At 46.6% G+C, this 142413-nt stretch overlaps 4 protein-coding genes across 14 annotated transcripts; 2 read left to right on the top strand and 2 right to left on the bottom strand.

The window, feature by feature from the left end:
• Nucleotides 1–8272: 8272 nt before the first annotated feature.
• Nucleotides 8273–13682, top strand: PNMA5 (PNMA family member 5). Of its 2 annotated transcripts, none has more exons than XM_084789931.1 (5): nucleotides 8273–8411; nucleotides 9888–10019; nucleotides 10507–10603; nucleotides 10691–12635; nucleotides 13159–13682. In XM_084789931.1, the coding sequence occupies exon 4, from the start codon at nucleotides 10812–10814 to the stop codon at nucleotides 12066–12068; it is 1257 nt and encodes a 418-aa protein (XP_084646057.1). In that variant the 5' UTR covers nucleotides 8273–8411; nucleotides 9888–10019; nucleotides 10507–10603; nucleotides 10691–10811; the 3' UTR covers nucleotides 12069–12635; nucleotides 13159–13682. The 2 variants fall into 2 exon arrangements, with proteins under 2 accessions (XP_084646057.1, XP_084646058.1); XM_084789932.1 differs by having other exon boundaries at nucleotides 10507–10562.
• A 1549-nt stretch (nucleotides 13683–15231) lies between these two features.
• On the bottom strand, nucleotides 15232–61409 carry ZNF185 (zinc finger protein 185 with LIM domain). 6 transcript variants are annotated; one of them, XM_084790968.1, is made up of 25 exons: nucleotides 61224–61363; nucleotides 49827–49907; nucleotides 48476–48539; nucleotides 48170–48293; nucleotides 47817–47882; nucleotides 46910–46951; nucleotides 46747–46824; nucleotides 46096–46182; nucleotides 45211–45294; nucleotides 44397–44477; nucleotides 44055–44096; nucleotides 42911–42994; nucleotides 42658–42753; nucleotides 41694–41780; nucleotides 40284–40385; nucleotides 39562–39663; nucleotides 37267–37353; nucleotides 32365–32541; nucleotides 29702–29899; nucleotides 28722–28832; nucleotides 27529–27609; nucleotides 25227–25325; nucleotides 22610–22712; nucleotides 17865–17963; nucleotides 15232–17255 (listed from the first exon to the last, which is right to left on the bottom strand). In XM_084790968.1, exons 2-24 carry the CDS (start codon nucleotides 49845–49847, stop codon nucleotides 17865–17867), a joined length of 2115 nt encoding a protein of 704 aa, XP_084647094.1. In that variant the 5' UTR covers nucleotides 49848–49907; nucleotides 61224–61363; the 3' UTR covers nucleotides 15232–17255. The 6 variants fall into 6 exon arrangements, with proteins under 6 accessions (XP_084647094.1, XP_084647093.1, XP_084647090.1 ...); XM_084790967.1 differs by having other exon boundaries at nucleotides 48464–48539; XM_084790964.1 differs by lacking the exon at nucleotides 49827–49907 and having other exon boundaries at nucleotides 44055–44093; nucleotides 48464–48539; nucleotides 61224–61409.
• A 25458-nt stretch (nucleotides 61410–86867) lies between these two features.
• Nucleotides 86868–112949, bottom strand: NSDHL (NAD(P) dependent 3-beta-hydroxysteroid dehydrogenase NSDHL). Of its 4 annotated transcripts, none has more exons than XM_084790466.1 (10): nucleotides 112801–112949; nucleotides 110531–110558; nucleotides 109799–109900; nucleotides 105057–105163; nucleotides 100897–101055; nucleotides 96012–96158; nucleotides 92763–92891; nucleotides 90827–90969; nucleotides 88932–89034; nucleotides 86868–88062 (listed from the first exon to the last, which is right to left on the bottom strand). In XM_084790466.1, the coding sequence occupies exons 4-10, from the start codon at nucleotides 105123–105125 to the stop codon at nucleotides 87730–87732; spliced, it is 1083 nt and encodes a 360-aa protein (XP_084646592.1). In that variant the 5' UTR covers nucleotides 105126–105163; nucleotides 109799–109900; nucleotides 110531–110558; nucleotides 112801–112949; the 3' UTR covers nucleotides 86868–87729. The 4 variants fall into 4 exon arrangements, with proteins under 4 accessions (XP_084646592.1, XP_084646590.1, XP_084646593.1 ...); XM_084790464.1 differs by having other exon boundaries at nucleotides 110449–110558; XM_084790467.1 differs by lacking the exon at nucleotides 109799–109900.
• A 113-nt stretch (nucleotides 112950–113062) lies between these two features.
• Nucleotides 113063–118174, top strand: CETN2 (centrin 2). Of its 2 annotated transcripts, none has more exons than XM_084789113.1 (5): nucleotides 113063–113181; nucleotides 115243–115401; nucleotides 115705–115833; nucleotides 117046–117183; nucleotides 117596–118174. In XM_084789113.1, the coding sequence occupies exons 1-5, from the start codon at nucleotides 113179–113181 to the stop codon at nucleotides 117683–117685; spliced, it is 519 nt and encodes a 172-aa protein (XP_084645239.1). In that variant the 5' UTR covers nucleotides 113063–113178; the 3' UTR covers nucleotides 117686–118174. The 2 variants fall into 2 exon arrangements, with proteins under 2 accessions (XP_084645239.1, XP_084645240.1); XM_084789114.1 differs by lacking the exon at nucleotides 113063–113181 and adding an exon at nucleotides 113204–113317.
• The last annotated feature ends 24239 nt before the right edge of the window (nucleotides 118175–142413 follow it).

Here is a 142413-nt window from a genome sequence, read left to right on the forward strand (position 1 = left end):
GGAGCATGCGAAGAGAGCCGAGGCCATTTGTGGTCATCCAGCGCCATCTTGCGGCCGGCGCGGGAACTGCCTCAAGAAAGGCCTGGCAGATGCCAAAGTCGCTTTAGCAGCCATTTCGTGGTTTGCGTTGTTGTATTTCCCAAGGGTCACCATTATATGAGCTCAAGGCTTCTGGAAATGGCCGCTTGCGCAAGCGCACTTTTTCCAGGCCACCGGCATTGCCAATGACGCCCCCTGGTGTATTCATGCACATGTGCTCATATGCAGGCTTCCAGATCACTGATCTTAGGTGTTCAAGACTTGGTTACACTGCTACTGAGTCAACACAAACAGTACACATACGGATGTGTGTGTTTTGTTTCTGCTGCTCATGTCTACAGAAATTTGAATGAAACGCTGATCCACTTTTTTTCTCTTTTACATCTTAAGTGAGTGTAATCTGGAACACTGATATGTAAATATGTAAAATAAACTAGGAAACTATGAAGCTATTAATATGGTGGGGGTTGTATGCATATCTTCTTCCTTCCCTTCACTGTATTTTATTTTTCTGAAATTGGTGATTTATGAAAAAGAATGCAAGCAGACACTGCCATTCCCCCCAGTGCCTTGAAATTGGCATCTGATGGCAAAGGGCAACATAACTTTTTCTATAACAACTTCCGGCTGATAAGGGGGTGTTGTGGCAGAGGCAGGAAGGCTGGAATGACAGTATGTGACCATGAAAGAACAGGCTGAAGGGCATCTGTTTTGCTTGATGCTTGCTGTCATGTTCTTCTGCAGGACTAGCTGGAGCTAGGGAAGTGCAGGCTACTTTGGAGCAGTCTGTGTTGCAGCTCAGGCTGCTCAGAAATTATGTCAGAAGCACCTAGCAATGGCAAGTGTGGAGCAGTTTGTAGTGTTCAGTTGATTTGAAAACTGTTGGGACAGATGTAAACTGGGAACAGAGGGGAAACTTAAGGAGGTTAGGGGAACGTTTTTTATCTTGGATGTACACTTGAAACTTCCAGGCCTATGGTCTTGGTTGTTGTGGGAGGAAAGGAGAGATAGCCTTAAGGGAAATGAGGCGTTTTTCTCTTAAAGTTTCTTCAAGCTGATTTGGGGCAGAGAACACCTGTAGGGGGTCCAAATTTTAAAAATGGTTAACAAGCTGGGTACAGTACTATTGGTCCAGTCTCTAAATGTTGAGAAATTCCAGGCTTAATATTAGTCCTGAGTGGGACAGTCTGAAATGCTGGACCAATTTGGATCAGGAGTGTTCTTTGAAGCTGTCCTTTTCTAATGAGGAACAGCAACCAAAGCACTTGGGGCTGGAACATGAAGGATGCAGGACGTCAGTGTCTCAGCATGCTGGAGGAATGAATCCTGTCAGGTCTGATCCAGCGTCAGTGTCTGGTTCTTTTATTTTGAAAACATAATTTCTCACAAGCATTATTCAGTCCTAAAACTAGGAATGTATTAGGTGTGCAGGATGCACTTGTCTCAGCCAGTCTCAGAGCTGTTCCCATGTAGTGGGATTAGCAATATAAATTAACTGCTTGTTTTGCAGTTTGAATTCATGTAAACATAGACTTTCTTAAGTTTATCAGTCTCTCTTTTATTCAGGTTTGTTTCATTTTGACCTCTTTTAAAGACAAAATATAACATCACCATTAACAATGAACATGCAGTTATCATCATGGTAAAAATCAAAACAAGATTGTATAGTTTTAAATGTCTTTTTCTAGGCTCTGTGGCACTTGATATGTAAGCTAGGCCGCAACCTGTTTCCCGAGAAAATGCTTCTAGTTTTAGAAACAAGCCGGTTGCCCTGAGCAGAAGAAAAAAAAAAAGGCATTAAGGTTTAAATAAACATCAGATAGATTTTCATTTTATCTTAGGGTTTATGTATATTGTACCTACATAGGCAGCTTATATGTCTCTTTCTCTTTTTAACCTTTCCTTGGTCCTTATCTTGACCAACAAAATATATTTTTTAGGCCTAGGATCTTGTACCTGGCTGTTTACATTTGTTGTGGGTGGTTTTGTCTCACCTCTTCTCTAAGTGGGAGCCATGTAGTTTCATATCTGTCCCCCCTTTCAACCTGTGTCTTTACCTTGACCAACAAAATATACTTAAAACATTTTTATTACCTTTTTTATAAACATAAACCTCAGATTGATGTATATCTTTCCTTTAGGTCACTAAGTATATACAATCAATTGTTAAGAAAAAGGAACATACCAAAAAAATTGTCAGTTTAAATCTTAAGCAGTCTCTTGTAATTTATCTTATCAGCAGGAGGTCATGACTGTGGAGGCCAGGTTGGAACTCAGGAGTCCCTCCTGGCTTTTGTCTCTATTGTGTTGGGATTAAGGGCTGGTGTCACCACCACCCTCTTTAACGATTTCATTTCAATTTAGTCAAACTTTTTAGAAATCTCAGTAAAAAACCAGGGAAACAGGGAAAAAACAAGGAAACCAGAAAAGTCTAAGCCTTGGGTCATTTGCAACAATTTAGGCTTCAGTTAGTGAAATTCTGTCCACCATTCCTTGGAATTTAGTTTCTATTATCTCTTTTTGGTGAGCCTTTTCCAGAAAGTTCTGACAAACACCTTGTAGCTAAGGAGCTCAGAATTACAGCTGTTATCAACTCTATGGAGAAGAGCTCAGTTCCTTCTCCCTTTCTAGTTGTTAGTAACTTAGCCTCACATTTCTCCACTCTCTGCCTGTCTCCCTGAACTTTTTTAGAGAGGGTAAGGAGAAGTGTGACTATGACTAAGCTCATTGTAAACAAATTCATAAACACCAAAACAAAATGATAAAAGATCCAGGAGCCTCTTGCCATGGCACCTTGGAAAGGAACCGGAGTAGTTTTTATTTTATTATTTTTCTAGGCATTTAACTCCATTCCTCAGCCTAGTTTAGAAGACTGTCAGTCTAAGTCTGCCTCTCCAACTGGCCATGTGTATGTAACCATCCTTGTTCTGGCCCATGGACACCTCTGGGAGCTGTGACAAAATATGGATACCTGCTGCCCCACATTGGGCGCCACTTATTGTTTTTTAAATTACAAGCATTATCTGTAGGCCCGGTTAGCAATGAATCAAGACACAGACACTTGATGTATTTTAAGATAGTCTTAGTTAACCTGGGGAAGGGCAGATATCAATCCTCTAAATTGCCTCCCATAGTGGGGCAGGCATGGGATCCCTGTCTCAATCCCAAACTACCTCCCATCCATAATCCCAAATACTTGCTCATGTTCTTCATCTAGGCTGGATTCTCCATCCACGCCGTGAGCCATGTGCTTCTCCTCCAGCTAACCCATGGCGGCCCTCCTCTCTTCACTTCAGGTCTCCTTCTCCTCGTGGCAGTGTCCTTCTTTTTCCCAGAATTCCTCTCTCTCTAAGCCCCACCTATCTTCTTTGCCCTGCCCAGGTGGGATGGTTTTTTATTAAAAAAAGGTTGATCAGAGACAGTAAGCACTAATTAGCATCAAAATACATCAGACCGTGCCCCAACACAGTCCTTCTCCAGCACCATGTCTTCCTGCAGGCTGCCATGCTCCCTGCCATGATGATAATGGACTGAACCTCTAAATTGTAAGCCAGCCGCAATTAAATGTTTTCCTTTATGGAGTTACTGTAGTGAGAGTGTCTCTTCACAGAAATAAAAGTCTAACAAGCCAGGTGATTGTAGGTCACACCTTTGATCCCAGCACTCAGGAGGCAGAGGCAGGTGGATCGCTGTGAGTTCAAGGCCAACCTGGTCCACAAAGCAAGTCCAGGACAGGCAAGGCTACACAGGAAAACCCTGTCTTGAAAGACCAAAAACAAAACAAACAAAAACCAACCAACCAAACAAACAAACAAAAAACCAAAACCAGCATCCAAACTGAATGAAAATAAAATAACATTCTAGGTCCAAATGGCTTCTCTACTTGAACCCATGCAACACATTAAAAAAAAAAATCAAGCAATACCAAACTCTCTAACAAAAGGACAGACTAGTTACAGAAAATCTAATTGTCAGCAAAATATAAAAGTCTATAAACAGTTATTGCTTTTGTCAGATGCAGTTAGGTGAGCCCTGAAGAGATGCAGCTTGGGCGTGCCTCCTTAGAGAAGAACGCTAAAGACTGGAAAATTCCTGCCGGTCTTAGGACTGAGCTTGTGGTTTTTGCTCTGTGACCTGAGGCCAAGTCAGCTGGTGGCCATGAGTGGCTTCATCACACCCTGCTGATGTGACATGGAGTCCCGTGTCCCCCTCCCCCCCCCCCCCCGCCACCCCGCCCATGATGAAGCATTGGATGAGCTGGCCAGGATAGTGCTGGAGAGCCCACTCTGATGGTGCTACTTCCCAGGCCTACATCCAGACTTTTAGTTGGCCTACCTAACATCTACCCCATTGATGAACTGCTGGAAGGATTGAAGGGGCTGGTCTTGCAGATTCAAAGCAGCAGGATCTCTGTGACACTGGGCAATAACAGGTTATCCAAAAGGAGTCCCATTGAGGAGACAGTACTGATAGTGTAGCAGAAGCCAGAGGCCTTGAACCAGACCAATGAGTCACTGCAAGGAACATTTGCGAGCAAAGAAGTGTGGACATACTGTGGAACACACCATAATACACTACAACTTTCACAAAGAGAGTTTTCTTTTTTCTTTTAGGGGATAAGTTGCAGGGGAAGAGAGAGGGTACGAGGGAACTGGGACATGAGTGTGAATTTCACAAAGATTCAAAAAGTTAACTGACTCACTAAATATTTGGGGGGAGTGGACAGGGTTCCTGTTACCCAGGAGGTCCTATTGAACTCAGATACAAGAGTCCTATGAAGGTTCCTAAGTTAAGGGTGCTCTTGTCATCCAAACATTTTCTATATCCCTCAACTTCATACTCTTCTTTATGTTGCAAGAACATTTGTTCCAATTTGGACAAGTGCCTAGCATGGATCTGTCCTGTTTTCCAGCACTTCTGCCTGTGTCTGAAAAACCTCTCTTTGAGAACAAAATGAATGTTCTTCTTAATTACACTTAATCTTTATAACCAACAACAAACACAAATTTTTAACTTTTGATAATACTTTCAGCTGAGAGTCCTGAACTAAACCTATTTTTTAGAAACCAAACTTGTGAAAGAAAAGGTTCCTTGGCAGGTCATGTGTCAAGCCCAGCTTTAATCCTCAGGCAAAAATTAATTTAAAGCATATACACACTTCCTCCCTCAACAAATTATTGTAATATATCACTTACATTTTTTGCAGTTTGCGGCACAGTATCAAGGACTCTGATTATACATCCCCAAAATGTTTATAAGTGGAGATGGAGAGGTGGCTCAGTGGTTAAGAGCACTTACTGGCTGCTTTTGCAGAGGACCCAGGTTAGGTTCCCAGCACCCACATAACAGCTCACAAACATCTGTGACCCCTGTTCCAGAGTATCTGACGCCCTCTCCTTGCCTCTGGCACCAGGCAGGTATGTGGTATGCATACATGCACACAGGCAAAATACTGCATAAACATAAAATAATAAAATAAAAATTTAAATATTTATAAACATGGTTTTCCTTAAGATATTTTACCATGCCACAAAAGAACGTGTATACTGAGAGACTTAAATAAATTTAGTTTCTCTGTGCCATAAAAAATAGCCGCCGGGCGTGGTGGCGCACGCCTTTAATCCCAGCACTCGGGAGGCAGAGGCAGGCGGATCACTGTGAGTTCGAGGCCAGCCTGGTCTACAAAGCGAGTCCAGGACAGTCAAGGCTACACAGAGAAACCCTGTCTCGAAAAACCAAAAAAAAAAAAAAAAAAAAAAAAATAAGTAAAAATATACAAGTTTAACTCTGTGTTAAGCAATTAATATTATGGGGTTTATCTCACATACAAATAAGCTATATTGTCTAGGGTCAAGGAGATGGCTCACTGGTTAAGAGAATGTAGTGCTCTTGCAGAGGACAAGAGTTCAATTTCCAAAGGCAAGGCAAAATAAAGGGTGAGTGGGTACTTTTTGTTGTTGTTTGTTTGTTTTCAGTTTTACCCTGATGATGTGTTGTTGTCATAATAATAAGGGAAGAATAAACAGGCTAGAAGTCATAATGAACAGATAGATGATGACAAGTTTTACCTAGAGCCATTACAGTTATCTGCTGGCTTTGGAGTGAGGGAGGAGAGCACAGTTCAAGAGTCTGGAAAAAGAAAAGAAGCAAGCAGTACATTCTTGTTAATCAGAGAGAATGAACAGTTCAGCTAATCATTTATAAGATACAGTGAACAGGGATTTTCAAGTCTTTGAGTCTGGCTTTCTCATAAGGAAAGCAGCCCTTGACTCTAAATTGCCTGGGGAAGGAAATTTCCCTGTGAGAAGTCATTTTCTGGAACACACAAGGCTGCTTTTGATAACCCTGTAGTATTTCCAAGATCACATGGCTTAGGTAATGTCCAACATTGAGATCATCCCTCCATAATGTTGTATTGTTGTTGAGGAAAGAATGTAAGATGAAGTTATTTCTCTGCTAGTGAGAAAAGAGGAATAAAAATCTCATTATTGGAGCACTCAGTGTCTCAGAGGTGAGTGTGAGCTCTTTATGTGGCATTGGCAGAGTAGTGGTTTCTGGGACACCAGTGCTCTGACAGTCCCTGAGTAAAATGGCCTGCATGGGATTGGGGCCTCTCTGCAGTATCGTGTACCTTATGCAACTATTTTCTCAAACCTGGGGATGAAAGGTAGGGGAATGGGCATGTCTATAAATGTCTTGATTAGCAACCTTTTTAAAATTTAAGCATTCAGGAGATACCTATTCTTTTTGCTTGTATATTTTTGTCTTAGTGTTTTTGAGACAAGGTTTTACACTTTAACCCAGACTGGCCAGGAATTGTATAGCCTAGGCTGGCCTTGAACACAATATGTAGCCTGGGTTGACTTGAAAATTTCCATCCTCCTTTTTCCATATCCCAGGTGTTGGAACAACAGGCAAGAGCCAGACCACATCTATTTTTTAATATTTATTTTATTTATTTGTATATGTGCATTGGTGTTTTGCCTGCATGTTTGTCTGTGTGAGAGTGTTGGAGCTCCTAGAACTGAAGTTACAGACTGCTGTGAGCTGTCTCATGTGGTTTCTGGGAATTGAGCCTGGGTCCTCTGGAAGAGCAGCCAGTGCCCTGAACCTCCAAGCCATCTCTCCAGCCCCTATTCTTTGTTTTAAATCTCAAATAAAGTGAAACAAATCTATTCTGCCACCAAAAGCCTGAAACATACACCTTGTTGAATGTTGTCTGTGTTCTACTCATGACCTTCTTTGCCAGCATTTTGGCGCTCCTGGGCAAACATTTGAGTCTTTCCACTGTAGGAAAAGCTGTCCTTAGGAAGGAGTGGAAAGTATTTAAAGTACTCGGGGGGGGGGTGCAATTTGTGTCCAGGAAATCTAGAGACTTAAGTGAATAGAAATAAGGAAGGAAGGGAGGGAGGAAGGAAGGAAAGAAGGGAGGAAGGGAGGGAGGGAAGGAAGGAGGGAGGGAGGGGGAGACTGAGTGAGAGTGAGAGCAAAGAGATCAAAAGAGAATGAGAACGAGAGTGAGAATGAGCAAGAGTGAGTGAGGGCAAGAGAGTGAGAGTGACACGAGACTAAGAAAGAAAGGGTTAAAAGGTTCTGAAACTCAAAAAAAGCCCCCCACTGATGTTTCTCCTGCTTCTGCCTCCTACTAAGTGAATGCTGAGATTACAGGCACTGCCTCTAAGTCCAGAAAGTGAAATCTTTTGATACATTTTATGTTTTGGTAAAGCTAGAAAAGTTTTGTTCGCTGGAGAAATGCAAGAAACTTTTGTAATAGTGTCCTTCCAACTCGAGAGCAGAGGCTAACAAAAATTAAACAGGGCATATATAAGTTTCAGTTAAGTGTCTGCGGGGCTTGTATTTTGTGCCGGGCACTATGTTTTGCTAGTTGTGCCAGACACATACTTTGTGCTTAGCCTGTAAGTTTAGATGGTTAGACCCACCGAATTCACTATTTGAATATAGAAATACGAGTAACATCACGTCACAGCTAGTAGCCAATGAGCCACAGACGTATGAAACAGGACTAGCACGACACGTATCATGCTTGGTGGTCTCTACTAAAACAAACTTTGATCCACACTTCCTGCCACTCTGTTCAAATTGTATGTCCCTCCCACTTGATCCCTATAGGACCGACAGGATTGGCTGAGGCAACAGGATCTTCCGCCTAGTAGTGGGGGGAGGGCACAGCCTCAAAAGGGTCGTGCGTAACTGTACGAGGTGGGCGGGGTTGGCGGGGTAGGCGGGGTCGGCGGGGTAGGCGGGGGTGGCGTATATAAGGTCTTCCGGCCCGGGCTTGGCGCCCATTTTGTCTTGCAGCGTACGCGGCCGCCATGCCTCCCGGAGTTCTGACTGGGAGGCCTCTTTATCAGGTATGGTGCTGCCCTCCCTCTGGCACCTTAGGGGTTTCTGCCACTTCTAGACATCACCCGTTGTATTTGTGTCCTTTCCTTTTGTGGCCTTCTGTTTGCTTCCCTTCTTGAGAATGTGAGGTAAAGGATTTGAAGAGCGGAGGACATTTGTGGGAAGCAAAATGGATTATTTGTTTTCTGGTTGTTTTGTCATTGTGAGATAGTATTTCCATGTTGCACAGGTTGGTCTCAAATTTTGGGGTTAAGGTGATCTTCCTGAACCCACTGGACTTGTTTGGGTTTTAGATGAGGTCGAGGTATGGGAATTTAAGCATAAGTCAGTCCGGTATTTAGAGTGACTTTGGGTTGTCGCTAGGATGGGGCTGGGCCTGGTTCAGAGCTGGAACAGAGAAGGCTGTGCAGTCTGGGACTGTCCTTTGGAAGGTGCTGCTGCGCGGGACAGTTGAGAGGTGCCGGAGTTGAGATAGGTCAGAGACTGAGTCTGAGGAAAGGTGGGTGGTCCAAAATGGCGCTGGAACAGTGAAGGGGCGGAGCTTAGGGCAGTTGGCGGCGCGGGAACCAGGATAGTGTTGGATAGGGGCGTGTTCTGGGAATAGTGATACTTTGTGGTAAGTGGGGTCAGTGAAGACTGTCTCAACAGTGCCCTAGTGGAGCAGTTGGTCAAAACCTTGGAAGGGGCGGGGTTTTTTTGGTTGGTTGGTTGGGTTTTTTTTTTTCGTTTGTTTGGTTTTGGCTTTTTTTTTTTTTTTTGGTTTTTTTGTTGTTGTTTTGGTTTTTTGTTGCTGGTTTTTTGTTGTTGTTGGGTTTTTTTTTTGAGACAGGATCTCTCTGTGTAGCCTTGGCTGTCCTGGAATTCACTCTGTACACCAGGCTGGCCTCGAACTCAAAGCGATCTGCCTGCCTCTGCCTCCTGAGTGCTGGGATTAAAGGCCTATACCACTGTGCCCCGCAAGAACTTTTTTTTTTTTCTGAAACAGGGTTTCTCTGTGTAGCCTTGGCTGTCCTGGACTCACTTTGTAGTCCAGGCTTGCCTCGAACTCACAGCGATCTGCTTGCCTCTGCCTTCCCTCCCGAGTGCTGGGATTAAAGGTGTGTGCCACCAATTTTTTTAGGTGCTTTGTGGTGCACGCCTGTAATCCTAGGAATTTTTTTAAAAAGGTGCTTGGTGGCACATGCCTGTAATCCCAGCACTTGGGGAAGACAGAGGCAGATGGATCTCCGAGAGTTCAAGGCCAGCCTGGTCTAGAGAGTGAGTTCTAGGACAGCCAGGGCTACACAGAGAAAACCTGTGTGGAAAACCCAACCCCCTCCTCCCAAATACAAAAATGTATCTACTGCAGGCTTCAAAAGTGAGAGACTAGCCCAGCCTACTTCAAGGTCAGGCTTGGTGTGCAGACTCGGAATTAGCACAGCCTGCACAGGCAGGGACATTCAGGACTAACCATATTAAATATCCCTCTGCCTCACCTTGCACAGATCAGTGGGCAGGAAGCAGCACCTGTGCACCAGCTGGCTGAATAGAGCCGGAAGTCTGCCAGCAGCAAGCGCCGGTGCCAGGATAGTTGCTGTATCCACCCGTCAGTGGGGCACTGCACAGCAAACGGCAAGGTGAGCAGGTGAAGGGGTTTCCTACCAAGGTTCATGGACTGCAGGGTGGGGCCATCCCTAGTCCACACCCAGTCTTCAGTCTCTGATTGCCCTCCCCCATACCTGTCACCACCACCATCTTGTTGCTAAGATACTTCAATGGTTGAAGACCCATGACATCACCTATTGTTGTTCAAGAGCCTTAAATAACCTTATCACATGGCACTATGTGGTATGGTAACCCAGAGCCACATCATTCTTATGTCCATGGCAATGTTTAGATTGTCACACATTCTTTGCACCCAGCTCTCTCATCACATCCACTGAGCTCCAGTCATCTTTCTCCTGTGCTGAGTATTTCTTTAGGAAGAGGAGAGTTTCCTATGTGCTGACAGTCTTGGACTCAGCAAGGAGTGCGCTGAATCCAATATATCCCCAAGTGGCTGGGGCTTTTCCAGTGTCTCTGGGCATTGGTCTTTGCCTCTTAACATTGGCATTTCCCACACAGGTACTTGCAGAATACACAGTAGTGTCTCTGGACTTCCAAGGAGTTTGCTGCAGCAGGTCAGCAGGGTCCAGTGAGTTTCACGGAGCTTTCTGTGATTGTAAGAGCCTGGGAAGGAAGGCTGAAAATCTGGGAGGAGGAAAGGTGACAGGAGTATTACCTAACCTCGACTTCATTTGCATTTCAGGCTATGGGAACCAGGACATCACTGCCTTTCTACATGGCATTGGCTTATTAATCTTTGAGTCTTAGGAAAATTCTGACCTAATACACCCTAGTGTTGGGTCTGTTCCTAGAGGGTGGGAACAATGGCTGTGCCTCTATTAGATGACTGGTGTAAGGGGATGGACTTGGACCCCAGGAAGGCTGTGCTCATTGTGGGCATCCCTGTGCAGTACACAGAGGCTCAGATAACGGATGCTCTGAAAGAAGGCTTACCTCCATTGTGTGCACACAAGGTGATAGGCAGGATGTTTAGGAGAGAAGACAAAGCTAAAGCAGTCTTAATTGAACTGAGTGATACTGTCAATTATACTATGATGCCCACTCATATAGAAGTAGAGGGTGGGGCCTGGGAAGTGGTAGTCAAACCCCGTAGCCCAGATGATGAGTTTGTCAATAAGCTGATCTGCTTTCTGAGAGAGGAAGGACGGAGAACAGCAGATCTTATCAGAGTCCTGGGTAACATTTCCCCTGCAGTGAGCATGGAGCTAAGGAATTTATGCCAAACCAAAGTAGAAGGCTCAAACTCTCTGTGTTACCGAAAACTGAAAGTGTTTTCTGGTAGTCCCTTTCCAGGCCCAGGAGAGGAGACCTTTGAAACCTGGTTAAGGGAGATCACTGAGATGATGCAGGTATGGCAGTTATCTGAGATGCAGAAGAAGCAACTTCTTCTAGAGAGCCTGCGTGGTTATGCCCTGTCAATTATTCAGGCACTGTGGGCTGGCAATGTCTCTCTAACTGCTGAGCAGTGCTTAAAAGGCCTAAAGCAGGTCTTTGGGGGTAAAGAGGACTATAAGGTCTTCCAGTCCAGCTTCCTTCTGTCTTCTCAGAAACCTACAGAGAAGATCTCTGATTACTTGCTGCGCCTAGAGCCCCTGCTGCAGAGAGCAGTGCGGCAGAGCCCATTTTCAGACCAGAGTGCAGACTCAATTAGACTCAAGCATGTCTTATCTCAGGTTTCCATGACTCCTGGTCTGCGGAGCAAGCTGGCCCTCTTAGATCAGCGAGGGTACCCACCCACTTTTCTGGAGTTAATTAAACTTACTCGAGATGAGGAGGAATGGGAGGCCACCAGGGTAGTGATAAAGGAACAGGAGAATCAGGAAGAAAAGGCAGCAGTAGCAGCCAGTATAGCAGCATATCAGGGTGTCACCCAGGCAGGCATTTTTAGGGAGGTCAGCACCCAGACTACAGGAGAGGAGATGACACCAGTGAAGCGGAGGCGACTGCTAAGGAGACACAGTGCTGGGGAAGAGGGGTATATGAAAGAGTCAGATATCAAGGCTGAAAATGAGTCTGATGAGCAGAGCCCCCAGGTGGTAGCACAGGAGTCGGAAAACTAGAGAGGGGCTGGGATTATGAGCCACCCCAACCCCAGGAACATATAGGCTCAAGATACCCAAGAATTCCTTCCTCTGGCTGGCAAGAAAGATACCTTGACCAAATAATGTGGCAGCCCAGACAAATGGCAGGGGACATGAGTGATGCAGAAGAGTGCCAGGGCCCCAGCTTGCTGCTAGCTAGAAATGATTTTAACAGGCAGGAACAAGCTTCATCTAGCCAAGTGACTACCAAATCCCAGGCCCGTGGGGAATGCCAGAGACAGGAATGGGAAGATACTGTAACCAGACTAGAGGAGGATTCAGAATCCACTTGGGACAGTAGTGAGGATAACGATGGTAATGCTGGGGGCCCTAGACAAAGGATGCCCACTGGCACTAAAGCAGCACAAGACATGGAAGAAGATGCCACGGGGTCCTCTTGGCCGGGGGAAACCAGTGCCTGGGAGCAAGTGCAGCAAGGCAGTGAGACAGTGCCCAGGAGAGGAGTCCGCAAGATCCAGCCTGTCCTCAGGATCATCTACACTGCTCTAGGGGAGCCCCATGAGGGCAGCACCCTTGAATCCTTTTGTGAGTAACCCCCACCCCCCCTACTGGGTGAAGCCCCTGGGTCTCTGGACCCAAAGGACCTGGGAGGCCAGTGCCAACCCAAGGCAGTGTCCCTCTTGGCAGCCTGACAGGACTGTGAAGGGGTGGGGGGCAGACACCAGTGCCCAAGAAGAGCCCCAGGCTGGGGCACCTGGCATCATAGGGTTAGTGGCCCCATCTGTCCTGAGAGCCTGCGAAGGTGCAGGGCAGATTTTGTGGGAACAGGAGGTGGAAGAGCTGCAGGAGGAAGACTCGGGGTGCAGGGCTGGGGGGCAGCAGTTTGTTCTGCTCTCTTTTGTCCAGGGCTACTGGAGAATTCCAGAGAGCAGCGGGAGGGGGCGGGGGCGGGGCGGGGGGGGGGGAGCCTGGTGAATACAAGTGCACAGGCAGCTGCCAAGGCTGGCCCCAGACCCTGCTGACCTGGAAGGGTGGCCTGGTGGTGGTGGTGGTGGTGGTGCCAAGACGCCCTCCTCCATGTGCTCCCCCTCCCCCTCATACCAAACAGATGGACATCACAGAAGAGGCCATCTCAAGGATTCTGCTGACTGACTGGCTCTCCCAGCACGGATGCCCCCTCCCCTTCCCCTTCCCCATTGTCACCCTGAAGCAGGCTACTCCCTGCTCTGGAGCCCCTGCCTCCTTACCTGTTAACCTCAGAATGGCCCAGCTGTCCAGTGAGTCCCTTCCCCCCTCATGAACATGGGAATGTGCTGTGACATTGCAGGCCTGTTATTACTTGTGGCTGTTTTCTATGGGTGGTGGGGTGTTGCGTGCTATGTTCTCTAATTCCCTCAGACTGGTCTGTACGTGCTCTAAGGCAGAAGCACCCTGCAGTGGGTGACTCCCAAGTGGGCATCATCAGAGCGCACCATCTTGACAAGAGACTGATCTACAGCATATAGGACAGTATATTATAGCAGAAGGTCCCCATGTGGGCAGGGCCTATGGTTTCTAGTGACCACTGAAATTTTGTGTTATCCCTTTCTAATGGTTGTACAAGTTTTTCTTGAGTAAATTTTATGAATGTTACAGCTGTGTCCTGTGTCTGCTGGGAGTGAACTGGAGGGCAGCAGTGTGGCTCAGTTGACAGTGGCATATATTCAGGTCAGAAACCATGATGGACTACACTGGTCTCCTGTATGGGTAGGAACCAGGCTACTGGTAGCCAATGGATATGGGGTACAATGGCTGGCTGGCTTCCCAGGGCACTTGGCAGAAGTAGAAATACACGCAAGAGGGAGGATGCAGTGCAGAAGGCAGGCTCCAGGGTGTGATGCCCCCATAGATGCTGTATCTAGCTCAGAATATGGTGGTTTTCCACTCAGCCTTTTCATTTTACCTCCTGACTGTGGGTAGGGCCAGCACTTGTCTCCACTGAAGGGTACTTGAGGACTGGTTGGACAGGGTGCTTGGCAGACTTGGGTGTTACAGGAAAAGGGGGAAGAAGGGACTTATTCTAGACAGCCTGTCTTAGCATTCTTCCTTTCCCTTGGTGGGGGTGTGTATGTGATGATCCCTCCACATAGAAGGTGTGTGCATGCATTCATGTGTGTATGTGTTAGTGTACATTTCTGGCTGAGTGAGCATTGGCCAGTGAACAGCAGGTGTGTATGTGAGTCACTGGGTGTGGGAAGTATCATCTTTTAGAATGTTGGGAATATGAGTGTCTGTGAATGTGTCAATGAAGGTGAGCGTGATCATGTCATTTTATGTTTGTGACAATGGGTGTGTCAGCATGAGACTGAACTCAGTGAGGGTCCAGTGTGTTCAATGTGTTATTCGTATGCCAATGAATGTAAATGTGAGTGTGTTACTAAGTGTGACTGTCATATGTATCTCTGCAGAGCTTGTGAGCCAGTGTTAGTAAGGCTGCTGGGTTCTGACTTGAACAATAAAGTTGGAAGAAGGTATCAGGAGGCAGGGCCTGCTTCCCTTCAATTCTGGCTTTCGCTTTTACAGATTCATGCATCACTCACTCTCTCATGGCCCAATATCATCTATAGTGTGTGCTTAGGAAATAGTAATGAATGAGCAATTCTTCTCCTTTAGGTATACAACACGAAGGTCACTTCCCTTAGGAAACCACCCTTAACTTAAAATCCAGATCACACACCTAAGATCCTTAATGGTTACTATTGGAACAGGGTTGTTGAGCATGATGTTCTTGTTGGGGCACGAGGGCTCTCTGATAGCACTAGAGAGGCAAGAAGATAGCCTGTGTATAATAAATTCATACTAAAGCCACATGGCATCTCCTTGTTTTGTTTTATTTGAGACAGGCTCATACTAAGTAAGCAAAACAAAATAAGGAGATGACAATTCTTTCCTTCTTCGGTATGTCAGGATTACATCAGAGATCAGGCTGCAGCCTGTCAACTCAAGTAACTTATCTCCCAAACTTTTGGCAATCTTTGCTTCTGGGTCTCCTGAGTGCTAGGGCATGAGCCACCCAGTCCAGCTGTGTTTTGTAGCAAGAATGGATTCTGGTAAGTCACGTGCTTAAAATCTCCAAGTTATTATATTTAAATGCAAACATACACAAAAATCTTTTTTAAAAAAAGGAATCATAATGCTGGTATGCTATATCCTAACATTTATTATAATTTGTGTACATTAATGTGGATTAAGCAAGTATAATTAGAAATACTAAACAATTAAAAAGAAATAGAATAATACAAAACCATCCCTTGTTAACTGCAGAATTTTGAGTCTAAGACATAAAGGCGCTGTTTTGGATTCAAATCAATACTAACCTTGCAAGCTGGGTTTTTGTTTTGTTTTGTTTTGTTTTGTTTTGTATCTCCCATATTTCTAAATCACCTTAAATGGCAGGGTATATCCTTAAGGTAGGGAAAACATATCTTGGGCCTCTTTACATTGCACCCCATCTATGGGGTCTGCACTGAAACTCCTAGGTAGTACCTCTAACCAAGGGAGTGCTTAGTTTTCTCTTGCTAATTCATTTGGCCTCCATATGTCGTTGCCCACCATCTACCAAGTTCCATGCTAAAGCTAGACTTGAGAAAGCCTAGCTCCTACTTAGTATGGGAGGTGGCATTTTATACTCCTCCACTTTAGAGTACACATAACAGATAAATATTCAAATAAATAGAATGTTCTTCTTTGATTACCTGGTAGGAAGAACAAGCCCACACTCAAATGTGTCTAGGGCTCAGAGTCTGAAGAAAGAAGCAAATCCAAAAAAGGCCTCTATTTTGCATCCCCAGGTTTTGAGGGCTGTTTTTCTCTTCAAGAAGCTTACAGTATAATGCTGGGCCTAAAGGCATCACAGTGAAGTCAAAGCAGAGCAGCATATTGGCAAACTGCAGGGATGAGCCTGCCCCTGCTCTGCCAGACATCAGCTTTCGGTGTTTTGAGTACCTGGGAACCTAGAAACTGAGGGCTGAGAAAAAGCGATCGTGGAAAGCTGTGTGCTCAGGGCAAAACCTAGTGCACCTTCTGCTGGCTGGCAAGCTTTTCTTTGAGAAGATGCGCGAGCCAACCTTGTTCTGTGTGGGGGAGAGGGAAAGGGGCCACTTAGATTACTGTAGCACTTCAAGAAGCCCAGAGATGGGGCAAAGGTCACACGGTTACCGTTTCTACTACTGACTCAGGGAAGTATTCCATGGTAGGAATAGTGACCCCACACACACACTGTGCCTGGCACGACGTGCTCAGTGTCACTATGGTTATTGCTTCTAGAGAGAGTGCAGGCTTCAGAGAGAACAGTGGTTCCACAAGATTCTCCCCACTTCTCAAATGAGATTAAAACCACTGTTTTGTGGCAGTGCAGGTGCATAGTGAGGTCTCAAGAAACTGCATCTGTTTTCTTCTGTGCTCTGAGATTTACATACACTAAAAGCAGTTCAGAGAATTTCTATGTAAAGTCCAGGAATACTGAGGATAAAGACTTGAACCAGCTATCAAAGTTCAAAGAGACACAGATGGCTCTTAGGTTAGGAGCCTCCTAATGTATCTTATCAAATTTAAACCTAGGTAAAATTTCCAGTATGCGCTGACATACTGACAGGAAAAACTCAAAGGAGAACAGGAGGAGGTAATTTAAATCTGCTACATAATTCAATAAAAAATAATGAACTATTTTAAAAATTCTGTAAGAAATTTAAAACACACACATATATACATACATAGTGAATAGACAAGCTAAACATTAACCTATTGCCAGCCCTTAGTATTCAGTGCCTGTAATTTCCCTACCAGGGATCGTCAATAATTTTTGGCGTGGCCCCTCAGAAGCTTCAGAAAGTGTCATACAGTGATGCCTGTGCTTGTGCCCAGGTCATTTACCCTGTTTAGACAGCCAACATGTCTTAGAGAAGTCAAAGTGTAGTTGTTCTTCCTGGGAGCAACATGTCAAGCCTGGGCAGAGATACGGATTTGAAGTATTTTCTAAGGCATAAAAGGCTACACACAAGTGATTATAACATCATTGAGATACAGTCTTACATGTGTGTTACTCCAGAACCAGGTGGGCTGGGCAGAAGTACAGTGATACCAAGGAGGGTGCAAGGGAAGGGGAGCCAACAGTTTGGGACAACTGCACAGCCAAATACGCCTGGGGCTTGTCAGCTTCTGTTCAGCCTGGAGGAGCCAAAAGAAAATAAAAGTAGCAATAAGACTGAACGTAAGCATCTAATACCTGACTATCAGGGTCTCTTGGGGTAACTGTTAACAGTGCCTGTGAGCCTAAGTCTAACACAAATGCATTTCCTGGAGGGAAGGCAACCTTTGTGTAGCTGGAGAGGGAAAAGATGTGGTCAGACACTGGCGAATGGCCCCGAGGCTGCTTTAGTCAGCATCTTGCTTATTAAATCTAAATCTAAAGCTATACAAGCAGTGCTGGAAGTAGTCCAAAGGGATATGGTGGAGAGCCCAATACTCGAATCAGAGACCTGAGATGAGGTTCATAGGGTTAAAGGTTCCAGATGGGAGAGGTAGTTCTTTATGGGAAGATATTAGGACTCTAGCAACTTGGAAAGTGTCCCTAGGGAGGGGTTTTGTGTACATCACTTAAGATCTCGAAGTAGCATAGGGCACAGGACAAAGACTTGGGATCCTCTGATTGGATGGTTGAGAAGCATAGCAGGGTCCTGAAGTAAAATCCCGGTCCACACCAGGGCAAATTTTTGTCTTGTTTCTTTAGTTTAGTGGGGCTCTCAGCTGCTTATCCTATGGGCTTCCCGCACTCACCTAGAAGAGCTTCTCATAGCATTTCCCACAGTGGATGGTGTCACGGTGAATGAAGATCTGGTCTAGGAGATCACCCATTGGTTTATTGCAAATCCCACACTAACAGAGAAAGCAAAGTGGAGGTCAGCAGTCAAAGCGGATACTGTGAGCTGACAGCACATCCTGACCTCCAAGGAGATACAAAGACATTGCGAGTGGGTATAAACCTGATCTATAAAGCAAGATAAACAAACAATAAAACAACAAAAGTAACCTGGTAGGGACTGGGAAGATGGATCAGTCAGCAAACCGCTTACTGTTCATTTGCTCTCTAGAACTCATATAAAAGCTGGGTGCAGAGGATTTCTGGGGCTCTGACCACTGCAGGTTCACTGAGAGACCCTGTTCCTGCTCTCAAATAGCATTAACAGCAACTGAGGAAGATATCCAATGTTGCTATCAGGCAGTCTGTCTCTGTCTGTCTCTGTGTCTCTGTGTCTCTCTCTGTCTCTCTGCTGCCCCTCTCTCCCCTCCTCTCTCTCTCTCTCTCTCTCTCTCTCTCTCTCTCTCTCTCTCTCTCTCTCTCTCTCACAGATCTCCTTGTCAGTTGAAGACTGATGCTGCCCTAGGACCTCTGCACCAAATGACCATGGAGGAACATAGGGTGATGCTTGTCCAGGTAGCCAGTAAGTCTCAGAAGCTGCTTGGGCTGTACTTCCTGCTTATTCAGGTGAAATTTATCCTTTCCCGATTTCTGATGGCACTGACAATAGGCTAGTGATAGCTTTGCCAGTTCAACAGCAGCAACCAAGGCTTCAGATGCCTTCTCAGTTCTCTTCATATGAAGAAAAGAATTTCTCCTTAAACTTAGCATTTAAAGTGGGTTTAAACTTCTGTCCCAATATATATCTGCTCTAACATCCTTCCAGGTTTAGGTGTTCCCTCAAAATATGCATCCCAGACAGCTTCAAAACAGTTAGCCCTAGGTGGTCCAGCCTCATAGACCTGCAATTCTCTAGCCCCAGATGGTCTCACAGAGCCTAAACAGCGAGTGAAACAGCCTGCTCTTCCAGGATGTGGCCAGCATTCCAATTTTCTTGGGTCCCAAAGATGTAGATGCCCCAGATAGCAGGAAGCAGTCTAAAGAGCATAACCTGCTTCACCATCACTCCTCCCTGTTCCCTGACCTTTGATAATAAACAAAAGGGAGGAATGTTATCCTTTAAAAAGTACATGCCATCACATATTGCTCACTTGCTCTCTTTCCACCAACTCCCCGCCCCCTTTCTCTTATGTCCCTGCTCAGATTGTCTTATTTTAAGCACTTAATTAAAATCTCTGATATATATTTAAATATATATATATTTAAAATCAGAAATAGGCAGTCTATAAACAACTTATAACATTGATAAAACTGTTAACAGTAAGAGTTATAAAACCTATATATAATATCAAAAGTGACACTAAAATGAATTTAAATTAATTTAAAAATTTAGAGGTTATATCAAAATTCTGAGAAACTATGTTTATCTTTCTCTGATTTAGCCTCTTCATTTCTTTATCTCCTAACAGTGAGATTCTATATCAAAAGGCCCAACAATGGCCTGTGTTAAGATGGTAAAAATTGGGTGCATCGTTGGTGGTATAGTGGTGAGCATAGCTGCCTTCCAAGATAGTAAAAATTGCCATGTGTAAAGGCCACTTTCACTTGGGAAGCTAGATTCACACTTACCTGTCATGATTAAGACTGTACTAAAATTTCTTTATTATACAAGCTAGCTGTAAAATTCCTTTGACATTCCTTTCAAAATGTGCTAAAGCCACAAGTCCCAGTTTGGTTTGAGTTAAAATCCCTAAAGCTTAAGGCAACACCTCAGGTGTGTTAGGACAAATCGCTGAGGTGCCTCTTAACATATCAGAGCAGACCCTGGCAGCCGTGCTCTCCTAGTGCCTGCTACAGAGTCTTGGTTCCTCTCAGAGCTTGTCACCTCCATCCCTTACTCAAAACCTCCCTAGGCCATGAGATTTCCTTCCCTTCCCCAGGCCTCTCTTTTCCTATAAAATCTAGCCAGTGTGGCTACACACCTTAGTTCTCTTGGCTCCTGGTTCCTCTCTCAGCATCACTCTCTCCTCTCTCTTCTCTTCCCCTCTTGCCCCCTGCCCCACCCACCCTTCTCCTCTCATGGCCTGGTTCAATCTGGACCATTCCAGATGCCTCTGCTGTTTTCTCCCTCATATCTACAATAAAACCTTCTCCTCAGCTGTACCCAGAAGCAGCCACATCATCTTTTTTCATTCATCTGGTGCCAAACCCATGGGCACATATGAGTTCTTTTCCAGGGGAGTTGGCCTGTCTGAATCAAGCTGCTGATCTGACTTTCCTAGGGTATGTGTAGATCATTTGTTTCTGCTGGCTTATGCCACCCACCATATTATACTCCAAATCCTAGCGTCCACCTCTTCAGCCACAGCTTCCCTCCACCTGCTCTACTTCGGTAAGTGTCTCTCTGCTCCTGTGCACTCATCACGCCTCTTGGTCTCTCTGGCTCCTGAAGCTCCTATGCTTTCCTGAGATGCCTTTACCTGGGCATCTCTCTATCTCTATGTCCATGTGAGCACCTCTTTACTAAGGACACTTACCCCTCTCTTTTCCCAAAAGCACTCAGCAGTTTTTTCCTTTACCTGCTCTAACTACTCTCTTCCTCTACTGGCTAAGAGTCACCTGGAGCTGCCTGCTGTGTCTACTACTAACACAAAAGCTGCGCTGCTGTGCTAGCTGCTCCTCTTGCCCTTCTGAGCCCCTATCAAGTAGAAAGGGACAGCTCTCCTCTGTGACTTGGGACATTTCTCTCTGACAACTCTCATTCCCCTTGGAGACACCTTGGATTGAAATTCTTGTCAGCACTACACTGACCCCCTCTGCTCTCTTTATCCTCAGCTCCTTCCTGGGTCTTCCTTGTCTCCTGCCTCTTCTAGAAGCTGCACTTCCACAGCGTCGCTATACCTTCCTGGGCCTCATCACCCTCAGAGCCACCTGCCCTATCTCTCCTTATGCCCTCCTCAGCCTCTGGCTTCCTTACACTCTCTTGGGCCTTTTCCTCTCTTCCTTCTCAGACTCAGAGATTTTTTTTCTTTTTTGTTTTTGTTTGTTTGTTTGAGACAGGGTTTCTCTGTGTAGCCCTGGCTGTCCTAGACTCACTTTGTAGACCAGGCTGGCTTCAAACTCAACATCAATCCACCTGCCTCTGCCTTCTGAGTGCTGGGATTAAAGGTGTGCATCACCACGACCGGCTTAGAGATTTTTTTTTATCAAAGCCTCATTGTCTACTGCAAACAGCTTGGCCTTGGTATGGATCAATCAATGGCCAAAGATTGACACATTAGGTTTTCAAATTCTCTCATATGGTAACAACTTTGTTTTCACTGCACAAACAAATGATCCCCAAATCTTCTATCTAAACTTGTTCTGCTCTATGCTTCCAGATGCTTTTATCTATAAGGTTTTCTACTTCCTACTCTTAAAATTCCCCATCTTTATGATTTCTCTGCTCTCTACTCTCAAAAGAAATCTCTCAAGACTATACTGTAAACTATGTCAGGATTTGTAAGTTCATTGGGTATGGTTAAAAATCTGTAACAAAATTTAGCTAAAAAGTTATAACAAAAGGCTTACAATGAAAAATGTATGCATTGGTATCTTAATTTGCTACAGCTTACTGTTCAACATTTGTTTAAAAATATACAACTACTAGAAAATAGATCTAAAGCAATTATTGCAAAACTGCTTAGTCCTACTGAGCTATATGTTTAGCATTATGTCTCCTTTTAGAGTAAGGCAACAGCAGGTCTCCAAAATAGCTTGGATTAGGATCAATTTTTGAATGATGATAAATTCCTAATATTATAAAGAAACTGACTTAGACATGTATGCTTAACTACTTATGTCTTTGTCAACTGTATTCAACACCAGGCTTCTAGATAATTTTAAATAAGGAACAATATATGTTTGCTGAATAAAGTATGATTAATAAATAAGGTTTACAAATTCCTAAGGTTTACTTGGATTACCAGTAACTGAATTGAAGATGTATGTCTAGCCTCTATTTTTACTAACTTTGTTAAACTTTAGCTACTTGGATAAACTGAATCATATGAAAAATTGATACTCTGTAGTGGTACACTATAAAAAGAAAAAGATCAGGAAAGTTCCCAGTCTCCCTATGGACTTTATTTTGGTCTACAGCTTATTGCACTTATGGCTTAAACTTTTATTTTAATGCTAAAAGATCTTCAATTAAATCTTCAACTCAAAAAATTTTAAGGCTCAAACTTAACAGGGATAAAGCTATAAATCCTAATCTTATAAAAGCTGCTGACTCTAAAGTTAATTAACACATGCAAGTTAATGCTCCTAGCTATGCTCTCAGTCATGCTAAGTGCAAATATAATTAATTTACAGGAACAAGCCTTATTTAGCCTCCTGTATGTTTTCAAGGTTAAGCCTAAAGTAAGTAAGTAAAACAAGTAAAGCTGTGTTTCTGTGCTGGGGCCTTTGCAGTACTGGCCCTCTGTGAAGAACAGTCTGTCCCCAGATCACCTTTTCTCAGCCTCTATTCTGTTGTTAACCATGTGGAACTGCCAACACTCCTCTCCTCAGTTCAACGCGCTACTGAGCCTGGAGATTATTTACAGCTGTGCACAGAAATCCAGTTTCTCTTCACTTCATCAGAGTTGTCCTCTTCAGAATACTCAGCCCTCTTTCTTACCTTAAAACAATCCTCATGGCAACAGATGCCGAGATGTTCAAGGGTAATCTTTGGGCAGTCTTGGATCTCATGGCTGCAGTAAGTACAGAGCCCTTCGCTTGGTCTAGGAGATGGAAACAAGAACCAAGCAGTCAGGCTGGCACCCATGCTTCTCATATGATGCAGCAGATCTTCTGGTTTGGTGCAGGTAGCCCCGGGTTTGCCACTATTCTCAGATCCCTAGTGTTCTGTGTTGTATAACTGGGAGCGTCACCTATGCCAAACTGGTTCTCAAACTTGGCACTATGCTCCTGAGGGTGGGCTTTAAGGTCTCAGCTGCTCAAGCCAGGTCTGGTGTCACTCTCTCTCCCTGCTGCCTGCGGATCCAGATGGAGAAGCTTTCTCAGCTCCTTCTCCAGCACCATGTCTGCCTGAATGCTGCCGTGCTTCCCTCCATGACGATAATGGACTAAACCTCTGAATTGTAAGCCAGACACAATCAAATAGTTACCTTGTAGGAGTTGTCATAATCATAGTGTCTCTTTAAGCAATAGAACCCTAACGAAGACACCCTGCCATTCTGCTGGTGGAGCAGAGCTCACTCTCTGGACATAATTGCTTGAGAATCCTCCCTTCTTTTTGTGTCTACACTTGTACACAAGTGACTGGATTTATCCTTGGAAAGAATCCCAGTCCTGTAGGCAAGTCCAGTGATTAATCAGTAATGTTAGATTTGGGATTTAGTATTGGAATAATGAAGAGTGAGAGCTCCAGGGTATTTAATCTATCATGCTACTGGAAATTGATATACCATGATTTCAGGCATGTAAGACAACTGTCAACAAACATAGAGTTTGCAGCCCAAGTGTGCTGCTCAGGGTGTGCATTGGAAGAGGGATAGTCTTATATGGTGAGTATATTCCAAACTATATTTTAACTGGAAAAATTAAAGTTGGGGGTCATCTTATATATCAGAAAATATGGATTTCACTTGATCCTATATAGTTGAGAAATTCTCAGGCATCTCACCAATCTACTTTCTATGATTTATACATAGCTTGAATGTGTTCCCCAAGGGTTCATGTGTTCGAAGCTTTGTCCTCAGTATAGCAATAGGACATGTGGTAAGATTTTTAAGAGTTGGAGCCTAGCAGGAGGTAAATAGGCCATTATAGGGGCTTCCTTGGAAGAAAATAATCTAGTTCATATAGGACCAGACTAGTTCCTATAAAGATGCACTGTAATAAAAGGAGACTAGCATTCTACTGTTCCAAATATGTGTCTTCTAGTCTGTGTGGTATCATTTGCTATGAGATCCCTAAGCATTGATAAATAACTGTTAGGTCCATGCTCTTGAACTTCAAAGGCCATGGACCTCTTGTCTTTATAAAGTGCTCACCCTTGCATATTTTGTTTGTGTGTTTGTTTTTAAGACAGGGTCTCATTGTGTAGCCCTAGGTGGTCTGGAACTTGCTATATAGACCAAGTTGGCCTCACACTCCCAGAGATTCACCTGTCTTCCCTAGGAGTCCTAGGAGTAAAGGCCTGCACCACCACGCCCAGCTTTGGGTGTTTTGTTAAAGTAGCATATAGCAGACTGTAAGATTGTCTGATAGCATGACTTACCAGACGATCGGTGATTGACCACGCCTGCTTCTTCAGGCATGGTGGAGGAGGCGTCTGTAACCCTGTGTATTTTTAAGTCCCTGTACTTGTTTGTGTGTTAAGGGGGAAGGAGCCCACTGGTAAGGTTTGCTCCATGGTAACTTCCTTCCCAGTATAAAGCTCAGTGAGTTAGACCACGTGATAAATGAGAAGACACATGGCAGTGAAGTAGCCATAGCCTGCAGTGGTCCAGCTCCAGCACGCATTGCTGCTACTAACTCCCTAGGACTTACTCCTCCTCCTTTTCCTCACTGTAACCTGGGTGGATTCACTGTTTAATGAGGCTCTTTTCTTTCCTATTGTGAGTATTTGAAAATAGCCCCCTTTTTTTTGTTGTTCTCAAGACCACCCTATGGTTTCTTTCAGGATGGCTCCAGGCCACTGTGCGACCTTAGTTTTGTCTTCTTGATGATAAAAACCATTTTCCCTTACATACCAATCTAGTGTGTAGTTGTCTTTTCTTTTGGCATCTAGTCAGATGTGCACAGCACTCAGGTGACAAGAGCCTCCTTGAGCTTTCTTTCAGACACTGACATGTCCTTCCTCAGAAACCTTCTGTGTCTACACTTCATCTCAGTTTATAGGTCTCACGTGTTGCAAAATGTGACAGCCTGATTAGAGCAGCACTACTTTATGCACTGTGCCACTGGGTAGCAGCTCTGCAAACAGGTTCAAAGCTTCAATGCAGCAAAGAAAAAGACCCAGGTGGAGATCTTCCTTAGTGCTGAAAGACCTCTGCCAAGAAAGGAGACATGGGGCTGGAGAGATGGCTCAGCGGTTAAGAGCACCGTCTGCTCTTTCAAAGGTCCTGAGTTCAATTCCCAGCAACTACATGGTGGCTCACAACCATCTGTAATGTGATCTGGTGCCCTCTCCTGGCCTGCAGGTGTACATGCAGGCAAAACACCATGTACATAATAATAAATAAATCTTAAAAAAAAAAAAGAAAAAAGAAAAAAGAAAGGAGACATACCTCCCAGAGGGTGGAGAGGGTGGAGAGGGTGGAGAGGGTGGAGTGCCTTCTTGTGGGGGTTTCCTCTCTGAGGCCAGTGAGTCCGCAACGCTGCTGGTACTATAGCATGTATAACGGAGGAGAGAGCACACAAACCACACGGTTATCAGTCACGCAGAGAGGATGCTTCGCTCCTTAGCCTTGTAGCCAGAGTTAGGACATGAGTACACTGACAGTTATCACCACGGTGACCATAAATGGCTCCTGGACCAGGAGCTCAGACTAAGGAGGCACAATTTTCTTGGTGAGTTCTTTTATGGTGAATGAAGATGAGACCCTGTGGTTAAGGTGGTAACTAAGATTCTTGAGATTTTATATACCTGTGGGCTCCTCACTTCCTTTGACTAGCAGAAAAAAAAAGTAGAGTCCTACCACTCATGGACATATAAGGGTTGTTATGGGAACTTCTAGGAGCCCACACACTGAAGAATCAGACTCTAGATGTACTGGCTATGTCAATTTGACACAAGCTAGAGTCATTTGAGAGATGGGAACCTCATAAAGTCAAGCTGTAGAAAAGGCTGTTACTGAGTGTTCACAGCCTGGAGAACTGTTCAGTAGGAACGTGGGAGATAAGGTTAAGAGCAGTGCGGATAGACGAGGAGGCCTGGTGTGTGAAGTTCCAGAGTGAACGCCGAGAGTCGCTTAACAATTATGGGACATTTTGGGGCTTAACAATTTTGTGTATTTTGATTTAAGAATCTGTGGTTCTGTGGGCATGGTGGTGCAAGCCTATAATCCCAGTAACTGGGAAGGCAGACGCAAGGGTATCACTATGAGTTCAAGGCCAGCCTGGCCCACAATGCGAGTCCAGAGAGCCAAGGCTACACAGAGAGACCCTGTCTTGAAAAAAAATAAATAATCGGTGGGTTCCGGTTAGCTAAGGCAGAAGAATAGGTTTTTATTAACAAGAGACAAGAAACACTAAAATGAAAACTTTGCTATGATGGGATAATGCTGGCCAGCTGGAACTGAGAAGTCAGTGGTGATCAATGTTCTGGGAAGCATTTCCTGAGCGTCAGCACACAGAAGCCGTGCTCCAGAGGTGGCCAAGGCTGTATCTTATACTGGCAGCTTAACTTGGTGGTGTCAGCCACCCAAGTGGCACTGGATTTGAAGACAGAAAGGGATGAGTCATGGAGAGCAGCTGAGACTTGGAACTGTGTGGCAGGGCGGAGTCTCTGAAAAGAGGCTACTGGTGAGAGTGCAGCCCATTTGGACATGTTAGTGCCTTGGGGTGGGGTGACTAGCAAGTACAGTAGCAGTGCTAAAGGGGAGCCAGCCAGCCTGAGCCTGTAAGACAAGCAGTGTGTGCTGCAGAGGGCAGAGCTGGCGAGGTGACCCAAGCCCCTTGGAGGAGCCCAGAAGATCAGGAGTGGATCCTGGCATCAGTGGCTCACTAACAGTTGGAGTTTAGTTTTGATTTGATTTGACTGTGACTGTGCTTTGGCTCCTCCCCATCCCTCACCCTGACCCTTTCTAGTTTTGTTTTTGTTTGTTGAGACAGGGTCTCTCTGTGTAGCCTTGGCTGTCCTGGACTCACTCTGTAGACCAGGCTGGCCTCAAACTCACAGCAATCCGCCTGCCTCTGCCTCCCGAGTACTGGGATTAAAGGTGTGCGCCACCAATGCACCTGGCTATGGTTCTTCCCTCTTAAAGTTAAAAAAAAAAAAAAGAAGAAAAAAATATATACACATTTTAATTTTATATGTGCCCACAAATGAAAGACATTTAATTTTAAAAGTGTTTCAATTTTAAAGGAGACTAGGTATTTTAAAAAGACTGAATTTTTAAGTTTGAATTTTTAAAGACTGTGGTACTTTTAAATATTAGGATGTTCATAATATAATATTGATATTAACATGTGATCTTGGGAAGGACTAAGAAAGGAAAGGTTAATGGCTTAACAGCAATATGTTCCTGTGTCAAACCAGCAAAGGTCAATTGTATCAACTTGACACAAGCTGGATGGGTGGAACAGCACTGAGAAGACATGGACCTTCCTGCATGGTGTCAGAAAGCAAGGAGATAAGTTGATCAGTGAAAAGGCCACACATGATAGAAAATCACATCTAACTAGATAGAAAACCTGGAAACCCATAAATCATGCATTAGTAGGCCCTTGCAGCATCTACCATCCTGTGGATGATTACCCAGTAGCCCTGCCCCACTGAGTCCTCAGTGAGGTAACAGGATGAGGGAACAGGGCAGCACCAGGCCTGGTACAGGCTATGACAACAAAGCAACTGAAACTTGTTCTTACCTGTCATAGTGTGAAAACACTGGCTTCTCAGAAGACACTTCACTAGCATCCATGTACTCTTTCAGGAAGAGAATTCCTTTGCTGTAGAAGGAGCACAGCAGACTAGGATGTGTACTAGAAGATTCCAAGGGACTGGGTCTGGCCCACAGAGGAGGACCACAAACCCCAGCCCAGTTTGAAGGAAATGCAGATGCGCATGCAAAGGTGTAGGCTAGAGGGCACGAGTGGGGTCCACAAGCCAGGCTGCATGGTAGCTACACAGAGAGATGCCAGGATGCTGGTGCCACTGTCCACATGGATCAACTCTTAGCTCCTAGATTGTGTGTTTAGACTGAGAGCTGTAGAAGGTAGCTCCGTGAAACTAAGAATAGCATGCCCTCTCTCGAGGAAGCCTCAACTCCCCAGACTTCTGTCCCTCAGCCTTCCTTTCCCTCCTGTGCCTGGGTCTTTTCACTGTTCTGCCCACCATGAGAATGTTCTCAGTGGCTGAATGACAGGCAGCTGCTTCCTTTCACTCAGCGCCTTCCCTGTAGCACTCACCTGCTACTTACGCTGCATGACCAATCAAGTTCCAGGGGCCTACAAGTAACCTTAATCTATGCTTTGGAAAGCTGCTGCAAGCTTTGGCAACAAGAGCTGCTTCATGCTGCCTCAGTGTAGCCCCATCTTTGACCCTCATTTCCCTGCTCCAGTTCCCTGGCCTGATATCAGTAGAGAACTTTTTGGTACCTCAACACAAACCTTTCAGTCAGCCGGCTCCCTAGAATGGCCTCCCTTCTTGTAGGCTACAGGGTATTCAATAAGACAGGTGAAGCAGTGGACACAGGACTAGGCCAATGTCGTCCTGGCTTTCCTGGGTCTTCCCAGGCATGTCCCCCTAGGGATGGTAACAAGGCCCTAAGATGGCAATACTCTGCCTCTGCTTGCATCTGCTAGTGTCCTATATGTTCCAACTTAGTTTCTTGTTGAGATGAGAAAACTGTATGGTACAAGGCTTAGGAAGTATAAAATCTCTACTTGAGGGACTAAGGACTATGCTGTATCTGCCCATTTGCTACTGGGATGCTAGGACTTGGAGAAGACATGACAGAGAAAGCAACACAGAACAGAAGCGGCATCCTTTTACTTGCAAGGAGATTATAGGGAACCCCCGCGCCCAGGAGCATCCACACTTGCTAGATGCTCCTTCTTACACAGCTGAGATGGAGTCCAGCTCGCACGAGGCAGCTGGGACACACAACTGCATTTCTTCAGAGGTGGTACTGCCACCAACAGTGACTGAGCAGCTTGAAGGGCTTTTTAGCCTGCAAGAAATGAAGAAACAAATGAGCATATCTGTACTTCCTGAGCCGAACCCCAAGTTTGTCGCTTCAACACCTTTAAAACCATGCCAGTGTTTGGGAAGAGTGGCTGCGAATCCCTTCTTATTGCTCCTAAAGGTTTCTCAGAGACCTGTGACTGGACTCTCCTGCGATACAGAGGAGAAAATCCAGGCTAGACAGGAGGAGCCATTGCCCACTGCACAATGACTTGGGTGAAATTTCCATCTTCCGATTTCTACTCTGAATTATGGGCTGCAGCCTAGGGCCTTGTTCACTTGTCCACTAGGCTCCTGGGAATTTGGCAGCCAGGAGGAAGCAGCAGAGAAAAACAGTCTAGTTTGCTGTTGGGAAACCAGACAATGCTTTTGTAGGATTAACTCCCTCACCCTGTATCAGAACTGCATGCAGGAAGCAAGTCAAAGGACTTCGGCATTAATGAGGAGGCAGGTGAGATGCCATATCCTGGTGGTTTTAGCAGTGACAGAACTCATCCAACTGGGAACTTTAGTTATGGCAGTGAGTCTCACCCCCACCAGACTCTACCTGAGACCTTACAACCCCACAACTCGAAAAACAAAAAACAAAAACTCAAAACCACCCTGTTTCCCTCACTCCAACCCCACATTCTCAGACTCAGACAGCTTGCTGGACAACATGGTGCTCTAACCAGTCTTTTTCTAACAGATCTGATGTTCTGACTCCATGAGAAAACCTGCACTTCAAGTCCTTGTTTGGTCTGCTTCCTGCTTTGTAAAGGGGACTAGGCTTGTGCCGCAGATACATGTATTTGTCCTGGGTTGTGACTCCTGACACCTGGGCCAGGGCCAGCAAGAGGCCATGCAGGCCCTTACATGTTGGTACAGTCCTCCACTTTGACTTGCTGCTCAAGTCCACTGGAGATGCTCTGCGGCTCTGGGGTGCTAGGATCTGCCAATTGTTGGATAGCCACAGCTGGGTCTCCTTGTCCATCTTGTGGGGCCTGAGGTGTCTCTTGCCAGGTCTCACTGATCTTGGGGGCCACATTCTTCTCCTCATGAGCATCTGGAATGCTGATAAAGAGTAAATATTGTATATGTCATACAGAGAGGAACAGAGGCACAACTCTTGCTGGATCTCTGGGGTCTGGATGCTACTTCCCAAGGGCACTGAGTTTTAGCATACTTCCAAGTCAGCACTGATCAGGGTAAGAAGGCAGACACCAACTTATATTTACCCTTACCCCTCATACTGGTCACATGGTTTGGTACAGGGTAGTCATTAAGTATAACTTGATTTAATTATGCGGCTTGTGTCTTATTAATTAATAAAAAAATACTTCAGGTCCCCAAATAGTTCCAATCACTGACTTTGCCTTTCCATACACATAGGGCCTTTTCTTTCTTTCTCACAGTTGAAGACCACACCATGTAACCTCTTTCAGAAGTGAGCTCTTCTCCTTACCCTTATGTGTAGCAATAATTTTGGTTTCTTTTAAAAATAGTTATGTTATGTGAATATGTTTTTATTTTAATCGCAGCTGTGGGACATGGGGCTGCTTTAGACTGTCTACAGCAGCCAACTCTAACATATCTTGTACTCTGACAAGAGTGTGATTTGTGCCAGCTGCAGATAGTTTATGTTAGTAATTCTGAAGACTATTGAGAAGGTATAAATGTGAGAGCCCTGAAAGAGCTGTGGCAGCAGCTGCTCCCCCTTGCTGGTCTCTGCTATTGCTTTTGCTATTGCTGGATTGCTAGTTGCTGGTATTCTTATGACTGATGATGAAGATTAGACTTGCCCCAAGGAACTGGATGCCCCTAATCAGCAGGAAGTAGTCTAAAGAAGTCTACACCCCCTATCCCCTCTAACCTTCTTTCTCGCCTTCCTAGTGTTGGGGAGTTGGAAGGGATTGGGGTGGTAGATATAGGAACCCAAACAAAGTAACCAAAAGGCCTGGCTACACTTATATATAATGCTTTCCTCCTTCTGCAAACCGTAACATTATTTTGGAGCTATAGTCATAGTCATCCAATTAATTCTCCTCATACCTTGCAATCCACACGTAACATCTTAGACATCTGTGCATCTCCTCAGCTCCTATTCCCATCTCAATCTTCTATACACAAATAATGCCCTTTCCCACTCACCTTACAGCGTCACCCAAGGCAGCCAAATTAGATGGCCCAGATTCAGGGTTTATGCCACAAGGAAAGTTAGGTCATGTTGGCTTGGTTTCCATGACTCCACCCTTTACTAAGTTTCCCATTTATCCAACCATTGCCTTCTTGGTACTGCTCCTAAAGCGTATTCCTTCCCCTTCACACACTACCTATAAGCTGACAACTCTCAGCTCTCTAGTCAGAGGCCATAGCTCTACTCCAGCCTACCAGGATGACTTGTCACTTCAAAGTCAACATGGCCCAATGACTTTAACATTGTCATATCTACACAGTAACTCCTCTAACTTCCAATCCTCAGCTAGCTCCTTTCAGTATCCACCCTGTCACCCCAAACAGAAATCTAGGTGCTACCTTTCCATCACTATTACCTTTAAAGTCAGCCTGACACTCCTGCAACTCATCTTCTCATGGCCCTCTCCTAATTGGCCCTTTGGATCCCCAGGGTACAGTTTGCAGTTCACAGCTCAAGTGTCTGCCTACCCCCTCTTAATGCTTCCTGGCAGGGCAGCAATTAGTTCTTGTTCCCTGTAATCACTGTGAGGCTCCACTTACCTTTCCCCTGCTGTTGTGAACAGTGGGCTGCACACTTATAGCTCCTATCTGTACAGACATGAAGCACTGAAGAAAACCACATGATGTGGTGGTAACCACAAAGCTGTTTAATTAATGTCCCTGCTCAACTGTATCTTCTCTTATAGCCCTCATTACAATGACCTTGACTCTCCTCAGCATCTCTGTTCTCGGTGAGGAATCCCTTACTTTGCTCTGCATGATGGGCTTTTGGTTGTACCCTAGAAATCAGCGAGCAGCACAAGCAGTCTGCACATGATGATCTGTGCACACGCTCAGAGCGACAACGTGCTATGGGCTGGCAGGCTAAAAGCTGTCTGAAGAGCCCAGGCTGGGAAATCTCCCCATACTTCACAGTCACCTTTAGTTATAACCACAGTGTCCATCATTCATGTAGAGAGACACACCCAAACCAGCACTGCTCCTCATTCTTTCTTTGCTTTCTCAAGTATCCTCCCTTTCTCATCCTGCAGCTGTCTGTATGTTTCAACTTATTCCTCCTTTTCATTCTACTTCTGCCTTCCTCATGGTCTGTGTCACTCACGCTCTCTTTGTCCTCCTGCACTGGGAAATAGCCAGATTCTTTCCTGGATCACAGCCCCATGCCAGCTTCTCAAATCACAAGAAGTGGTCAACACTGACTAGGACCAAGGTAGCGGTATCCTGAGCACATTCAGAGAAGAACCCAGGCAGTGGCCTGCAGTGAGAAAAGCAGTTCTCACCCATGTTGTGGCCCTGATAGAAACTTTGGCCATAGGCAGCAGGAGGCCAGCGTAAGACCTTACCTGCCAGCACAGGCCTCTAGTTCCATCAGCTGATTGGGTGCACTGGAGCTCCTCTGTGGCTCTAGGGCGCTGGGATCTACAGAGTGCTGAGTGGCTGCGCCTGGGTCTCCCTGGCCATCTCTTTTGTCGGCCTCGGTGGTTTGGGGGTCCACATTCTTCTCATCATCAGCTGAAGGGCTGAGGAAGAGCAAGTATCAGATAGAAAGAGGCCCATGGGGCTGTCCCTTGCTGTCCCACTGCACTCTGTCATCTAAAGAGACAAAGCAGGCAATGCTGCCTCCTTGGCACTGAAAAGGGGTGTCCCCATGTGCCATAAACAAAGCTCAAGCTACACCCGAAGCCAGCAAAGAGAGTGTCTTCCTCAGCTTTCCTGCATTGGCCTCACCACCACGCCTGCACTAATACTCTCAAAGGTGGGGCCACAGGAAGGATGGTAGGCACGGTTAGCGCCCTACCTCTTGCACAAGCTTCCCCTCACCGTTCCTGCCTCCAAGGGCAAGGCACTGCTCGGGGAACTACGAATCCAAGGACGAGCTCAGAACCCATTAGCAATGGCTCCTAACCCTGTAAGGCCTTAGTGGGCAGGCTCTAAGCTGGTGTACCAAAGACAATGGGTGGTACGCATGCTTTTCAGGGACTATGTTGTACAAGTAATGTAATTCTTCAGCCTCGGGAAACTCAAACTCCACTGCAGTGAAAAGCAGCCAGCTGCTGTCTCCAGCTGTAGCATGAAGTAGTAGTACTCTGTAGAAAGACATACTAGGCCTTGGAGCAGGGTAAGGAGTGGTAACCCTTACAGGTCATGGAAAAGAACAATTGGTCAAACACTCGCAGGATGCCTGTCTGTGAGATATAACACCCTGGAGGGCGGGTCTTAGTTTCCTGCTACTCTACCCCCCCCCCCCGTACTGCTGAACTCCTTGCAGGTGCAGTGGGTAGAGAGAAAAAAGAAACATCAGGTAAGGCCTATGGATGAGAGATTTGTTATATTCACTGAAGCCTTCACAGAACCTGGTGGCTTAAGGCAGCCACTGGTAATTCCCACCCTAATTACACACTGCACAGAAAACAAGCCACCTTCTACACTTGCAGAGCCTTCCACAATGGAATCTGCTGCTTGACGATAGTTGCTACCAGTGAGAACATGTTTAAAACACACCCTCTTGTGTAGAATACAAACTAGAAAAAACCACACTTGCAACACAACAAAAAGGAAAACAACATGTCTTGCATTTAACATGTGATAACATTTAGCAAGGAAATGGCAAAACAGTATGCTATCAAATTATTAAATACTTGAAGAATGAAAATTGGCAGGGGAAACCAAGGAACTGTTTTTCTGGAGCTACTTCTTTTATCTTGAAGGTTTTTATAAAACTAGCATTTGATAATATTTTGTGCCCTCCCCCTTGGCGGCCCAATATCCTGCGTGCTTTACATAAGTAAACCCATTTAACTCTTTAAAGTTTATATGGTAGGAGCTGTTTCCATTATTGTTCATGTAAGAGCTGAATAATGTGCGAAAGGACCCATAAAGTAAGCAGAATCCATGCGTTTAGCCCACTATGGGCAATCAAACGAACATACGGCAAAAGCCCCACACCTCTCTGCCCCCTTGGCTGGGCCTGACTTCATGCCCCTCAGTCTGCTCAAATAGACAGGGAAATGAATTCACATCCAAGAAGGGGAGGTCAGTTGTGGCTGGAGAACTAGGTGGGTACTGCGGCAGTCACCACAGACTGCCCAAGTATGGCCACTCAAGTTGGCTACTGCAGCCAAACGCCCCTCTGAGATTGCAAAGTGGAGGATGGGTAACCTGAGCACACTGAAACATCAGGGACCATTTGTGGTCTTCTAGCGCCATCTCGTGGCTGGCGCGAGTACTGCATCAAGACAAGCCTCTGGAGCAGCCATTTCGCCTTTTGCAAAATTCCCAGCGAGCACCACAGCTGGCAGCTGCAGGAAATGGCCGCGAGAGTAGGCGTATTTTTACACAAGCGTCAGCCGTGACGCCAACGCCCAGCTCATTCATGCGCATGTCCACAGGCAGTGCACCAAATCGTACCGTAGACCTGCGCAACTGAAGTATGCTGCAGTCAAATTTGGGTAGGCACAGGCGCATGCGTTATTTATTCATGGTGCACGTCTGTGGTAGTCTGATTGGCCCTATGGTTCACTCTTTCATATCCTCAGTGTGTGTTCTCGAAGTAAACACAAGTGCTAGAGAAGGGCTTGTCAACCTTAATACTAACACTTTTGGCTGGATAATACTACTGTGTGTGTTGAGAAGAATCAGGCACTATTATCATGTGTATTATAGGTCGTTTAGCAGCATCCATAATTTCTACCTTTTAGGAGCCCCACCCCCCACCCCGCGGTTGTGGCAACCAAAAATATCTCTGGTTATTTGTAGGATGACTCAGGAGGGTAGGGTGTGAGCAGGACAAAACCCTGGTTAAGAACTGCTATCCTGTAGCCTGGTGTGGTGGCACACACCTGGACACCCAGCACTTGGGAGGCAGAATCAGGGGAGCTCTGTGATTCGAGGGAGGCCAGTGTGGTCTACTGAGTGAGCTGCAGGACAGCCAAGGCTACACAGAGAAACCCTGTCTGGAAAAATAATAGAAGAAACAAAGAAGAACTGCTGTCCTTGGATTGGTTTCCTATGCATGCTGGAGAAGAGAGGAAATTGCAGTGCTCAAGGCAAATGCAGGAGACATACCCTCAGGAAATTAAACAAAAACCTCAGGAAGTGTTTTGTTATGAATACTCCTCCAGGCAAGAGGCTGGAGAGATGGTTCAGCAGTTGGGAGAGCTTTTTACTCTTCCAGAGACCCTGGGTTTGATTCCAAGCACTCACATGTGGCTCAAACCCTCTCTAATCTCAGGGGATCCATCGCCCTCTTCTGGCATTCGCAGCCACTGCACATGGATGGTGTGCAAACAAACATGCACATGAAACACCCACACACATATTTTTTTTTAATTTTTAAAAAATATTTTTAAACCCTCACAACTCAAGCACAGCCAATTATTAAACACTGTCCTCAGAAATGTTTGCACTGATTTTTCAAACTGGTAAACATCAGAGGAATATACCTCTCGGAGCCTGATCTATATAGTCGGCCACATCTCGACTTTACTCCTCGTCCTCATGACACTTGTGGACCCAAGTTTTCTCCTCTGTCAAATTGCACAATCAGAAATTGTTCTTGGCCTAGGGACTGATACCTGCTGATCAATACACCAGCTGGAAGGTAATTGTCTGGTCATGACATGAGGCTCCCAACAAGTTACATCAACTAGCTTGCTGAAGTTTCTCTTTAAGGCTGTTCATTAGGACTCAGCTCTGCCACAGGGAACATTTTTGGAGAAGTCACTTAATTTTTCTGTTTGTTTACCCATCATCGTACTGGGTAAACTGTAAAGTACAGAAAGACAATATATTATAACTACCATCAGCTAATTTTTTCACTGAGTGTTAACTGTTAGTGCAATTTAAAAGAAAAAAGTGTGGTAATAACAAGGCCTATAGCTTAGAGATGCATTTTCTGCACCACCTGCACATGATTTAAAGTAAAAGGGCAACTGTAGTGTAATGTGAAAATTCAAATACTCATTCACCTTTAAGTCGTAAAACACAGAAGTCTCTTTGGATTTAAACCTGATTAGTAAAGTCTCGTTATTATATAGAACAAGGCCATGATCCATGGTCCCCTCACTCATTAGCTCCGCTACTCCATGCTTTGGAACACGCTAACCACTTTTCCTCCACAGGGTTATTGGATCTGCTGTCCCCCTTCTTTCTAGAGTTAGTTCTTTGTCTTTGCTCCCTCAAGCTGTCTCCATCAACCCCTGCCTGCCATGTCTATCTTAGAACCATGGTTGTTCTTTTCAGAGCACTGTCCTTCCAAGAAGGCATGTGAACCTGGGCTTCAAGCCTTTGGCTCTTCATACAAACTAGACATAAACCTGAAAGATAGTGTGGAAACAAAGTAGAAGGCTGTGGCAGGAGAACGGATCATGGAGAAAGGGGCATGAAGACTAACATAGCAAAGAAACCAATGGTAGAAGCCTGGACCTCTCCACACGTACATCACAGGATACATGTAATACAACAGCATGGATGAGAAAAACCTCACGATTTCAAATGTGGGAGTATGTGGTCCTATGCAAATGAGCCCCGCCCCCCAAATAAAGAATCCCCTTGCACAAGGCTTTTGAGCTTTAGAGTATTCCCAGATCTGGTCCACATCCATTCTCTTTTCTCTACGTGTGTGTGTGTGTGTGTGTGTGTGTGTGTGTGTGTGTGTGTGTGTGTGTGTGTGTGTGTCTGCACATTTGGAGGCTAGAGGACCGCCTCAGGTGTTATTCTGTTACACCACCCATCTCCTTTGAGATGGGGTCTCTCACTGGCCTGGAGCTCACTAGTTATCCTCCTGGTAAAGCACAAGCACTTTACCAACTGACCCCCCCCCCAGTCCCGTTTCCATTCTCCTTCGTAATAATGAGCTCCACTTCTACTTCCATCTCCCTGGTTCAATTCTTATTCTCATTGCTTGAGAAATTTCCATTTACAAATCAATATACAACTGCGGAAGCCACCCCCACTAAGCCGCCGCACGCACCCCTTCTGCTACAGCACTGGTTTGTTGCTGTGTCCTCTTTGTGGACTGGACTCAAAGTGCCGCCCCAGCAGTGGCCGGCTGAAGCAAAGTGGCCATTCCTCATGGGAAGCAATGCAATTGAATGGAATGCATTCTGGCTCCAGGAACAAGGGCCAAAAGGTTCCAGCTGGGTCTTCTGTCTGTCCATGTACGTCAGGCTAGCCCACAGACCCTGCTGGCCTCATCTTCCTAGCCAAAGCCTGACTGATAGATACCCAAGCCGCTACAGCCTTACCCCTTGGGGTCTGCCTTCTCATCTTCCGGGTCTACTGGAATGTCATTCTTCTTATTTTCTAGGATGGAAATTACCATGGCGCCAGACCTGGAGAAAGGAAGCACAAAGTTTTAGAAGGGACAGGAAGTGGTTTCTAAGACTCAGCCGTCTAGGGCTGGCTCTCCCCAGTTTCTGCTTGTTGGGGCAGACTACAAGTCTATTCAGGAAAGGTTTACTGACACTGGCTGCTCATCCTCCTAATGGCCCTGGTTGGAGGTCCCAACACGTGGCTGCATTCTTCCCTTCTTCCGAGTAAGTGCTCCTAGCCCTAGCAAATGCCAAGCAATGAGGAGCTGCTCACATGGCTGCTTAGAGGACTAAGACTCGTTTTTATTCCAAAACAGCCTGGGATCTGGGGCAGTATAGACTCAAATTCTGCTGTCTCTCAGCTCTAGGATCCTGGGCACACTGCCTGACCTGTTTGGCCATTAGTTTGTATTAGTAAATTAAGGAAGATAATCACGTCTGTCTCAGAAGGATTTTCAATTCATAGCCAGCTACTTCAAATAATAGAGGCTCCTTCACACTCCATCTGTACCTGCCAAGTTGATACTGGTATAAAACTCTCTAGTCTAGGCTCCCCTGAGTTAGGGCCTATCCTGTTTCCTAGCAGACTGATGCCTACAGGCCCCCAGCACATACATATGGAGAGCATACTGCCTTCATGTTTGCTCACAAGCGTGTTTATGCCAGCCACGTAACTGTAAAAACTAAATGCAACTACAGAGTAAGCTCATGCCAATGAGTGGAAAAGAACAGCGGTGCTTTCAAGGAAAGATAGTAAGCCAGCTCCTTAAAACAAACAGAACAGAACAAGTGGGCAGGAGGGATGGCTTAGATGCTGACGAAGCGTTTGTCTTGTAAGCTTGAGAACCTGGCTTCAAGTCCCAGGTTTCATAAGTGCGTGTGCACGTGCACGCGCATGCGCGTGCGCGCGCGCACACACACACACACACACACACACACACACACACAACATGCATACATATGCACACACACATACATACAAAATCAAACTGTGGTGGACTGCACTAAACATCCTACAAATCTAGAAATAGTCTTCATATTACTTTGCAAATGACTTTGAGGTTTAGCTTCACTCTAAAGAACTGGATAAACAGGAAGGATGACTCCAGTGAATAATCAAAGAGAAAGCCGCCCAGAACCAGACGCGATCATACTGGATCAGATGTCTTCTACAGTAGCCAATAGCACACGCTGAAGCAGTCTGCACCACTTGGGTACAGGAGAAAGAAAAGGCTGGCTAGGAGCCCCATGGCCATTCACAACTAGTGAGCTAGGAAATTTTTCAAGGAAGTAGAAATTGAAAGGGGATAAATGCTTCCTGGTTTATTTTGGGAAGATCATTCTGATGCCCACACAGACAACAAAACGATATATTCCTGGAAACTCAAAGAACTGAGTCACTGGCCTGATGACCTTTCCTAGATCTGCTTAGAAACAGAGATTTCAGAGGTGGGGCCTACTGTATCTTGTTGCACGCACCCACTGCAACTAGGAAAGTTAGTGAGAAGATGAAGCTGCTGAGGGAACCAGTTGGGAAAGCTGCCAGAAGGGGGTCCTCCCAAGATCACCCTGGGGAGACTGCAGGGTGTCATGGGAGTGGGCACTTTCAGCTCTTTTCAGACCAACAATTAACTTTGCTAGCACAGTTTGAAACTGTCCCATTGCTTGTGCCACGTCTGCATAACCAGCCGTTGTCTCTAGGGATGCCTCCAGGTTGGAGCCATGTGGGGATGGAGATAAACACGACTATGTCACTCTGCAAAGCATCTGATAAGAGCGGCTTGTGACTCAGCCAGGACATGCTGGGCTCCTAGCTTCTTTCACTGACTCTCAGAACACTCGATCAGGAAAGAGTGTGGGGCAAGCAGGAGATTTAAGGGTTTCTTCCACTTCTGGAAAGGGAGAAATAAGAGGCAAACGGTCTCTGAATTTGTCTTCAGAGCTGAGCCATGAAGTAAGAAGGCAGTGATGCCATTATTAGGTCATTCATCAGTTTGTTTCTTCCACCTTCCCCACGCATTCATTCTACTCGGTCTTTGCCGAGGGCTGGAACTTTAGCTGTGAGTTAGAGGCTCTGCAGGGATTTGAGAGCCAGTGATGGATTTGTGGGAGTGGCTAGGCTGGAATGGAAGGAAGTAAATCCAACAAAAAGTAGAGCACCCAAGGGTTAGGCTTAAACCTGGCCTCTCATCGGGGATCTGAGAGAACTGTCTCCCACCAGCGTCTCACCCTGTCCTTTCTGCGCCAATGTCTGCTCCAGCGGAGGAAACTTCTGGTAGGGACTCTGGGGCTCCAGGTTCCACACTGCCATCATTCATCTGTGCAGGCGATCTAATATTGGAAGAGAAGCATTTGTCGACTTGGATTAGGCTGCGACCCGGGGCAATTTACATGTCTTGAGAGTATGTCTCATGACTTGGGAGCAGAAGTCTTTTGGTTGCCTCCCTAAATTGCTCCACTCAAAGCCAGGCCAAGCCTAACTGGAGTCTTTCAGCAAGTATTTCTATTCAAATTTAATGGGCTAGAACAGGAACGGAAACAAAAGGTGGAAACTCGGGGGGAAGTAGGCACATTGGTGGTCTATGGTGAACAGAGCAGCAGATAAGGAATTTGGGGCTGCTAGTAAGCCGGAGGAGGACGACAAAAACCTTCCCCATCCATACAATCCCCATTTTCCCTCATTCCCAGGGATCTGTCCACACTAGGGGTCTAGGGCTCCCATGAGACGATCATGGGGACTATTTTCTCAAGGTCTGTGAGAGGGACAGCCTGGTCTGGAGGTCCTCCTCACCGCAGTGCAGGGAAACACTGCGGTTCTGCTTCTCCTCTGCAGACATGGAGCAATAGTGTAGTGCTGGTCTCCATTCAGCTACTGACTTTGGACCCAGGCTTAAATTGAGTGCATACGGGCTTTGTATTCTGGGAAAAGTTTACTCCCTGCAGTGAATTACCTTTCAGAATCTGTGTTGAGAATCTTAAAATTATCATCACAAGTCAAATCTCTTTTGAATTCTTCAGGGTGTGATATCTCATTATTGCTTTTGTGGGAAGGCCTGCAGAGGAAAAAAAAATGACTCTACCCTTCTACGCACACTCCGGTGGGGGCAAGTGCCTCAGCGGAAATGCCATCTGCCCTTAAAGAGCTGAATGTTTGCTAATGATGGATCGAGCAACTCACAAGTCCTCGTTATTAGTCCTCGTTGTTGACGAGGGGCCAGACTCTATTCTTCCAAGTTTCCACACATTAACTCTCCACATCAGCTTCAAGATGTGGGTAATATTGCCACCTATGCCTATTCCAGATGAGCCGCCTGATGCTCACAAGGCCCGAGCATCGCGCTCCAAGGTCCACACGTAACAGAACTGGAGCCCAGGATGCTGTCTTCAGAGTTGTCATCCTAACTCCTCTGTCAACCCTGAGGTCATCATGGCCCTGTCAGTCACTCTTCCCTCAGCCCTGTGATGCCCTCTGTCTCCCTCGCCATGTAATTCTGGTCTCCTTTTATCTCTTCCACTTTGTCTGTCTTTTGAACACTCCTGCTCCAGTGTCCTCCCGAGTCTGCATAGTCCACCACCGGCTAGGCTACTCACTGTCCTTTCATGCCATCAACTGTCACCCTTCATTCAGCTAATGACCTCCAAATGTCTGCAGGTAGATATGTGGAAGACAGACAGCATGGGGGAGTGGGACGATAAGAAAGGTGACAGAGAGGCAGATGATTGATGATGGAGCGCTGGCCCTAGGGGCCCAGCCTAAGTCTCTGATCCTGCTGGCCGGTCTCCTGCCTGCCCACCCGAAGGAAAAGGAGCTTGGACCTTTGTGCTCCCGGGTGGATGTGGACCCTGTAACCCTCCTTATCTGAAGCTCAGGGCACTGTGGCCCTGTGAGTGGTGGAGGCAGACCCAAGAACCCCACTTGAAGGCCCCCAGGCCTTCTCCTATAAACAAAATAATGAAAAGCGTGGTTTTAATAAACGGTTACACAGACACAATGTCCCCACCCAGCTGGCCAGTCCTGTCACTTTCTGAGGGCACTGGGGTACGTGGTATGGTCAGCATTGTACACTGATCTCATTCATACTAGAATATATTTGTCTCCTTCATCAGACAGAGTCAACAGCTCTGGCTTAGGGAGTCCCAGGCAACATTAGGTCTCAGGCCCAGGTTTGTGGCCTGAGAAAAACTAACTACTCATTACATAATTCTTGTTGAATGAGGATCAAGACAGTGATGGAGAACGCAGGGCGACCACACCCCCGACCAACTGCTCATTCCCATAATGGTTTAGAGCCAGCCTCCTGCTTTTCTCTCATCTTGAGAAAGGTGTAAGGAGAAACAGGGCAGCAAGGAGGTTCCAGTACCTCGGGGCTTCCAGGTCTGGTGCCACCAGGCAGAGTTCTGCTCTTGGGGTTGCGATCTGCAAACGGACGATCTCCTCATTTTTTAAGCTGCAGGCCAAAGGAGAGACTGGAGAGTTTCTGGGGGAGAAACTTCCTCTTTCCTTCTGTGTCAGCACCCAAGGGCCTTCTCCCTCCCTCTGGTGCATCCCTGCAGTGCGGTTTCCAGACCCATCTGCCTCCCCCTTCTTGTCCTCACCTGTCCTCACCTCTTAAGCCTTCTCCATATTGGCTCAAGCCACTGACCTGTAGGCCTCAGAGGAAGGCCTGTGGTAGGTTACAGCAGTCTCCCACCCAGAACTGACTCAAGGCCACTGTCAGACAACAATGGTGCATTCTAGCACATGTGCCTGATAAGAGGCAGCTGCATGATGGCCTTGAAGTGGCAGCGAAGGGTTTGACATGGTCAGTCTGACATTTCAGAAAGGCCACCCAGGCATGAGAGACAGCAGCCTGAAAGCAGGGAGGCAGGCAGTCCCCACCGTAGATCAGAGCCCATGGAAGGCTAAACCTCGTTGCCTAACTCTGTCCCTCAGTCTGTACCCTGAACGGACAGTGGGGGCCCTGTACCGTCTTTCCCTTCTGGCTTCAAGGGATATTCCAGGGTGCCATATATATATGCTTAACCAAAGACTCAATCCAGGCTGAAAGCTGCACTCCCTGTCAGACGAAGCACCATTCAGTGCAAAGTACAAGGAGGCCCTGAGGGAGCACCATCTGCAGAGAAGAGGAGCCTGGCAGGAACTGCCTGGATGCACAGGGCTTACACATGAGGGCAAAGCACACCCGCAGCTGCAGTGAGGTGGCCAGAACTTAAGACAGCCCTGCACTGTCACCCACTGCTAGACCCTCCCTGGTTGCCAAACCCACTCAGCTAAGAGAAAATGTGTCACCAGCTCATGGTCCAGAGCTGGTTCTTGCCACCCACCTGGGTTCCTGCCTTCCGGATGGACCAGGACTAGGCACATTAGGCACACACTCAATTCGGATCGCCTGAGGCACGTCTGTTCTCTCTTTATCCATACTGGAAAAGCAAAGCAAAGGCGTGCTGGAGACAACAGGTCTGTCTCCTAGGTAGCGTGAACTTGGCCAAGTTAGAGATCTGCCAGGTGCAGGCTTAACAACTGAAAGCCACCGCCGCAGCGGCCAGTCTCTCACAGCTAAGGTGAGTGACGGATTACCTGCTTAACCTAGGAGTGGGTCTTGTCAGAGCAAGAGGCTGCTGTTTTTTCTCAGGAGGCACGTCCTCATCCACCAGGTAAATCCTGTGGGTGAGAAAAATGGCACTTGTGGTCTTCCCTGCTACCATGGTGCTTCCTGGAAGTGTCCAGATGAAGTGGGTGACTAAAGCCATTGGAATGTTCCCTGGAACCCGTGAATCTGACGTCATTTACAAATACGTTCTTAGATGTAAGCAGGATAAGATGAGGTCATGCTAACTTAGGGCAGGCTCTGGATCCAATGGACCCACACACAAAGAAATGTCCATGTGAGTGAAGATAGCGGCCTGGACTGGAGTGAAGCGAATACAATTTGTCCCAACCCTGCCAACAGCTCAATTTTAGACTTCTGGCCTCCATTTCTGAGGTTTAAAGCCACTCAGTTGGTGGCACCTTGCTCAGAGTACACTATTCTCTGTAACTTTGTCTACACCACTCCCCAAGCCCTCACTGATTACTGCATTTTAGTTGGCTACGATCATTCAACACAGCACCACACGCTGGCCTCTGGGCCCTGGTCTGGAACAGCTGGAATGCTGGTTCCTTGCTGACTTCCCACCTCCGGCTTATTATGTATGCCACCGTATCTGGAAGGTCTTTGATGTCCACCCAACTAACGGCCACACCCCTTAAGATCCAGCTTCACATAAGCTTCTCCTCCATCCTCTATGCAACATTTTCATCCCACAGAACTTGACCTAAATAAAATAATAAGATCCTTCCCTCCTGAAGTCATCTCCTTTGCATCCAATCGGTAGCATCAGCCAGCTCCCATGGACTTTCTCCAGTGACAGAAGAGCACAGTGCAGGGCAAGGGCAAGAGCAAGAGGATGGGAAGGATGCTTCCTAGTGCCTACCAGCTTGTGGAAGGGGTGTGGACATCTCCCAAAGCCCCATCAGCCCTAAGCAAATGTAAGAACTTTGCCCACAAGCTGTATTTGCTCAGCCCAACTCCTAATTGCACAAAACTGTCTAAAAGGGATGCATGTGCCACCAGTCACTCAGGTGTTGAACTGCCGTCCAGAGAAACGCCTGAGTGGTGTCACACAACTCTGCCCTGCCCACGTGATGGCAGGAGGAGGCGTGCTGCCTGGGTGATATTTACCTTTTTGCAATAAACGGGCTCTGCAGCTCTTGGGTAGGACTGCTAAAAAGGAAGCAGAATAGGGACATGTTGGAAAAAGCAGGTGCCATCTTACCCCTCTCCCAAGAGGGTCCTAAGCCTCTCCTATTCTCAGGCCCTTAGCTACTTTTTTCTGCTTATCTTTCTGAGACGTGCATTGGAGACCCCTAAGAAGGTCAAACCGCCCTTGGGGGTACTCAGCTCATTCCTTTACCAGTCAGAAGAAAGCTGAAGCCCCAAGCAGAGGAGAAGATCTCAGATCATGGAGTTAGTAGTGGCCAAGGCAGGCCCAGGCCCGCTGGGCCTCATTCCTGGACAACTCACCCAGTCTTCTTAGCTGCCGAGAGGACGTAGGAGTGTTCCCGTGGGGCTGTCTTCTTCAGAATACTGCTGGCAGCCTGAGACCTGGGACAGTATGAGGTGGGGGCATTTGTGGGTGTCAAATAGCCTCTCTGTCAGTCTAGCCTGGGATGTTCACTGGCCACCTCGGGAGTACCACCAGGGAGTTGAGAAGGGTAAGCCAGGGTAGCACTAAGAATTATTCAAAGGAGTGACAGATAGTGCAGGAAAGATCCTTACTCGTGGTGCATGGGACATGTGTCCAGCCCTGCCCAGGACGCTAGCCTTCTCATGTTACTTCATTGACTCTCCCAACTTAGGCAAGTAGGTGCTGCTACACTCCATGACTGACTGAGCCTGGCCACCATTCTGCTGATATGCCTAAGTGCACACACCTAAGCAGGTGGCAGAATGCTATTCACTATGAAGCACCTCAAGAGCTTCCTCTTTCCTCTCTGGCCCTGCACTATCCGGATTCCAGGCCTCAAGCAACTGTGCTCTTTTTGCACAGAACTGTCAGCCTTCCAGGGCCTTCAGTGAAGGGCTGTCATGATGCTACATGACTTTTCCATGGACTTGTGTCTCCTGGCTTCTACCCCTAGAAGGTTCTCAGAAGGATCTCCTGCGCTGCACCAGCACTGAGAGACAGTTGCTAGATGTTTGCAATGACGCCTGTATCCACACACCATGGGCTGTCCTTATAGTCTGTGTTATGCATTTTGTACTCTGGCTGGTATAATTCTTTTCAGCAGCCTGTGAGGACTCTGGCCCCTGCTCTGCCCATAAAGGACAGCATTACCGCCGCTTCTGCTCATCTGAGGTGAATCGTCCTTCCTCTTCCTCGGTCCCTGATGTAGAGCTGCTCTTGATGTTGTACGGCGCCCTGTCGGGGAGAGAGGCACCAATGGCTCTGCTTCCTCCAGAGCCCTTCTTGTTTCATGCTACAGGCCACCGCCCTCAACATCTTCACTTCTTGATTGTCAATGCCACTAACATATATTGCTGTTGCAACACCGAGCCTTAGCCTACGTCTTAAAAGCCAGCACTCCTTTCTCCTGCTTTCTGTCTCCCAGAAGCCAATTGCAGTCTTACTACTTCCCTAGAAACAGCTGGCAGCGGTTCCAGGAAACAGGAATGATGGGAGCAAGAAATAAGCTGTATAAAGATGTGGACTCCTGGGAAGTTCCAGCCCAGCCCAGTCCAGACATCTGTCTAGAGGTCCCCTCCCAGCATAGGGGCTCTTAGAAAGAACCTCAAGGGAAGTTCAGCTTTAGACACAAAATGCCCACAAAATGACATCCTAAGAAACATGGCCCAAAGCACCGCTTAGCTGAGCCCAGCACAGCACAAGAACCTGAGACCTGAAGGGGGAGAGGGGTTCATCTAGGAAAAAAGTGAGCAGCAGCCCCCATGGCCATGGCTCATGGTCCATTCTCTAGACCCATGGACTCCTTCCAGAAGCTTCCAACAGTCTCTGCTTTGCCTCCGCTAAGAAGTGTATTGGGCATGGCCATTCAATTTTCTAGAGCTTTGTCATCTTCTGCTCCAGGCCACATCTGTAAGTGGCAGGGGTTGTCAAGGCACTAGGACTAGCTCTCCCCAGGTTGTGCTCAGAGGTAAGTGTGCCACCCCCACCCCCACCCCGTCCTCAGCAGGTTCAGTTCTGGGATCACTGTATACTCACAATTTCTTATAAGCTTCTGTAGTCATTTTATATCCAAAGGTCTGATGAGGAGGACCAGATTTAGCTGCTCCCGGCAGCCCAGAAGCACTGGAAGAGCAAGATATTCCCATCTGCCCAAGCACAGGTCCCTTCTGGCCTCTAGGTTTACCCATACAGCCCCGGAGAGCTAGGACAGGGGGCACTGGGAGACTTTCTTCATTGGGCAGACCCAGCTGAGTGACAAGGAAACAGCTTGGGCTCTCATTCCTCTCTTCTACAATAGAGTCCCTTCCTTTGACTAATAGAGACCCCCTTTTGACTGATACCAATGTGTTTAAGGTAACATGCTACCTTGGTGTACTGGAAAGGTGAACTAAAGCACACGGCTTAATACCCTCAGCAAGTGCAAAGTGCCAGTTGTGAGACCAGAGGAACAAGCGCTAAGTAAAATAAAGATGTGTGGGCACTAGGAAATGTGGGCACAATTCACATCTCTGTCCAGAGCCCCTCCCCCTGGGCGAGGGCTCCCCTCCCAGCTTCGGTCCCTAGTCAGTGGACAGAGGCGGGCAGAGCATTACTTCACTCCCTGGATAACCGTCTCTCGGACTTAGCTCTGGAGCAGGCTCTCCCAACCTTCCTATTGAGCATCTGGCCAGCACTTTAAGGAGGTACCTTCTTGGAGCTCCATTGGCCTTGGAGAAGCGCTGCTGAGAGTGAGAAGAGCTGTCGATTGTTCTAGTGAACACTCCCCTACAAGAGACACCAGAAAGTATTGAGAAGTCTGGGTGTGTCCCTAGAGGTACCAGGATGCAGGTCGGGTCTTGAAGTTACTTACCGGATGATGTAACCAGCGGGAGCCTTTGTGTTTGGAGATGTGCTGAAAGAAAAGGAGACATCCAGGGAATCATGGCCTTACTACTGATCTCATGCACCTTCCTTCATCCTGCTCCCAAGTACAACAGCTGGTGGGTGTCCCAGCACAGTGGTCAAGTGCCCACTCTGCTCCCCCATCTCTCCTTCAGCTCTCTCAGAAATACCACCATGGCTAACTCCTGCCCAGCCACGCCCAGCATAGCCAGGTATGCGTGCTCTATTGTTGGACAAAGTTCACCTGCAGAGTGCCCACAGTTTCTGACCTGCTAGGTACCAGGGCATTTGAAAGAGAACTCTGCCTGTTCTCTCCCAGATCAGGCTGCAAGTCCTTTGGTCAGAGCCCTGGGTAACCTCAACCTGGAGCTGAAGTGATGAAGGTGAAGCGCAGTGGCCTTCCCTCCGCACTCCTCTAGAATGTCTCCTCCTCTGGCTCTTGGGGCAACTCTCATCCCACATGGCAATGGAAGTGTGAAACCTAAAGGTAGGCCTCAGGCTTGGTCAACAACTGGAAAACACTGGTTTCTGAGTGCTGGGACCTGCCGCTTGTCAACAACAGATGGGGCTCAGAAGAACGGAGGGCACCAGAGAGAGCATGCTAGGAGTAGCTAAGGGGGCAGCAATCTCAGGCTCAAGGCAGGCAATAAGGGCCCCTTCAAGGAGCTGGCAAGAGGACAAGGACTCAGTGGATACTCCCGTTCAGCAATGTGAGTGCTCCGGCCCCATCATATTATTCCTATAGAGCCTGTTTTTAGCAGGGAGCAGATTCTTGGAGATGGCGCCCTATGTGTTCCCTATGTGATGTCCACCCCTTCTTGCAGCAGAAGAGTCCCTGAGGTCCACTTAAGGGTCAGCTAGGTACCACCTCTTACCTGGCACTGGATACCTGTCCAACAGATGAGCAGGATGTGGTGCGGTTCTGATTTGAAGACGGCTTTCTGCAGAAAGACAGGCACTAAAGATCATGGGTCCCCTGCTCCTCACCACTTGTTACCCTGTGGTCCCACCACTGCACCTCACCTTCCCCTCTCCTCACCCACTTGACAGCACCTAGGACTGTGGTATTTGTAGCCATGTTCAGTTTTCACTGGCACCTGGCTGGCCAGTCAACACACAGCCTGACCTAGCTCTAAATGGTGAGGTGTCGTCAGCATCCCTGGGAAGGGTTAGGTCCCATGCCCCTGCTGTTGCTGCCTTCCCTTCTGACCTTGCCTCCTGGACTTACATTGCATGGTCATTCGAGTCTTCACGTTTGATAATCCAGCTCTTGTCGCCCTTCAGTACTGTTCGGACTTTCATCTGTTTTAGAACGTTTTTGCGTTCCTCTTCGCCGGGTGGTAAAGGCTTCCCTGGCAGGGGCAAGGATAAGAGCCTTAGACAGGAAACTCCAGCCCCTAGTCCAGGGTCCTTGTCAGCCACCACACCCCATTATGAGGTCATCCTTTAGCTCCCTGGACAGTGTCCCTGTCCCTCTAGGGTTTGCCTGGGATAACCCAGGCAGGCATAGCAGCAGGCTCACCTTTTCCATTACCTCCTAATGCTGCAACACTCATGATGTTTCTTTCAATTCTGTTATTTGTGGGTTCACTAGGCTCCTGGGGACAAAGACAAAGACAGATTTGTCAATATGAGCATAACCATGGCTTGTGGGTCACCATGAGAGTTGGAGGTAGTTCTTCCCCTAAAGGCTCTTGTTTGGAAGCTCGGTCCCCATATGGCAATATGAAGAGGTAGTGGGAGGTTTAAGAAGTGAAGTTGGGGGGATGGGAAGAGGCTCAGTCAGTGCTGGGCACGGTAACGCACCCTTAGCCTCCTAGCACTGGAAAGGCAAAGGCAGGAGGATGCCCGAGGCTTGCTGGCCAGCCAGTCTAGCCAAATTGGTGAGCTCCAGGTTCAGTGAGACCCTGTCTTATAAAATAAGGCGAACAGTGATAAGGACCCCCACTAGTGACCTCTGACTTCCACAGATGCATATGAACAAGTACAAACACGTACATCCATACTCACCTCCTTCGTTCACACATCCACAGCCATACCCACCCCTACCCCCTCACCCAAAGTAAGGCTGGATGGAAGGTAAGCAGATCGTTGGGCAAACTGTTGTATTAATGGAATTAATGTCTTGAGAGAAACTAGTTCGTTTTCATGAGTGTTTGTTACTAAAAAGCAAGTCTGGCCCAGCTCTGCTTCCTCCCTGGCTTCCCACTTCACCACTTCAGTTCACTCTCACACGCACCGGTTCCCCTGCCTGCCCCAGTGACACCACCAGCCATGAGATCCTCACCAGAACGAAGCCGATGCTACCCCGTGCCCTTGAGTCTCCAGAACTAAATGAGTATCTTTCCTCCTGAAGGTACCTAGCCTCAGGCGCTACATCATAACAGAAAAATGAAGTCACAGAGGTGTGATGCTAGCACAGCAAGAGCATGCAGATTTCCCTTCAGGTGTCAGGGCTCAGGAGTCAGTGGCACTCCCAGTGTAGGGGAGAGGCCAGGGAACCAAGTCCCATTCCACCGCTGGGCGCCACGCCCACCGGTATAGGCATGGCTGCTTGCCTGGAGAATATGAAACTTGTGGGCAGTGTAGAACTGTGTGCCCTAGTCAGTTCTTAAGGTCAGAGCCCAGAGAGTGCTAATGTAATGATGCTGGGGACGCGATCTGGTAGTAAGGAGGCCCCAGCAGGATTACAACACATCTCAGGCAAAGCACCTTCAGGAGGAGGCGGGTGGCTTAGAGGTAGGGGCCAGGGCTCGGGGAGCCAGCTGCTTTAGGACTGGACCACCTTTCTCATACCTTAGTAGCTGTCAGACCTTGGGCAAACCAGTTAATCTCTCGGGCTGCCTCAGTTTTATCACCTGTAAGATGAGAGTGAATTTATCTACCTTTCTGGACTGCTGTGACATCAGGAAATATCACTGGGTAGTAGGACACAAGCCAAGTTGTGGTGACTTTCGATCTGTTTGCTGGAGGAAAGACAGTGTTCTCCAATTAGTACATAGAAAAGTGGGTATTTGTAGCCCTATTTGAGGTTGGCTCCTCAGCCTGTTTCCTCACGGGGACCCAGTGTTAAGGGGTGGCCTCAGCATCAGGTTCCTTGTGCTCTATTCTCCCTCCTTCCCTCCTCTCTGACTGACAGAGAGGCTGAGGGTGGAGCATGAGGGCTGATCCTCTGCTCTCCTTGCTGAGGAAGGGGAAAGGCCCAGAGTGTGGGTTTGGATGTTGCCCTTAATAACTACAGCTTAGCTCATCCTTCAGACCTGAAGAGAGCCTGGGAGGTTCAGAGGTGTGGACATGACAGAAAGCAAGGCCCTGGCTGTGCTAAAGCAGAAAAACCTTCCTCCGTGGGGTCTGCTACCCCCAGGATCCCTCCGGGGATAGTCTCTGACCCGCTCAGTAATGGTGCCAGCTGGCAGGACCTGGATATGTTTCCGTGCAAGTCAGGGGCCACTAAAACGAGAAGGGAAGGAGGCCAAGACCAAAGTAAAGTAGCCACGTCAGCAAGAGCCCACTCTCCCATAAACTGCACCAACTGAGCAGTCCAGGCAGGCTGAACCTTCTACATGCCAGGAATGGCACCTCATCATGGCATCGCAGCTGCCACATCAGAGTTCTGTTCTTCTGCTTGCATCAACCCAACTGTCTGCATCCAGGCAGCATGTGCAGTGACCCCATGAGCCAGAATGCGTGGGTACCATCAGGGCCTGGAGGCAGACCAGTAAAGCCTGAGCCCCCTCAGTCCCTGGAGTTTTTGGTGCTATCAAATGTGTAGTAAGCCTTGGACAGTCCCTCACCTCTTTTCCTGAAAGCAAATGCCCACTTGCTGGTCAAATTTTACCAGGCCATTTTTGCTGTCTTAATTTGTTTTCTGTAAGGCCTCAAGGACTGTGGTCACTGGTTTCCACATAGGAACTGGGCAACCCATGAAGCTCACGCCCACTATTAGCAGCCACATCTATGCTAGGCCCTGCACTAAACCCAGAACTTGTCAGTGTCTCCTTAATAGGTCCAATGGCCATGTTGTCGAGAAGTTTCCTAATACATCAGAACCAAATAAGCCACTTCTCAAATCAAGGCAACTCGTCCATGTGCAGAGCGCCAGAAGCAGAGAGACACTTGCAACTCCCCAGGGCAAAGGAGCAAGATGTGTGCCAGAAAAGAAGTAGGGCTGCTGCTTCCGCATCGGCCTCTTTCCCTCTCAGTCCAGTCCCCTTTTCAATAAGACAGGGAGCCTGAAAGGGCCTGGGAGTATAGCTCAGCGGGATCACCACTTGAGCATCCTCAAGGCCCTAAGTTCCATCCTCACCACCACAGAACTTGGGATGTGGTCAATTTCAATACAGGGGAGGTGGAGGCAGACGTACAAGATCATCCTTAGCTACACAGCAAGTTCAAGTCCAGCCTGGGTTATTTGAGAACCTCTATTGAGAACCGGCAAAGAAAAACATCACTGCTAAAGCAGACTAAAGACCAGGGCAGCTCACTGGAAGAGCCAGGTCAACAGACCACAAGTTTCCCCCCAGGCTTAGAAGCCACAGGGACCCCTGAGTAGATGTCTAAAATCAAGTACTAACACTGCCTAGTGGGCTATGGGTCTGTGAGTGCTACTGGATGGGGCTGCTGGGGGACATGGGGTGGGGTGGGGTGGGTCAGAAGTGACCCTGGTCTCAGCCAAAGCAGTGGAGCAGAGAGGGTGACAAAGCTGAGGAAGATGCAGGCCCTCTGCGTGGCAGAGAGGCATAAACCCCATTTGTCAGTCCACCCCACCAAAGCTCACACCTTTAAAGGCTCTTCCTCTGTCCCAGTGTCCTCCTTGGACTAGACTGCTACCAAGAAAACTACTAGAGAAACAGTTTTACATTTAAGAATGTATGTGCTGGTGGTGGGAAGGTGAACTGAGGCGTCTTTTAAGACGACACATTTGTAGGTGTCAACATCGTTAAGGGTAAGCCCGTTGCTCCAGAACTTTCCCTTGGAGCAGTCTAGTCTAAGTCTGTCCTGCTCTCCCAGTTCTTTTAGGACAGTAATTATTGCTGGAAGAAGTCCCTGGGTTTGTCTTCAAACCTCCTTATTCTTCTGTGTCCCACCCACCTCTAAGGCAGCCTGCAATACCTGGCATGATGCTAGAGGGTCCTTGCCGGAGTACTAACAAGGCTGGCCTGCATCATAGAGTCGGAACCATATGACCACCTTCACACTCACACCAGAGATTGGATACTGATACCCAGAATCCCACCTGCAACCCATGGGTAGGGAGCATATTTTCAACCTCATGTCACTGTGAGCAAAGTGAGCTGAGGGGGGCAGTGGCTGCCTCACAGAGAAGCCTAGGTTTGAGGGCTTCAAACTTCCTGGCATCAAACTGATGAAATCTAGGTGACATAGGCACATCCACTGCTGGCCACCTCTGCTTTGTCCTCGAAAGCCAGGCACTTAAACTGCTGGTGCCAACTCCCATTGCTGAAGGGAGGAGACTTCAGCCAGGGGCCAACCCCACAATCCCTCAGCCTAGCCTAGCCTAGTTGCTGAAATTACCAGTGTGATTCCCCTAAAGGCTATGTGGTGTGAGCTGCAGGGGTTAAGAACACTGCTCTTGGACCTGGGTTTGGTTCCTATTACCCACATTGGAAGGCTCATAACTGTCTGAAACTACAGCTGCAGAGGATCTGTTGTCCTCTTTTGGCGTCCAAGGGCAAACACACACAAGTGGCAAACGCACAAAACCACATATAAAACCATTCAGGGAAACTTCCAGAGTACAGACATACAGAGGCCCCTGCACGTTCCCAGGGACCCATGCCTAGCTGCTTCCCCATGTACCCGTCTCATTTTCTGGGTACTTGGGCCACGTGGTCCCATCACACCTGACAGCCAGACTGGGCCCAAGTTAAGCCTCTTACACCTCTGTTCCTCTCCCCATTTGTGAAGTAGAGCAGGCCAAGTGGGCTGTCTCCTGGCGGGGCACCCTCAAGTTACACCATGTGCCCTGTCTGGAATTTTCCACTCCACAGGAATTCTGGTGGATGTTGCCACCTCCTGAAGGGCCCCTAGAGGCCCATCTCTAATCAGAGAGCCTTTTCTACCTTACCTTGATAGGGGATGACTTGCGGCTCTTTGGGAATTGCCAAATAACACCTCTTGGGACTTGGTCTGTGGCACCAGGGAACAGGTAGCTTAACTGAGATATGTCCTTTATGATGTCCCCCTGAAGCCTCACTGCACATAGGCTGACATCACAATACCTCTCCTCTTGCTAACTGGCTGTAAAAGTCTTACCTGGATGTGTCTCCTGAGGCAGGTTAGGCTGAGAAACACAAAGAGAACACTACAAGGAAGACCCCTGGCCTTCCTGGGGGAAGGAGACGGGGTCGGGGGGCAGTCCTTCCTACATTCAGATGGTCTCAAAGCAGCAATGGGCAGGAAGTTTCTTCCCCCCTCTCACCTTATGACTGTGGCTTCTCAAGGCTGCCAGGCAACCTCTGGGAAAGAAGCCCTTGGCCTGATTAGACAGACAGAAACAAGAAGCCAATGAGGGAGCCACAAAGATCCTGTTTTCTCAGACCACTATGGCCTGGTTTCCTGATAGGCCATCAGAGTGGAGTCAAAGGAAAGCACACACAGAGTGCCTAGATTAGCACACAGTGTCACAATGTGAAAAAACATGAAAACAGGAGCAGCCTTTTGCTCCACAAAGCCTTGTTTTGCCTCTAAAACTAACTCAGAGAAAAAGTTTATTCTCTCTCTCTCTAGATCCTCATACACACATGCACCACACACCACAAAGACTACACATTACACACACATACCATCCATGTCTAGATACAAAGCACACATACCCACCACAAACATACACCATACATGCAACACACACCCCTCCCCACACATACACACAACACACACATACACACACCATATGTACTATACATTTCACATATATACATAGCACATCACACCTAACTATATATAAACCACAACAAATATAGCACAGATATACACACACCACACACATACCACACACACACACCTCTCTCCCTCACCTGCACACCACACACACCTACTACATACCTCCAACACATACACACTGCACAAACCACATACAACCACCTATATATACACAGAACACACGTACCATCCACACAGACACACTCACTATGTACACACCACACACACAGACACAAACATACACACATTTCCCATACCCACCGTACATACATACAAACCCCTCAGCCCCCACACACCGTGCATATAGCACACACACCACATACCACACATCGCTCTCACACCACACCATATGACACATACCTCACACAACAAACACTCCAGAGACCATACCCTCCACACACACACACACACACACACACACACACACACACACACTACACACCCAAAAGCTCCACACACCCAGCACATATATACACATACCATCCACCATCCACACATCACAAACCACACACACCATACACACATGCATACACACATACCCTACACACACACACACACACACACACACACACACACTATACACACACATTTTCCACATACCCACCACACAATACCCACATATACCACATATCTGTCATTTATATACACCCCCCCCACACACACACACACCACAGACACATACACACACAAAGCACATACAGCTCTCACACCCACACCCTCCACACATGCACACTTGATTACCTCTGGGAGGCACCTCCCACAAAAGATCTCATTTCCCACTCCTCTCTGGCTCAGGGAAACAGCCCAGTCATACTGTACTAAACACAGAGGAATAGGAAAGCATGGGAGAAAAGGAAAGATTGCCAGGTGGGCTGTCTAAGGAGCTAGCCTCCTTCTGATCAAGCCCAGCCTCCTTGGTGCTCTAGTCTAGAGCCGGGAACCCCAGGGAAATAAATGGGCTTGTGGTTGTGGTACTCCTTGGGTGCTGTTCAGATACCCATCCACCCAATGAAGAGCCCCTGGCACTGGATTGCTCTGGCAAGGGCTTAGATGAGAGGAAAGGGCAGATTGGTTGCCTTCTCCAAGTCTGGGTGGTAGGGGGACATATGGGCTCTGCAATTGTCCTGAGGTTGGTGCTAGATGCCAGGTAAAGATTAACTGGCAGTGAGAAAGAAGCAAAGCTTTTAAATTTTAAGCTCACTATGTAACCAGTATAGTTGTGAAAGTCCTGGCTGTTGCAGTCTCCCTCTAGTGGCTGTAGAGGGAAGTGCAATGATGAGCAGGCACACTGGGTTTGCCAGGGTGTCAGGCACTGGGCTCTAAGTCTGGGCCATTGTCAGGAGTACAATTGGCTGAAATATGCTAAAACTCAAGAAACAACAGCCTCTACTCTCCACTCACATCAGAATGCTTAGCTGTGCTAGTCCAATCTTTTTTCAAGGAATGCACTTGGCCTACAAAGTTTGGACTCAGGCTGACCTAAGCTAGTACTCAACCTGCCAACTTGATTCTCTAGGCCAAAAGGACTGGAAGGATGAAATGTTCCATTTGGGAAGCAGCCTCCCACAGCCAGGTTTTGTAACCCTGGGCATTCTGGAGTCTCAGCAGACGGGTTGCTTTCCATCTGTAAGGAGCTAGAAGAGACACTACTGTCACTGGTCCAGGAGGTGCTGAGATGGAGAGGGGGGGCTGCGAGGAGAATCTCAAGTGATTTAGAGACCTTGGACAGAGCAAAGGCTGAGCAGCAGCAGCAGCTGGCTCCCATCTGAGTTCCTGAGTCTGCTCTTCAGTGTACAGGTCCCAGGAATTGAAGGCTGGGCCCCTTTGGCAGGAGTATTGTGACCTGTCTGCGATGCTGTAGTCCCTGGGGCTCCCGCCTGCAGGCCAACAAGGCAGCAGGAAGGAGGCATATTGCGTGGAAAAAAGGAGTTGGAAGAGACTTAGGTTGCAGAGGGAAAAGCAAGTGGGGGAGGGGGTGGCATTGGTAAATGTGCTTTCCAGGGAAATGACTTCTGCATGAAAGTCTGGGATTTCACCTCCCGCCATCCCATCCCCAAACCCCAGATTCTAGACTTCTTGGCGTCTGTGCTAGAGGAATCTTGGGAGAAAGATGTCTGAGGCAGGCCAGGTCCTTCAATTCCCTCAGAGTAGGGGACTGAAACCCCAAGGGGGAAGGGGCACTCTTAGCTATATGCCGTTCCCAAGACCCTAGAATCCTCTGGCTCTCAGAGGAATGGATCCAAAGAAGTACTTGAAGAAACCAGGCCACTTCTGGAGTGTCTTGGCTTGCGGGACCCCCTGGAGCTTCTGGGAAGAGCTCTTAGAGATGCCTCTGGGATAACTCGGTGAGGCCAGCCTGTTGAGGATAGTGGAAACCATCATGTTCCCAACAAGATTTTGGCCGCAATTCCTCCTGAGAACTGTCTGCATTGTTACTGCTTATTGCTCCCTCTGCAGCTATACCACCAGGCCCACAGGAACCCACAGGCCTCCACAGTCCTAGCTACCTCTGCCCTCTCACAGCTTCACATCATGACGGTTATTTCTACAACCTAAGAGCCAAGGTCTCAAGCCAGCCCTAGTCGTTGAGAGATGCTATCTCCATCTGCAGATGGGCATCAGGTCAGAAGGGGCTGGGGACCCTGGAACCCATCCCCACCCCAACCTCCCACCCCCAGCCTTCATGAGTAGCCCTTCCAAGCCCTCATAACTGTTCAGCATTTTCCAGAGCACCAGTGGTGACAGGAACTCAGCCCCCCTTGCTCCTAACTTTGGCCAAAGCTGCTTTTGTCCTTGCAAGTGGTCCTCTATTATGGATGAAAAGAACTACTCAGCAGCCCCTCTAGCACCCCAAAATGCTTTTCTCTACAGCCTTCTCCCCTCCGGGCCCTCTATACCCTCCTTTGTACTTTCCTGTCCTTCCTGTTCAAATCCAAAGGCCCCTTCATTCCACCCTTGCTTCGACAAAACCCTCGTTTGGGGGTAAGAATATGGAAGCCAAGAGAGGAGAATGCATTTGCCCAAGGTCACATTTTTTTTTTCTGCAACAAACACCCATAGAAAGCTACCTGTCAGGCTCTGTGCTGGGGACACAGACAGGAGTCAGAGGAATAGAGACAGGCCCTGCGGGCCCTGCCAGAGCGCTGCATTTCCCAAGGAGGCGCCCAAGGATCAGGTCCTAACCTATGAAAGACTGAGTAGGAGCTGACTGTGCACACGGGCAGAAATGGTGAAGCAAGGTCTGCTTTTTGGGTTTCGTGGTGTTCTCTCTCTCTCTCTCTCTCTCTCTCTCTCTCTCTCTCTCTCTCTCTCTCTCTCTCTCTCTCTCTCTCTCTTGTTCTTTCTAGGCTAAACCAGGCAATGCCTGATGTCAGCATTTTCAACAGCTAGCCCTATCCTGGTGCCTCCTCTCTCCATAGCAACCCTCTGCCACATCAAGTTCTCTGGGAAAGCGACTTAGTCAGCAGAAAGTGGTGCTCTATGCCAACCATCACAGGGATGGATCCAAAGACAGGGACCACCAACAGCTACCACCAGTAACGTGGGCTTGCCACTACTGGCCCCAGAGGCCAAGTCTTCCCTGAACCCAGGGTGTGTCTCCAGACCTCCACAGCCTCCGCTCCGAGGCCACCAGCAGTACCGTCAAGGGCAGCTGTGCAAGGAGAGGGGCTACAAAGGAGAGAGTAACAAGTAGGTAAAGAACTGCCTACCTTCTGTTCTACCTACCCACTCCCCACATTTCCAGCTCTCCCTCAAAAGAAGCGAGCAACATGTTGGGGGGTGGTCTGGTGTATTTTGATGTTAATTCCTGTTTGTTGTCTTTGTGACTTACCTTTTGTTTAATAAAAAGCCATCCCACCTGGGTAGGGAGAAGGAGATCTGTGGGGCTAGGAGAGAGAGGAATTTTGGGAAGAAGAAAGACCCTCAAGAGGAGAAAGGAGAAAGGAGAGAGACCTGAAGTGAAGAGAGGAAGGCCGCCATGGGGTAGCTGGAGGAGAAGCACATGGCCCGCGGTGTGGATGGAGAATCCAGGCCAGATAAAGAACATTAACAAGTATTTGGGATTATGGATGGGAGGTAGCTTGATAGAAGTTATAGGAAGCAGATGGCATGGGACTGAGGCAGGGATCCCATGCCTGCCCCACCATGGGAGGTAGTTTAGAGGATTGATATCTGCCCTGCCCCAGGTTAACTGAGGCTATTTTAAAATATAACACATGTCTGTGTCTTGATTGACCGCTAGCCGGGCCTACAGATAATACAGATAATACAAATAATTTAAAAACAATAGCACTGTCCACAGGAAAAGACCAGACAGTGTTTCTGAAAGCAGCCTCTAGGTCTCTCCAGCAGGCAAATTCCCCATGGACATCTGCTTAAGCTGCCGATCCCTTCCAGCCTCTTCACCTCTAAGTTTGAATCTGCACATCAGCCCAGGTTGTTCTCCAGAACGTCATGGACGGGGCCTCTTTTCTACCCAGATTCCTCTCCCTCTTCCCTGTCCACGTGCTTTGACTTTGGTCATTCGAGCAGGGAAAGTGAGCCGAAAAGACCTGCCAAATGTTCCCACATGGATCCACAGGAAAAGGCAAAGGGTTCCATTTCGTGTCTTAGTTTCCCTTTGGGAAGAATGAACTGACAGCAGCTATGCCAGTGGAGGACCAGCTAATACCAGGACCAGGGCAGAGTGCTAGGGGACCGACAGCAGATCAGGGGGATGAACTAGCCAACATACTGACCCCAGCAGGGGATGTGGTCAGAAAGGATGGCATCTTTACAGCACCATGGGTAAGAGAAAGGCCCAGAGGCCACATGAGTTCAGCAAGCATCCACTTGGACAAACCTGAGCAAGCCACCCAATTTATTATTATTATTATTATTATTATTATTATTATTATTATTATTATTATTACTAGTAGTAGTAGTAGTAGTAGTCGTCAGTGTTCTGCCTCCATGTACACCTGCAGGACAGAAGATCACATTATAGATGGTTGTGAGCCACCATGTGGTTGCTGGGAATTGAACTCAGGACCTTTGGAAGAGCAGGTGGCGCTCCTAACCTCTGAGCCATTTCTCCAGCCCCAGCCACCCAACCTCTTATTTCCTTGATTTCCTCCCTTTTATTTAAGCAGCCAGGTACAAGGAAAGTTTTAAACTAGGATGATAGTTTCTTCCTCTAAGCTCATGGGAGCAAGAGGTGAGGTAGAGCTTAGTTTGGGAGGAAGAAGCCGGACAAGTTGGAGGCACCCAGGTCCAGTCCCACCCATGAGTGCCCAAAGTCTGGAGTGCAACATGAGAAGTTTCCCCATCACCAGAGCCCTAGAAAGCAGCCTCCCCTCCCCCAGAAATGATCCTGTCCCATGTTACCTTAGGGCTAGAATGAAGGTGGCCTCAGGGCTCAACAAGCCGAAGGCAAATTTGTGTTACGTGTGACCAGGAACGATATAGGCTTGAAGCAACATCTCAACCAAAGGGATCAGACACACATGGAGGCTTCAGTGAGAAGGAAGGGCAGGCTTCTGGCTTTCAGAATGCATCAAGCCAGAATTGGGGGTGTTTTCTTGGCATACAACTGAAGACAGTTCAGGGAACAGGTGCCAATACCTACCTCAGCCAGTTCCTGAGTGCTGGGAAACCCGAGTCCCTCCCTTACCAGGCTTAGAAGGCTTTAAAGGCCTCTGGGAGCTCAAAGCAGTTTGAGGAAGGGCTATGCTAAGTTCTCGTTGCTCTTGGGACCACTACCCTCAAGTTGGGAGGACTTTGTCTTGTTACAATTCAAACGGCAGCTTTTTCCAGAGCGGCCTGTCCCTCTAAAGACTTCTTTGCAAAATGTAGGGCTGATTTCTCTCCTATCCCTCCTCCAGGGAACCTTCCTCATCTTTCCAGCTGGAGTTGCATCCCAGGTCCAGGGTTAGGGCTGCGCCAAGAATGCTTTGACGACTCCCAAAGCACCCTCTGTGGCCATGACCCACCTTGGCCACTGACTCCTGAGTGTCCAGAGGATGCACAGGAGTGGATTCTGAGCACCTGCTGTGTGCCTGGCCTTGACCTAGGTACCTTCCAACAGTTCCAGCGCAGTGAGGGCAGAGCCCCAGCTGGGAGTCCGTGGGAGCAGGACAGACGAGGTGCTACTGTTCCTCCCAATCTTGTAGTGAGTGGGCTGAGGGTGGAGAGATGAAGGGCACATGTTCCAAAGGCCTCCAGCAAGCTGTACCTGGTATGCACATCTGTGCCCTGGAGACCTGTTGGCACCCAAGCTGCCACTGTTTGTTCAGATGAGCCAGTTAAGGCCATGGGGAAGATAAGAACTTCCTAAGCCTCCTACTGCAGCTCTCTGATTCAGAGCCCCTCGCGACTATTCAGCCTTAGCCGTGTGGAAACCTGCTTCCTGGCCCAGTCTAAGCACCATGACCAGACATCCAAAGAGCCGTGAGAGCAAGGCAAGACCAAGAGCAGGTGGCCTCTCCTGCCTGAATGCCAAGCCTCAGTACAAATGGCTTGTGAGGAACACAACTCCCAACAAACTTCACAGCCTTCACAGCCTTGGAGGGGACCGTGGGCCTGGTAGGCTTCTCTCTTTGACCAGTGGAGCTGCCAGGTGCCACAGCTTGGAAGGAAGTGGCAGAGCAGATAGGAGGGCCCGAGTTTTCAGCTTTTCTCAGAGGCCAAGTATCACTATGCAGTTCCAAAGAGGACGAGGCTCTTGGCTCCCCCTGCCCCCGCACAAACAATCCAGTCACAGAGCCTGTTCATGGCAGATCCCTCTGATAACAGCACAGTGACACTTGATTCGGCGCCTTCTGTCTGAGTATGAGCAGCTCCCTTCTGAGCCCTGAGGTCGCCCAATGGCCAGCACATGTCTAGCACAAAACCACCATCAAGTCCCTTCGCCCGGGCTCCAGGCCAGCGAGGGGATTCTTGGAGTAAGCTTCCCTCTGTATCTCAGTTTTCTCATCTACAAAATGGGCACATTTTACTAAGGATGTGGGATTCTGTGATTCTTGCAACACACCAACCCTAGGCTCACCCTGCCCCCTCCTAGCTGGTAGTCTACTAATAATTGCGCTTATCCACAAATGACTAGGACAGAGGGACTTGGCCAGCCAGGCAGCCCCTTGTCTTTGTTGGACACCCTGCTCCTCTGTGTCTTTACGTTGAAAAGCAGAAAACCGAGGGCACTGTCTCCCAGACAGGAACCCCAAGAAGGATGCTTGGAGCGAGGTATGTATTATTGGTAGGGAAACTGAGGACCTGGCTTTGTCCAGGAAGACACAAACTGGGTGCCCCTTGCTGCCTCCCAGAAGGGCCGCGTCCTTAGGATGGCGATTCAACAACCCTACCTGGTACAGGTGCCCGGCTTGTGGGACGGGCGGAGAGTCGGGCGGACGTGGTGCGCGGGCTCCCTCGGGTGGGCAGCGCCAGACCCTACCAGGCCGGGTCGGTGGGCGCTGAGCGCGGGGCGCAGCGGGGAGTGCGCGGGGAAGCGAGGAGGCACGGACTGGGCTCCACCCGCCCGAGAACAAACAGGTTTTCTCCGGCTGTCGGGAGCCTCGCCCCTCGCCCCTCCCCTCGGCCTGCCCCTTTCCTCTACCCTCTCCTGGGGTAGGTAGATGTGCCTGGCACATTCCGCACATTCTCCCGCCAGTGTCCTCGGTCCTCCCACCGCTTCCCTGCTCCGCCCAGCGGAGTTGCTGGAGAAATCAAGGCTGGGGCTCCCCTTGCCGGGCTGGGAATGAGCCCCAGAAAGTTTTGCCGCCATGGAAAACTTCCAGGCTAATTCTTCTGGGCTCCCGGCCCTGAAGCCGGGAGGCCTCCACCACACGAAGGGCCCCCGCTGCCTGGTGGCGTCCTAGCCTGCGCCAGGCTCTGGGCCAACGACTTCCACAGATGCTGGCGGGTCAGTTCTGTCGAGAACTACTGTGCCTAGATCCATTTTACAGATGGAGATCCCAGACGGGGGCGGGGAAAGGACCGGGGTGGGGGGCGGCCACTGGTGGCTGAGATCATGCAGGAAGTCAGGCCGAGGAGAAAAAAAGCGAGCTAAAAGCTTCTGTCTGGTGCCTGGGAAAACTTGCGCCCTGGAAGGCCATTCTTGGAGGGGACAGGGAAAGGCACAGAAATTAGGACCGTCTCTGAGGCCAGACCCACATTCAATTTGATAAGTGACATACATTCACACTTTTGGGATACTTAGTGTGCACAAGTATGGTAGGCTGTAGGGGGTGTCAAAAAAAAAAAAAAGCTCCCAACCTTATAAATGAGGTCAGGGAAGGGAAGGCCTTCCAGTAGAAGAGATAGTTAAGGCAGCTCAAGGATGATAGGCTCAAAAAGGAAAACAAACAAACAAACAAACAAAAACAAAAAACCTAAGGGCCAATAAGTGCCACTTCCTCAAGTGTTGCATTTATAACAGTGGCCACCGTTCCTTCTCACTCGTCTGTCACACAGTAAGCAGCTTCGCTGGGTGAATATGGCCAGATGCTACTTGTTTAGAAGCTCTTTCCTACAGCATCCTGTTGCTCTTGGGATGGTAGCAGGTGCCTTTAGAAGGCCTAATGGTTCACTGCGTAAGAGCAGCCGCAGCACCACTGCAGTGTGTTCCCCCTGCCCTCCCCCTGCCTCCGGAGTACATCACAGTCCTCCCGCCTTAGACAGCTGTCCCTGTCCTCTCTAGTGCGCTCAGTCATTCTTCAGACTTCGTCCGACCAGTCCTAAACCATCTCTGGCCTGCCATCCAGCCAAGTCGACAACTTCCTTCTGCACACTCCCTCCCCTAGTTTCCTCAGGTGACAGTGTGTGACCCTCTCTCTCTTCTCTTGATGGTGTGCTCTGGGAGGTTGGCAGAGATCAGCCCAGAGGAGCTGGGGCGTTTGTTGAAGGAAGGAGTGGGAGAAAGCCTGCACCTCTGAAGGGAGGGAGGCTTCTTCTCTTTGTGGGGTTTATCTGTGTGTTCTGGGGGAGGGGTTAAGCTCTGTCTCCTGCCAACAGGTGTTTTTCTCCTTCCAATTCAGTTGGTCCCAGGCCAGTGGCCAGAATGTAATGTTTCTTCCTCTTCCCACACCAGGGCTACTGAGAGCTCCCAAACACACTAACCCTATGACCCAGGGCAGAGCACGCACCCTTTTTGGCAGAATGTACAACCCAGTGAAGCACCATGGTGAGGGGACGGGGCGGGGGGGGGGGGAGTGGCAGCACTTGACTCCCAGGGCTCCCTGAGCCTTGACGAGCATGAGCATAGCTGGCCATGGAGGGCAGCGCCGGAGCTCCAGCTCTTTCTCTGTCCCAAGTGACTCAGCCCCTGGCCAGTGGCAGATCCCTCATGGCAGCTCCAGCCAAAGAGACAAGCCTTTGACTCCTCCCTCCCAGCCAGGCTGCCAGGCCCTGCAGCAGATCTTGCCTGCAAACGGGTTTGACTCGAATGGTAGGTGCCGTGCCCTGTCCTGCCCACCTGTTCACTGCCCCAACAGAATCTTCCAATGATGCTTTCCACCCCCACCCTCTTCCAGGGCTACCTCCAGTCACTTCAGCCAGGCACCCTGCTGGCCTCAGATTCACAACAATCCTCCTGCCTCAGCCTCCCAGGTGCTAGGATACAGGTATATGCAAGTAACATGCACTCAGATAAATCAAGTGCTGTCATGTGACCAAACTGCTTTGTTTGGGATGACATCTCTCTCTAGGGACACTGGGTAACGTCTTACCCATTCTCAGCTGTCAGGTTGTTGTCTCCATGAACCTTTCCTTGGACTCCGCTCAAGTTCAGGCCTGAGGTTCGGGTGGTTACTGGCTGCCTCCCAGACTCAGCTGTACATGTGCCTGGACTGCTCCTGGCCCTGGCCCTCCTTTCCATTACTGTGCCTCAGCCCTTGCTCAGCTCCAAGACAGGCCAGGATGCCTTTTCAGAGGTGCAATTTTCCCTCCATCTTTTTCTTCTGGTGCTGGCATCCTTCCAGGTTGGGTAGCAGTGCCCAAGGGGGCTGGGCAGCAGCCTCCAGGAATGCCATCCACAAGGCATTACTCTGAAAGCAAAGGGGCTGGTTCTAAGTATAGAAGGCTTCTAAGTATAGAAAGCCGGGGGTGAGGGGGTGGGGGGGGTGTTCCCGTTCACCAGGCCACAGCTCAGGTAACCAAAACAGCTTCTCTGGCAGGCCAGACTGAAGTCAACAGATGGGCCAGAGGACAAGTAGCTGTCTAAGAGAAAAGGTCCAACAGGATTACTAAACACCCCAGGGTGGGCCCCTTCTCATCTGCAAGGCTGGAAGCAGAGTGCAGGCAGGCCTGTTTAGCTGAAGAGTTCCCAGGCTTGGAAAGGAACAGCAGGTGGTACCCGGGAAGCTCTCAGGATCCAGAGGTGGCCCAGGCAGGATTCCTATTCCAGAGTACACTAGAGACGAATGCCCTGAGCCCTGCGGCTGCACGTGTGGAGACATGGAAGCAAGGCGAGGGCCTCAGGGCGGCACAGCTAGCTTGGTGCAGAGCTGAGCTCCAGAGGCTCAGGATAGACTATGTGTCCCGCTGGTTGACACAGGGCGGGACAGCTAGCTTGGTGCAGAGCTGAGCTCCAGAGGCTCAGGATAGACTATGTGTCCCGCTGGTTGAAGCTGGGGTGCTTGGGTTTGTGTCTAGGGAGTGCCAGGTTCCTGTCTGTGCCCTGATTGCCCCGCTCCCCCCCCCTCCTTCCCAGGTCCCACCCTGCTGCCTCATCCTGCCAAGCTCTTCCACCAGTTCAGACTTGCTGACTCTCAGCAGGGTGGGTCCCTGGGGCTAGGGGTCCCCAAGCTAGGGCAGAGCTACACCCAGGAATGGACCTATTGAGTCCTGAGCTTGTGATGCTAGCCTTCTGCGTTCATAATCAGCTCACCCGCTAGGAAGCGGCCCAAAAGCTCAGCATTTGGGCTGAGTTCCTCACCTACAGTGTTCTGCCTTCAGGGAAGCCCCACAACTCCAGCAGTCTGCACCCTCCACTATGAGGTTGTGCCTCTTTTCCACATGCACAAACACTCTAACTTATTGAGCGCTCCCACTGCACTGCCACCTCCATCTTGCCCAGGAAACAGTAGCTCCAGTCTTGTGGCAGAGGCAAAGGTGTCCCTTTCTGAAGAACAGCTTCCATGCCCAAGGATTGTTTGCTCCACAGGCTGCAAGCCTACTGGGAGTCGTGAACTTATCTTCCAGTAAGGGGACTAAGAGGTCATGCACCTCCTGAGGTGGGCCACTTTCAAACGGCTTCCAGCCCTGTGCTTGGAGCTGCGCTGTCTTGGATACCCAGACACACTCCGCCAGCAGTCTCTGTCTACATGACCTGATGGCCCAGAACAGACTCTGCCTTTTCTCTCTGGCTCTGAAGCTGGCCCAGGCCAGGCCTCTAGAGCACGAGTGCACAAGCTGAGCCAAGGCTTTGCTGGCAGATAATCCCCACATGCCCTGAAGAATGGCTTTTTGCTGCTTTTAGAATCATCCACAGATCGGAAAAAGAATGTTCTAATTGGAAAACCTCCCCGCCATGGTTTTCCGGAGTTTTAGTACAGTTGGCCGGCAAGGAGGCTCCTGGGATGAGGAGGAAGGAAAGTCATGAGGAGGAGACAGTGGGCTCCTTGCCCAGCACCCCCTCATCTCCTGAGCTAGTCCAGCCATTGTAGACCAGCATGGGGCCATGCTGAGGGCTTGGGCTTCTCGGCCCTGGGAGCCCAGAGGCTGTCTGGCTTTAGCTGGGCGCTTCTTCCTGGACCAAAACAGCTCCAGGCAGCCCCATTGTTATCCCCAGAAGTATTCCAGACTCTTGGGACCCTCTCACAGGACTGATGATGCCCTTCAGGCATAGTGAACCAATACCTGGAAGAGGAAAGATGTGGAAGCTGCCACCTGCTTAGAAACGGGGAGGCATAGTCCATACTGTGCTCCGTGGGGCCCATGGCTCTAACGGGCCCTGCATCTGGAGGCCTAGAAGCCTGTACTTGGACTTCCCTCTGTTGCGTGCAAGGACAGAAAGAGGTCCCTCAGCCTCCAGGCCTGCGAAGCCTCACCTGGTAAGCTACTGGCTGACAGAGCTACTCGAAGTGCTTCCAAGTAGATTTGCTGTTGCGTTGAGCTCTGCCCTTGTACTTGAAGAGCACAACCTGGGAACGGGAGGTGCAGCACATCCCTGAAGCCACAGTGCAGAGGACAGGTTACTGTGGCTCTCCTCTTGTAGGCTGAAAACTTATTGATCTTTCTCAGAAACCTCCCTGCATGCTTAGCTGCCTTGACTTCCTGGAGGGAAGCAACCTTTGGGAGAGTAGAAGGGAGAAGTGTAGGGCTCTGCTCCTTGTCTCTCTGAGCAGGACCATTACTCCCCCACCCCATCTTTCTTCTTCTTGCCCAAGTTTCTGGGGCTAGCTTCCTGGTCTCTACATGGAAAATCAGCCTCAAGGCAAAGGCCTGGCTCTCATTATAAAATATCAGACAGACCTGGCTGGAGGCTGCCCTTGGCTTATGTCATAGTATGTAACTTTAGTAACCTGGACCTGTGGATCATGAACTGGCCATGTGGCTCTAGGCTGGTATTGTACCTTCCGTTCTTCTCTCTTCCTCTTGGCCCATTCCAGGCCTAAGGGGTCAGCAGCTATGTAACCAAAACAAGAATACATAGAGAGAGTAAAGCTGTACTTGTTGAGCTCCGCATCACTGGCCATTGGCAGGGGGAGGGGGGGTCTCTGGTTGGGAGACCCAGCAGGGGGCTAGAGCACACATGAATGGTCATGTCTCAATCATAGCTGCGTCTGTCCTGCAAGGAGCAGTAGCTTAGACTCAAGGGCCTTGCTATTAAAGTTTAAATGAGTCACAGTGAAATATTGTTGGGAATTCTGTTCTTCTGTCATCCTGGCTACATTTCAAACACTCAGCCACCCCACGGACTTGGTGGCTACTGTGTTGGAGAGCAGAGACAGAAGCGGCATCCATCATTATAGACAGCTCCACTGACGATGCCTGTTCCTCCACCTAGCAACGGCCCCCTGGAGCCCTTCCCAGAAGCCCCACCTCATTCTCTTTTCTAGAGTTGGGCTAGTCTGTTCTTGAGCAAAAACTTAAGTCCCCTGCCCCTTGTAGCAGGTGGAGGAAAATGACGAGAGAGCAGCAGCAGTATAGTAGGCTAGTATGTATGTGACATCAGTCGCTCCTATCTGGGGACTAGCCACCCCCAACCTGCAGGCTCTCATTTTTCCCTACATTTATGTCTCCAAAGACTCTATCAAGTCCACTTCCAACATGTGGCCTGGTGTCAGAACTTCTAGACTCCCTAATACAGGCCTCTGTTTTTACCACAACCCTCTCTCTTTCGAGGGGTTTGTTCAGTTGCTTCTGGGATAAATGTCCATGAAGCGTTACAGGGCTCCAAGCCTGCTGTCTCTATCTGTTTTCCATTTATCAGCCTTTCCTTTCTTGCTTTGTCTCCCAATCCAACTAAGTCCACAGTCCATCCCTTCAGCCACACTGTCTTGCAACATCCCAATCTTCCTCTGTCACCTCCACCCTTGTAACTGCATCGAATATGTTCAAAATGAAACATCTTTGAGACACTTGTCCCAAGTCAATGAAGAGAGCTGGCAAAAGGCATACAATTGTTCACCTTCCTACATCCTTCACAAAGACTTCCTTTATGTACTTATGTATGTGTGTGTATGTGTGCATATGTGTGTTTGTTTGTTTGTTTATTTATTGAGACAAGGTCTCACTGAGTAGTTGTGGCTGGCCTGGAACTTACCATATAGAACAGGCTGACCTTGAGCTCACAGTGATCTACCTGTCTCTGCTTCCAGAGTGTTAGAATTAAATATATGTCACTATACATGGCTATTTTGCTTTTTGAAAATAGATTTATAACTGAACCTAGGGCATGCTGTTTGTTTCTCCACCACATTATATCTGGGAATACAGGTACATATTGAGGCACCTGGGTGAGTTTTTTAAAAAACAGAGGTCCTAGGGCTTGAACTCAGGTACTCATTCTTATACAGAAGACAGTTTATGGACAGAGCCACCTCCTTGCCCTTGTAACAATGTGCCTCACTAGGGATGCAGTTCAGTGGTAGCATATGCTCAAGGCCATGAGTTCAACCCCTAGCACTTCAAAAGATGTGTGCATCTGATCTGGAACATTTCTCATCATCATCATTTTTAATTTATTATTATTATTATTATTATTATTATTATTATTATTATTATTATTAGTAGTAGTAGTAGTAGTAGTAGTAGTAGTAGTAGCATTAGTATTAGTATTAGTATTAGTATTAGTATTAGTATTAGTATTGAACCCTACTGCCACCTCTAGTTACCGCTCCATTTCTTCTCCATTACTGGACAAAACCTAAAGGAGTTTTCTAGACCCACTGTCTCTACTTCTCTAGTTCTTTCACAACCTTTCAACTTTACCACTCGCTTAAAATCACTCCCGTCAGCAGTTCATACTGCCAAACTCACAGCTCACGCCCTTGCCCTGACTTCACAGGGACAACTGACTGTTCCTTCCTTCTAGAAAAACTTGTTTTGTGTGGCTTCTCTGACACTCCACTTATCAGGAGATAGAGCAGTTAGGTGCACAGTCTCTGGAACCAGATTACTTGGGTACCAGTGCTGGGTGTGGAAATTAGCCAAGTTACTTGCCTTGTCCTGCTTCAATTTCCTATCTAGACACTTGAAGAAAGAGTACCATTTCCTGCCTTCATAGGGCACTGTAAAAGTTGGAAAGTACAGTATGTGCATTCTGTTTAGAATACAGCTTGCTACTTGGCAGTGTTCAATGAAAATTTGCTGTTGTAAATATTGCTACTTAAATTCACCACATGGATGTTTAAGAGTCAACTCAAATTAAACATGCTCAAAAAATTCTTGCCCCTCCATTCTAAGCCCTTGTCTTGTGACAGACTTTCACACCACACATAGACACACAGGACACAAACAGAGACAGAGAGACACACACACACAACTTACTCATCCCAGTTAGGGACCCTACAACACATCAAAGTATGGCTATTACCCCAGTTCAACTTGGTGAACCAATGAGTTTTGTTGGGGTTATTTACAGGAATGAGGGTGAGGGAGTACTTATAGGCACAGAAATGACTCAAAGACAGCTGCATCACCCAGGCAGGCCCACCCCGGCACCCGTGACAGCTCACGAAAGCTGGGAACCCGGGGCACACTGCACAGCCTGCAGGCAGATCAGCAGGGTGAAGAGTGTCCTTTCCCAGTGACTCAGTAGGCCTAATCCTCTTCCAGGCAGCTCTGCTGGCGTCTGCTTTTTAAGGCAGCTGGTGTGGTCTTAGTCTTCTTTGCAGCTTGGCTTGTGTGAGGGTGAGTTCCAGCAGTCTTTAGTATTTACTCTTGGGAGGGAGTGAATCTGGTCAGTTTTAGGGACTTCCTGAGTTGTTTACCTTCTGTCTTAAGGAGCGTCACTCTTCCGTGGGAGACGGAATGTTTCAGTCTCAGATTAAACTTCTCTAAACGGTCCTCCAAACCAATTCTCTCCCCCTGACTTTATTAGCAGAATGGCCCCTCCACATCCAAACACAGTCAGCAAGTTCTGACGGAAGCTCTACCACCTTCTTGAGACTTCCTACCCACAGCCATTGCTATGGCCACACCAGCCTATACTGAGGTCCTCACTCACCTTACCTCTGCTCTCTTGGCTGCTGCTGTCAATCCCCTGTCTACTCAGTGCAAAGCAGCCAGAGGGGTGTGTCCCTGTGCTCTCTATGCAAGCTGGCAGCAGGGCACTCTCTGAGACTCTGCAGCTTCTGACCCAGGACTGACGCAAACTATATCCCCAGCCTCTTCTGTTCCACACTGAATTCCTACTGAGTTTCTGGTTGTTCACATCCAAGACTCATCCTGCCTCCAGGCTGTAGTGCTGCTTGGGGTCTCCCTCACCTGCCTTCCTACCGCTGTCAGCTTTCAAGGCAAGATCATTGTCTCTAGCAAGAAGTTGTTCTTAACCACTAGGATCCAGGGCAAGGTCTCTTCCATCTGCTTTGTCACAGATCTTATGGTCATCGTCTCTCTCCTCCATCCCTCCCCATCCCTCCTTCACACCTGCTCTTTCCTGAGGGAGCCCTTGCTACTCTGCCTGAGCCAGCACACAGGAGACATTGGCAAATACTTGAAGGAAGGAAGGAATAAAAATTTCAATTCAATTGCAGAGTATAACCAAGGTAGCACTTCAAATCAGCGCATTAAAAGTCATGTTGGAACAACAAGTTGGGTTTCCCATTTCACACTCCACATGAAAATAAACTCCAGATGGCTCAGAAATTTAATGTAAAAATGAAACCATAAAAGCACTAAAAGGAATCCTGGGGTGGGGACAGCCTTTCTAAGAATGTCATGAAAAACAGAAACCACCAGACGTGGTGGCACACGCCTTTAATCCCAGCACTCGGGAGGCAGAGACAGGTGGATCCCTATGAGTTCGGTGCCAGCCTGGTCTACAAAGTGAGTCCAGAAAAGCCAAGGCTACACAGAGAAACCCTGTCTCAAAAAACAAACAAAAATATTATCCAATAGGGAAATAGGCCAGGAAAGGAATGGGACAATCAAAAACCAGAGAACTCACCAATTGTCAATTAAAACATGGTGGAATCCAAAGGAAACCGGCTGTTCCTAGCTCTGCCTCGGGTACAGAGAATGAAAAAAAGAGCCTGTAAAACATGGGTTATTTGGGGCGAGGGAAAGTGGGTTCATGTGTGTTCCAATAGGTCTAAGGGAATATAGACCAGTGCTGACTTCTGCCTTCAAAGTGATCCAGGTACCAAATGGACTCCCTTTCACCCAGGAGAACTAACATGTACTGATTCCTTTTACTATGTGGTGTCTGATACGCCCATTTGCATGTTACATAAAACATGATGTGTATAAATAATCTATCCATGCCAGTAGCATTAGCTAGGCACTGTCCTGGATTGGATGAACTGTCAGTGTACATGCCATATAGCCCACCTCCTCACACACACACACACTTCTTCCTCCTGGGTTAGCAATCAGTCTCTCCTAACCAGGCCACTGTGAGAGTGTTCTGCACTTCTCACCATAGGAAGCCAGCTTTCTCTTGATCCCCATCTTCCCTTCAGAATTATCTACATTGCCTGCTTCTGGCTCTTTTATCCTTCTTTCTCTCATTCATATCACTAGACAAAAGTGGCTCTGGTCAAGGTCTGAAGTCTGTTGTGATGCTAAATCCAATAGCTATTTTTTAAAGGTCACATTTTACTGGACACCACTGTCTATAGTCCCTTCTCAGCTCCTCCTCTCTCTCCAGACCACACCTTCTTTTGGAGAAACCCAGGACTCAGTCCTTGGAACTCTTATCTACTCTACTAATTTCTACAGTGACTTCAATCCATCTTGTATAGCTTAATTACTACCTAGAGAATGATGGCTTCTAAATTTTGAATTCTAAACCCTCACTCAAGCCTCTGTCCTCACTTCCAGATTTTGAGATCACATGATTTTTCAGTATCTCCATCTGCATATTTATTATGTGTCAACTAAAAAGACACCACCCACACACACATCAACCAGAATGCTCAAAGAGCCTTGTTAAATATGATGTAGTACCAAACCTGTTTGACCTGACAAGAGAACACTAATTTTCCTGCCTCAGCATCCCTAGTGTTAAAAATCATTGCCAACACTTGATGCTGCCAGATGTGTTTTGTTTGTCAGTACTCTGGATAAAAAAGGCTAGCTTGCTGTTTCTAATATTATTACAAGAGGTCCCGAGTTAAGAAATGTAGATATTTACTCTTAGTTTGCATCCACATCGTGGTGAGGAAAATGAAGTACAAGCATGCTTACTACAATACTGTTGAGTGGTAATTTTAGAGTCTATGCTGGGCACTGTAGCATAAGCCTGGAATCCCAGCATTCAGGAGGCAGGAGGAATTCAAGGCCATCATTATTTTGAGTTACATGAGACTTTGTTTCAAAACAAACAAACAAACAAACAAACAAACAAACCCCAGCAAGTTTTAATACCTCAGAGCAATAACTTAAACGTTTATTTGACTTATGTTCTGAAAGGATAACGGTCCACCATGACAGGAAGGTAGGGCAGGGGGTGTGGCCCACGGTTCTGGGAAACTTGCACCAGTGCCTCTTCATGTGATGTAGACCAGGAAAAGAGAGGGCTGGAACCCAATGTGCGCGAGCTCTTCAAAACCTGTACTTACTGACTTATTTCAGCTAGGTCACATGATATAAAGATCCCACAACCTCCCCAAATAACACCATCAGCCGGGGATCAAGTGTTCTAACACATGAGCATATGAGCAACCTTTCATATCCAATATCATGACAATAGCCCAAATTTGTAGCAGGGTACTCTGGCTGACTGAGATAATGACTTTAGATCTCAAGTTGAGACACAGGAAACTATTCATCATAGTGTTAAATGGAAGAGGGAAAATATGGCTTGCATAAAAAGAAGGCGCACTGGAGCCTTACCTGAAGACGCATGCCTTTAATCCTCAGGAGGCAGAGGGAAGTGGAGCTCCATGAGTTCAAAGTCAGACTGCTGTATATAGCATTAGGATACACAGTGAGATGTCTCCAAAAATCAAAAAACAAAACAAGAAAGAAAGAACATATACTTGATGCTATAATGTGATTTTATTTCTATAACACAGCAAAAGACACTGAGAAACACCTTGGAGAATATTGTTGCTGTTACAGTCTATAAGCTGGAACTTGAGTCACTTTGTGTTTTATTTATTTATTTATTTATTTATTTGTATTCTCATGTTATATTTTGTATTTCCTGTAATATTTTACTATTTAAAAGACTTACTTTTTTGTTTGTCTGTTTTTTTAAAGACAAGGCTGGAACTCACTCTATAGATCAGCCTGGCGTTGAACTTATAGAGATCCACCTGCGTCTGCCTCCCTGCGTCAGCGCTGGGGTTAAAGGAATCCGCCACCACCACCTGGCCTAGATTTACTTATTTTAATTTTAAATGTATGGGGCTTTTCTGCGCACATGCCCATGTAGCACATGTGTGAAGTGCCCATGGAGGCCAGAAGAGAGCATCAGATCCCCTAGAACTGGGTTTACATGCACTGTCATGTAGGTGCTGGGAATTGAACTTAGGTCCTCTGGAAGGACAACCAGTGCTCTTAATTGCTAACCATCTTTCCAGCTCCCTTCATTAAAAAAATCATGCCTGTAATAGCAGTATTTAGGAGGTAAAGAGAGAACAATTAGGAGCTCAAGGTCATCCTCAGCTTCCAGGCCAACACCAGGCTAGCCTGGGCTACATTAAACTCTGACTCAAAAGCAAAACACAGCAAAACACAAACACCTCCCTATAGATGTTAAGCTGGGTAAGACCTCTGATGAGTTTTCTCCTCCAGAAGCCTTCATAGAACCTCCTGCTAGGCTTTTCCCAGTGAGGAACAGTTAGGGCGTGATTTCTATATATTCCACAACCAAAGGGATCCTAATTAGCCTCAGTAATTTCAAAAAGAAGACATAGAGGTAGGAGGGACTAGTGGGCAGAAGGGGTCAGCAGGAGTGGGAGGGGATGAGTAATGGGATGAGTATGGTTGCAATATGGGGTGTGTGTGTGTGTGTGTGTGTACACACGTGCATATGCGATTGCCAAAAGTGGTGCTCAATGAGTCTTTTTAAAAAAGCAATTGTCTTGAAAATCAAAACCACCCCCCCAAAAAAAATCCTCAAAAAAAACCCAACCCCCCAAACAAACAAAAAGAAGCAATTAAAAATGCTGGACGTGGATTAAAGGCGCACACCTTTAACCCCAGCACTCAGGGAGGCAGAGGCAGGCAGATTTCTGTGAGTTTGAGGCCAACCTGGTCTACAGAGTGAGTCCAGGACAGCCAGGGCTACACAGAGAAACTCTGTCTTGGAAACACAAAACAAAACAAAATCATTTTAGTTTATTGCATATTTCCATGTACAAAGTATCTAGAAGGTTTCACACAAAAATGATCATAGCGGCTGCCTCTGGGAAGTGGATTTATGTGGGCAGAGTAAGAGGGTATTTTATATTTTCTTTATTCCTTTCTGTGTTCTTTGATTTTTTTAATGACAGTACGCTTCATTCATAATAAACTCAACTAATAAAAACAAAAAAGAAATCTGTTCTTAGCATCCAGCCTGTCTCAGAAACTTTAGGTCTAGCTTGAGCAGTGACTGTGATGTCTCAAGCACTTTACAAAGAGCCAACTCAAGCCAAACCACTCTTTCCAGGGAATTTGTGAGAACCAGAGCTAGTGGCAGTGTTGGCTTCTGGGCAGTACCTTAAGCCAGAAACTTTGTCACCCCCATAAAACAAGTGGTTGTAGGTTCCTTCATTCTCTTTGCTGGAAGGGGAGGTCACCCTCCAGGGACCCAGAAGGGAACATTAACAGGCTGTCACAGACCAGAAAGCTCCAATAACAAGCTAGCCTGCCTTGTGTTTTCTTTTCATTTTTCTTTATTTTTGTGGCACAGGCTGGCTCCAAGTTAGTTTGGTATGTAGCCAAGGATGACCTTGAACTTCTGATCCTACTGCGTATGCATCTAGTGTATGCCTCAGGTAAGAAAGCTTCTTAGCATGCACAGAGACCTGGCTTCCATGTCTGGCAGCACATCTACTAGACAGCAGTGCACACCTCTGATCCCAGCTTCTCCCTCCCTATAAAGTCTGGAGTCCACATAAAGGGCAATAAATGTGGAGTCACATTCGTCCATCTTTTATTAGCTCCCCCTGTGGCTACTTTGATGTAGGTTTCTTGCAGTAGCAGAATATTCCCGTGTGGCCGGCACACACTTTCATCTCCTCTTCCCTCATTCCACTTCCCAGCTTTGACGGGGGGTGGGGGGGTGGGGGGGGGCTTGGAGTTCAACAGTGCGGCCACAGTCCTTCAGAAGGACTGGGGTTTGGTGTGCATCACATGGAGGAGTGTGTTAAACCCAGATGGAGACCAGTGCGAGGTGGAGGCCAGCCTGCTTATCAGCTGCTTCCGCCGACCATCAGACCGGCTACATGACACAACATAGGGGAACTGGTCTTCAGGACTGAGGGGTGCGTACTCACAGTGGGGCTGAGGGGCTTATGTGACAACCCAGGCTAGATTAAGTTGACATGCGATGGCATGACATGACTCGGCCTCAGGGAGGCCTAATTACAGAGGGAGGAAGGCAGGTTGTCTTGGCCTTCTAAGCTGCCAGTAGACATGGCACCATGGAGGTAGCATAAGCGTGAGGATGGCAGGATGACAGAAAAGGCGGGAGAGGCACTGCAGCGCGCCAAGGGAACAGTGAGCGCAACCCTGCAACTGGCATTATTTCAATCTGATCTAAATTTCTGTGACTACAAGAGACCAGAGACTTCTGAGCCCTGCCTGCCATGACATTACTGGGTAGACAAGGCCACCTTGATAAAGCTGGATCAAGTGATCCAAGTGAGAAAGTGACAAAGCTGGCAAGTGATTCTCCTGTGCACAGTTAGTTGATGTTTTCTTCACTTCTTTCCAGCCTCACAGCACTCTATGGTGTATACATAGGCGGTCAAGTGAACAGCCGGTGAGCAGTTGTGTTCCTGATATCAACAATGATGTTAATCTTTACTGAGGCCTTACTATGTGTTAAGAATGGTGCTAAGTGCCTCTGCTAGGTGTCCTGAGAAATACATCCTTGATACTTTGGCCCCTTTCTTTCTGCCACTACATAAGGAACCTTTTTTCCTTTGGTGAAAATTAAATTGTTGGCTGGGGATGATGGTTTTTTTTGTAGCCCCAGCACTTGTGAGGCTAACACAGGATTGCTTTGAGTCTGTGACCACCCTGGGGTACATAGTGAGTTTGAGGCCACCCAAGCCACTCAAAAATGAACATAAGAAGCAGATGCAAACGTGTTTATGCTAAAGAAAAAAATGTGTGCCAAATGCCACATATGACAGAAAGCACATGATTGGCTTTTTAGTAGGATATTTCTAAAAAGATGAGGAGGTAACTTAGAGTCAGAAGCTTCACCCTAAACGTTTGGCTGCTTGCAGTGGGAGCGAAGGCCTCATCAGTCCCCAGCAGGGCATAGTCCATGGCTGGCTTTCTGTCAGGGAGCTGTGACCTTAACTACCTGCTGCTGAGGCCCCTACTGAGAGTGTAGGCAGACACACCTGCTCCAGCATATATTCCTATGCTTCCTACCAGTTGCTGCCACTGGGACAGGTGGCACCCTGCACAGCTGCCATTTATTAATGTGAGTTAATTAAGCAATTGTAGCCTTGCATCAACGCCATCTTGCTTGTGATACAAGACTATGCTCCTATCCCTTCATTACTTGTGACTCTGTTGAGGTAGTGGAGGCTTATTTTAGGTATCTGCATTTATGTCTGGATTGTTATGTTCATATTTTCCATTCCTTCTTTTTCTATGTTCTCATAAGTGGTTGAGATAATTCATACCCAAATTCTCAAGTCTGAAGACTTTGTTGAGAGGCTGGGTTGGTTATCAGTCCCAGCAGCAAAGAGCAGCAGCAGATCCATCCTCACAGATAGATCTACTGAGAGGACTTGGCTTGTGTGATGGTGTGGGTTGCCCAGGGAGCTCTAACTTTCAGCGCATTAGTCACCAGGAAGAGTAAGCTGGGCTTTTTGGATATGGGTCAATGATGCAAACCACCATGATCATTTCTTCTTTCTCAGAAAAGCCACCCTTCTGCTCTTAACTCTTCTGGCTGATTGGCTGAGGCTGAGCTTCCAGAACCCTCTTCCTACTTTAGAGTCAAATCAGGACAGACTTGAGGCACTCACTACTGCAGGATAGCTCACAGGAGCACCCAGATTACTGCTTGATTGAATAACTGGATTCTCAAAGGACTCATACTGATGCCTCCAGCCCAAATGTGCAGGTGTCTCCCTCTGTCCAACAACTGGGTCTCTAGAGAACAATGCATGCTCTGCAATGAGATTCACCACTGACACAAAGCTACCAAGAGTTAGCCCACCACGCACAGGGCTGCCTCCACTTCAGATGCCAGTTCAAATCCTAAGCTCCTACCTGCCCTTCCAGATGGCTGGCTACAAATTCAGGGCTTTTATCACCCACTCCTCAAGTTTAATAATTTACTTGAGTGGTTCACAGAACTCAGGTTTTGATGTTGAGTATTCCTCAACGGACTACATGTTACGGGGTGGTACTGGTGGGTGGTGATGAGGGTCTTTAGAAGATGGCTTTTCATGGCGGGATTTCTGTTACTGTGGAGAGGGCCCTAGAAAAGTATTATGGTGTAGAGGAATTTTAATCCAGCAACATGGCTGCTCTGGCAAGGAATCACATCCAAAGACCTTCTAGCCCTATGTGATCTAGCTGGAATGCAGACACGCTCTGGGTTACAGTAGGATCTGGCTGGAGTACAGGCACTCCCGCAGCACACGCACTCCCGCAGCACACGCAGCACACGCACTCCCGCAGCACACGCACTCCCGCAGCACACGCACTCCCACAGCACACGCAGCACACGCACTCCCGCAGCACACGCAGCACACGCACTCCCGCAGCACACGCACTCCTGCAGCACACGCAGCACACGCACTCCCACAGCACACACACTCCCGCAGCACACGCACTCCCACAGCACACGCAGCACACGCACTCCCGCAGCACACGCACTCCCACAGCACACGCAGCACACGCACTCCCGCAGCACACGCACTCCCGCAGCACACGCAGCACACGCACTCCCGCAGCACACGCACTCCCGCAGCACACGCAGCACACGCACTCCCGCAGCACACGCACTCCCGCAGCACACGCACTCCCGCAGCACACGCACTCCCACAGCACACGCAGCACACGCACTCCCGCAGCACACACACTCCCGCAGCACACGCAGCACACGCACTCCCGCAGCACATGCACTCCCGCAGCACACGCACTCCCGCAGCACACGCACTCCCGCAGCACATGCACTCCCGCAGCACGCGCACTCCCGCAGCACACGCACTCCCGCAGCACACGCACTCCCGCAGCACACGCACTCCCGCAGCACATGCAGCACACGCACTCCCGCAGCACATGCACTCCCGCAGCACACGCAGCACACGCACTCCCGCAGCACACGCACTCCCGCAGCACACGCACTCCTGCAGCACACGCCTGTACTCCCGAACAATGAGGGTAAGGCCAGTCTATAGAAGGGTACCGGGACAGTTTCACAGAGAGAGCAAACCAGACACAGATGAAGACAGAAGGAGCCAGAGAATGAGAAGGGGCCAGAAGATTACAACATCATGCCAGAATTAGTTTGGCAGAGCGATTCAGTCAGAAGCTGAGAGAAGGCAGAGAAGCCAGTTTGAATCAGTCAGTTTGCAGAGGAGTTTGGGTCAGAACAGGTGAATTGTATCAGCCAGTGAGAGTTCAAAAAGAGCTAGAAAGGCCTGGGGATGGCTCTCAGCTCATCCCTTCATCTGAGGAAATAAAAACAACATTTACATTATGGATTCTTTCAGCCTCTTTCTGTTTCTTTTTTTAATGACAAGGTGAGTGGTTTTGTTTGTCACAAAGTCCCATCATATGCTACCCCATAGGCCCAAAGTAGTGGGGCCAAATATTTATGGTCTGAAGTCCCTGAAAGTCCAATACAAAGCAAAGCATTTCCAGGTCTGGGTGCTTGGGAGCAGCCATCAAGATGAAACGTTATGCATGGCTGGGCTCTCCTTTTCTGTGTTATGCTTTAATACAGAGTAAAAACAAGAGTGCATGGTTTTGAGGTTGGAGAGTTTAAGCTTGTCTTTCTCTTCATAATGAGAAGCACAGGAAGAGACTCCAGCAAGGATGGCCTCCCTTCCTTTGCTTGTGAACAGGGAGAGTCTTTCCATCACCAGTGATGCTCAGGTCGGCTGGGACACACAAGGAAGTTCTCAGTAAACTGAGCCAAGAGCGGATTTGCCTGGTACAAAGTGATCCAGGCTGATGCATGAAGGGTAAAGGGATGATGGCTTGGAGTCTGGGCTGGCGGCATCAGGCTAACTAGTGGCACAGTTAAAGGCAGTTTCCTGGCCTTTAATGATTCTGACATGGTGGGGACAGCCCCAGGCCTGGCACTCCTCATCCAGGCCCAATCAGTGTCTAGCTTCCAGCAGCCGTTTTCCTCCAGCCTTGCAAGCAACTTCTCGCCCACTTCAAGTACTTCTTGCCTGATGAGATCCTGAACAGAAACACCAGAGGGATTCTTCTCCTTCTGGTTCTATTAGGCAGGAGCCTCATGGGTCCTCAGGGCTCACAGGGGAGAAGAAATGGAAGAACAGGAGTTTTGTGACTGAAGCACCAGTAAGACCGTCTTGCTGCTGTGGTGTGGCCGCGCGCAGTGCATGTACTTAACATCCCTGCACTCCTTGCCATCCTCACTCACAGAAACCATTTGTGGCCTGTGCCGACTAAGTACACACATAGCTAGCCATCTTGAAGTCTGTGGAACGGAGGTGAGTGGAGGGCCCTCCCCAGCCATTTCTGTGGGACAGCTGGGGAAGGCTCAACATGTTACCACAAGACAGGGCTCCCAGCCCAGCAGTCACCAGACTGTGCTTGTGGCTAGATCTGGGCACAGGATGGAGATGATGTCACTAGAGTTTCACATTATTTCACCCAATTAAGTGAGAGTTAATTAGTATTTCCAAGGTGCTTTGAAGGGGAGGAGTGCTGCTTATTCACCGTGGGAGTGGCAGCAAGAGGCTCACTCACTTGGAAGACATGTAACACTCATCCCTCGGCACACACACGGCAAAGGGTAGTGATCCAGGGCTGCCGGAACAAAGAACCACAAAGCAGGGTGCTTGAGCCCGTGGAAGTGGAGTCTCTCTCAGTTCTGAAGGCCAGAAGTCTGAAACTGAAGCGCTGGCCATGCTATGCTCCTTAGAAAGCGCGTACGGCTGCTTCCTCTGTGTATCTTCCAGGCTCAGGAGTCCAAGTGTGTCCTGACTTGCAACCACATGGCTCCCATCTGTTCTTTCCTCAGTCTTTTTTTCTGAGAACAGCATCATATTAGAATTCAGGCTAATCTTGATTTTTATCTACAAAGACTATAAACTAGAAAGGTCATCTCACAGGGTTAGAACTTTGACATGCAACCATGGTCATGAAGTCAGGCTTGACAGTGTCTACCTGTCTGCATATTTTCCTTCCTTGTTCTTCCTTCATTTGAACAGCCTCCAGTGACTCTTGGCATCGTAGCTCTTATTGCTGTCATTGGTGCAGGGCTTGGCTTTTACAGTCTTGTTCTCAGGGTCACATAGTCCCAAGTTGGAAGCCCCTTCCCCGCCATGTTAATCACAGCCCCACATAAGGTACAAAGGCGTACGCCCAAGTCTCGGAGTCCCATCCTTGCTGGGGCTGGAGACCTGGCCCTAGTAGCAGAGGCTGCAGCCGTGTGGAAGGAGCCCTTGCTCACCCTGGGCCTCTGGAGTCGGGAGGATCCACCCACGCCTCTCAGCTCTGTCCTCTTGGTGACCTCTATCTAGGTTTTGCAGTAATCAAACCAGCCCAGTGGATGATCTGAATGTTCTGGCTCAGGGCTGAAGGTATCTAAGTTTCCTCAAGGTCCTGAGCTTAGTGGGCGCCTAGCAGGTGTCCCTGCGGGGCAAGGAGAATAAGGGAAGCAGCCTTTTAGCACTTTCCTTTCTGAGCACCAACTTGCCTGGCTACCCTGCCCCAGAACTGTGACAACTGAGCCTGTTAGAACTTGCCTGCCCTTTGACCTCTTTTCCAAGTGGAATTTAGCTTCAAAATGGAAGCTTCAGTATATTTCATGCCTCAGCAGGTGGCTTGGTACCCTTCACCTTTTTCTCCCTAGGTTCCTTTGGCTTTTGGGTCATCTGTGAATTTTCACGTCCGATCTTTCATCCGCTTACACTCCCACAGCTTCAAGTTGCAATAACAAGCCAACGCGCTGCAGTTACCTCTCCTGTCTTCTAGACTCTTATATCTAGAGACTCCCAGGTTCAGCAAACTTGGCAAGGCTAGGAATTTGACTTCTTCTTTGCCAATGTACAAATCCTGTCCCATTATGGGTGCCTAGTCTACTTAAAGGCATCACTAAGCACAAATACTCGGAGTGATGCTCCCAGATAGCTTAGCCTCATCCCTCTTCCTTAGTCCTACATGCAATTAACATGCAGCCAAGGATTGTGTACTCTAGTGTCAGAGCACTCCTCAAATGACATTGTCACCCCGTTACACTTAACATCAGTCCCCTAGGTTAGATAACTGTACTTCTTCCTTTACTTCCTGGCCTCGGCTCTGCCTCTCTCCTTGCACTTGCTCAAGCATCCAAACACAAGTGTACTGGATCTGTCCTTCTTCCCCAGCTCCTGCCACCAGCATTGGCCTACTCAGTATCACAGCTGTTCTACAGAAGTGGAATCATAGGTGACTTGTTCTTTCGCAACTAGCTTTTCACTCTACATGTTCCACAGTTCGTCTGCGTCGTAACATGTCTAAAGTCTCTTCTTTTAAAGGAATGCCTATCGTTGTATTGCACATGTACCACATTTGGTTTATTCATTCTTCTGTTGATGAACACAGGCTATTTCCACTTTAGGGCTATTTTAATTAAGCTGCTACGAACCTGGGTCTACAAATATCTCAAGATTTTGTTTTTAGTTTCCTTGGATATGTATCCAGAGGTGGGATTGTTGGATTACAGCATAACTCAGCAGTGGACAAAGTATTCCAAAGCTTATCAACACCTGTGCTTCTGCATGGGTACATGTGTGTGGGAGTATATATGTATGCCCTCTGGTCTGCATAAAAATGTACATACATGTTATAAATCTTCTATTGTTGTCCACCTGGGTTTTTGAGAAGGAGTCTCTCAGTGGCTTTGAGGGCATTTAGGGTAGACTAGCTGGCTAGTGAACCCCAGGCATCCATCTGTCCTTCCCTCAGCAGATCTAGGATAACAAGTGTGTGTCAGCATCCCTGGCTGATTTTAAACTTACTTCTTCATGCTTGTAACACAAATCCTGAACTATTACCCTTGCCCATGAATACCAGCAGTCCTGATATGTGTGAGCTGATGTTGATTTACACAATGGAGTACAGCATCTTTTATATTTTTTAAGTAAAAATTTTCATATATTTTGACCATGTTTTCCCCTCCCCTTACTCCTCTGAAATCCTTCCAATGCCCCCCCCATAACATTTTGAGTGTCCTTTGTCCTATAAGTCTTTTTTCCCCCAGACAGGGTTTCTCTGTGTTAGCCTTGGCTGTCCTGCACTCTCTTTGTAGACCAGGCTGGCCTTGAACTCACAGAGATCCACCTGCCTCTGCCTACCAGGTGCTGGGATTAAAAGCATCTTAATTAAGCAGCAGTTTATCCATCTTTACTGTGAAAGGGAGACCAAAAATATTTCAGAATTTTGGGGCCAGACTCACTTTTGCCACGGTGGCAAAGGGTGCCTATAAAATGCACAGGTGAACAGCTGTGGCTGCATACCAATACAATGCTATACAAGCCAGTGTTGATCAATGTTTGAGGTCAGCTTCATAGTTACCCATCCTTGAGCATAAGAGGAGGGATACTTAGGCTCTTTGGCAGCTCATCTCTTTGGTGGGTATGTGGACTCTTTGAAGGCAAGGGCTGCATTGCTCCTTCCAGTTTCCTTTGACTAAAGCTAAAGCTTTCTCTCCTCCCATGAAGAACAAAGCTTTGTTCCAGGATCTCAAAGGACTCACTGGGAGACAGCGTGCTTTCACCTTCTTCCCGCTTTTGTGTCTCTGCTCAGGACATGATGACATTCTCTCCACCCATTGAGCTGATGTGACCCAGCCTCCTGGCTAAGGGAAATCTCTGCTGGCCATCAACCATCATGTGGAGCCTTCCAGCCAATGGCTAAGCAGTGCTAAAGAGAGGCGCATACAGCAATGAGAGGCTCCAGTGTCTCACAGTGTTTCTTTTCTTTTTCACAGTTGCTATGTGTGCTTATGGGTGCGTGTACACACACGTTCAGGTGCACACTCCTGTGAGTGCATGTGTGGTGACCAGAAGAGGACACCAGGTATCTTCCTCCATTGTGTATCTTCTTCAATAGATTTCTACCTTATTTTGTTGAGACAAGGTCTCTCAGTGACCCCGAAGCTCACTGTTTTCTGGCTAGGCAGCCACCAAGTCCCAGCAGTCCTTCTTCCTCTGTTCCTCACTCCTAGCACTAAGAACGCAAGCACATGTGACCACACCCAGCTCTTATGTGGGTGCTGGAGATTTGAACTCAGGTCCTTATGCTTGCGTAACAGTCACTCTTACTCACTTGGCCATCTCCCCAGACCCTATTTCTGCTTTTGGAACCCTTCAGGTTAGAACATATCAGATTGAAACCTGACGGAGGCTTAGGAACTCTTTGCTAGATTAGGCTGGCTGAATATGAATGTGAAAAATGCTTTCCCTCCCTAAAACAAGTGATCCCCATCCTGGTTCCAAGAAGGATCTTTGGGACTCCCTCAGGTGGCTATTGTGGGAACTATTGGTTCCCCCCTGCCCTGCCAAGAGTCCTCAAGTCTTAGCATACTTAGTGCGTACCTTTCCTGGGATAGGTAAGGAACAGGAAGCCCTTGGCCTCTGGGTAGCAAGGAAGTCTATAATGGATGGTGGGCAGTTGGGCTAGTGGCTATTGTATTATTGAGGGTATAATTAGATGGACATGGTAAGAAGTGAGGGATGCTTAAGGAAGAAATTATGTTGGAGATAGAGTTTGAAAGAGAATCAGCTGCTGCTCCCCATAGTGAGCTGTACGCTGGGTATAAGAGGAAGCAGGTGGAGGGGGGCACAAGCTGTGCTTCCTGGGGATGAAAGAGGAGAGTGGGGGGGAGAGCATATGAAGGGAACACCAGCATGTGCTACCTCACAGCAAACCTGGAACTTCTGAAGGACAAAGGACCACTTCTGCCCTTCGCATGGGCTCCATGACTAGCATTTTGGAGTCATGTACCCCCAGTGGAAGAGCTAGCTCAGAGACTTGCAGACAGAGATGCCTACTGGCCCTTGGTTTCTCAGTTTCCCCGCAGCTGCTGAGCCTCAATTCCCTGGCTTGTAATTTTTATTAGGTCAAAATCTTGTCTGGCCCGTTGGTGAAAGACCCCTGGTGAAGGGCTAACTTATGGTACTCAGAGGTTGCAGACCCCACCACATGTATGCTCAGATGGTGGCTCTGCTCTGTCCCAGCCTGGCTGGCTGTTCCCTTTTCTGGTTACTGCTGCTCCACTAGGATACAGGATACCAGGAGAGAAGATCACCTGTGCTTATTCTGTGCTGACAGCAACACTGGCTAGCTCTGGCCCTGAAAGAACTATTGGCCTGGTGGAAGTGGGAGAAAGTGAAGCCACGGAGCACGTGAACTGCGGTGAAGAGCCACATGCTAGGATTCTCGGAAGGAAAGGACTGGCTGGCTACTCTAGACCTGGAGACAGAGCCACACATTTTCAGTCAGCAAGCAGGACAACCTGAGCAAGGACATGGATGACAGGGCACGAGTCACAATACAGCTTTGTTGGACTCCAGCAAACGTCAGTGTAGTGGTGGTAGTGGGAAGGTAGGCTGGAGAACAGTGAGGCTTGCCAAAGCACTGTTGGGTAGTGAAGCGGAATTTACAATTGTTTCAGCTCTGACATGCTGGGTGGAGAGGTTGGACTGGAGAGGGACAGATCAGCTTGCTGTCACAGCACACCTGACTCAGGTGCACATGGGCCAGGAAGAACTAGGTCAGCAGCCATAGAGATGAGAAAAGGGACTGAAATGGGAGATCACCCCAAAAGACACACAGGGGTTCAGGGAGTTAACTACTTTCCTCTGGCCTGGTTCTGCAGAGAAAGGACCACACGAGAGAGGCAGAGCCTTCCATGCTCTAGGCAGCTGCTGTGGGCCACCAGTCATCAGGAATGCAACAGGCGGGATGACCCCTAGGACTCGGGCCTGTGACGAGAGCGAGTTGTGTCTTGTAGTGGCTAAGGTGAGCCTCTAGCTGGACTCAGTGACCGGGAGAGGCGACTTTTGTGGTTGGAACTATCTGTAGGGCGTGTAGACACAGTATCAGGGCCACCCTTAGTCTCGGGTCAGTGTATTTGGGGTGTGGTAATTGCACTTCCTCCAAACGGGCCTGAGTGAGGCATGCAGGGACAGAGTGGCCATCAGGGAACTTAGGGTCTGTCTGGATGACTTCCCCAGTCTCTTCCTAATTAACTCACCTCATCTTTTAGGTTTCCAGTTTCTATCTGAACCAGGTTCACTCTTAGGCCCATCTCCTGCCCATGGTACTCTGTACTTTTCCCTTTTTATAATTCACTTTTATTTCATGTACATTGGTGTTTTGCCTGCATTTGTCTGTGAGGGTGCCAGATCTTTCAGAGCAAGAGTTACAGACAGTTGTGAGCTACTATGGGGGTGCTGGGAATTAAGTCTAGAAGAACAGCCAATGCTCTTAACTGCTGAGCCATGAGAAATCTCTCCAGCTCCCATTTTTCCTTTAAAAAAGAATATATATAATTATATATAATATATAAAAATTATAAAAACAAACATGTGTATATAAGAATATATATAAAATGGATGAGTGTTTCGCCCACCTGCATGTATGTATGTGTATGCATCTCATGCATACATGGTACCTATGGAAGTGAGAATGGGCACTGGACCCCCAGGACTAGAGCTACAGGCAGCTGTGAGCCACCCTATGGGGACTGGGGACTGGGGACTAAACTGACCCTATGCAAGAGCAACAAGTGCTCTTTACCACTGAGCCCTGTTCTTAGCCCCCATCTTCCCTTTTTGGAACTTGGGACAGTTTTCTGTTATATATCATTGTGTGATGCTACTACAATGGCCACCCTACACTGGCAGCATCTATGCCTGTTGTACTCGCTGTAGAAGCCCAGAGCAGCACCTGGTGAAAATATGGGGACTATGCAAGTAAACAAAAGCCATAGTTTGAGTCTTGAACATTCCCTACAGGCCTCTGTGTTGAAGGTTTGGACTCCATCCCACGGAAGTGGTGGACTCTTTAGCAGATGTGGCCCAGTGGGAGGAAATGAGGTCTTTGAGGTACCGTGCTTCAATGGGATAGGGTACCAGAGTCCCAAAGCAACAGAGCCAAGTGACCATAGAGGAAGTTCTTTAAAACTATGTGCCAAAACAAACATTTCCTTCTCTCAAGTTGTTTATGTCAGGTATTTTGTCACAGCGAGAGAAGGAAGAACACAGTGGACAATTGAGCTTGACAAGGGACATCTTTGATCTAAGAGCTGGTAACATTTTTGAGGAAGTTTCAAGGCTCTTGGTTCTTAGTGTTTGCTACCTAGGGCTACTGCCTCCTCATGCAGCCTTCTGAGCACCTCCCAAGCTTTGCTCCCATCTAAGGTGCATCTTCCTGGCTTATGCTGAATTATGATTCCCTTCTAAGTACTTCTACTAAGTGTTAAGTTCTAAGTCACTGTAGTCAGAACTTTCTTGATCCTTGCCCTCCACTGAGTATGAACCATCATAGGTTGTCCATATTTACAGAATAAAGGTCACTCCCTGCCTCCTTCTTTAGCCTGCTTCTTAAGCCAGCCTTCCACTGTGTCTTTTACTAAACTGCAGTGATACCAATAAGTGCAAGATACACTATTATTTCATATACGGTCAAGAAGCACATGGTGCTGAAAGCTGTTGAGTATGAGACTGGCCTCCTCAGTCGGAAATGCTAACGGGTGGGGCTGCACTCAGTGACCATTTCTCCATCCCTCCAGGTTCAAGCTCAGCACATCACCTGCTCTGAAGAGACCATGCCACTTCTATTTGTCTTACATAAGTGCATAAACACATCATTTTAAAATCATATTTCAGGGGTTTATGAATATAACTCCATTGCCGTGAGCTTTGTTGGCAAAGACGGCATCTTAATTACATTTATAGCCAAATGCCTTGGCAGCTTAGCATGGTCTCTCCCCCAGCAGAGCTAAGAAGCCAGAAATACAAACTGTATGGCTTTTATATCTTTATTATGCTTTCTTCCAATCACCTTTGTAGCCTTGAACAATGATGAAAAAGAACTTACAATTCTTCAAGAATACATTTCAATGAGTTCAGGGAACAGAAAAGGCAGGGTTGTTAGATGGGCTGTACTCTTTGGAAGGTGGCCTGCTGTGTTCCGCATCATTTCGTGGAGGAGTTTCTCTCAGACATCATGGAGATGAAGGAGGCCAACAAGCCCAACACCCCATGTTCACCGGGAGCTGACCAGCTAACACAGCACACGCGGTACCATATCAGCACACGCTGTATCACATTACCACTGACCAACAACATTCTGTGGATAAAGGGAGATGTTTTATGGAAAAACACCGCAGGCAGACACTGTGACCATCTTTGAAAGTGGCACTGACAGCATGCAAAGGAGCAAGGACCCATTAGTGAATTTGTCCTTAGGGCTTGGGGACTAGGGATTACAGTCATCAGTGCTTAGCTGTTTTACTGTGAAGTATATGAAATGTATGTCTAATGTCTTACTCTCTTTACAATTTCTAGTTTTGCTTCCATTGTGAAGACCTTGTATGAAGTCTTGTGGCTTTCACTTTAGTGGTGGTGTACTTAGGCTGTCTTTATGAGAATGAACCCAGGAAAGAGAAGTAGGGGGAGGCGACATAAAGAATAGGAGTCTCCTGCATAAGGAAGTCCAATGATATCCTAGAAGAAACGTCTCCTGCTATTGTCACCTCCAATGTCATGGGGAGGGGGGAGTTGGGTATGCTACCATCTAACCAGCAAGGGCCACATAGCTCACTTAAGAATTATTAGTTCATCAGAACAAAGAGGAGAAAGTTATTGGTGAAGGCACTGGGGGACCTCACTTGTCCTTGCGCAAGTGGTGAAAGCTTTGCACAGTCCTTTCCACGGCGTCATCCATGCTGACCAGTGGCCGGTACCCCATGAGTTTCTTGGCCTTCTCACAACTGTAGTAATGAAATGTGCCGGCCAGTGCCACCCGCATTGGTGTAAAAGTTGGCTGGATTTGGATGAAAGGACGGACCACCATCACCAGAAGAGACAGCAGAAAAGCAAGGTAGTAGGCCACCCAGTAGGGGATGTGGTACTTGGGAGCCTCATAATTGAGGCCCATCAGAATGCGGGACAGGAACGTCCAGAAAGGGATTGGCTCATCGTTGGTAATGTGAAATGCCTGGTAAAGGAACACAGAGTTAGAGAGGCCTGCACAGCAGCAGAAGTGAACAGGCCACATGGGTCCCCAAGCTCCACTAGCTACGGGTACCACCTTCATTCAACTCTGTGGGAAAGCAAGGGCATGCTGCCCTGCCTGCCCTCTCTTCTGCTGGGGCACTAAATGGTTTTGGGTGTGTTATTAGGCCTCACATGCCTAGCTGCAGCAGTGTAACACGGCCTGTCTTAGACTCAGATCGGGCAGTGTTTAATTAAGGGCAGAGAGGGAAGGTGCTACAAAAAGGCCAGGACTTTCAGCGAAGCTTAGGTTGGTTTTAGGAAGTTACATTTTGTTTTATCTTTGCATGTAACAAATAGTTCTTATTGGATCTTTCAATCCAATAAGCTATAACCACGCCATTTTCAACTACCCCCAAAGTAGTAAGTGGGAAAATGGAAAAGGTTCAGGGGAGAAAAAAGCACCGAGTACTCTGGGGATTACGGAGCTGGCAGTGAGAGTCAGGGACGAAAGTGAGCCTGAGAAGTGGGAGCAAGGTGAGGGTAACCCAGTAGGTTTTCTCAACTCTGCTGCCTTCTGGAGGCCAAACGTCAGAAGATTCTTATACCTCACTTGCTAGAGGAAGTCAGGCCTGAGCAATATGAGCCATGCATGGGTGGAGCGGGAGGATGGATGTGGCATATAAGGAGGAGAAAATGGAAGAGGACACATCTCCCTAAGGCACATGTGACCACACCTGGAGTGAGCATGGAGCTCTAAAGAAAAGAGCTTGGCTCTCGGCTTCTAGATTTTGACTGTCCAAAGTAATGATGCTGCAATGGTGTAAAGCTTCCCAGAGGGCCCTAAAGCGCTGGGAGAAGCAAGTGTCTTACCTTCCCACCTACAGCTGCATCTCTGGAGAGGTGCTCAGCAGCCAGGATATGTCCATGAACCACATTCTCCACGAAGGTGAAGTCTACCAGGTTCTCCCCATTTCTGTGCACACAGGAAACATTTCAGCTGTGCTCAGTGTTTGCCTCACAGCCCCACAAAGTCCCAGCCCTGAGCCTCAGCGGACTAACCCACTTCTACCTCAAGGGCGTGTGCATCTGGCCCACCTAAATAATTGCAACGTGGAAGGAAGTGTGGCCATACAGAACTCCTGGGGCCTTTGGGGGCAGTGAACTACTGACTGTGAGAGCATGATGTCCTACATGCCCAGCAGGACCAGCACCAGTGTGTCTTCTTGGGCTCTGATTTGGGGTGCAGATCTTGAACACTTGCCCAGGATATACCGTGCTAATGGTCTTGCCGTTTTCTAGCACTGCCTCTGTAATCCCTCACAGTCTTAAATCAGGACATTAGTGAGATTTAGTAAGTACACGAAGACAAGACACTGGGAATATAAGAAAAAAAAAAAGAAACGCGAAAGAAAAGGCACTGAGCATGGTGATGCACACCTTTAATCTCAGCACTTGGGAGGCAGAGGCAGGTGGATCTTTTTGACTTCAAGGCCAGTCTGGTCTACAGAATGAGTCTAGGAGAGTCAGGGCCACATAGAGAAACCCTGTTTCAAAAACAAACAAACAAACCAAAAGTTCAGCAGTCAAGCATACCCACTGTTATCTATGTTTTAAGTACCCTAACTGCCTTCTATAAACAAAAGGGCCAAGGGTCATTGCTTTCCCTCTAGAGCTTCAGCTTCTTTAATTTCTAAACGGGGTCACACATCTTGTCCCAGTGAACTTGAAAGACTATACAGCACCGAATAGTGTCATTCCAAAACGTATACCACGCTGGAGATTGTGGAGGCGACCTTATGATTCTGCAGATGAAATCAGTTATGGACAGACTAGAGTAGAAGTCTTAGCTCAATGCTGATGCCTTTGTAAGAAAGGGAAAGTTGCCCACAGATAGCACAGAAGATGGTTATGTGCAGAGGCAGGCAGAGGCAGAAGTGACGCAGTGGCATGCAAGGAGCAGCAAAGAGAAGGCCAGAGACTGGAACATACTCTCCTCACAGCAGCCAGAAGGAGCCAGTCCTGCCTGCCAACAGCTGCATTTCACACTTCCGGTTTTGGTAAGTGAAAATCCAGTTTTGTTTTAAGAACTGTTTGTGGGCGTTTGCTACAGCAGTTCCAGGAAATCAACATGGAAGACAAGCGAGCAGGTCGCATGAATGGCCTGCATGTTTCTGTTTACTCAACACTCCTGTCAGAACCGAATCCTCACTGTGCTGGTGTTCTGAGGTGGAAACTTTACAGGGTAATTAGAACATGAGAGCACTGCCCTCAGGAACGGGGTCAATGCCTGTATAACAAACAGAGGCTTGAGGGAGCCAGCTTGTCCCTTGGCCACATAAAGATACACAGCAAGAGCCGGGTGGTGGTGGCGCACACCTGTAATCCCAGCACTCAGGAGGCAGAGGCAGGTGGATCACTGTGAGTTTGAGACCAGCCTGGTCTACAAAGTGAGTCCAGGACAGCCAGGGCTGCACAGAGAAACCCTGTCTCAAAAAACCAAAAGAAAAAAAAAACACAGCAGGTAAAAGGACTAGACCCTTAACAAATTCCAATTTTGCTGATAGCTGATCTTGGACTTCTCAGTCTCCAGAACTGTGAGATGGGAGTTACTCATGCTTGTGAAGTTGCCCTGGCTATAGTATTTTGTTCCAGAAGTCTGAACAGACTCAGACAGTTATACAGTGCTGTTCGGCACTCTCAGATTGTTTTCTGCATGTGTGCTCACATACGCAGAAGGGGACAGAGAACAATGGGAGCGGCCTTACCCAATTATGAACTTCATTTTGCCCTTTCTAGCTGCATCAATAAGGATGGGGACCAACTGGGGGTCCCTTGGGCCGAAAATGCCATGAGGACGAATGGCTGTGGTTAAAAAATTCTTCTCAGGGTTGTTGGCATCCAGTACTGCCTGAAAGAGAGCAGGAGAGAGGGGGACACTGTGAGACTTTTCCTTCCTTTAGGAGACAGACTGAAGAGAGTGCCGGCCACTGGACACTTGTATCTCACACTGTCACTCTATCCCATCCGGACATGAAAAGCCAACAACGCAGGAAAAAACTGGCGAACCCCTGCTAGGATGAAATCAGAAAGCCCAGGCTGGCTTCAATGGCTATGTAAGTGTGCAACCAAGAGGTGTAGCCCAGCTTCGGGCTTCAGTTTATGGAAAATGCCTGAGAATTCTAGAAGCCTCCAGAAAAGCTGCTACCACCAAAAGAGCTCCTACATTCAGTGGCATGCACAAAGCCTCAAGCAGACTCATGCATCATGTACCGAATATTCCAGGCGACAACAGGCCCAGAGTTGGGGAGCTGGCTCCGGCAACAAAGCTCTTACTTTGCAAGCACAGGGACATGAGTTTGATCCCCAGAAACCATGGTAAAAATGTGTGGAGACAGACACAGGAGGATTCCCTGAGGCTTGCTTGACAACCAGTTTAGTCCAACGAATAGGCCTGTCTCAAAGGAGGTGGACAACATTCCAGAAGATGACACCTGGCTCAATAGAAACATACACCCATGTCCACACATCTGTTACCGTGTAGACATACACCTATACACACAAGGACACATACTGATGGCCTCATATTGCTAGAGGTCCCAGAGCTGTCAGGAGTTTGCTCAGGTATACGCTATGTTCCCACAATAACAAGTCACTCAATGACGCATTTCTCTGAATATGTCTTCATCCTTACGGTGCATGACTATATGAAGAAATGGATTTTGCCTCATAAGTAATTTCCCAAATGATTTGTTATATTGTTATTAAAAACAGGGTGGCAAAATACGTCTACAGGTTATAGTCCCACCCACTTTAAGCTATTTACAAACTGAGTGTACGGCAATCCAAGCTTCCTGAACCCTTGGCCGTCAAAATGCTGCTCAGTGTCTGTGGTGCTGAAGGGAACGACCAAGGCTTCAAATGGCCTCTGTCAGTCAATGGCATCTCTATTACTAACAAGAATGGAGTTTGAAGACTTTCTAGACTAATCTCAAAGTTGATTCATTATTATTAAGAGGGTTTAAAGGGGTATTGATCCAGAAAGCAAGGTAACTGTTGGAGTCACCTCCAGTTTTTCTGATTTCCCGTTGAGTACCCAGAAGTCTATGCCAGTGACACACTGATGGCTTGAGCCGAGGTGACACTGCACAAGGCCTCTGAGGTAACTACTATTATTTGGAGGCTCACTGTATGAAGGCTTTGGTCTCCCTTAAGCCTAGATCCACGGAACAGGAGGGCATAGCCTGGACCTGGGACTTCAGCATGCCGACGGTCTCTTAACTAGCTATGACTTCCACATGATTGTGTCCTGTTCTGAGCTGGGAGTAAGAAAAGTAGAGCAGGAAGGCCTATGGCAGTTCAGTGTAGAGTTACAGTCTACGGGGACCAGTTTGGAGATCCCCAGTGTCCTGATAACACAATCACATGGAAACTATGGGACCCCTGATGAAGACTCTGGATCCCTCTGGGAATCAGTGTATTTCCTGTAATATGTGATCATTTTGGAGTTTAAAGGAAGTAGTTTCCAGAAAATACTGAGAACAGTATTTGGCCACATTACATTATTCTGTCCTCTTGAAACTTCAATTCGCACGTCAAGTTACATGTCATTTGGGTTCTCGGGCCTCAAAATACTAACTTTCCCATGTTCTCAGACAGTTTTCTTGAAGTATCTACTCAGCTAAGCGGCTTTAAAGTACATACTCTCTCTTGCAAGATCTTGGTCTCCGTGTAGTAGTCAATGGGCTTCACGGCATACGGGAGGTCTTCAGTTCCATTTTTTATGTCAACACCCTCAAAGACGACACTGGCACTGCTGGTTAAAATGAGTTTCTGCCAGAAAACAATTTAAAGGAAAACACAAGTTAGGAGTTACTGCTATTCCAACTGGCTAGGGGTCATGTAGAGCAAGTCCTACCTATAAGGCATTTCCAAGTCACTGGCTAAGAATGCGTTTTCGTTTAAGTCTTCTAAGATAAACCAGAGATCACCACCTTTGTAGACATAGGGATTCTAGAGTAGATCTTATTTTTCCTATCCTATCATGTCTGAGGGAGAAAAGAAAACTAACACTATTCATGGCACATCTTTTGGAGAGTCTACACGGATGGAAGGATGGACCACCAGCCTGGAGGGAAAGTTCCACTAACAAAGTTCCACTGGAGACTCTGATACCAATCTTGCCATGTGAACATATTCATCTGTGTAGGCACATAACGTATGTCATGCAGTCCATCTGACACTGACACCATTTTACATCATTCCTCATGCTACTTCATAACTGTAATTTTGCCATTGTTGTGAATCATAATGCAAATATCTGCTGTACAGGATATATGTGTGTGCTATACGATCCTACAGGGGTCATGACCCACAAGTTGAGTACTACTGCATTCGTAGATGACAGAAATGGAACGATAAAATCCCCACACAGAAAATATGGGCAAACTAGCTGAATTCACAACCAACATAGGAAAATTAGGGGCTGGAGAGATGGCTTAGAGCTTAAGATTTCTTAGTGCTCTTGAAAAGAATCTCAGTTGGATTCCCAAGTGAGTATGGCACGTGCACATGCGTGCGCGCACACACACACCAATAAAAAACCCAGAAACTAACTGTCTGTACACACACAAACAAATAAATACGAAATAACCCCCTGCAAACCACAACCATCATATACATATATGTATGAAAATCAGCCATATCCCTACACATTAGCAGTAAATGATAATTTAGTATAAGTTGGTGATTAACAAATGATGAGGTCCACTGAGTACCATTACAGATTGAGAGAGATTTCATTTTTATAGTAAGGAAGACTTGGTGGGCGGTGGTGGCGCACGCCTTTAATCACAGCACTCGGGAGGCAGAGGCAGGTGGATCTCTGTGAGTTCGAGGCCAGCCTGGTCTACAGAGTAAGTCCAGGACAGTCAGGACTACACAGAGAGACCCTGTCTCAAAAACTGAAAAAGTAAAAAAAAAAAAAAAAAAAAAAAAAAAAGAAAGAAAGAAAGAAAAGAAAAACTCAATATTAGAAAGACATCAGCTCTTTTTAAAATTTCCCAGAACATAAGTGCAATTGCAGTAACAATCCCAGCAAGCTTCACTGAGGACTTCAACAAGCTGATTCTGTAGTGGATGGGAAAATTTGAGCAAAAGGCTCAGAGCCACTGAGGGAGCTTTGAAGAAGCTGGTCAAGGAGTGAGCTGTAGAGGTACTGCTATGTTTACTGAGATAGAGCCTACAGCCATGAGGTCAGAGGTCAGTGCAGTAGACAGAAAACCTAGGAGCAGACGCAGGCAGGACAGGATGCCCAAAGTATGCTACAGGCAGCATATATTTGCGCAAAGGTTGGATTAAGCCATCAATATGCTGAACTGGTTAATTATATGGAAAAAAGTCAATCTTGACCTTGTTGCATATAATCATAGATTCCTGGTCAATTACTGTTAAATACGGGAAGTAACACTTTAAAACCTTGATGTAAAAGGCATTAAAGACTTTTTCTTTTTGGTGTTGGAGAAAATGTTCCGTAAATCAATTCCTTTGCCCTTACATGCCAAGCTATCTACCCCTCAGAGGACGAATAAGAGCTTCATATATCAAGATACCTAAAGCTTCAAAACTCAGAATTAGTGGGAGAAAAGTTTCAGAAAGACATGTTGAGTGTGATACCATTGCTGTAAATTTCTATGACATACAAGTAAGCCAATACCTTATACTGGAGGTGCATGGAATTAATAGCCCCTGGCTAGTTAAGAAGAGGAAAAAAAGTAGGTGACAACTGCAGAGGGTAAGGTGCCTTGCCAAGTATAAAGCACGGCTGAGTACGACAGTCAGTTCTGATGGTCAGCTTGAAGGGGTTTGAAATCTTCTGGGAGGTACACCTCTGGGCGTGTCGGATTCCTGGGAACTGGCCAGAAGCACCCCGAGGAGAAGAGGCCTGCTCTCTGTGCCCTGTTTCTCAGTTTCAGAGTATTTTAGCATGTAGCTCTGTGAACAAGTGAGCTGTTTCATCAAGGAACCAGATTTTTACCAGTGTTGTAAGCTGATAGGAGAACTCTGTAGGCCCTTGGGCCTACGTCAGGACAGGCTTCCATCAGATGTAAGCAACAGTGCTTTCCTTTTAAAATTGAAATAAAGCTAGTAAACAATGTGATGATTTGTTTTTAAAGTTCAGCAAAAAGTTACCTTATGGTCCAAGAATTCCACTTCTGGGTAGAGACCCAAAAGAATAAAAACCAAGGGCTGAGGCAGGTATTTACATGTCCTATTCACAGAATTATAATTCACAACAGCTCAACGGTGAAAGCAACACAGACGTCTATTGATGGATGGATGAATAAATAAATTATGGTCCATCCATAAAATGAAATATTAGCTTTGAAAAAAAAGAAGGAAAAAATTCTGACATGTTCCAATGTGGACCTGAAAGACACTGTTATAAGTAAAATGATAAAAAAGCGAATGCACTCATGTGAGCTCCCTAAAGTCACGAGACAGGTAAGCTGGAGAGTGGTGGCTGCAGGCGCTAGGGAGGGGCAGAAGGCAGAACTGCTGCTAACGATGTGGGTACGGACGGACAGTGCTAACGGTTGGACAGAAAGTGAATGCATGAAAGGGTTACAGTGGTTAAAGGGTATGTTGAAAATGTTAAGTATCTGTTGTTTCAACAGAGAAAATAAGCAACGCCTAAATTTCATAGTGTTTAAAGCAAAGGTCAACAGGCCTTAGCCTGTCTGAGCATTCAGTGGTCTATCTGTATTGGAAGAGTATGGCCCCACCTGGCCCTCTGTGACAGCAACTGGTGTCCAGGACTTACTTTTTATTACCTTCTCAACATGTAAACCTGGATAGGCCCAGGGAGACAGTAACAGGAACCACTACCCCTCCCCTCCCTTTAAAAAAGCCTGCACATGCTTCTGGTACTCGTCACTGTAGCATTCCCCTTACCTGAACCCCAGCCTCTTTGCAGGTTTCAATGACATTCTTAGTGCCAATGACATTCACTTTATAAAAGAGTTCCTTGTTGTTACTGGATGGTGGGGGTGACGCACAGTGGAAAACTGTGCTTACACCTTTCAGAGCCGGGTACAGGTCCTGGAAAAGCACACAGAGACAAAAGAATCATTCCGGCTTAGGGCAGGTCAACAGCCTCCTCACGGTCTCTGTCATCTGCGGCCTGCAGGACTTCTGGCTTTTTATAATTATATAAGCAACACAAACCACACTCTTTGTAAAAGACTCAAACTACACAAAAGCATGTGGGATAAAACCAAGTTTTGTTTTGTTTTTTAAATTGACTCCTCGTTATTACCTTGTCCTGAGTAAAAAGAGAGGATGAGAAGCCAGACAATGCAGTGACAGGAAGGAGATTTATAAAGCCAGTCAGTCTCACTGCTAGAAGGCGCCTCCTAAGACAAACAGGTGGCTGCAGATCTGGGAGTAAACATATTATCACACCTGCAAGGACAGAGGCTCTCCAAGCCTGCTTGCGGACTAAAAAGACTTTGGCTCCTACTGGCCAAAGAAGAGACAGTTTGGTCGCCAGTAAGAATAAGAGTTGTTAGAGCAAGTAGAGAACAGAGGAAAATAAGCTCATTAACTCTTGACAACAAAAGATCTGAGGCACGAAATGAACAGGACAGCAGCACACTGCCATTGTGCCAAGTCTCTACAAAGTGGTAGGCTTTAGGTGTAATTCATGGTTATCACCAGAAGAAAATCACCAGATGACATAAAATCCCTTGTCATTATAGACAAACATGGCAGCGCTGGGAAACCACTTGAGAGTAAGGAGTCATCTTCTAGGTATGCAGACTTTTGCCCATATAACTACCAAATGATGAACAGTAGGCACATTCCAATAGATAGGGTATTGTTTCTAAAAATTTAAATTTCATATTGTGGTGTGTGTGTGTGTTTGTGTGTGTGTGTGTGTGTGTGTGTGTGTGTGTGTGTGTGTGTGTGTGCACGCGCGCACATGTACATGCACATCTGAAGACCAGAGGAGGAAGTAGGATATCTTCCCACCTCTATCTTCCCCCCGGGGTCTCACTATGCGTCCTCGGCTGGCTTGGCACTTGCCATGAAGACTGGTCTGCCCTCAAACTCAAAGAGATCCACCTGTCTCTACTGCCTACATTTTAAAAAGATGCCTTGTTATTTCAGGTCAGTTGGCCGGTTAACAAGCTCCTGAATATGCAGTCACCCATTTCTACCCCTCTCATGTTTGTTTTGCAGGCCTGCGTGGCCATAGATAACTTTTTGTTATTTGTGGGTTCTGTATCTCCTTAGCCCTTAGCGACTCTTAAGTAATATTTAAGCTTTTCCTTTTCATTTAATTTGGAGCAATTCCCTGCGTTTTACTTTCTGCCTTCTGTAACACTGTAGTATTCACAGGGCCAGAGATGTTATAGATTTCACAATTTGCATTTGTCTGTTCATTCATAATTATATTCAGGTTTAATAGTTCTGGCAAGCCTACCACATCAGTGCTGCTGTGTCTATATCAGGACACTGCTGGCAATGCCAAATTGGATCAGTCAATGAAGGCGATAGCTGCTAGATTCTTCCCTAATCTGTAGGGTGATAATTCCATGGGCTGGTTACAGCACCCACTGAGGGCTCTGTCCTGTAAATCTCTCAGCAAATGATGACAATCTCACTTGAGAGTGCCCTAGACATTTATCGAGTTGCCATTCCTCTGCCAAGTAGACCCCTGTCCATTTGAATGTTCTTTTTAATAACTATGGATGCATAGGTTCCCTTAATAATGTGTTAGCTAAAAAGGAGTCTATGCACACAGTTACTACACTCCTAGCTTCTCTTTATGGCTTTGCTTAACTTGCGCACGTGGTTAACAGAACTCAGGTGAACACATTTCCTGACTCACTATAAAGGAATTACAAAGGATGCAGGTGAGGAGATGCATGGGGGGACGTGCTGAGGGAGTGCTGTGGAACTTCCACGCCCACCCTGCACCAGCCTCCAGTCTCATGACCGAAGCAAATGAGAAAACCCAGCAAGGCCTGTCTGGTGAGATTCTTCTCAGCTGCTCCGTGTAGCATCCCTTCTCCCTAGGTGTGGGGATGGGTCCCTTCTGACACTGGGTGGGGAGAAGAGCGTATGACTCATCTTTAGAAAGATGAGCTGTCGTTTCTGTAGCCTGCCCTAGAGAAGCAGCTGTGAGCTAGGAAATGTGGATGAAAACAAATACTCACTCTCCTCTCTAACATATATAATATTGCTAATATATCTGTTTCTTTCTCACATGTACACATGTGCGTGCACACGCCTGAGCACACACATGTGCATGCACGCGCATGGACACACACACACGCATATGGGTTTGTAGTCATGATGCACTAGGGTGGGGGACTTGAACTACACCAAATCTTTACCTTGTACTTATTTGGGAGATGGAAGCAAAAAGATCGCTGTGAGATTGGGTTCAGTATCCTTGACATAGTGAGTTCCAAGCTAGCCTAGACTACAAAGCAAGACTCCATCTCAAAGGCCCCCCTCGGTCTTAGACCTAGGGGAGGGGTATAGGGTGAAAGCAGGAGGGAGGGAGGAATGGGAGGATACAAGTGATGGGATAACAATTGAGATGTAATCTGAATAAATTAAGAAAATTAAAATTAAAAAGACCCCATCTCAAAAGAATGTGTGTGAGTGTAAAGCTATCAAAGTCTAGATTTTATAGCACCTAGACATAATCGATAGAAAACTATTGAGATACTTATTCTGTGCACAGGAGCATGTCTGTAATGTCAGAGCTGGGGAGGCAGAGACAGATGGATCCCTGGAGTTCCTTGGCTAGCCAGCCAGCCGAGCTGAGTCTCAGCAGTGCCGCCCTGGTTGATGCATGTTGCTTCCACCTGAGTGGCTGAATGTGACTAGAGAACACGCTGTGCTAGGAAGGGCTTCCTGTGGAATCAGATGCAGGTGTGGGCAAACTGGGATGCCAGATGGCACCATAGGAGGCCGAGGCCATGCCCAGAATAAAAGCAAGCAGTAGTGAGAATTTGCTAGCCAGGGAAGCAGAAGGAGAAGACATCAATGGCTTTCACCAGTGCTGGGGTTATGACCTAAAGAAAAGTGTCATGTATCGCCTGGTCCGTATCTAGTCCCTAGTGACTGCACCCAGAGCTGGTTTAGGGGGTCACTGTGGCAGAAACATCAACAATCAGGTGGCTCGGACAAAAGAACACATTATCTTTAAAAGTCTTGGTGAAAAACCCTAAGAGCAAAGCAGGTTTCTGTAGGAGGCAGGGCTTCTGACCGGGGCACCCAGTCAGTTCTGCCCTACAAACTTCACAGTTGTCCCCGCAATCACATAAAATCATTTTGTGAATTCAATCTCAGTCTTTCTCTCTTTCCTGCCCTGTGCACTGTCCCTTTCCTTCCCACTGGGGGTTGTTTCTCTGGATAACCCTGGGTGACAAGAAGAGACTGGGGCAGGGGGAATCAAAGTTACACAGACAACAAGGAGCCTCTGGAGCCAAAGCTGCAGAGCGCAGGTGTGCCATAGAGGCAATGTACTTGCAGGGGCGCTCACAGGTCCCGGCTAGGAATAACGATGGGAGTAGTGGACTAGAGTATTCACTCCAAAGAAAGAGACAAGACCAGTAAAGTTATTTTCTTAATCATCCACACCAACGGTAAAAGCAGAAATGTTGATGGGGCCACCATGAAGAAGGAGCTGAAACCACTGTGGAATGTAACAAGTCACCTTGTGGCTGTGGATGGCTGCCATAAACACACCCAGCAGTTTTGCTGAGCAACTTGGCAAAACCTACGAAGAATCAAAATATAAATACCTCACAGAACATGGATGGAACTTGTTAAAGGAAAGAAGCTGCAGACCAGAGAGATGGAACGCTGAACACGGAGGAGCACTGCTCAGGGCCTGGGGGAGAGGGGAAGGGAACAGGATGCTTGCCCTTTGAAGGGAAGAAGATGTTCTGGAAGTAGATAGTGGAGAATGGTTGCACAGCTTTGGAGAGCTGATGACAATCCCTTCAGTGTGCATGTCAAAATTGTAGAGTTAGGGCTGGAGAGGTGGCTCTGCAGTGAAGAACATGTCCTGCCTGAGTCCCAGCACACACATCACATGGCTCACAACCACCTGTAACTCTGGCTCACAGGGGGTGGGATCTACCACCTCTTCCCTCTGCAGACACATGTGCTCACATGCACATACCAACACAGACATGCATACATAACTAAACATAATAAGATATTTTTTAAAATAAGAATTTTATGGCATGTGAACTATATTTCAGTTATAGGAAGGAAGGAACACCATATCACCTAGCATCTGCATACTCCAGGACAGCAGCTTACATGTTGCAACCCATAATATGTTTGAAAAAAATGTTTTTGTAAAGTCTGGTTGGTATACAGCCTTGTCTGGCCCATGGGTGCCTTCGTGTCCCTGTGACACAGACAACAGCTGTTCATTCTGAATATTGACAACATGGTACGTCAACTTATTTCCTAAAACTTTTACATTTTTCAAAATAGATCTTTAAATGTTTTATTTAATTAATTTATTCAGATTACATCTCAATTGTTATCCCACCCCTTGTGTCCTCCTGTCCCTCCCACTTTCACCCTATTCCCCTCCCCTAGGTCTGTGACCGAGGAGGACCTCCTCCCCCACTATATGGTCATAGGCTATCAAGTCTCATCTGGGTAGCTTGCTTATTCTTTCTCTGAGTGCCACCAGGCTCAAAATCGATTTTTTTTCACAGTATAATTACCCTGGCCTCTAAGCATTTAGTTTCCCTTCGGGGTTGGGCAGATCAGTGAGGCTGAGTGGGTCCTTTACCTGTTGGTTGCAGAGGTCGCCTATGAAGAACTGCACCCGTGGGTTAGCAAAGCCTTGGTGGATATCAAAGACATTGACAGAGTAGCCTCGCGCCAGCAACTGCTCCACCAGGTGCTGCCCCAGAAACCCGGAGCCTCCAATCACCGTGCACTTCTTAGGCTGGAGAAAGAGAAGATCAGAGGGTCAGACTTACCTGTCCTGAGCCATTTCAATGACACACACATCTGCCTGAGCTCAGGGAAGCTTGATATAATTGTGTTTGCTTACCACTGTTACCTCTTTTCCTGGCTTCAACAAGAAGGAAGAGAAAACAAATGACACTACATTAGACTGGGCGATCTGATGATGTAATCCACACTTTGTATTTACTGGAAGGGAATGAAATCTCTTATGATCACACCAGGACAATCTAAACAAGGGAAAAAGAGCCAACGGCAATGCTTTCTTGCTCCTGATTGGTGATCCCCAGCCAGGGAAAAAACATCCTAGCCATTTGAGAGTTTGGAATAAAAGCATCTGCCCCCAAACTCACAGGATGGTGACCTTTCTTTGCCTCCATTCCCACAAGGAGGACGGATTTCCTGGCTGTGAGCTGACAACTTAAGCCCTGCATGCCCCAGCCCATGTACTAGGGGCCACTCTGCTGGATCTCCAGGCGGAAGCTGGCAGCCACTCATCGCTCCGAGCCTTCTCTGAACTTGGAGGAGCTGCTGACTCAGCACTGGGGTGTGGTATGCGGACTCCAGCCTCCCTAGCGCACACCCAATTTCTTGGCTAAACTCCAGCTACGGGAAGTGGAGTAATGGAAGGATAGCATGCCACCTGCAGGATGGCAATGCAAATGCCAACTGGCATCTGCGCAGTAACCTGGCTCCTTGCACCAGCTCCCTGCTCCCATCACTGTAAGAAAACATCTGCCAGCTGCAGCTCCAGGGCAGATGGGCTTCTTGTGGCTCAGGGTTTAAGGGAATTGCCCATCATGGCGGGAAGGCATGACGGCAGGAGAGGCAGGTGGCTCCACTGCACGCCTTGTCAGAAAAGAAGGGCACACTCACACTCACACTCACCCACCTGGGATTCTAGCACATGGGATGCTGCCACCTATATTTAGGGCAGGTCTTCCCTCGCCAGCTAAATATATCTGGAAACAACCTCACACACATTCCCAGAGGCATGTTTCCTAGGTGATTACAAATCTAGTTATAGTATTAATGAAGATTACCCAGCACACTATCACTGTCCCTAAAGGAGTACCTGGGGTCTTTTCAAAACTATATCTAGGCTTCCCTAAGGTGACAGAATCCATCTTTCTTAGCTTATATACTGTCAATCAAGGTAGGCTATGTGAACAGTCAATATATAAAAGAACCTGTTTCTTATTACAAAAAAGCATTCAACTTCCTCTCTTTCTAAGTAATTTTTAAAAGGTTAATTTATCTTTATTTTATGTGTATGGATATAGTACCTGTGCACTGTATACATGCAGTTCCTATGAAGGCCAGAAGAGGGAGCCAAATTGCCGGGAACTGGAGTTATAGATGATGGGGGACCACTATGTAGGTCCTGGGAACTAAATCTGGGTCTGAAAGAGCATCAGCTGCTCTTAACCAGCCCAACCTCCCTCTTGTACCTTAAGCACTGGCATAATTAGTCAGGTGCCTTCTGCAGATTTACCTGTTTTACTCTGGGTGTCCATCCAGTTTACAAAGTATAATGGCTTAAAGAATGTTCCCCATAATCTTGGGCATATGAGTACCTTGTTCCCAGCTGGTGATGCTATTTGGATAGGTTTGGAGATATGGCCTTGCTGGGATGGGCTTTGAAGTTTCAAAGTCTTGTCATTCCTAGTGCTCTCTCTCACTTCACGGTTATGGTTCAAGATGTGAGCTCTCAGTTTGTTGCTCCAGTACCATGCCCGCCTACTGCCAAGCATCACTGCCATGCAGTGATGGTGATAGACCCCATTTCCTCTGGAAATCAGAGGCCAAATAAACTCTTCCTTCTGTGATTTGCCTATGCTATGGTATTTTATCACAGCTATAGAAGAAGAAGAATATGGTGAAAGAAAACAAAGCAGAAGGGCAATAAAAAATACTGGATGTCTTCCTCTAGCTTCTTTGTGTAAATATGGGTGTGCATACCTGCACACTCATGTGCATGAGCCGTACAAGTACAGGCATGCACACACACATAAAAAAATAAGTAAAACACCTTATAATTTTGCTATTGATTTCTCCAGTGAAATTTTATTTCCTGACTTTATATATTTATTTGTTCATGCATTTATTTATTTTCCAAAACAGGGTCTCTTTCTGTACCTCTGGCTGTCCTGGAATTCCTTATGTAGATAGACCAGGCTGGCCTTGAAACTACAGAGATCTCTCTGCCTCTACCTCCCAAGTCTTGGGATTAAAGGCGTGTGCCACCATGCCAGGCTCTCATTTCCTGATTTTAAATGTGACTAATCATTAATCTACCTTTGGATAGACTAGAGGAGACCATGTGAAATAATCACTAACTTTTGTCACCATAGCAGACAAAAGGCAGAGTAAGTACTGATAAAAATGAAATCCCAGATAGGAAGCAAGTAGTGAGACTCCATGGATTAAAGGAAGAAAATGAGCATCTTAGAGACTGTTAGTGTTAAGAGGAGGACTGGGCTTCGAGCGGGGTATTGAGTTCAAAATAGCGCATATCTGTTAGGCTATATGTCTGATTCCCAGCACCACAAAAGAGCCGAATTAACTGTAATATAATCTCAAGAGCATGGCTAGTGCCTCTGAGTTGTTTTCTCCAATCTTTCTGGTTTTACTTACTCTTCAGCAGGATGCCTTTTAGAGCAGTCCAATGTAGAATTTGCATATATGACAAAAAGTACTCTTTATTAGCAGCTTCAGTTTAGACACTTATGTCTTAGGAAGCCGCCCAGTGGAAAACAGAGATTATTCCAAAGCACTAAGGAAGCTGAAGCCTGATGAGCCTAGCAGCGTATCAGGACGATTTTTGCATCACCATTAACAGGAACATCTTGGTTTACACAAAAAGGACAGAGAATTGGTGCCCGGCTTCAACCAAAGGTGGCCAAATGAACTCTACACCCGAACTAGAATGATTTGGAGGCCCCAGGATTATCTCGGAGAATATCTAGTTTACTAATATTTGATAGGTACACTTTGCAAATGTGATGGTCATCAAGAGTGAACTACATCACAGTCAACTTGATGACCTATGTTAAGAACTTCCGGAAGGCTTGACAATGATGGGACGACAATTCCTTCAAGTCTCCTCTGAAACTCGTGATACTAGATCGGAGCAGCTACTGCCACCATCTGGGAAGGCTTTGCCACTCCACCAGGAAGGAATCTAGGCTACCATACTGGAGGCCACATGAAGAGCACTCACCATGTCTAGCTGACAGACAGCATTTACCACAACCACACACATTAGTCCTCTGTGGTTGCAGCTACACGAACAAGCCCAGGGAAGACCAGAGTCACGAGCAAAGATGTTACTGCTTTAAACATTTATTATTATATGTATCGTATGGATAGGTGTTTTGTGTGCATGTATGTCTGTACACGATCTGCATGTAGTCCCCTTGGAAGACAGAAGAGAGGGGTCCTCTGGGACTGGCCTTGCAGGTGGTGGTAAAGTTGCCATGTGGTGTGGGGACTGTACCCAGGTTCTCTGCAAAAGCAGCCGGTACTCTTAACCACAGAGCAACTGCCCCAGCTCTAATTACTGCTTTAAGAAACCCTTGCTTTCTCATTTTTTTTGTTACATAGAAATAAGTAATTGGCACATCTTGCGCCAAGGTATACAATACATAAAACTATAACCAGCCGGCTCTGATTGAACAAATGGATTAATATACTTTAAAATGCACAGGTAAAGCCTTGATATGAGGGTTTGTGCCTAGTCTTAGTGCATCTTCTTTTTCCATGTTCCTTTGAAATCCCTGGGAGGCCTGCTCTTTTCTGAAGGGAAACAGAGGAGAGTGGATCTAGTGTAGAGGGAGGTGGGTGGGGACTGTGAGGAGTGGAGGGAGGGGAAACTGTGGTCTGGATGTAATATATGAGAAAAGAATAACTACATTAAAATTTAAACAGGTAAATATCAATGGCTTGACTTTCCCTTACTTCTTTAATATTAGTACTTACTTTGTAAATGTCCTTTGTCAAAAGGACCTGGCCTTTCTTTGACCCACCACGGACAGCTTGTTCCATCATGGCTCACACTATGGTCTTGGTGCAATCAACTCTTCTTCCTAAAGACATAAGTAGAGAAAGGCATTAATAGTGTGGGAAGCAAAGGCTCTTCAGCCATTGTGAGTGTTCATACATAGCTAGGCCATAGCCATTACACCTACTAGCCAAAGTGCCCTGTGCATAGCCCTATGCTAGAGGCTGTACGAACGGCCCGTTCACTTAAAGTGCTCTTGGACTGGAGGCAGGACAGGAAGCCAGGTGAAGAACCTCCTTTATTGGTCATACCAGAAACTTTTGGGTAGTGGTTGGAGAACGTTGGGGACCAAGAACTTCATAATGGGAGACAGGAGTAACCAAGTACGATGATACTACCAAGCAGAAAAACGCACCCCAGGTGCAGGCGTTATCACGTACTCCTTTCTTTCTTTACCCACAATACCAAGTTGCAAACACAAAGAATATATTTACTGATGTAGTATTTGTAAATGGAAAAATGTATCAGAAATAAGAGCATACCCATGAAAGAACATGCAGAGATTGCCACTGGGGAAAGAAGAGTTGTGCTGTCAGCCCTGACTGAGTCTCGTGAAGGCTTTAATCCAATTTCCACAGCTCGACACTTTCAAAACAATGGTTGCCATCATATGTCTCTATAAAACTTGATTTATGAGTGTAGAGATTTTGTGGTCATATCAAAGGCTCAAATGTCCTTGCAATGGATATTACAACTCTCAATATTTTATGGGTCACTTAGAGGGACATCTTCTGAACTCATAATGGAAGTTATCAGTTGTAAATATGAACCTTGTCAGACTGACAGGACTTCGGGCCATCTCTAGAAACTTCTAGGCATGCCTGTGAGGGCATTTCCAGAGAAGTTTAACTGAGGTGCAAAGACTACAGTGAATGTGGATGTCACTATCCCGTGGGCTGGGATCCTGGACTGAATAAAATGAGAAAGCAATGGCGATGTGGCTTAGTGGTTAAGAGCACCTGCTCCTGCAGAGGAACAGGGTTTGGTTCTCAGCACCCACATGGTGGCTTACAGCTGTCTTCAGTTCCAGTGCCGGAGGATCTGACACCCTCTTTTGACTTCTGTGAGCACTGGGCATGCTAACCATACATGGTGTACATATATACAACGCAGGCAAAACATTTATACACATAAAATGAAAGACCTGGTGGCACTCAGAGGAAGGACAGCAGGTTACCAAGAAGAGACTTGATATCCTATGAGCATATACAGGGGGAGGTAATCCCCCTCAGGAACAGTCATAGGGGAGGGGAGTAAGGGGAAAATGGGAGGGAGGGAAGAATGGGAGGATACAAGGGGTGGGATAACCATTGAGATGTAACAAGAATAAATTAATAAAAAAAAGGAAAAAATCTTAATCTTTTTAAATAAAAAAGAGAAAGCGAGCTGAGCACTAGCATCCACCTGCCACCTTTTATGTCTGCTGTGATGACAGCCTCATCATGATTCACTGTACTCTCACAATGCACTAAAGCTCTGCCTTCCATAGGTTACTTTTCTACAGGTATTTTCTCCTAGCAGTAGGAAAAACACCTAATATATCGGATCTTGCCTTCTTCTGGGTGTCTGCCTAATCCATCTAATGAATATGGATAATTAACCTGCAGCATTGTGCCTGCTCCATCCCTTTCTTTATAGCTCACTGGCCCAACAGTTGCATGGCCCAACATACGTGGCAGTGCCTGACTCATGGCTCTACATTTAGCAGGACAGAAGTTGCTGGAGAATGAGACCTTGTACCGGTCTTCCAAGCAGCCTGAGCTGGTGTGCTCACTGCTGAATCACAGGCACGCGAGACAGGGCCTATCACACAGCAGGCACTCGCACGCAGGCCTGAGGGCTGCACTGTGTTTCTATATGCGGAGCCTCTACTGCTCTTCCTTATGCCTGCAGTAACACCATCCAGAAGCTTCACTGAGCAGCTGATTTGCTTCTTAAGCTAGTGTGCTACAAGCCACGAATGCCTACTCTCACTCTGCAGATAGCTTCTTCAGATCCTCAGGGAAGCATAAGCAAATGAGAAGGTGGATGACACGGATGGATCAAGGGGCTTCTCATGTCCAGCTTGCAACCCTCTTAGCCTCTCTAGCAAGGGGCTGAGTTGTGTATCTGGGGCCATGATGGCCTTCCCCCTGCCCGCCTGTGCGAAGAATGCTTCCTACAGGTTTGGAGCCCCTGTTGCTTTAGGTCATGCTGTATGTGGTTAGGTGTTACACAGACCTAGGGGATGAAGGCAAGCTTACCAATCAAGTCCATCCCTGCAGGATGCTGTGCTCACCTACACTGCCCAAGCAAATATCCCTCCCCTCTTTAAAGCTATGGACTAACGTACCCAGCGCCTGTGCCTGTCTTCAGATCCCAGTTCTCCCACGGAGTGGGAAGTTCTCTTGGGAGTCATTAGAAACAATGGCACCCGCTTCTTCATTTGTAAAACAAACAGCCTTATAAGATCACATTGAGAATTAAAGAAAATTAAATGGAAAACAAAGGCCTTAGGATAGTGCCAAATACCCATTAAGCACCCTGTTAAAAGCAGCTATTATCATTCTAAATCTTATTTCCCTAGCAGCAGCCTACCTTACTTCATCTCCCAATGGTCCTCTGAACTCCTAAACCAAGCTACACCTTTGCAGCTTACCTGAGGCTGTGCTGTGAACACTCAATCCAGGCCGCTTAACATGCACAAGGCCCCAACTTTGACCCCAGCCCAGAAAGAAGAGTCAGAAAGCTAGAAAGTCTCAGACAAACATGGGTAGACTCCCTTTCCCTTCCCACTTCAGGCTTGGTAGAAGGAGCGTCTCAATCCACCCAAAGCACTTCACTCTCTCTTTTTTCCCCTGCTGTTTGTTTATTTACTTTTTACATCTGAATGCAGTTTCCCCTCCCTCCTCTCATCCCTGCTCCTGCCCTACCACCTCCCCCCACCTCCACCCCTCCAGCATTTCTCTTCAGAAAAGGGTGGGCCTCCCATGGATATCAAATTGCCAAGGCATATCAAGTTGCAGGAAGACTAGGCACCTCCTCTCCTACTGAGCATAGATGAGGCGACCCAGCAGGAGGAAAGGGTCCCAAAGGCAGGAAACAGAGTCACAGTCAGAGGCCACCCCTGCTCCCCTTTAGGAGTACCACAAGACCAAGCTACGCGACTGTAACATACTTCACCCAGTTCTTTTGTTTGTTTGTTTTTGTTTTTCAAGACAGGGTTTCTCAGTGTAGTCTTGGCTGTGATGGAACTACCTCTGTAGACCAGGCTGGCCTTGAACTCACAGACATCAATCTGCCTCTGCCTCCTGAATGCTGGGATTAAAGGTGTGCGCCACCACAGCCCGGATATTCACCCAGTTTTTTTCTTTTCTTTTCTTTCTTTCTCTTTTTCTTTTTGATTCTTTGAGACAGGGTCTCTCTGTGTAGCCTTGGCTGTCCTAAACTCGCTTTGTAGACCAGGCTGGCCTCCAACTCACAGAGATCCACCTGCCTCTGTCTCCCGAGTGCTGGGATTAAAGGCCTGCACCAACATATAATCATCCTATTACTTGAATCTTTGTATGTACGAAGAAATTGGGCTAACTGGTGGGGCCTCTATGGATGACAAAAATCCACTGTGGTCCTCCAGTGATGGGGAGATAAGTGGCCTCTTCAGTGAAAATCTGTGAGAGCTGCAGGGAGGGAAAACTTTCCACAGGTTTGGTGTCATAATGCTTTAAACCATGCTGTGTGGTGTCTGGTTACAAAGACCTAGCAGATGAATTCTGTGCCGGCTAGAAACACAGGGCCCAGCTGCCAACCCCTCCCCCACTACTAGTCAAGGCAAGAGGCCAGAGGAGGATGTGGGGGGAAAAGTAACATGCCCCACCCTGGCACAGCCGCACTGCTCAAATGATGATCACACCGGTCTTAGCACACCAACCTCTTGTCCACACTAAACCTGGAGTGCCTCAAACTGTACACCCTCTGTTGCTGTCTGTGGGTCTTGGGGTATCAGAACTAGTCTAAGAATAAGTCAAACCCCACTAGAATTCCCTTTCCCCTGTCTGCTGTCTCCTCGCTTCAAATGCGTCTGAATGAAGAAGATTTCTCCAGAGAAGATACACTTAACAGACTGCAGGCATGAAATTGACAACATTACCAGTCACTAGAGATATGCCAATCAAAATCTCAATAAATCACCCCACACCCATTGGGAGGACTACTATCAGAAGTCAGACAACAGAGGGAAGTGTTAAGTGAGGTCATGGAGAAGCCCAAATACTTATGTGAGGGTTAGGGTGATAGAAGATGGCTTCTCCACTGCGGAACTGTGGCAGCTCCTTACAGACTCCAACAGAATTACCATGTCATCCAGCAGTTTCACTTGAGAGTATAAACCCCGTAAATCGTATGCAGGGATGTGGTGCTGACTCTTCTATGTCCAGCTCCACAGTAGCATTGTTCGCTCTAGCCAAAAGGTGAAAATACCCTAAATTTCCACTGATGGATGAGCTGACAAAATATGGTTCACTTAGACCATACAGCAGGCTATTACACAGACATAAAGAGGAACAAAATTCTGAATCATGCCACAAGCTGAATGTACTCTGACAATACCATGCTAAGTGAAACGAGCCAGGCACAAAAGAATAAGCACTGTCTGACTCCACTACCATGAAGTACTCAAACTCACGGTAGCTGAGAGTAGTTGGCAGCGGTAGGATGAGGAAGGGCAGCTCGCGCAGCTTCAGTCTTGCAGCATGAAAATACTGGAGTAGAGTTGCTGCCAGCTGCCCTACAGGAGGAGTAGAGTGCACACATGGTCAAAATGCTGAATTTCTGTTACACATATTTCATCACACACCGAGAAAAACAGAATTGCTTCGAACTTCTGAAAAGTAGACCTCAAAGAGCAAAGTCCTAGGGGCTTGCGGGCTGACAATTGCCACACCAGAAGCCTCAAGTCTGTTCCATTTGGAATGGACTGGGAATCCATTAAAAGCCAAGATGTGCCTCCACGTCACACCCTGGGAAAATGTAAGAAGCTAGGGACCGTTTGAGACCACTGATTGCTGAAGGCAAAAGGAAAGGACAGTGTGTTTCAAACCCCACAAGGATGGAAGCGCCCCTCACTTTCTGAGTGCGAGTGTGCTGGGAGCTCTTTCTACAGGAACACGGAGGGCGAAGCTAGTCTGTGGCCGCCTTCAGCTCTTTACTACCATCTGAGGGTAGACTGTGCTGATCTGTATAAGAAATACACACTCCAAAGACAAAATACCCTTCCGAGGCGTGCCATCAGTGGAGTCAGGAAGCCTTGGAGACAGCTGCCTTAGTAGCACTCACCTCAGGCTTAGCACCCTGTACAGAGCGGGTCTGCTGGGCCAGTGGAAAGGAAACAATCCCCACGAAGCTGGCACCTACTTACCCAATGGAAATATTGTAAAGCAGGGCTCCTGTAAAAAAAAAAAATGCAGAATTCAAAGAGATGGCACAGGGTGAGCGTTTGGGAGGGCGTTTGTTTTCTGAGGTCTCAGGTGAACCATTATTCCCCTGGGGCCACCCAACTGGACCCTGTCTTTTCGTCTCTCTCTCACTTCATGTCAGCTTGACTACTTACTTTAGGACACAGAAAGAACCCAGCTTTGACTTCGCTGTGCATCACTCTGAAGCCCCTCGCCATGCCTGAGCCTCGTTTCTACTGTTCCTTTCATATTTCCTCTCCTTGCCATGGTGAAGTCCCCCCTATCCTTCAAGGCCTGGCTCAGCTGGCACTGCGAACCCCGCCTCTACCCCCTCAGCGCCTGTCCCCGGGGCGCTCTTGCCGACTCAAAGTGATTTCTATTGAATCACTCTGTTGCTGTTGTTTTAGAGGCTGGATCTGGAAAACTCACCTCTCCTGCCTACCTCACAGTTGTTCGGGGGCTCAAAGCAGTCCACAGGACTGAAAATGGGGTTGCAATTTATAAAACAACACCTGTATCACCTTGCTCACTCATTTCTTTAGCCCCATACTCATAGCCTCTGTCAGGCAGAAGCCTACTAAACACCATTCCGACCTTCAAAGACACCACCAGGTTGTGAGGAAAACAGAACGCTTCCAAGAAAGACAGAGCTGGGTTTGGGTCCTAAGGAGGCCAAGGCCACAGAACTAACGTAGGCTGCTCGGTCACATGAAATAATCTGAAAACTTGAGTTCTAAGGCCCCAGGAAGAGAGGATGTGGGAGTCTTAAAAGACAGGGTACATCCAAGACTGGGAGGAACATGTCCTAGGAACGATGATAAGTTCTTTCTACACAAGAACAAAGCAAACTTATTTGGTCAGGGCCACAGAACTGGCATCCAACGCAGGAAGAACTTTGTTTGTCCCTTCTTACTCTGCTGAGCTGCCACCCCCAAATTGACTGGGAAGCCGAGTGGTCAGTCACTGTCTTCATTACTATAACACAATATCTATTCAGTCACTTAAAGCGATGCAAGTATAAGTCAGCTTATGGTTTTCAGTTCAGGCTGTGTTCAGTTGACCCCGTTGCTTTGGGCCTATGGTACTACATCACAGAGAGGGGGTGTGGTAGAGGGAGCTGCAATCTGTACACCTTTCAGCAGCCAGGAAGCAAAAGAGAGAGAAACAAGGACCCTATAATCCACTTTCAAAGGCATGGCCCTAACGACCTAGCAGCCTCCCAGTATATTCAGGACAGCCAGAGGTACATAGTGAGAATTAATCAAAATATTATAGTTTTTAAAAGTTCCTGGGGCTGTATAAGGAGTGAATCAGCCAGAAAACCAGTGTCCTGAGTGGGAGTGAGGCGGAGGTGAGAAGGCAGCTAGCAGCACGGGTATGAGAGGAGGAGCCGGTCCATGCTACGTTTTGCATACTATGGTGACAACTCCCACTCATATTGCTGAGGAAGGACTGGGGTGGAGCAGAGAAAAAAAGAAGACACTTCAAGGACAGAGCTGAGAGAAGCCAGAAGCTGGATACGGGGGAGTGCTGCTGCAGGGAACAGAGGAGTCAAACAGGACACAAAAGTTTTGAATCTGGTTCCTGGCTCAAGGGAAACACGGCAAAGGGCCTACATTACATCTACGGAGAGCTGTTAAGTCTCATGCTTTTCTCAGTTTGAGAGACTGATGCTGGGCCCTTAATATTCCTAAAGTGATGTGTGCTTCGAGGGGAATCTGTGGCCGACTGTGCGCCTGCATTATTCCTGGCACAGTTCCAAGAAAGCCCATCCCCTTGCACATATTAAATCCCTTTAATTCTCCATGCACCCCACACTTCCAAAACTCTTGTGGCTTTGCTTTCAAGGGGTCTCATTCAGGAATACTCTTTCCCATGTGACTTGAGTGTCTGCTCATCTAACGGGGACATATTTTGAGGACTTTTGTAGATTCAAAAGTTCCGAGAGCCGAAGTGGTTCTTGTAGCGCTAACTTCAAAGACACTGCCTCGCTTGGACCGAGTTTCTAAGCCCTAGCCCAGTGTACACTCTGCACGCCCACTCTCCTCTCGAGCCCTCAGCTGCACCACGCACTGTTACCCCTCCAAACCGTTAGGTCTCCTACCTTTCTTAGCCCCTCAGATGTTCTGTGTACCCAGATCAGTTTTAAAAGGTCCCACCCATCCCCTTGCACTTCCTCCCAGTTCGGTCGCCCATATGCAGCAGCCTCCAAGGGCAAGGCCGCAACTCTTACCCGGTTTAGACGCTCCAAAGGTCGGCCTCAACTTGCAATCAACCTGCAACCAGCAAGCTCGAGCCTAAGACCGCGCACCCTTTTCTACCGGGAGGCATGAGCCCACGATCAGCCGAGCTTCCTTCATTATGTTCATTGGTCTAGCTCGGCTCCGGCGAAGCCAATTGTCGCTCGCAGCGCGATTTTGTCCAATGAGGCCAGCCTTTGGCCGCCGCCGCACCGCCCTCTTGTCCTGGGGCGGGCTTTGCAAGGTTAGCCCCACCCGCTTCGTCCCCAAACCAATGGGAAGCGGGTTGCTCGCGCGCGGAGTGGTGGGAACGGCGCCGGGACCGCGAGTACGCGGTTGCCCTAACAACCGGTTGCAGAGTCCATTCGGTGATGGTAAGTGACGGGTGCTCCATGGACCCCACGCGGCGCCCGCGGGTCTTTCCTAGGCCTCGGTGCAGCCCTGCAGCCTTTCCTGCTCTGTTCTTGGCGTTGATGCCCTAGTTCTTCCTTGGAGCTGTATGCCGGAAGGGTAGGGGAGAAAATATAGCCGGCGGCTGCTTGGCAGGCCTGCGCTGAGCCACTGCCCCTTCCCTGCCCCCAGTAACCTTCAGCCCCCGCCACAACTCCCCGCCCCCCCCGCTCCGCTCGCTTTCCGGAAACCTTAGGATGACCATTCTGTTGCTTTCCGTAGACTCCGACCCCAGTCAAACAAGGCCTCCCGGCCTCTGCCACCAGATAAAGTTTATGCATGGTGCGAGGAGGTTTACTGTGTGTGTTCTGATGGTCGCAAAGGACTTTTCTGGGGATGCTTGGACCTTCTCCGAGAAGGCACGCAGGTGCCAAACGGACTTGTTCTTACCATTTTATACTGGCATACTATTTATTATAGTAGCTTTATATTTGGCCAAATTTAGGCATAATTAATTGGAAGAGCATAGTTCATGGGAACCAGCACTACAAGTAAATTTTTTTGTTGTTGTTGTTGTTGTTTTTGGAGACAGGGTCTCTCTGTGTAGCCCTGGCTGTCCTGGACTCACACTGTAGACCAGGCTGGCCTCGAACTCACAGTGATCCGCCTGCCTCTGCCTCCCTAGTGCTGGGATTAATAAAGGCGTGCACTACCACGCCTGGCACAAGTAAATGTTTTAAGTACATTTCTACAACTGAGGTTCCCGAATTCGTGGACACTTGGTCATCTATATTCCACAATTGATTTCTCAGCTAGCTTCTAATATCAATAGTTTTTGTTTGTTTGTTTGTTTTTAAGAAGAGGTAGAGAGGTTCATGGAAGGATTAATTGGTCTTTGCAACAAACCTTGTTCTCTCTCCATTTATTAAGCAGAACTTTAGACTCGGTTGGTATAAACTGCTTTTTCATTACTTACCCAGCTGTCTGAGTTAGCAGTGGTCTTAGAACAGGGATCATTTTCCTTTTCGTCTTTGATACTGAAAACTGAAGCCATACCACATTTCTTAATTGAATATGCAAATGCAATTTGTGACAATCTCTTCATAATAAAATGATAAGCTTGTTCCTTACAAACAGACACAGTCTCACTTTTGCTGTTTACTAACTTTGGAAAAGAAGAAATTTCAATCATGTTGCTCCTTTAGGCATAAATGATACAGTCATTCAAATAGCTTTTATGCTGCTGCTTTATATTGAAAAAAATATTTAAGAAATTCAATTTCCTAAAGTGACATGTCAATTAATGGTACAATTGCATAAACTTTCTGTAGTATAAACTTTAAGACAGTAGACGTCAGAATTATATATATCCCATTATAAAGAACTGGTCATGTTAACACCAGAAATTATATTCATATATTCACTTGCTCTATGTTGATCCATATAGGAACAAGGAGAAAAATGGTAATATATTAATTTAAAACAAAAAAATCACTTCAATTTGGTGGTTCCTCAATGAAATACAGTTGGATTAAGTCATGGGAGACATCACATTAGTAGCAATGATGATTTAAGTTTCAGTTACATTAGAAAATAATCGTGTTTAACTAGTGCATTGCTGATTTTCTATTTTTTACGTGGTGGTAAAAACTAAAATATATCAATTAAAATAGTTTTTTAAGTTGAGAGAAAAGTTTTCTCTTCACAGAGGTTTATATATTTTTTTAGAGTTAGGATTAATTTTATTTTACTTTTTACACTTATTTTTGGAGAGAGAAGGAAAGCACGATGTAGCCTGAGTGTGGTGGTCAGAGAACAACTTGGAAGTCTTTTTTTTTCTACCATATGGGTCCCGGGTTCCCACTTAGGTTGTCAAGCTTGACAACAAGACATCTCACCAGCCCACAGAAGTTTATATAATAGCATAAGTACATTACAAAGAATGGAGCCTAAATGAAAAAGATACAGATGTCTAGAACCATCATAAATACAATCTGGACTATGGCTTGTAATACTGTGCTTCTGTATTTGCATGATGTCTGAAGGCCTCTAATTTGAAGAAGACAAACATGGCATCCAGTGGCCAGAGAAAAAGGATGAGCCCTAAGCCTGAACTTCCTGAAGAGCAGAAACAGGAAATCCGGGAAGCTTTTGACCTCTTTGATGCTGATGGAACTGGAACTATAGACATCAAGGAACTAAAGGCAAGCTAGCTGCACACGTTCCTGCTCTGCGCTTCCGTGTTTCCCTGCAGTTTGTCCTTTACCTGGCACCGTTCTTCTCTCTTCCTCCTGTAAAACAATAACAGAAAAGGGTACCCTGTGTATATCTTACTTGAAACAATGATCTAATTGATAAAGGGGACTGCAAATATCAATTAAGTCAGCATTACCCTGTTCCCCAATCTTTTTCATCTTTTACCAGGTGTTAGGTTAAATCCTCAACAGCCGTTTTGGCTTCTGTACCATTTACATGTGTCTATTTAAATGACCCTGTTTTCATTGTAGGTGGCAATGAGGGCCCTGGGCTTTGAACCCAAGAAAGAAGAAATCAAGAAAATGATAAGTGAAATTGATAAGGAAGGGACAGGAAAAATGAACTTTAGTGACTTTTTGACAGTGATGACTCAGAAAATGGTAAGTTAGCCCATAATGGTAGATACATGGGAGTCTAGACATAAAAAGAACTTCATTCAACAAAATCTAGACCAGTCACATGGCAGAGGATTGGATTTTGATTGAGAGGATCCCTAAGTTTCACTTGGCTTTCCTTAAGGTCACAGCAGTATAGAATGCTTCTCATTCTTATTTTTAATTTTATTATTAAAATTAAATTAGCATTCAATAAAACAGGTATCATTATGACATTTTTAGACAAGTGCTTGATACTCAACACAAATTCCTAGATTTCTCTTCCGAGGGGCTCTTCTCTTCAGTTGTAGCTTCTGGCAAGGACCTTCCCAAAATAGTTGAGCTTTGAGTGCTTTTGGGAATGTCACTTCCTTTTGTTGGAGTACTCAGGGCCCCAGTAATCCTTTGAAGGCCGTTGTGCAAAACACCTCTCTCCTCTGCCCTTGTCAGTAGGTGTGTGTCTTCTATTAACATAAGCAGTATTTTCCCTAATTATAACCCTACTCACTGCTTCTGTATCGTAAAAATGAATCTAGTGTCTCCTTGATTTGTACAGTGTTTTAGATACAGTTACATTTCCTCTGTAACCTCTGAGTCTATGTTAAGTTTACGAAGTTTGGTTTTCTACAATGGATCATACGTGTTTTCCTGTGACCAAGGACATATATCACGACAGCTCTCACCAGGACCATGTGATGACGGGGATGGAGCTAGGAAATTAATCTAAGAAGGTAGTTTTCCTACAGCTCCTCCCCCGGCTTTAGAACTGCAGAAATTTCTGAGTAAGTCAAAGCACAAAAGGGAAAGTCAGTGCAGTTCCCTGCTGATGGGCAGTGTTGGTGTTGGGAAGATGCCCTGGCTCCCTTCGGGCGTTCCTGTCTTCTACCTGTGAAAGTAGCATGTGGCTGTCCAGCCACACCAGGAGCCTGTCTGTGCCACATGATACTTAGGCCCCCAAAACAAATCCTCATGACCATTTATTTTTCAGGGCTTACTGGCGTTTCCAAAAGTAGGCATCCTTTCCTACTGAATTCTGAGCTGATTATGACAGATGGTGGGTAGGAAGTACACAGGGACGATATAGTGCTGTGGGTAGGTGAGCCTGGCTGGCCTGTATTCCTAGCATTGCTGAGGTCAGGCTTTTGGAGACAGAAGGAAGACCAGGAAGCGGCAAGGCTGCTAGATATGAGTAACTATCTGTTTTATGTTCTACTAAAGTCCGAGAAAGACACCAAAGAAGAAATCCTGAAAGCTTTCAAGCTCTTCGACGATGATGAAACTGGGAAAATATCATTCAAAAATCTGAAGCGTGTGGCCAAGGAGTTAGGCGAGAACTTGACTGACGAGGAGCTGCAGGTGAGAAATGCCTCGGGCAGAAACCTGAATGCCCACCTTGCAGCCCCTGGCTTTCCCAGGTTCTGTTTCTCCACTAGGACAGCTTCTCAGAAGGAAAGCTAGCATCCCTTTATGCCTCTGGCGACTTTAACGCCCATGGACCCTGCTTCCAGACTACGCGAAATACAAAGTTCACTAGAATACAATGTGCACTTGAACTTACTCTTTTGGGTTTTAGGTCAGGGGGACTTTCCAGCTTCTTTTCAATTGATGCATGTGACAATTCATGTGATTTGTTTTTCAAATAGCTATCATAAGAAGGGGTGCATTCACATTAAATGGACCATAACTATCTTTCCTCATAACATTATTTGAAGTTTCTTATTAATGACTTTTCAGTTTAGTTTGTGACTTAACCCTTACTGCCATGCAGGAAATGATTGACGAAGCTGATCGAGATGGAGACGGAGAGGTCAATGAGCAAGAGTTCCTGCGTATCATGAAGAAGACCAGCCTCTATTGAGATCAGCGTTTCCTTTTCTACTGCAAGCACATGTGACTAGATTTAGTGCCTGCCATTTTGTGAAATATGGCTTTTGATAGCCCCCTCCCCCCCAACCTCTGGGGTAACTTTAGCCGTGACCTTGAATCTATTTTTGACTTTTGGAAGTGGTCTTTGATATTAAGTTCTTTGTACACTTACCTGCTGACTAATTCAATAGGGCAGAACTAGAGCACAGAGTGGGGAAAGGGTCTGAAAGCGTGAGTGCAGATACTCCGTCTCCCATCACTTCACATTGCTCATGAATTCCCATACAAATCCACAATGGCTTCTTAGATGTCCATGTAGCCACGTCACCATAAGCAGTGGTTGTTCTAAACTGGTTCTGGTTTTTGTTACACCTGAGTGCACTTTACTCTTATAAAACCCAGTGAATGCTTGCTGTGGCATTTGTATGTGTGTTAATGCATTTGTTTTGTCTTAAAACAATAAAGCCTTTCTTAATTTAAACTCGCATTCTTTAAAGGATTAGTATTTTTAGCTGTGAGTTCATTTTGTAAACAATTGTGTTGAGGGCAGCTTGGTAGATGTATAAAATTTGCCATCATGGATAAAAGGAAATAATTTTTTGTCACTTTTCTGTCAAAGTGGTTTCTTGCCTTCAGAGTTTGTGCATTTTTATAACTGGCAGAATTTCCATATGACCTGAGCCTTAATGATGCTCTAAAAGGAGTTCTAGCAAAATGTGAACCTTATAGAGCCTTGTGGGTAATTTGGTTGGCCAAAATGGAGAGAGACAGGCAGTATGTCAGGTTGAGGCAATCTTAGGAGTTTATTTGCTTGTAGCATTTCTTAGAGTCTTGGGGTTGGATTGAGAAGGAAATGGGTTATTGTCCAGGTGCCATCGGGGCCCAGCACACAATCACCTATGAAATAGGCCCAAGTATGTGATAGTAAAGTCCACTCTAGGGTAAGGATAGGAAGGGCTGAAGGGAAATAGAAAATGAGCAATGATTGAATGAACACACACACACACACACATACATACACACACACACACACACACACACACACACACACACACGAGACCCAGGCAGGTGATCAAGCATGTAATCTCAATACATAAGTGGATGAAGCAAGAGGATTGCCATGAGTTCACGGCATGCTGGGGGTACATAATGAGTTTCAGGACGTTCTGGGTCACAAAGTCTGACCCTGTGTCAAAGAAGCAAAACAAAACTAATAAAAACATATATAACTAGGTCAGTATACATTTTCATATTTTTTTAGATTTATTTATTTTATATGCATAAGTATTTTACCAGCATGTATATATACATACTGTATGTGTAACTGGTGTCTGCAGCAGTCAGAAGAGGGTGTAAGAACCTCTATAACTGCAATTAGTATCTTAGCCACTAAGTAAACTCTCCAGCCTCTTCCCCTCTCTGTCTCTTTGTCTCTGTCTCTGTGTCTCTCTCTGTCTCTGTGTCTTTGTCTCTGTGTCTCTGTCTGTCTGTCTCTCCCTCCCCCCTTCTCTGTGTCTCTGTCTCTGTCTCTGTCTCTGTCTCTGTCTCTGTCTCTGTCTCTGTCTCTGTCTCTCTCTCTCTCTCTCTCTCTCTCTCTCTCTCTCTCTCTCTCTCTGTTTAATAGTAAAGACCTCCTGCTCCTCTTGATTTAATATCAACTTACCTAAGCATTTTGTATTTTCAGCTGGGAGCCTGTTAAAAAGTTGTGCTCCTGGACGCACCCTTATACCTGGCAGTCTTGAGGATGGAGGGTCATTGGAACGAGTGATGGATTACTCCTTGAAAACACAGGGAGGGAGACAAAAAGCCAAGAGGAACCTCAGACTTAGGTTATAACACGGGCTCACTTAGTTCCCTGATGAACAATTTGGGGTAAGTTGCTTCTGTTGGTGCCTCAGACTCCTTGTTTGTACAGTGGAGAGAACTGTTTAACTGAGAATTTCTGTGATCAAATGAAAATTTCCCAACAGGACCTTGCTTTATGGTACTCAAGAGTGTGATGGTTCAGAGTGATCTCATTCCTTTGTTGTTTTTTTTTTTAGTTTGATGTAGCCCCAAAGTCAGTTGACAGCCTTTTTTTGGAGTGTTTTGTTTTTGTTTTTTTGTCACATTGCTGTTTTCTAATAAGAGGCATATGACCTGATTAAAGACGAAAGGTTGGAAAGATTGTCCCTCTTCCCATTTCACTATGAAGCATAACCCTACAAAATTAATTTATGTTTAATGGGCATGTAAAAGTTCTATATATTTAGTGCATGCACGATTATCCTTTGAAATATGTCTACTTTATAAAGTAGCAGAATCAAGCTAATTACCCTGAAAACATTCTCCTCCTACTTACTGTTCCCAAGTATGATATCAAATCTCTTTAGAATTTCTTGAGGGAGGTGAGAGGGTGGCAAGTTGTGCATCATCCACAGTGACAAAAACAAATATAAGGAAGTCACCATGTCCTGCTGTGCAGCCATCCTGTAATTATCAGTGCAGGAAACAGATAACAGGCAAGGTGAGACATCCAAGGAAGGAGGTGGGGCCAAAGCACAGGAGCCATGTAAGTTCAGTTCCTGTGGAGCCAGGCAAGGGGTACTGTAGGGATTGGGTGTGCAGGACAGAAAAATAGCTAAGGAGAAAAGATAGAAGGGATGTGCAGTAGAGGCAGTTGGGGTTGGTTCAGCATGACATACCAGAGCGACGTGGGCGCCCAGGAGGAGATCGAAGGGCTCAGCCGTTCATATCAGTGGGTGTGTGTGCACAGAAGCAGGAGAAGCGTTAGGTAAGGGAAAAGAGGGGAAGAATGGACCAGAGATATTTTAGAACGTAGGAAGGGAACAGAAGGGGGAACAACCAAGGTGAGTGCAGTTCATTCAGGACAGAACACAGTGGTGGCTGCTGGGGAAGAAGAGAGAGAAAGTGGAAAACATAGTTCATCTTCGGCTAGAGCACATTTTGCTTGAGTGGGAGTCAGTTAAGCTAGTAATGACTAATTGATGTGAGCTTGGGTCAGTTGTGGGAATAGGGAGGGAGCAGATTCGAGTTTTGGAAACATGGTCTGGGGAGCTATAGGGGAGGAGAAGAGGTCTACTCGTGTTGGGCTTTGTGGGCCTCCTGAATGGCGTAGAGACATAGTCAATGTTTATGAAAGACTGAGTAGATGAGTCTTTTTCTCTCTAAGGTGTTATGGAAGCTGGACTCTGAAGGCAGTGGGGTTGAGTTCAGAATCTAGCTGACATAGCTGTTTAAAGACAAGACTCCTTGCAAGACATAGATACTGGAGGAGGAGGGCTAAACGCAGGCTGGCTTCTCTAGCTGTCTTGAGGTCCTTTTACCTTCTAGCAGGTCTGACGTTCTTTGTGGGGGGACTGTTTTGCTTCATTCTCATATGAGCACCATCTGCCTTTTCTTGCTCGGCTTGCTACAATTTCTGTGATGACTAGGATAACAAAAGAGAGGAACGCTTTACTGTTTCCTGGTAAACTGCCTCTTTGGGAAGCCTAGTAGTTAAGACCGTGTGTTTAGAACTAGCCCATGTGGCTACAATCTCCTGGGCATGTCCACCACCTCCCAGGAGAAACTTCCCTGAAGTTTAGTGGCCTTGCAAACACAGCATCAAGCGCAAGCATTTTGGCTCCCCTCCATTTCTGCTTTAGCTACACTGTGTGCCAGGGCTGCTCAGTTGGCTTCATTTTTGTTATTCTTTTAAATACTAAAATTTTGGCAGCAGGGTCAAAGAAATTAATAGGATCAAACCCACAGTTTAATAACAGTTGTGACGTAGTCAGTAGTCCCAGAAGACATTGCAGTGCTCACCACTAGAGAGGCATCCATCAGTTTTGACTAGCATTGTTCATTGCTCTGATGGTGTTTCCCTTTGAAGCCAAGATCACCACCCCCACCCCCATCTTCTAGTCCAGGAAGTGCCCTCTCTGAGCCCTTCTCTATGATGCACATTCTTTTTTTGTGTTTTGTTTTTTCAAGACAGGGTTTCTCTGTGTAGCCTTGGCTGTCCTGGACTCACTTTGTAGACCAGGTTGGCCTTGAACTCACAGTGATCCTCCTGCCTCTGCCTTCCCAGTGCTGCGATTACAGATGTATGCTACCATGCCTGGCTATGATGGACATTTTCCAGTAAGTTTCTGCCTCCTCCACAATCACAATGACTCCTTTTTAAATTTTTAAAACCTTTTTATTGATTCTTTGTGAGTTTTACATCATGCACCCCAGTCTCCCTCATCTCCCCATCCCTTCATATCCACCTTCTGCCCTTGTAACCTCACCCCAAAAAACAGAAAAGAAAAGAAAAATAAACAAAACAAAGCATAAAAAATCTCATCAAGGAAGCTGTAGTATGTCCCAGTGTGGCCCACAGCGTACCCGTTTGTCCACACATCTTACTTGAAAAGGTTCATTGCAATAGTCATTGGTCTGCTTCTAGATCTCCAGCTTCTGCTGTCATCGGGCTCCTCTCCAATATCCTGTTGTTGCGCTGTGTCATGGCGATCCTTCAGCCTTGGGTCAGCAGGATCCCTTTCACATGCTCTAGCAGTTCATAGATGGAGTAGATTTTGGATGGGCAAACTCAAAGTCCTGGATCTGGGCCTGGTCGGTGTCTGAGCTGGTCAGCCTGCCAGATCGCCCACACCCACGTCACCAGGGCAAGCTCTCTAGCACTGGCCCAGCTGCAGGCAGCAAGGGGCAGGCCCAGCTCTCCTCTCCTCCAGCTTTCTCAATTACCACAGGGGGTGAGGGGCAAGGGGCAAGGGAGTAGAGAGTATCACATCTGCTCCCATGCCAGTCCATGGCACTAGTGGCGGGGCTGGATCTTTTGTGCTCATGCCCTTGGGGTACTCACCTGTGCACCCCCCCAACCCCTGCCACCATGGCAAGCTCTACTGTGATGTGCAGGCTAGGTGCAGGGCCTGTTCTCCCAAATGCTACCGTCGGAGACCCACCCCATGGGAGAGGGTCCATAATGACTTTTATGATCTAGTTTGCCCACTGTTCCTTATGAAGCCGAGTCACCAATCTAGTGTGCCATTCTGCAATATGTCATTTCTCTCTCTCTCTCTCTCTCTCTCTCTCTGTGTGTGTGTGTGTGTGTGTGTCCATACATGTAGGTGTCTATGCCTACAGAGGCCAATAAAGGGCTTCAGATCTCCTGGAGCGAAAGTTATAAAGCCACTATGAGCCACCCATCATGGGTGCAGGGATTTGAATTTGGGTCCTCCACAAGGATTCATACTCAGGCTCCTCCTCAAGAACAGTAAATGCTCTTAACTACTGAATCATCTTTTCAGCCCTGCCTAAAATGCTTAGGAGAGCTCTGGCCTCATGGCTAAGAGTATCATTGTCAGCCTTTGAGGCATTCAAAAGGAAGCCTCCCTCTTTTTGCCACTGAGGATCTTCTGCCTGACCCTTAACTACACTGCTTTCTGCATGTCATTTACCCTTCCTTTCTGTTCTGTGCTCTGGCCATCTAGGCTGCCACCAAGACTTACTCTGTAGAAGTCCCTTTGACCTACCCCTTCCTTTTAATTTCTTTAAAAGTATTTATTTTTATTTTTTGTATATGGTTCACTACCACGTATGTATGTACATTGCGTGCATGTTTGGCACCCTCAGAAAGTGTGGAAGCTTCTGGAACTGTAGTTAAGGACAGCTGTGAGCCACCATGTGAGTTCTGGGGACCAAACCTGGGTCCTCTGCAAAAAAAGGTAAGTGTTTTTAACTGCAGAGCCATCTCTTTAACCTCCATCTTTAAATTTTCTTTTTAAAAGTTGCAATTACATTTCTTTTACTTATGTGGGTGTATCTGCCACAGCACATGTGTGTTCGGGGACAACCAGTCCCTGGGTGATCTCCTCCCATGTCAGTTCCGGGGACTGACTTCAGCTCATCAGACTTGGTAATAAGGATTTACACCACAGAGCCACTTCATTAGCCTCCGTCCCCTGTTAAGTTCTGAAGCTACCTCTCAGTCCAAACACACATTGGCACGCTGTTTGCCAGTGGGCTCTCGATCTTGGCTTTTCCCAAGACCTCCCTCTCACGTTATCTTGTTCTCCAAGGGCATACGGCCTTTAGTTTTGGTCCCATTTGCTTCAAATTGCCTCTTTTCTACTCAGCAGCTGCGGCCTTTGGTGCCTAGGACTTGATCTTCTTCAGCCTTGCTTTGCAAGCCTAGAATATGGGTGTGCTGGAGAACAAAGGGAGCTGGCAAATGCCCGGCTCCTACATAGCATATTGCCAAAAAACCTGTAGGCACAGTGGATGTAGGTCTCACCTACAGCCTTCAGCAGATAAGTGCAGTCGTTTCTGCCACTAAGATCATTCTCCATGCCTGTTTTCTGGTTTTCCTGAATTCAGATATTCTGTCCTTTCTAAGAGCCTGTGTGGGCTCTTTTCTGTATACATTCTAAATGCCTTTGCCATTTCCCCAATTGAAGTATCCATGTCTTTGTCCCAAACCTACATATTTCGGTTTTTTTTTTTTCTTCTTGTGAAGCTCTTCAGAGCTCTCCTTCCAGAAAACGTTTGTTTGGAGGAGGGGCGGGGGCGGGGGTGGCGTGGGGGCGGGGACGGGGGCGGGGCGGGCAGAATTTCCCCGCTGAAATTAATGTAAGACAGCGGTCATGCAAAAAACATTCTTGCCACTAGATGGAGTGCCAGGACTGAGGCCTGAAGGCAGCAGCAACAGTGGTTTCAGCTAGAGCTTCTTTCTGCGCAAACAGCCTTGGCACAGTGGAGAGGCTGCTGGAGGAGAGGGAAGGGGGAATCCTGGTGGGGCTGGGAACCCCGCAAAAGTACTAGCAGGAGTGGGTTCTCATGATAGCTCATTTGCATGGGTGTCCTATTGAGTATTTCGAAGAATACAATGACAGGTTTGCAGTCAGAATTGTTTACCGGCTGCATTACACTTACTACCCCTCTAAGGAGAACACAGCCCAGCTCTGTGCCTAGTGCAATGCTCCACCTACAGTCGGACTTCTTTAGTGTTTATGGATCATAAAGTAAGGGCTTACAAACTCATTGAAATTTTCTAGCCTTCCAGGACTGTTTTTCTTACAATTATTCTTTATTGCAGGTTGAATTATGCTTCCCTCACTGTTGTAACTCCTGATACCTCAGAATGTAAGCTCATCGTGGATGAGGAAGGGCTTTATGGTTGTTCTCAAGTTAAGATGAGGTCATGAGTGTGGTCCTGTATCTGTGGTTCCCTGCCACCACCATCCCTGCCCGGAGGGGGCTCATTGGCCATAGGCTCTTGAGGAAGTCGGCTTCAGAGAGGCAGCTCATTTTATTGTTGAAGGGTAAGGTTATATAAGGGCTTTTAGGGTTACAGGCTGCATTATGATTGGTCATAACACAGTACCTAATTATCATATGGGCAGGGGAAAGAGCAATGCTCCTGTGCTGAGTCATGTGGCGCTTGCGGGAGGCTCTATGCAGTGCAGGGCCAGCCTCCAAGCAAGGCCAGGCATCTGGGCCTAGAGATGCTCTCCAGATAAGGTCAGGCAGAGAAGAGGAAGCCCACTGAGAAAGGGAGTCCTCCATTTTGTGCCAGGCTTGGGGAGCTATCTGAACATGGTGGACTGCGACCATAATAGCAGGGTCTTCCAACACATATGCAGTGTCACAGAAACACTTACAGAAAAGGGACATGAGGACACAGAGGGAAAGTAAATTGTAAAATAGGCGTCTTTGAATAAAATAGCTGCCACATCATCTGATCCCCTGTCCCTACTTCATAAGAGCCCATCATGATCTGGCTTGTTAAACACTGAGGTTCTCTCATAGAAGGGGTGGGGAGCCGAGGGCCATTGCACAGCTGAGATTCTGGCAGCTCCTCTTAGCCCTGTGTGTGCAGCTCCCACGTCTGGGGCGGGGCTAGAGAAGTGAGCACAGCGAGGGGCTATCCTTACAGCTCTGATGAAGCCAGCAACGCGCTGGGAGGAGACTTCGCAGGCCTCTGCGTTGACGTCACCCGCACTCCTGCCGGTAGCCCCTTACCCAGCGCTTTGTGAGCAATCCCCATCAATTCATTGCTTCTCCACACTGAACTTGGGTGGAATCGTATCTTGGGTTGTCTTTGGGACCTCACAAGGACTGGTAGAAGTTGCTTTTGCCTCCCCAGGGGAAGAACTTTGTGATATGTGAGAGCCACAAAGAGAAGGGCGGTTGGGATGCCTGCGTGCTGTAGAGGCATGCTAGGGCCCTTCCTTCCCTCACGGCTTTAGAAGGAGCTGGCCCGACTACGATCAAGTCCTGGGTTTCTGTGAAAACAAACAAATTTTCCTTGCTGTAGCCTCTGAATTAGTGGAATTTTGCTACCAGACCTCTAGCAAAACACCTATATCCTTCTCTTACTGAGGAACTTGCCCTGCTCCGTGAGCTCTTCTGCCAGAGGTACACACTGCCAAGGAATCAAAACTTGAGCCTGGAACCTCTGCTAGAGAACTCTTTTTCCCTTTGGAGGCTGTGGAGAGCGAATTGTTGTCGTGACTGCTTTTACTCAAATTGTATACTGAGTTTACAGTACAGCTGTGTGGGTGGACTGTCTCCTTTTGAGATGAGATGGTTGATGTGGGAAAATACTGATCAACCCTCATACAAATATGTTCCAAAGCCAGGACATAGTGGTCACAGGCATGGAAAAGACGAAAGCCAAGGCGAGTTACCAGAGCCTCGGGGTAGCCTGAGCACTGGGCTTGCTGTTTTTAACCTGCAATGTGCAGTTTAAGAGAAATGCTTTTTGAAGGAACCTAGCTAAGCTGGCTGTGGTGATTCTGGACTGCCAGTGCTACAGAGGCAGAGGCAGGAGGATCAGGAGTCCACGGCCAGTTTGAGCTGCAGAGTACTTTGAGGCTAGCCTGAGTTACACGAAACCCTCACTCATTAAACAAAACACCCCAAACAACACCCCCTACAAGAAAGAACATATGGTGCAGTGATTTTACCTGTAAGGCCTAATAATGTTTAATATCAGGCCTATAGTTATTATTACAGCAGTATTTTCCAACCTGCTAGCAATCAATCAAGACACAGACACGTGTTATATTTTAAAATAGCCTTAGTTAACCTGGTGCAGGGCAGATATTAGTCCCCTAAACTACCTCCCATAGTGGGGCGGGTATGGGATACCAGCCCCAATCCCATGCCATCTGCTTCTAATAATGTCTATCAAGCTGCCTCCCATCCATAATCCCAAATACTTGCTAATTATCATCATCTGGGCCAAATCCTCCATCCACGCCAGCCGTGTGCTTCTCTTCCACTTAGTCTATGGCGCAGGCTTCTTCTCCCCTCTTCTTCAGTCTCTCCTTCCCCCAAGATTCTCCCTGTCTCTCCAAGCCCTGGAACCGTAGCCATGCCTGTCCCATTTGCCCTGTCCAGGTGTGATGGCCTCTTATTGGTCATATAGGTTAGGCTCTTAGGCAGGTACAGATGGGCCACAGAGACTGCAAGCAGTAATTAGCATCAAAATACATCAGACCAACCTCCAACAAACATAGATTTTTGTAAAAGCAGAGAAACAATCTTGTTAGGGGTAGCAATGCAATGTTGAACTTTTGTGTCTGATTCTACTGTGTCTGCTTTGATCTGCAGCAAGTTCCCAAGGCCCTCGGAGCTCATTCACTTCATCTGGCTGCAAGAAGTGTTAGTACACACTTAAGAGCAATTGTGAGAATTATAATCAAGCCGATACATCTACAGGGCTTAGAAAGGCAACAGACATGGCACTCATTTAATAAATATTGTTAAATTAATAAAACAAGAATCTGGCTGCAGTCTTTTACTGCAGAGTTCAGTAATTACACTGAGAATCCCAGTGTTGCAATTAAGGGGTTATCCTGGCTAGTTTTATGTCAGCTTGACACAAGCTAAAGTCATCTGAAAGGAGGGAGCCTCAATTAAGAAAATGCCTCCATAAGAGCGGGTTGTAGGCAGGCCTGTAGGGCATTTTCTTAAATTAGTGATTGATGGGGAGGGCTCAGCCCATTGTGGTGACAGTCCTCGGTTCTATAAGAAGGCAGGCTGAGCAAGCCACGGGGAGCAAGCCAGTGAGCAGCACCCCTCCATGGCCTCTGCATCAGCTCCTGCCTCCAGGTTCCTGCCCTATGTGAGTTCCTGTCCTGACTTCCTTCAGTGATGGACAGCGCTGTGGAAGCCTAAGCCAAATAAACCCTGTCCTCCCCAAATTGCCTTTGCTCAGGGTGTTTCAATGCAGCAATAGTAACCCTAAGATAGGCTTATACCTTTAGAACAAGGGCTTCTAATCCAGGTTACATGGTCATTAGGATTTCATGAATTGCTCTGAGGAAGTTCCTAATCTTCTGACGTTATATGTTCAGTTTGTGGGTACATACAGGTGGGCAGTTTGTATCAGATTTGTTTGAAGACTTCCAAGAGCCAAAAAGGATTCAGAACTGGAATTAGGAATGGAGTGAAATATGTAAACTTACAGCACCATGCTGCAGTCGTGTGTCTACGTGTATGTGCGCACATGTATCTGTATGTATATGTGTGTGCATGAGAATGTGTACACATGTTGCTGTGTGGAGCACACACGTGATGTTGAGATTCTTTTTTTTTTCCTAGACAGGGTCTTTCTGTATAGCCCTGGCTGTCCTGGAACTCACTCTGTAGACCAGGCTGTCCTTGAACTCACAGAGATCCACCTGCCTCTGCCTTCTAAGTGCTAGAATTAAAGGCATGCGCCTCCATACCCAACAGATTTTGAGATTCCTTATCCACAGAAATTCTGAGTCTCACAGGTTTCCTAACCTGCCTTTGCTTTTCCCACAATGCAATGTAGCCCTGATTCTATGCCATGCTGGAGGCCCCAGGGCTGCTGTTTTCTGACTGCTCTCCACCCTGGGGCCCACCACGCCATTGGCTGTGCACTGGCTACATGCTGTGCACTCATTGGCTGTGCACTGGCTACATGCTGTGCACTCATTTGCTCCTTAGCGCCTTTGGGACCAAACAGCCTCTTCCCTTGTGTGATTTTTCTGCTATTTTCCTCCCCCCTTCTCTGACAATTTTAGCTTGAAGATTAATCTTGTTGAAGGAAAAAATACCAACAAGAAGATTTATTTTCTTCTAAGAAATTGCTCTCTCCTTTCCCCACACTGACTAAAAGGTATTTCAGTTATCTACCTTCAGCATTTTTTGAAAGCTTCATTCTCAACTTTAGCCTTCCTAAAATTAATTATTGAGTAGAATCCATATCACCATGTGCATTGATGTCTATTTCCCTTCAGTGAGTATCTTCTCTTCTCTTATTATTTGAACTAATTCATCTTTTCATTTACTCAGCAAAGACTTCATACTTACTCAGAATTCCAAAGCAGGTGTCTGCTCCACACCCCACACATATACCACATATACACGCATTCATGCACATGTACACACATGCATACATATTTGCAAATATACCCAGGCATGCAATGAAAAAACAAAGCCCCATGACATTTCTAGTCTAGTGAAGGAGGCAGAAAATCAGCTCAAGAAAAATAAAAGAGGACACAAAGATAAAAAGGGATGGAGACAGATGACCAGGGAAGGAAGGCCTAGCAAAGGAGATGGCACTTGAGCAAAAGTCTGAAATCTTAAATAGACTTGTAGGAAAACTGCCCAGTCCAAGAAGACAGCAAGTTCAAAGGTCCTGAGGCAGAAGCAGCCTTGGTTGGCACAGTGGGGAGCTATGAAGAATCCCATGCTGAGTCTTGGGCTAGCTAGGAAGTTCCAGATCGTATCACTGTGCTTTAATATTTTATTTTATTTTATTTTATGGAAACAGGTTTCACTATGTAGCCTGGAACTTGTGATGTAGACCAGGCTGGTCTTGAACTCACAGAGATACTTTTGTCTCTGCCTGGCGTTAAGGGCTGGGGATTAAGGGCATGCACGCACCACCATGCCTGGGGATTTGAAGTTAGGTCCTCATGATTGCTCAGCAAGCACTTTGTGCATTGAACCATCTTCCCATGCCTTGTTTAGAATTTTTAATTGTTTGCAACAGAAGCATGCAGTTTCTCTTGCTTGTGGATTTGAACTGTGAGACGTAGGCTGTTCTTGGGTTTTGAGCCTGCTGTACCAGAGGCTGAAAGCACACATCAGCTCTCCTGGGCCTTCAGCTTGCTGATTCAACCTGCAGGATTTGAAATTTCCCAGTTTCCACGAGGAAAAATACATGTGCATATTTTATAATATATAATGTACTTACAATATATAAATGTAATTATATTTTTAGATTATTTCTATTTACTTGGCTAACACAGCCAGCAGAGGGCGATGTTTTATCAAGCTAGGCTTGTTTCCCATGTATCTGTGGTTGGAGTTTCCTTCAAAAGGGAGAACAATCCTTTTGTAAAAATTAAAAATTACTTTTTAAACCTACAATAGACTTTGATCATAGTCTTTCCCCTCACCCAACTTTTCCCAGATCCTACTTACATACTTACTCAACTGCATGTTCTCTCTTAAATAAAACAAATAAAACAGGTCTAAACAAAGAAGACAAAAAAAAAACAATTATAACAAAACAAAAAATTTACATAAAACCCATGGAGTCCATTTTGTGTTTGCCAACTCCTCCCGGCTGTGAGGCATGCCCTGGAGCGTGGTTTATATAGTCAGTCCCACTCCATTGAAGAAAGCTGAGTTTTCTTCTCCCAGCAGCTGTGAGTTACACATGGACGCTTGCTGAGGGGTGGGAATGTGTGTCTACTTCCCCCTGTGCATGTTGGGCTCTGTCTAGCTTGAGTGTGTTTATGTCTTGAGCATGCTGCCATAGTCTCTGAGTTCATATTGTAGTGGTATCATTGTATTTGGAAGATGCTATATCCTTTGAGTCATCCACCACCTCAGTCTCTTACAGTCTTTCTACTTCCCCTTCCACATAGCTCTCTGAGCCTTGAGTGGGGGGTTGATACAGGCATCCCATTTATGGCTGAGTGCTCCAAAGACTCCCACTCTCTGCATGTTGTCCAGTTGTGGATCTCTGTGTTAAATAACATCTACTGAAAGGTGAAATTTCTCAGATTAGGGTTAGTATAGTAATATGTCGTTATGAATTATTTATTGCGGTGTTGATTTAGTACAATAGTAGTATTAGGTTTTCCCCTAGGCCCATGACTGATCTAGTCTTAGGAGAATAATTTTTTTCCCCGAGACAGGGTTTCTCTGTGCAATAGCCTTGGCTGTCCTGGACGTGCTTTGTAGACCAGGCTGGCCTCGAACTCACAGTAATCCACTTGCCTCTGCCTCCTGAGTGCTGGGATTAAAGGTGTGCACCACCACACCCAGCAGTAGAATTAACTTTTTAATTCTTGTTTTTTATCTGATAAGGAAGGAAACACCAGAGAAAGAGAGTACCATAGAAGGTTATTAACAAAGATGGCATGAGGTTAGTCTAGAGCAGGCCTTCAGTGACTGAGGCATTGTGTGCTCCCTCAGGCCATGTCAGCCACTAAAAACAATACCCCCAATGCAGTTTCTTTTCCTGAGACTCAAAGTCCATCTTACAACCAGTGGGATAAGTTTTAGGTCAAAACAATACAAACTCAATGTCTTTAACAGAATGCCCAGTGAAATAGGTGAGATGCAGAGAGGAACCAACCGGCCTGACTCTATATGCATGGGAGTGCCCACAGAGGCCAGCAGAGGTGTCACCCCACACAGCTGGCCTGACTATATATGCATGGGAGTGCCCACAGAGGCCAGCAGAGGTGTCACCCCACACAGCCGGCCTGACTATATATGCATGGGAGTGCCCACAGAGGCCAGCAGAGGTGTCACCCCACACAACTGGCCTGACTATATATGCATGGGAGTGCCCACAGAGGCCAGCAGAGGTGTCAGCCCACACAGCTGGCCTGACTATATATGCATGGGAGTGCCCACAGAGGCCAGCAGAGGTGTCAGCCCACACAGCTGGCCTGACTCTATATGCATGGGAGTGCCCACAGAGGCCAGCAGAGGTGTCACCCCACACAACTGGCCTGACTATATATGCATGGGAGTGCCCACAGAGGCCAGCAGAGGTGTCAGCCCACACAGCTGGCCTGACTCTATATGCATGGGAGTGCCCACAGAGGCCAGCAGAGGTGTCACCCCACACAGCTGGAGTTATAGGTGGTTGTGAACCAAACCCAGGTCCTCTACAAAGCAAGTGCTTTAAACACTGAGCCATCATCTTGCCAGCCCCAGATGGATATACCTTTAAAAAAGGAAATATCTGCTGTTAATGTGGAATGAGGAATGTAAAATGGTACGGTGGTGCCCTGAAAGGTACACTTCCAATTCTATAAACCAAAATAATCAAAAGCAGGACTCCACGAGCTCTGTACATACATGCTCCTGGCACATTGCTCTCCTAAAACTGCAAGTGACTCAAGCATCTGTTGATGGGCGAATGAATAGCATGCAATCTATCTATCTATAGAATGGATAAAATTCATTTAAAAGTAATTTTATTGGCATATATTTATTGTACATGTGCTGGATTTCATAAGTATATTTCTAAGCAAGTATATAATGCATTTTAAGCATATTCCTTCATGATGTGTTCCCTCGCATTTCTTACTTCTCTCACTTCCTGTTAGGAATATTTTCTCCTCTACACAGTTTCATTTCTAATTTCATGCCATGTATATATAGCTAATTTTATAAATCTAAGGTCTACAAATCAGAGAATCAAATCAGCCTCTGTGAGACTGGCTTAATTTGCATAATATGATTCTCTCCAGTTACATTTTTCCTGCTTTGTTCTTTATGTTGGAAAAATTTCTCTATATATGTAATTTTCTCTGTATGTGCAACACACACACACACACACACACACACACACACTCTTCTTACATGGATCATAAAAACTATGCTTATTGAGTAAATCCAGACATTGATGACAAATATATTATGATTATACTTACATATGATACATCAACAGGCAAATATATACAGAAAGTAACTGAGAGATTACCAGAGACTGGGTGAAAGGGAAGTGAATTACTATTTAATGGTTATTGAGTCTTTGTTGGAAATGATAAAGTTTTGGGTAAATACACTGGTAATGGTTACACAATATTGTGAATATATTTATTGTCAATGAATGATTTAGTTAGAAGTAGTTACAATGATAAATGTTCCAGAATATCATTCCAGAATAAGGATGAAAACTATTCTTAACAGATGGAGTGTTTTGCTATTGTTTCTAGTTTAAGCCCTTGACAAAGTGGGGGTGAGTGGGTTCTAGAGCTAAGGAGGGGTAACACTCAATTTGTGGGTGGTGTGTTTAGGTGAAACGGCAAATGCTGTGAACATCTGTAGCCATGAAATGATGTAACAACCGTGCATCTTCTATCATTCAGTTAGGGAATTTGTTAGCACAAGGACTGGATTTATCCATGCTCATTACTGTAACTTTGGTGCCTAATATGGTATCTGGTACACTGTGAGGACTTGATACATATTTATTGAGTGATTAAATGAACAAATAAATATTTGTAACTTCCTAATCTACTTAAATAAATGATTGTATAGCCTGTCACTTGGGACACCTTTGTCAATTATTTGATGTACATTTAGAAGCATGAGCCTGGATTTTAAATATTTGCTTGTAACTAGACAGTATATTAGTTGGGCTAGGCTAATTGCCGCATCAAATAGCTTCTGCATCTCAGTGAACTTATTCAATAAAGGCCTATTTTGTATCTGTTCTGTGTCTCAACGCTGATGGAGGAGGGGTAGGATGGAGGGACCCAGCTTTTTCTTGTCTGGTAGCTCCAGCGACCCGTAGATAGTCACAGGTCTTCATAGGGTTTCCCTTTTGTACCTGGTGATAAATGCCAGGAGAGCACATGAAGGGTACTATGTGGCCTTTCAGTCGTCAGACCTGCAGTGTCATCCAGCCTCCGGTCCACATCACATCGGATGGTGCATGGCCACCTGATTACTGAGATTTTGGAAAATGTGGTGTAGCTCCACGTAAAGGAGGAAAAGAGAGTGGTGTCGGGCGAAGGCACTGCGAGTGTATATGTCATGTGTATTGAGGAAATGTAGAGATATGAGGATGCTCTCCCAGGGGAGCTGTGTGCTGGCGATGCGGGGAGAAGTACCAAGGGCAAACATCCCAGAGCCTCAGTGTTGAAGAAATAGGAAGAGGAATGGCGAAGACAGGAGGCAAAAGTGAAGTTAAAAAGCCAGCTGGATGGCCACAGGGCTGAGAGGACACTGTGTGAAGGCTGGAATTTTCTGTTTGGATTTAGTAGCACCGCGAATATATATCTAAATATCCCTGTCTATATCTATACCTATATGTATATGTAAGAGAATATTTTTGAGACTTTGTTTATAAAATGGTGAAAGGACATAGGATAGTAGTTAGTGGTCAGACAAGGTGATTGATACTCAGGACTGGACTAGAAAAAAACGGATGGGAGAAATTTGTGAATGCTTGAATATTACAGAGAAAGAAGCATAGTATATAGACTTAGGAACAAGTAAACAGACTGTTGGACAAACAAGAACTAGTCTTAAGCAGACTCATGAGTGTATGGCCATTTGGCTAGGAAATGGGCTGTTCCTGACACAGACATGTGTACATTTATGTGTGCAAGCATCATTGTGTGTATGTGTAGGTTGTGTGTGCATACTTTACTTTTTCTGGAAGGGATTTTAAGCAGCATAGAAACACATTCCAGGACATAGGATGAAACAAGTATCTAGAAACTGAGAAAATGATATATTCAGACAATTATGTTTGACATGTATTTAGGCATTATAATATCTATAACTTGTTTAGTGGCATCATATCTTAGGTAGAGATTCACTCATGTTTACTCTAGACATTGCACACAAGAGTCCCTGGGCACTTGCTGTTTGCTCTTTGTATTTTACAACAGCCATTGATCACAAGATGCAAACAGCAAATAGACACTGCCTGTTGGAGCCCCAGACATAGCCTGAAAATATAACAGCAAGCTTCGTGTTGTTTCTCTTTGATTACACCTTGTTTTTGGCCCTGTATAGCATTCTCTGAGCCAATATTTATTATATTTTCTGATCTCTTTCTCTGGAGCTTTTGATACTCCAAGGGCTTTGCTTGTGCATCCTTATGTCTACAGTATTTCCTCCTGTCCCTTCCTCTCAGCATCTTGTTCTGCAAAGTGCAGCTTACTTGTCATATGTTCTAAGTAGGTCTTCCCGGGTTCCTCCAGGCTGGAGGGATGCTCTATGTGTTTAGTTAGCCCCTGTTCTTCTATCAAGGGATCCAGGTTAGACTTTCATCTCAGCTTGGGATAGGGGTGCAAAGAAGAAAATTTTCAGAAATTGTAGCTCACCCACAGTGATACAGAGGGAAGGATGTACCTGGAAAAGGGCTGAAGATTTTCCAAATTGGGTGAGTTGGGGGTACAGCCTTACTAAGGCAAGTTGTACGTTCACACATACTTGAGGTCAGGTCAAACCGAATCCCAGATTTGTGGCTGCCACTGAGCCTGTATCATCCTTAGCAAAGTACTTTACCTCTCACATCTTCAGGTCCCACTGAAATAGCCACAAAAGAAGGTTATTATACTGGTCTTCCAAAATAAGGCAGTGCAGATTGGGTGATTTAAATAGCTGTGCTTTAAGGCACTGACTTACTGATTCAAGTTTTCCAGGCCAGAAGGTCAATATCAAAATGTGCACCATTGCTCTCTCCTGCGCCCTTTCTCTTCGGCATACAGTTAGCTGGTTCATTCTCTCTGTATCAGCATCTGTACCATCTATGTCCTAAGGAGACAAGTGACACTTCCTTAGGGTCTACCATACAAACCTTACTCTACCTTGGGTACTTACTTAGTGCTTTTATCTCTCAGGATATTAGATACTGTAGTACTACTGGGAATTAGGACTTCAGAATATGAATTTAGGAGAGGGAAAAATTCAGGCCTTATAAATGTCACCTTAGGGTCTGGCACGGCCTTGCTGAATGTGTGGCTTTTCTAATGGCCCTAGAATCAGTGATGAAGGGACAGAGATGAAAAATGGCCACTGGGGACAGAATCCAGGCCAAGAGGAAGTAGATGGAGTTTCTGAGACATGGGAGGGGATACTTTCCAAAATCTTAATTTTTGCATGTCTGGGTTGAATCCCCAGAACAGGTGAGGGGACCATGCTTCCTACAACTGCTAATTTGTTGCTGTGGCCATCCCAGGATGGTCTTCACACTGATGCCTCTTTGGATCAATATCTGGCTACCGATGCCTGAAGATTGTGAGGGACAATCCACTGGCCCTGAAAGTGTGTTGACACGTGAACTTAGGGTCATCAAACATTCCCCCTAGTTCAGTTTTCTACTTTGTAAAATGGCAGTTCTAGGAGTTATATATACTTTGTGGGACCCACTGCAAAACAACAACAACAACAACAACAACAACAACAACAACAACAACAACAACAATCAGGTCCTCCATTCTTAGGAAGCCCCTGCTGTAGTAGGTTTCCATTTGGCATTTGAAGATGTGTTTAGTGTTATTTATCCCTTGTCTTTTAAAACAAGCTAAGGTGCTGGGGTAAAGTGCTGGCTGCATAAGCATGAAGTTCTTGGTTTGTGAGTTTAGATCCTCAGAATCCACATGAAGTCTGAGTAAGGCAGTGTGTGCCTATAACTACAGCACTAGATGGGGGAAGTAAAGGGAGTTGGATCCCCAGAGTTCATTGGGCTAATTAGAGAGCACATAGCTAATTGGTGAGCTCTAGGTTCAGTAAGAGATCTTGACTCAAAAATACCATGGGAAGTGATAAAGATACTTGATATTGATCTCTGGCCTCTACACAGATGAATACACACATGAACATGTATGTTTATCTCTCACACACACACACACACACACACACCACCACCACCACCACCACCCACAACAACAACCAAAGCAAAGTTATTAAGCACTTCAAGTCAGTGACAGCTGAATCTTAGAACTAAGTGCGTAGAGTCCATGTGTGGCTACATTTAGACTTCTCTGATTATTTTGTACACCAGTACCATTCCTCAGCCCTTACTCATGATTCCCTCACCCAGTGTGTTTCCCCCTCCCCTTTCACTTCACTTGGCCTTGGATGCTTTTAAAGAATCAGGATCAAGGGTGAACATCAGTCCCCAGGGCCTGAGAGTCATAGTTGAGTTTGTGTTTATGCTGTAGAGCTATAGCACTTTTGTTCTTTGGTAGCCTGGGAAATCCCCGTGTTCCCTAGCAACAAGACCCATTTGGAGCCGTTGCTACGGAAACCCTGGGATTTCCATAGTTACTGAGAGCTCATGCAGCATCTCTTTTCCTATAGCTGAACATATCTGGTGTCAGCAGAAGAGGGGGAAGGGAGCTGATCTGGTGCTGCCAAAGGGGACAGGGCTGTTTTCCCTGTATTTTATGACTCTGCGCAGAGGGGCAAACAGATGAGCAGGGACAGGGCCTGACTGCAAGGATTATGAGTCAATAGTGCTATTCTCATCACATAGAAACCTCTAAGTAATGAGTGATCAATTTGGAGTAATGTGGTCTGCTGCGTTCCCATGGTCCCCAGTGACCCAGCACAGAAATCACCGAATACATTGTATCTACTTATCTGAGCAGGCACCAAACCTTGTTTTTGGTTGTCTGGAGAAAGAGGAAGAGTATTTCTGAATGCATGAAATAAAACAGGTATATTTTGAATTTTAATTGAAAAATACTACCAAAATATTTTTCTTACAGCATAGTGTTGTCATAAAACGTGTGTGTCTCTTCTTTAATGCATCACATAAAAAAGGGAGTGGCAGATCTAATTACTGTAATTTCAAAGTACTGACAAGTGTAAAAGACATTTGGAGAGAGTTGCTGATTATTATTATCTTACGACTGACTGTTTACACCCTTAATCTAATAAAGCTAACTTTCAGTTAGAGGCTGGTAAAAACAAAATATACTTTACCAGATTTAATTCCACAGACTCTTTAAATTTTATGGATGTTGTGGACTCTGGGCTGATGAGTCAGTCTGTGCCCAGGCTCTGTGAGTGAGTGACTCAGCAAGAGGAACAGAGGGCCTCCTGCTACTTCTTAAAGAGCTGGGCTATTTAAACAAATAATGCTGGGAACAAGTGAATACACATAAATCAAGGAAGCATGCTGGTGCCTCACTATACGCCATGTATATAAATTAACTCAAAACAAATCAAAGACATAAATTATAAAGCATAAAGAAAAAATGGGAGAAAAGAGCTTTATGACATTGGATATGAAAACTTTTTTAAAAAATATAGCATCAAAAAATACACATGACCAGAGAACAATTAGATAAATAAGGCTACTTCAAAAGTAAAACACATCTACATTCCAAAGGAAACCATCAAAAGAGTAAAATGGCAATCCATGAAATGAATGAATGTGTGTGTGTGTGTGTGTGTGTGTGTGTGTGTGTGTGATAATTTTTCTGTTATCCACTATATGCAAATAACTTTTACAAGTGGACAACAACAAAAACTCTTTTATGTTAAAAATAGATAAGGGGCTAAAGAGATGTGGTTAAAAATACACACTGCTCTCTTAGAAGACCCAAGTTTGTATTTTAGAATCCATATGTAAAAGTAACTTTTATTTTCCTGGCTCAATTGTTGTCTGAGAGGCAAACTGCATCCTTCTGCTAACCTAGGCCTGGTCCTGGAAGCTTCTAGCCTCCATACAGTCTAACCTAGGCCTAGAATAGTTTCAGCGTCTGAGACTTACTATTTAATAAGCTCACCCTTACTTGTTCTTTCTGGTTTGTCACTTTGTCTGCCACTCAATAAAACATCATTTTCAAACATGGGTACTTCCTTCTACAAACTCACTGTTTGGGATTAAAGGCGTGTATCACCACACCTGGACCTAAGCTTTTCTTTACCTGAAACTTGCTCTACACCTGGATGGCCTTGAGCTCAGATCTGCTTGCCTCTGTCTCTTGTAGTAAAGGTGTGTTTGTATTCCAGCCGGATCACACTGACCTAGAGGCCTTTGGATGTGATCTTTTGCCAGAGAAGCCATGCTCCTATTACATATGGCACTCAATGTGGTTGGTAAGAAAACCTTATATGATTGAAGAAGGAGGCCCACAAACATTGCAGAAGCAGAGGATATCTGAAAGAAATGTTGCAGGGGACAGGACACATCTGATTGAAAGCCACAGAGGAGAAAATTGCCTGAGATCATCTCCAGAGGAAGATTCAATTCTGGGTGCCCAGAGAGACTCAGGAGACTTCATAACAGCTGAGTTGATCCACCCGGCCCTGAGCTCAGAATGAACATGAAAGGGTGAGCTTATTAAACAGTAAGTCTCAGAGGCTGAAAACATTCTAGGCTTAGGTTAGATTGTATGGAGGCTAGAAGCTTCCAGGACTAGGCCTAGGTTAGCAGACAGAGGCAGTAAACCTTGGAAACAACAATGAAAAGAGATGAATAAAAAGTTCCTTTTTACACATATGGCAGCTCCCAAGCATCTGTTAACACCAGCCCCAGGACATCTGATACCCTCTTCTGGCTCTGCGTGCATGTGGTGCACTTACATGGAGGCAAAACACTCATACATATAAATTAAAATAGACAGATGATTTAAGTAGCTATTTCACTAAAGAACATATATAATAAAGTTTTATTCAGTCAAAAGAAGGATAGAATTATGTTGTTTGCTGGAAAATTGATGTGACTGGAGATAATCCTACTGAGTGAAATAAGCCAAACTCAGAAAGCATGTATTACGTTCTTTTTCTCATTTGTTGATCCTTGGTCTTATATAGATACATGAAGTCATTTATATACACATGTGACGTGAAAAAGACAGGAAGAAGGAAAGAGAGTAGGAGGAGGGGGAAGAGGGAGTGGAGAGAAAGGGGAGACTATGGGAGTGAACACGGTCAAAGTATAGATATACTTGAAATAATCCTTATGAAACCCAGCATTGTGTACAATAAGTTTATGCCAATAAAGTATATTTGGGGCTGACAAGGTGGCTCAGTGAGGAAAGGCACTTGCCTCCAAGCCTGACAACTAGAAAGAGAAAGATCTCTGGGACCTGCATGGTGGTAGGAGAGAACGGACTCTAGGAAGTTGTCTTCTGATCTATATGTGTGCCCCTTGCCCACTATAAATATCATAAAAAGTTTAAAGTAAATATGGAAAAAGTAAAATACAGAATGGCTAATAAGATGCTCAATACCCTCAGCCAATCAAAGTCCTCACGAGGTTCTACTTTATATCTATCGTAATGGCACCATTCAGAAAATAGAAAATATCAAGTGTTGATGAGAATGTGGAGAAACTTGGACACTTGTGTGCACTGCTGCTGGGGATCTGAGAAGGTGTAATCACCATGGAACATAGTATGAGGATCTTTTTGTAAAAGGTACAATTATTATAAGATTTGTCAATCTCAGTTATATATATATATCAATTCAAAAGATTCAAATTTAGGTCATACTGACATTTTTACATCATTGTTCTGTATTTTTCACAATAATCAAGAGGTGGAAATGATGAGACAAGTGTTCATCAGCAGAGGAAGATCTGAACAACATATGATGTATACAGGTGGAAAATATTATTAAACCATAAAAAGTGATATATGAAAAATATTGCAACATAGATGAAAACATTCCCCTAAGTGAAATAATCAAACTACTACTAAAGAGTAATTCAGATAGTAGTTTTCAAGTTATGAGTCTTTTACCATAATTGAAGATGAAGACACAGACATGAGGCTTGAAGAAAACAGTCTTTTGGCTTGAAAAATCCCTTGTTACGAGAGATGGGAATAGCCAGCCACTTCTGGATTTAAGGCCCGCTCCATGAGATGTTGACTCATACTTAATACTGCTAAAGTAGCCATGAATCTGAGGCTACTTAGGTCACAGGCATAGGAGAAAACCAAATACTATTATTTTACTAAAGGAACAAAACAAAACAAAAAATGACTCCTATTGACACCCATAGCACACTACCCTTATCAGAGAGGCTGCTTCTTGAAGTAGATGAGAATTAACCGAAACTCACAACTGGACAACCCGCACAGAGTGAAACTCACAACTGGACAACCCGCACAGAGTGAAACTCACAACTGGACAACCCGCACAGAGTGAGAGACTTTGGAGCATTCAGTCCTAAATGGAATGTCTTCTTCAAAACCCTCCCCTCAAGTCTCAAGGGTCTATGTGGAAGAGGAGGAGAAAGATTGTAAGAAGCACAGGTGATGGATGACTCCAAGGAAACAGTTTTCCAGGCACCACAGGACTGAACCAATCTGAACTTACAGGGAGTAGGAAGCACACACAAGACCTGCACAGGTTAGAAGTGCCCAGCGCTGGGAGAGGGTCCCAGCCCTGAGGGCTGTGGGCGAAGTGGACACAAGCTCTCAAGATATTATTTGGAATTGATACCTTTTAGGAAAGGGAAAATCTGTTCTCAAAACGGTGTCATTGGGTATATCAAGAACCAAGGCCAGCACAGCCAGAGGAGCTATTGCGCTACACTCTGCAACAGTCTCTGGAGATGGAGCCTTAAGCTCTGAGCCGCTAGAGACACCGTGCCCCACTGCGCTGACTGTAAACTTTTGACTTAGCTCCAGTACCCTTCCTGATGCTCCTTTTATCCTCAAACTGTACATTTTGTGTTTTTAACTTTTTTTTTGCTCAGCTTGCTCATTTTCATTATAGATCGGCATAAGACTGACCACTAATAATCATACAACATAGTCAATACTAGACTGGCTTGAAATCTGCTCTGCGAACACCATTAATCCAAAAGTCTTTAATTAGCTTCAGGCAGACTTTTTGGACAAGAACCAAAGGAAACCGCATTCCTCACCAAAATATCATTAGAAAGATCTTTAAGCCGCTTGTAGTGGGACTTCCTTGAACCTGCCAGGTGTTAAATAAAGACACAGAGACTTACTAATATTTAAAAGCTTAGGCCTTAGCTGGGCAGACTCTTAGCTAGTTCATCCCGAGCATTCTAGCCACACGGCTAGTTCTTTTTTCTTTTCAACATGCCTCTGTTCTGTTTATTTTTAATTTTTACATAATTAACTTTACATCTCAATTGTAGCCCCTTCCCTCGTCTCCTCCCAGTCCCTCCCTCCTTCCCTCAGCCCCCCTCCCCCCTCATCCTCAGAAAGGGGAGCCCTCCTCCCCTAGCAACTGACCCCACCCTATCCAGTCTTATCTGGATTGCCTGCATCCTCTCCCTCTGTGGCCTGGCAAGGCCGCCCAGGCAGGAGGAAGTGATCAAGGAGTGGGCACCAGAGTCCATGTCAAAAGTAGCCCCTACTCCCCATATTATGGGACCCACAAGGGGACTGTGTTGCCTATTGACTACATCTGAGCAGGGGGTCTAGGTCCTCACCATGCATGGTGCTTAGTTGGTGCGACAGTCTCTGCAGCCCCCACCCCCAGGCACAGATTTGTTGTCTCCACTGGTCTCCTTGTGCAGTTTCTGTCTCCTCCAGGTCCTTCTATCTCCAACTCTTCCATAAGACTCCCTGTGCTCCACCCCAGAGTTTGGCTGTTTGAAAAGGGGCTGATATCCAAAGTATATGAAGAACTCAAGAAATTAAACACTGCTAAACAAAGTAATCCAATTAAAAGTGGGGTACAGAGCTAAACAAGGAATTCTCAGCAGACAGATGTTGAATGGCTGAGAAATACTTAAAGAAATGCTCAATGTCCTTAGTCATC

Source organism: Acomys minous (assembly GCF_964271855.1).
Source record: "Acomys minous genome assembly, chromosome: 7".
In the NCBI taxonomy this organism is placed as follows: Eukaryota; Metazoa; Chordata; class Mammalia; order Rodentia; family Muridae; genus Acomys; species Acomys minous.

What these genes read in the sequence shown, in the direction of transcription:
- NSDHL (XM_084790467.1), bottom strand. Translation starts at nt 105,125, where the DNA reads ATGATGGAACAAGCTGTCCGTGGTGGGTCAAAGAAAGGCCAGGTCCTT. An exon ending in TGACAAAGGACATTTACAAA is followed by an intron (nt 101,056 to 105,056) that starts GTAAGTACTAAT and finishes CTCTTTCTCCAG; the next exon opens with CCTAAGAAGTGCACGGTGAT. An exon ending in AAAATGAAGTTCATAATTGG is followed by an intron (nt 89,035 to 90,826) that starts GTAAGGCCGCTC and finishes CTGTGTGCACAG; the next exon opens with AAATGGGGAGAACCTGGTAG.
- PNMA5 (XM_084789931.1), top strand. Translation starts at nt 10,812, where the DNA reads ATGGCTGTGCCTCTATTAGATGACTGGTGTAAGGGGATGGACTTGGAC.
- CETN2 (XM_084789113.1), top strand. An exon ending in TAGACATCAAGGAACTAAAG is followed by an intron (nt 115,402 to 115,704) that starts GCAAGCTAGCTG and finishes TTTTCATTGTAG; the next exon opens with GTGGCAATGAGGGCCCTGGG. An exon ending in CAGTGATGACTCAGAAAATG is followed by an intron (nt 115,834 to 117,045) that starts GTAAGTTAGCCC and finishes GTTCTACTAAAG; the next exon opens with TCCGAGAAAGACACCAAAGA.
- ZNF185 (XM_084790967.1), bottom strand. Translation starts at nt 49,847, where the DNA reads ATGTCACAGCAGTCCAGAAAG. An exon ending in TCGGCAGCTAAGAAGACTGG is followed by an intron (nt 44,097 to 44,396) that starts GTGAGTTGTCCA and finishes CTTCCTTTTTAG; the next exon opens with CAGTCCTACCCAAGAGCTGC. An exon ending in GCCATGAGGATTGTTTTAAG is followed by an intron (nt 17,964 to 22,609) that starts GTAAGAAAGAGG and finishes TTTCTCTGTTAG; the next exon opens with TGTGGGATTTGCAATAAACC.